Raw genomic sequence first — 113844 nt, forward strand, 5'->3', positions numbered from 1 at the left:
AGTCTCTGGGAATAAGGGAACCTTCCCATCCTCCCACTGTGGGAACGATGGCTGGGGTTGGGGGTGGAGGACCACCTGCTCTTTTCTGTCTCCATTTGGAGACAGTGGAGACCTAGAGGGGGGAGGGGGGAGGGGGGAGATGGCAGGAGGGAAAGGGCTTTTTCCTCCCATCTTTCCAGCAGCAAACCCTTCTATCAACCACACTTCACCTCCCCCTAAAACCATCTAAGAACATCAGATATTCTTTGGAACCAATTTTTCATTCGGTGTGAAATCTTTTAAAAGTTGGATTTTAATGCCGATCTCCTGCCCCAGCGTCAGCGTGAAAGATTCCCCATTCTTGGCTAAACCTCTGTGTAGTGTTTGTTCGTGACCCTGTATCCAGCTGGGACAGTAGGTACTAGAAGTGGTTACATTCCAACGTTGGGCCTGGTGAGTTTCGTTTCTTAACGAAGCTTGATCTCATGGGTGAAAACACTCAGCCTTACACAGAAGATGGAAAAGTACATATTAAGTTAATTTTTAAAAAGTCTTGGGTAACAAAGGGCATTCTGTGTACTCTCTTTGTGAAACACTTTCCTAAGGTCCTTATTCTCCCTCCTGATTCCTGACTCTTTCCTCCCCAAACCACTATTTTTTATTTCTTGCAAAAATACTTGAGCAGATGACATTTTTGACAGTGCACGGATGACAAAAGCATTTGAATAAAAAAGACGGCACGTGTGGTCTGAAGGCATGGCCCCATAATACCAATATCCTGCTACTTCACCTAAGTACAGTAAAACCTTGGATTGTGAGTAACTCGTTCTGCTAGTGCCCTGCAAGACGAGCAAACGCTTCTAATAAATTTTAACTTGATAAACGAGCGATGTCTTGCCATACGAGTCGTACGTGATGCCGAATGTCACATGGTCACAACTGAGCCAATGGTTCTTGAAATTCACTTTGACAGACAAGTGCTTTGGATTACAAGCATGTTTCCGGCACGAATTATACTCACAAACCAAGGTTTTAATGTCCCTCATGTTTCTTCTAAGCTGTGGGCGTCCCGTCCAGCATGAAGGATCCTATGGATGATGATCAACTGGGGCCATCAACAATCTTAGTTCTTATTTCAATCTTCCACAGTATTTAAGGGAGAGGATAATTTTATTTTCATCATGGCACGAGTCCATTCTGATTGTAGTCTTTGGCCCTGGTCCCTACGTGAGTCTACAAAGTATTTTTCCCAATTCCAGATTCAAATGTTAAATTAAAACAGATGTGCAAAACTAAACAAACAAAAATCCACCACCAAAACACAACCTACCCCTCCAAAAAAAAAAAAAAACAAACCACCAGCTTTGGGGAAAACCAATGTCCACTGTCATGTGTCCTCATCCTAAACCCTTAAGAAAGAACAGATCCACATTCCTCCTTAACCTGTGGCTGTTTCAATGTCCAAAGAGGCCAGCGGGAAGCGGAGAGGTCTAGAAGTTCCTGGGGTGGTCTCCACGCCCCCTCTTGGGCCACTCCTCATCCACCCACCTGTGCAGGACCTTCTCCACGTCGGCCCTGTGGTAGAGCCTGCAGAGCTCCATCAGCTGGCCCACCGGCCTCTGACTGTTCCGGAGCAAGAACTCCAAGGTGGGGCTCTGAGGCCTCTGCTCCAGGAAACACAGTTCGTCATAGGGCATGCCCCATTTGCTTGCAAAATTCCTCCAGTTTTTCACTGTCGGGTGATACGGATCCAGCTTTATCCTGATGACGTCTAGTAAGTCCTGGTCATTGAGTAAGTCACTTATGGTGGGGGCCCGGAGCGAGCAGGCGGAACAAGTGCAGTCCTCCCTGCAGGACTCGCCTCTGCTTATATCTGCAGAAACAAACAACACAGTCCCCACGTCAGCAAGGCAGCGAGCGCACGCGTCCATCTCCTCGGTCCTTTATTCTCCTGCTCGAGTGCCAACAGCACTGGTGTAGATACCACACACTGTATCTTACAGAGGAATGTTTCAGAATACTCATTTCTGTAGACCCCCACAACAAATGTGTTTTTAAAATTTTTTTAATGTTTATTTCTGAGAGAGAGAGAGAGAGAGAGAGAGAGAGAGTATAAGCAGGGGACGGGCAGAGAGAGGGAGGGAGACACAAAATCTAAAGCAGGATCCAGGCTCTGAGCTGTCAGTGCAGAGCCCGACGCGGGGCTCAAACCCACGAACCCCGAGATCATTACCTGAGCCGAAGTCAGACGCTTAACTGACTGAGCCACCCAGGCGCCCCAACAAATGTGGTGTTCTTGACAACCAAGGGTGGGTTGCTTTGCCGGATGCACTAGTAAGATTTTATACAGTCGATTTCCCTTTCTTTTGGAGACTCCCTGTGTCTTACATTGTGCATTTGTGACAGTGTGGACCAAAATCTGGGATCCGAGGAGCAAGGCTCTCTCTGTAGGCAGGTCACCAGCGGGAGTCAGACTCTGTCCCGTGAGTAAACCAGCCCATACTTGCCTGTACCTCAACCCTTACCCTTTCCAAGCTACAAGTCAGCCCTGACAGCTCTTTAATGCCAAACACACAGCACATTAGGGTATAAAGGATTGTGCAATGTTTTAAAAGGCCTTTAAACACACACACACACACACACACACCACACTGAAAACTGGAATATCCACCCCATATGCATATTTGAAACGGAGTGATAATTGATAATGCCAGAAAACGTACTTTTCAGATTTACGGCCACCTTATCATCGCTTTGCCTTTATCTGTGTTTTCTTCACCCACGGGGCTGCCTTTGAAGCGGAGCCAACAGCCTGAGGTGTGCACAGGGGGCTGGATGAACAGGAGGCTTTTGAGCTGAGCCTCACCAAGAAGGGCACAGCCCCAGCCCAGAGGAAGGGCAACATTCTTCCATCAGTCATCTTTAGCTCACTTTAATACTAGGAAGCATGTTAGGAGGGGGAGGAAGGGGTAGAGAAGTCCTTTACAATAAAGTTGCAAGTGGGTTTGCACAACATGGTAACCTAAGTGACTTAAATTCTACATCAGCACTAGGTCTCCTGGCTCCTTCTGACTAGGGATTTTCACTTTTTTTTTCTTTAATGCTTATTTTTGAGAGAAGAGAGAGAGCGAGCGAGCAGGGGAGGGGCAGAGAGAGAGAGGGAGACACAGAATCTGAGGCAGGCTCCCGGCACCGAGCTGTCGGCACAGAGCCCAATGTGGGGCTTGAACTCACGGACCCTGAGATCGTGACCTGAGCTGAAGTTGACACTTAACCAACTAAGCTCCTCAGGCGCCCCATGGATTTTAATAGCTACGCTATGCTAGAGATCTCTAGCTTGGAAAATTCTGGGAGGTTATAATGACCTTTACTACACTGAGCCCTGGACTTCCCGATTTAGGAAAGTAAGGAATTTGGAAAAAAAGGGCGTCACTTTGGTGATCGTTGGGAACGATCTGGTGGCAAATACAAATGACAACAAGGACCATGAAGATTACGCTCATGCTCTTTGACCTGTTAACATAACTTCTGGGAATAAGAGATACTCTAGACTATGTATGACAATTTTTAATTACAGTCTTATCCTTATTATCCATTGTTTAAACAAATGTCAAAGAGGAGGGGCTCGTGAAACAAATTGTTGTACAACTTGACGGAATATTAGTTAAGTAACTATGAACACTGTGTAGCAACCCAGAGAATGTTCGTGCTATAATGTTAAGTGAAAAATGCAAGATGTAAGATGTGTGTGTACTCTATGTTAGAACTATGTGAAAACTCTATGTTACTATTACTCTGGAAGGAAATGTACAAGAATAGTAACAGTCATTATCTTAATTCGGTAGGGTTACGCTTCTGTTTTCCAAACTTTCTCCAGCGGTGTGTTGTTTCTGTGATAACCAGCACAGCGTATCACATGAACACGCAGGTCCCCACTTGACTTTGAAGGTCACCTGGACCCCTCCTGCTGCTTCTAATGCCCCCCTTCACCCCGGCCCCCCCTTAGACATGGCTGCCCCCCTTCACCCCAGCCCCTCCTTAGATATGGCTGCTTCTGGAACTGATCCCAATGCTCCTTTGTCCCTCTGGACACTGTACATGGCACGGCAGGCTGCATCCCCCCGGAAGGTTCCTTCTGACAGCGCAGGCCCAACACCCCCATGTCCCCGCTGCATCCTTTCCCCTGGCGTCTGACACGCTGAGATCTCCGCCTGTCTCACTGCTGAGTCCTTGAGAGGTACAAGAAAGTGCTCTGGTACTGTTCTTAGCACTAAGCTCTCCCCGTCCACACTCCCTCCCTTCGGTCCCCTCCCCCACTCCCAACACCCCCCACCGGGCGGCTCCCGCTGTAATGGAAGGCCCCTTCTTTTTGCATCTGCCGGACCCAGCACAGCCCTTAGCATACAGCAAACGCTTAAGCACTGTTTGCTGAGTGAATGCATGAGTGCATAACTGCTCTTTTGCACCCCAGAACTGACCACTGGAAAGCCCCTCTTGATGTCCAGATGAATCTCCAACTCAGGGCAGACGATACAGTAACTTCCCCCCAACCCCATGCACCAAAAGGACTCTGCCTCCCCTATTTACACTGGCAGTTTCCTGGTGTCCTTGCAGACTTTTTCATTGTATCCAACCAGTTACCACGTCCCAGCCTCTACTGGAAACTCTCCATGCTACAATTCCTGTCTTATTTCCTTTTTAAAAAAGTTTTTTTTTCAACGTTTATTTATTTTTGGGACAGAGAGAGACAGAGCATGAACGGGGGAGGGGCAGAGAGAGAGGGAGACACAGAATCGGAAACAGGCTCCAGGCTCTGAGCCATCAGCCCAGAGCCCGACGCGGGGCTCGAACTCACGAATTGTGAGATCGTGACCTGAGCCGAAGTGGGACGCTTAACCAACTGAGCCACCCAGGTGCCCCTTATTTCCCATGACTTCCTTAAATATAACCTGTGCTCTAGACAAGCTGGACTGCTCTGTTCCCTGAACTTCATCCGTCCTATAAAACCTACCTCAGATTAAAAGAAAGACTAACATCAATTCGGTGTAGAAAATTTGGAAATTGTATACCATTATAGGTTTTGTATAAACTACTCACCATTTAGGGTTTTCACAAATTCTCATGACAATGAGGAACAATTTGATGCAGACCTTTGCGTATATACTTTTGGCCACATCTTTATTCACCTTCCCAGTAATGGGATCATTAGGCTCAAAGGTATGAGCATTCCACAGCTGACAATGCATGAGCCCCAAACTGCTTTCCAGAAATAACAGTGGTTACCAATTTATACTCCAATCAGGGAACAGCGATGGGGTTCATCTCACTTGACCTTTGTCAGCACCAAGTAAAAAAAAATGTTTGTCAATTTCTTTCTTTTTTTTTTTTAATGTTTATTTTTCAGAGAGAGACACAGAGTACCGGCGGGGGAGGGGCAGAGAGAGAGGGAGACATAGAATCTGAAACAGACTCCAGGCTCTGAGCTGCCAGCACAGAGCCCAATGTAGAACTCATGGGTTGTGAGATCACGACCTGAGCTGAAGTCCGACGGGTAACCATGTTTGTCAATTTCATAGGTGGAAAAATTACAGCTCATATTCTGCTACCTTCATGTCTTTCGTGGTGTTTTCTCTCTGATCAATTTTCTCTCTTCCCTCCCTCTGTTTAACTTCTCTCTCTCTGCTCAACCCTCAGCCACCTTACAGACCCCACGTGATTCACCCATTGCATGAAATCTCCCCAGCCAATGCCCAGAACACTGCCTCACAGAATCCCATCACCTTGTCTGTATCTCCTGACTCAGCCTTGCAGTGAGATGTTCTGTGTGGTTTTCTGGCTCCTCATTCATTACACCTTAAACGGCCCAAGACCAGATCCAGATCTTTCTGCAATGTGTTCCACATCTTAGAGTTTAAAAATGTTGCATTACATTTCCATGTATGGAACTATTCTTCAGCCACATTAATAATGATGTATTAAGAAGTAAGGCTTTAGCACGATGGGACAGAAGTTTATTTAAAAAACAAACTTGGTAATGGTAAAGGTGATTTCTCACTAAAAGAGGTATAAGGGAAATTTTGCAATTTTCTTTGCTCTTATTTAAAGATAGGGTCATGGGGCGCCTGGGTGGCTCAGTTGGTTGGGTGTCTGACTTTGGCTCAGGTCATGATCTCATGGTGAGTTTGATCCCCGCGTGGGGCTCTGCGCTCAGAGCCTGGAGCCTGCTTCGGATTCTGTTTCCCTCTCTCTCTCTGCCCCTCCCCCAATCACGAGCGTGCTCTCTCTCTCTCTCTTCCCCTCTCAAAATAAGTATACAAAAAAAAAAAAAAAAAACCAAAATAAAACTTAAAAAAAATAAAGGTACAGTCAAATGCACAATATTGTGTCAAATGGCAAGGAAAGCAGGTTACTAAAGAGTATGCCTAGGGGCACCTGGGTGGCTCGGTCAGTTAAGCATCTGACTTCAGCTCAGGTCATGATCTCAGGGTCCGTGAGTTCGAGCCCCGCGTTGGGCTCCGTGTTGACAGCTTGGAGCCTGGAGCCTGCTTCGGATTCTCTGTCTCCCTCTCTCTCTGCCCCTCTACCACTCGTGCTTTGCCTGTCTCTCTCTCTCAAAAATAAATAAACATTAAAAAAAAAAAAAGAGTATGCCTAATTCCATTTTTGTAAAAAACAAATGGTATAGTCATTCATATCCACGTAAAGCATATATTATATACATATTCACAGGCACAGAAAAAGTCTGGAAGTATGTATAACACACACGTTAACAATGGATATTTCCTAAATTTTTATATGATTGTGTTTCTTTGGATACTTTAAAAAATATAGTTGTTAAATGTTTATTTATTTTGAGACAGAGTGAGAGCAAGCAGGGGAGGAGCACAGAGAGAGAGAGAGAGAGAGAAACAAATCTGAAGCAGGCTTCAGGCTCAGCATGGAGCCTGATGTGGGGCTCGATCTCACGAACCTCGAGATGATGACCAGAGCTGAAATCAAGAGTGGGATGCTCAATGACTGAGTCACCCAGGTGCTCCAACTTTAAAAATATTTTTAAATGTCCAGAAAAATAAAGGAGGATCTGTATCTCAAAGTCCAGAATTAAATGTATTGATGTTCGAAGGTCCTCCCCAGCATCTCCTGTGTCAGATTCAGGGTTGGCAAGTTTTCTCCATTAGGAGGAGGAGAATGATAATCACTTCTCAGCCTTTTGGCTAAGGTCAAGTGAAGAAGAATAAAAATAATATAATAATAAATAATATAACAAAGAAGAAAGACATCAGTAAGGTTCCTGGGAAGCTCCTTTAAGCCTTCTAGCGTAAGAGAAGCTTTTATTCTTCGAACAATTACGCTGACCATTTATCAGTCTGTTTTACAACACATGACGTGCCAAAACGCTATTGAAGTTTTCCTTTTGTATCTCTCATGACACAAATCACAAACCACTCCGTGAACTGAAATCTACCCGAACTGGCAACAGTAGCGAATGTGAAGCTGCCGTTTGGAATCATAAACTATAATTAGCTCTCTGGCAGACCGAAGTGGAGGAACATGTTTTGTTTTGTATCGAACACATTTTGTCCTGCCCTGCTTTAAACACCTATCATGTAATAGTGCACATAAAACGCTAGACTGGGTGATGCCTTGGGGGAGAAACAATTGTGGGGGGAGAGAGTCATAGCACCGAAGAAGCTTTCATCAGAAATGGGGAAAAATGGGAATATTATTTGATGCCTCTCAAAAAACAAGCACAGGGTTGCTGTGTAGGTGAAGTTCAGAAATTGTCTGCCAGATGAATGAAAGATTGAATGAGAACTATACTTTCTCCCCAGGAGACAAGGCAGATTTGTTCTTATTATCTGATGCATCTTATGACCTGAAGAACTAATAATAAAGGAAAAGGAATGTTGCTTGTGTTTCTTGAGCAATAAACAGATATTGGTGGAAAACAGTACAGAATTGGTCTTAAGATACAAGGGGATTCTAGATTTGGGGGCAGAGAGGAGAGGGCTATTTCAAAAAAGAAGTTACTTATGTATAAAAATTCACTCAGATTCTCTACTAATGAGGGTCCTCACTTGCCATATTTGGACACCTGACTTGTGTATTTTCTGCTGATGCAAAGCAAGAATGGAACGCACCATTAATTTATGATGACTTCTTATTTTAGAGACCAAAACCCTGGAAAGACTTGCTCTCTGTGAGTCTAGTCTGAATACTGGCTTAAACTCGGGGAGACTTTGTCAGAGGAAGAAATGCCAGATTTCTCAATGTCTTTTCTTCTGTCTTTTTTTTTCTTAAAGTTTATTTATTTTGAGAGAGAACAAGCAGGGGAGGGGCAGAGAGAGAGGGAGAGACAGAATCCCAAGCAGACTCCACGCCATCAGTCAGGAGCCCGACACAGGGCTCGAACTCCTGAACCATGAGATTATGACCTGAGCCGAAATCAAGAATTGGACACTGTGACCAGCTGAGCCACCCAGGCTCCCCTCAGTGTCTTTTCATCGGGACAACGGTCATTCATGGAATGGCTAACATACGACCAGCCCTGCACGGAGCAGCATCTTCAAATCTCAGCCCTCCAACCTCCTAGAGCTTGACGTCTCCACGCATTTAACGTGTACGGACTTCAGGTTCCTCATCTATAAAATTAAAATGATCATTTCTGTCTCCCATGAGTTGAATGAGATAAATGATGTAACGGCGTTTCTGTCAGGTCTTATGTAAATGTTATTGAAAGATGTTAGATTTAACATTTTTTTAAGGATATGTAAAGAAAAAGAGTCCCCACGCAGTGTGGCCTCTGCTGCTATCTCCCAGCTCACTTCCTTCTCTATGGCTTCTCCCTGCCCGCACTTGTCCCTAGAACATGAAGCTCAGCCCTGCCCCAGGACCTTTGCACCAGCTAGCTCTTCTCCCCGGAGTCCTCCTTCCTCAGATCTTCACACGGCTGGCTCCTCTGCATTGTTCAGGTCTCTGTGCATCTTCTTAGCTAAAGCAGCACCCTCCCCTACCAGGCAAAATTCTGTTCCCCTCGTTATTTTCCTCACGGTACACCTACCACCATATGTAATGACTGTCACTCCCAGTGCCTGTCACCCCCAGCTAGTATTAAACTCCAAGAGGAAAGAGACTTTGGTGTCTGATGTCACCACTTCGCTCCAGGCACACAGGAGGCATTCAGTAATATTTGTTGAGTAAATCAAATGAGTGAAGAGTGTGTCTTAGAGAAACAAATTGGAAAGCTCTGGGCAGCCTAAGAAGAGCTATCTAAAAAATTTCAGATGAACTGAAGCTTTTTTTTGTTGTTTAGTGCTGAGCACATACAAGGCAGAAGAAAGACGCCTGGTTGCTATGGAGAAAGAGTACACACTGTGTACGACCAATCAACAACAAGAGCTTTAGAGACACCCCAGCTGACAGTCAATGCCCATTAGCACGGTGCAGGTGTGCAACTTGGACTGGTAATGAGCTTGCTAAGGCCACAGCCTCACTCTCTGACCAGGGACAGTGGGATCTACTTCCCAAGGTTACTGAGGGGATTAAATGAGATCATCCACTGAAACTTCATTCTGTGCACAGGTGAGCAACAAAGGATTAGTAGCTGGGGGTGAGGAAGCATAACCAAGAGCCTTTTTAAAAGCACTCGTTCTGGACCTTTGGCCGCAAGAAGGAACTCCTCCTGACCCACCCCCCCACCCTCCCGGCCAAGGAGATTTACAAAATCCTGACTCTGACCAGGGATCGTCTACCGAGATCCTTAGTTAACTGGTGTGGGGTGCAGGCAGACATGGGATATTTAAAAGCTCTCCTGGGAATTCTAATATGCAGCCAGGGTTGAAAACCATTGCCTTAAGGACATCTGCAGGGTAAGTTCTTGGCCAGAAGGGCCTGCCAAATGACATTTTCGAATCAGAGCTGCTACTTCTCTTCGCGAGACGGCATGTCGGTTTGGTCGTTAAGTCTTTGAACAGATAACACTTCTCCACCCTCAAGAGTAGATGAATGGGTTTTCCTGTGGGGTGTCTTTGGTCTTCTCTCCCTGTGCTCTATCGTCTCTCTCACACACATTTTCATACACTTTAAGGAAGAGTCCAGGATTCAAGAACGTTCACTGACGAGGTAGGTCTATGTCACTTAAAACAATGGTAAGAAACAGGTCATGTCCGACGGTGCAGGGTCTAACTCCAGCTTGGGGCTGGCAAGGTTTAAAATAATGGCCAATTAACAGTTAATTGTGGATTGGAACAGGACTCCAGGATCCACAAAGGTCATGATTAGTTGGGTCTAGAAAATGGCGCCAGCCAGGATTTTGGCAGTGGATCACAGACTGACTTAACGTGTCTCCCTGCAGGGGTGAGTTCCGTTTTATCTTGTACACTCTGGCTGTTCGAGAACTATTACCACACGGGTGTTTCCCTCCAGTGTGCTCAGGACCACTGCTCGCTCTTAGATCATTGATAGTAACGTTCCCCGGGGTGACTAGGTCTTGAGTTAATTCAGACAATTAAACGGGAAGCATTTTTTATACTGGCAACTTTGCAAATAGCAAAATATTGTGATCCTGAAATAAAATAACTCTATCCCAGGGGTCTATAAACTATTCGATTTGGAGCCTGAAAATACCAACTAGGGTCAAAGCAGAGTCGAGTACTTCTGCAGTTGTGTGTGTTAAGGGTATAAATTCATGCTTTTTTCCTATGTGTGGTTTCCAATGTGGGTGGAAAGAAATATATTTAAAATGTCAGTTTATGGCTTTGATAAATCATTGGGATGCACACACACACCACATTATTCATCAGAGGTGGTTTATATGCTCTGAGCTGGAAAATGATGAACTATTTTTATCTCCCAAGAAACTACCCCAAGGGCTTTTGGTGGGCGTTTGATCTCTTAACCGAAGGGAAAAACAATATAATTTCATTCTCTCTCTCTCTAAAACACCCCTTTAAGGAGACATCATGTCGGCGGCAGCACTGGGGAGTCTAACTGACAAATTGGAAGGATCTAGGCTGGCAAATCACACCGTGCCTCAATTGTGTTATCACACAAACTCAGAAGGTAGAGGGCACTTTCAAAAGGAAACGAACCTATGTTAAGAAAGGACCTGGGTAAAAATTCAGCACAGAATTCCATGTGAATCTGGACTCAGAAGTTATGTCGTGCCAACACATTAACAAAGTGCCATTTAATGGGCCTAACCAGAAAAATAAAAAAAATAAAAGTCCTAGTTTACATTCATCTCTCTGGGGACATTCGGTTCCGATCAGGCAAGTGCTGAATTATGCAAGGTGGTCAGAAAGTCATCCTCGGGAAACTGGCCAGGCGTTGAGAACAGGTACAGAAAGCGCCGTGGTCCATGTGACCATGCGACAGCTACCGCTTTCTCAGAAAGGGAGGGCGAGGAGAGGTTCTGTGTGTTTTCAACCGGAGGGATACTCTCTTGATTGGAACTGACTCGTGTTCCTTTCATGCCCCAATGTTTTCATTTCGAAAGTCTGTATGAGAACATCGAACACCTTTAAGGTTTCCTTCAGCAGGGTACACAGGCCGTCACTTGTGTTGCCGTTTCAACCCAGGCATCGCAAGGAGTATCCTCGGTCTTGGGCTCTGCCTCCTGTGGCTGTTTGCTTCCGTGTTCAACGGTTCCACAGAGGGGGCTTTGCTTTTCTAGGGGTGGCTGATTCTGCTTTGTGTTCTTTTTCTTTCCTTGATTACAAACTGTGAGCTGTCCTTTCCCACGTCTGTCTAACCCCTCCTTCTAGGACAGGGTCTTTGGCGGAGACCGACTTTGGTGGAGGGGGGTGGATGCTGGCTTTGTTCCAGATTAAGACTCTACCTGAGATACCGCTGACCCCGCGGTAGGACACTCGGCATTCAGTGTGTGCACTACCCAGGCGAGGCATCTGACCAGTAGAGGGGCAGCCCCATGTGGTGGCTGGAAATGAGCTCCCGGCAGGCCGGGGGCTCGAATCCCACTTACGACTTGTGAGACCAAGCACGAGCCACGTGACCCAGCATCGCTTCTGTCACATCCATCCGGTAAGGAAAGTAAACTCAGAGCTGTCATGTGCACTTTTTTCTAAGCAAATTTTCCTAATAAGCACATTTTAAAGTGCTTCGAACTGGGGCTGGTACACAGTAAGTAGGGAATTAGTGCATGTGACTAAAACAATAAGATAAATCTTACTTAGCTTGCTATTCTCCTTCAATGACTGAAATACAGCAAAACCTTGGTTTGAGGGCAGAGTTCATTCCAGAAACATGCTGATAGTCTGAAGCACTTGTATATCAAAGCAAATTTCCCCATAAGAAATAATGGAAACTCTCAGGCACCTGGGTGGTTCAGTCGGTTGAGCATCCAACTTCAGCTCAGGTCATGATCTTGTGGTTCATGATTTTGAGCTCTGTGCTGGAAGCTCAGAGCCTGGAGCTTGCTTTGGATTCTGTGTCTCCCTCTTTCTCTGCCTCTTCCCCACTCATGCTCTGTCTGTCTCTCTCAAAAATAAATAAAAACATCAAAAAATGTTTTCAAAAAAGAATGGAAACTCAGATGATTCGTTCCATAATCCAAAAATATTCATACAAAATGATTCAATACTGTAATATAATGCAAAATAATAAAGAAAATACAAACCAGAAAGAAAAATAAACAAATTAACCTGCACTTACCTTTGAAAGCCTTCGTGTCTGGTGTGTGGGAGGCAAGAGAGAGGAGGGTTATTGTGTAAGACCACTTTCACTATCACTAACAGAATCACTGCTACAGAACAGTATTAACAGACTCTTGCCATATACTGTATTTCATGTAACTGGCAATAAGGCAGCAGAGGAAAGGGTCTCTATCTGCAGGCAGCCTGACCTAGAAGGAAGCAAAGCATTCCTAAGCTCACTCTTGTCTGGAAAAACAAAGGACTGTCCAGAGGTGCTTTGAAGTGACCAAAAACACAGTAGTGCCCGTTGTGGGCACCTTCCAACATTCTGAAAGATCACTGATTTCTGCCAAACACCATGGCCTGAGACCGAGCATCCAAGCATGGGAGATGACCATCCACAATCCCACAGACAGAGAGAAAGAGAGAGAGAGAAGAACCATTGGCTCGGTTGTGGTCATGTGACCCTCAGCGTCATGTACTACTTGTACGACAAGTCATTGCTCGTTTATCAATTTAAAATTTATTAGAAACGTTTGCTCGTCTTGAGGAACACTCACGGAACAAATTACTCGCAATCCGAGGTTTTACTGTATCCAGATCTGTTTTCACCAGTTTATCCAAGAGCAAGGCCATTAAGTTACTGTCTCTCATCTACTTGTTTACGAAGACAAAAACAAAAATTAAGCCAAACACCTGATTGCTCTTGTGTGCAAAGCACCGTGCTAGGTGCTAAAGATGTTGACTTCAATGGCAATCTGCTTGCACTAACACTACCTGCTATGACTATCACTGTGAAAAGTTTACTCTCTTTGAAGCTCTTCCATTTTGACACACATAAAAATTTTTAAGAGACAACTGAAAATTGATTAATCTATTAGTTAATAACAACCTTAATGCATAAAGGTTTCTAGATATTCCTGAACAGCTCTATCCATTCTCATTTTAGCTCACATTCCACATTAGTGTACAGGGTGTTAGTCTTTCAGAAGTGTATAGATTTTTTATAATTAGAAAAGAAACATGTGCTTATTGCAGAAAAGCTGAAAATTTAGATGAGCATGGGGAAAAAGAAATCATGCTCTTTAACACCCAGATCGATAACAGTTGGCCTTTTATGGATTTCTTTGGTTATTTTACCTCTCATTCTATGCATTTGCCTACATCTGATCATCTTTATATATACATTTGTGTATATAAAATGGTTATGTATATATATATATATATATATATATATATATATATATATATAGGCTGTGTACATATACAAGTTAAAGTTTTGGGGGAGAGTTTTTTCTAACTCATGTTAGAAATTTAAAAAATCTGGCCTTTTGTAGCAATGTGGATGGAACTGGAGAGTGTTATGCTAAGTGAAATAAGTCATACAGAGAAGGACAGATTCCATATGTTTTCACTCCTATGTGGATCCTGAGAAACTTAACAGAAGACCATGGGGAGGGGAAGGAAAAAAAAAAATGGTTAGAGAGGGAGGGAGCCAAAACATAAGAGACTGATAAAAAAACTGAGAACAAACTGAGGGTTTATGGGGGGTGGGAGGGAGGGGTGGGTGGGTGATGGGTATTGAGGAGGGCACCTGTTGGGATGAGCACTGGGTGTTGTATGGAAACCAATTTAACAATAAATTTCATATTTAAAAAAAAGGTGCACGGTAAAAAAAAAAAAGAAATTTTTAAAATATAGGATAGTGGAGGGGCATCTGGGTGGCTCAGTCGGTTAAGCATCTGACATTTGATCTCAGCTCAGGTCTTGATCTCAGGGTTGTGAGTTCAAGCCCTGCACTGGGCCCCTCACTGGGCATGAAACCTACTTTAAAAAAAAAAAAAAGTGGCTGCTTGTATACAAAGATGCCTTCTCCTCCTCACATCACCCAGCTAGGTGCTTCTAATTTGAGCTTGTCTGCTGTAGCATTTGTGGAAGAGGGATAATCCTTGGCCAGTGGTCCTAGCCTCTGGTAGGGGAGGGGTGTGGCCCAAGGAAGACAAGTTCCAATGGGGTGTCCGGATGGGACCCTGACATTGGGCCTGTCCCATGAGACTGGTGGGAAGTCTCTAATGCAAGTTCATCTGGCTCAGTTTCTCTTTTGATTGCTCTAATCTCAGCAGGGGAATGACTGCATTGAAACCAGGATCCCCACTTCTGTCTCCCAGAACTATACTTTTGCCACATGGCCTCTTTAGGGAACCTGGCACACAGTAGGTCCTTAATAAATATAGATCTGCTGAAGGGGAAAAAAAAAAATCACCTACCAGAGATCACCACCAGAGATCACTGTGGCTAAGGTGATTATACAACACATGTTCTGGTTTTCAGCATGGTTACACTGGCAGAGGCTAGGTAGGATTGGTGAGATTATCCTGAGGACTTCAGGGTCCACCACCCTCCCATTAGAAGAGAAAGAAACAAAACTCTGATGACTCAGGTCATTTAATATGTGTTTTAAAAGATACAGAAAATATGAGTGAGGTTTCTATACCTTTGCATTATTCTTTTGGTAGCGTATTTTAATGCTCACTCCAGATTTTCCCCAAGATTGATTAATAAGGAATCTAAAGACTGCCAGAGTTTCCATCTTACAATAAAAAGTGGGAAAGGACGCAATCCTTCATGTTTCTTTGGTTAAACACACTGGTAGCAGAAAGAGGGTAGGGGATAGCACATGGCCAGGTGTCAGGAGGGTCCCCTTGGCTAACCGAGTGCCTGAGGTACCGAGAGAGGATGCTGGCCCTTCCTGTGCTGACCTGGTTTACCTAAGCCCCATTGCTTTCTTCCACCTGGCCCAGTTTTCCGGCAATGGCAAGCCTCCTAGGACTCCTGAGGGAGAAGGGTCTGCTTGCTCTGTTCTGTTGCCCCATCCTAAACTTGTCCAACTGGGAACCCAGCTGTGCCCCGCCCCTGCGCACAGTAGGGTTAGCTCGGAGAAAAGGCTCTTTGAAGGCTTTTGTGAAATCTGGTTAACATTTCCTTGCAGTTCACCATGACCGGTGGTTGGAAAGTTTCTCTAGGCTGTAATACAGATTTTCAAAGTTAATGATAAACATATTCCTAAATTATCTTTAATTCAGCCATGCCAGTTCTCAGTGAAGCCCAGACATCCGTGGAGTCAATTGTTTACCTGAAAGGGGTTCTCCAGTACTGTCTGGAAAGCCGTTTTCTTCTCCCTGAAAACCAGAAAGCAACCTTCATTAGAATCATTCCCATTTGTGGAGATATTATCAATTTTCCAATTTAGTTACATTTCCACCAAAGCCTGGCAGGCGGTGGGGGCAGGGGTGGTGGTGATGGAGCTTAAGAACAGTATCGCTCACCTCCCTCTATGAGCTCCTGGAGGGCAGGGGCTCTTGTCTATTTGCGCCCCCCACCCCCACCCCGTGCCCAGAACAGTGCCTGACACACGGTAGACACTCAACAAATGTAAGTTACATGAGTGACTCTATTTTTTAAAAAGGTATCAATGCATGAAACAATGTGCTGTTTTATTTTTCTTTCACGCTAGGGGTTCTTTTTCTTATTTTTATTCCCTACCCACTTTTTGTTGGGCTTGTTGTCAGTCTAGGTTACAATTTGTTCCCATATCTATTATACTTTTTTAATGTTTATTTATTTTTGAGAGAGAGAGACAGAGAGAGAGAGAGAGAGCGAGAGGAGGGGAGGAGCAGAGAGAGAGAGAGACACAGAATCCGAAGCAGGCTCCAGGTTCTGAGCTGTCAGCACAGAGCCCGATGCGGGGCTTGAACTTGCAGACTGTGAGATCATGACCTGAGCCGAAGTCGGACGCTTAACCGACTGAGCCACCCAGGTGCCTATTATCTATTTTTTTTAAAAATATATTTCAAAACAGCAAAGAGAAACTGTTAGAAAGCAGTGTGCAAATCTCCTGAGGATCGTGTTTCTGCCCTTCTGAGGGGGGGTTCTGTTTTTACAAGCAAGGTTGTGCCATACAGCATGCTACATGAAGGGATTTACCGTGACCTTGTTGGAAGGGGGTGTGTGTGAGTGTGTTTTCAATGAAGTCCACAGAGGACACCATAGTCAGTACATGTTTGTTTATGTTAACTCCATCCTCATACAATGAAAACCTCTCTCAACGGCTAGGATTACCCCTGCCATCACGGTCCAGAAGAAGCCACGGTGTTGGGTCAAACAAAAACCCTGGGTTTTATTTACTCCAGCTGCACCCATCATTTATCAATGCGGGTCTCTGCATCCTCATTTGTAGATTAAGGGGGAGGATAGATTAGCTTATCTCTAAGATGCTCTACATTCTCGGTTTTGTCCTTAAAGATGTGCTAATTCCCTGGTGTCTTTTTCCTCTTAATCTTCTAAGAAGCCTTCCCCCCTCACTCCAAGCTCATAAATCTCCATGTCTCAGCAATGTAGATGCAGCTGTCTAATTACGGGCCTCATTGTTTTTCCACACCAGAAGCATTCCTATGTTTTACCAGCTAGATTTTTCCCCTCAACGAATCTAAGTATTTCTTCTTCTATGTTTTTTAATGTTTATTTATTTTTGAGAAACAGAGAAAGAGCACAATTGGGGTAGAGGGGCAGACAGAGAGGGAGACACAGAATCCGAAGCAGGCTCCAGGCTCCGAGCCATCAGCACAGAGCCCGACGCGGGGCCCAAACCCATGAGCTATGAGATCACGACCTGAGCCAAAGTCGGACGCCCAACCGACTGAGCCACCCAGGCACCCCAGGTCTAAGTATTTCTTGCTTCTGTCTGAGTCTTGGTCCTTGCCAACGTCCTAACTGGAATAAAAAGCACACTGCTCGCTCTATACATATGGTTTGTAAGAGTTACAGGGAGTTTTTGAAAGAACAAAACTCTGTCTCTATGCAACTTTTTTACTTTTGGGAGGCTAAAGCTCCCCAACGGCAGGCAGGGCCACCGTTCGGTGGTTCGTGCAGGGACCTGCCTTCCCACATCTGCGCGGCCGCAGCAGGACCAGGCAGGCATGTTCTTTTATCAAGAGCCACGGTTCTGCTCACCGAGCTGGAAACATGCACAGGAGGAAACAGAAACGGGGCCTTCAGCCGGAGTTAAGAGGCACCAGTGTTCAAACCTGTTAGCCTCCGTGGTACAGCTGAGGTTCCTGCTAAAACGTGAACCCTCTTTTAATGGGAGACTCCGTGATGGAGCATACATGACTCGGTTTCTTATCACCTGGAGAACATTCTTACCGAACACGATGTCTGGCCAGAATTATCCCCATGACAGAGATAAGGGACATGACATGACTCAGAATTACTTGTGAAGGTTGATGGAGACAGAATAATACAAGAATATCAACGATCTCTGTTCTTGCTCTAATTATTATGTGATGCTACTTTTAGGCTAGTTTTCATTTTAAAACTTTTGTTTATTTATTTTTTTAAATATTTATTTTTGAGAGAGAAAGAGAGAGAGAGAGAGAGCGCGCATGCGCGCAAGTTGCGGAGGGGCTGAGAGAGGGAGACACAGAATGTGAAGTAGGCTCCAGGCTCTGAGCGTTCAGCACAGAACCCGATGTGGGGCTTGAACTCCTCAACCACGAGATCATGACCTGAGCCAAAACTGGACACCTAACCGACCAAACCACCCAGGCACCCCTTTAGTTTATTTGAGAGAGGGGGTGGGAGGGGCAGAGGGAGAATCCTAAAAAGGCTCTATACCGTCAGCACGGAGCCCGACGCATGGCTCGATCTCATGAACCGTGAGATCATGACCTGAGCTGAAATCAAGAGCCCAACGCTCAACCCACTGAGCTACCCAGGCACCCCATGAGGTTAGTTTTCAAAGAGTGAAATCATAAAAGACTTATTTTTGCATTTTTTAATGGCCTTACTGAAACCACACACATGCCTTTATTCAAACCTTCTTTACAGAGAATGAAATATGTACAAGTTCCCGTGCTGGAACCTATATGCAAAGACAAAAAAAAAAAAAAAAAAAATCTGAACCCTTGGCCTCAAGGCCTGCCCCCAGATGTACTGGGACAGTAGAGACATACACAAATAACCCAAATACAAGGCAGAAGGGGACGAGTTCCAATAGGGAGGTGTAGTTGAAGTCAGAGAGGAGACATTTCTTCCAACAGAAAAAACCAGAGGCAGTTTCTCTGAATCTCTGAACCAGAAATATTGAGATGAGCTTTTGCCGGGAATTTGGACAGTGGGCACTTGGAGGCAAGGGCATTTAGCCGGAGTCTTTCTGAAGCAAAGGCAATGAGAGGCAATGGGATAGGAGATGGCGCTCTGAGGCTGGACTGAGGCCTGAAAGCCCATCTAAAGAGCTAGGCTCCATCTCACAGATATTGGGGGGCGGGGGGGGGGGGTCACCAAGGAGCTCTGGCCGGAAGCAGCTATGCTTGCCCAGGAGCACAGCAGGAAATTCCCCCTGGCCATGTACAGCACAGGTACATGGCGCTTAGGGAGCATGTAAAGGCCAGGTGGTGGTGGGGTGTGGTGGGGGAAAGCAAGATGGCCTTGGAGGTGACGACTGATGAGACCCCAGACCATCCATCTGGGAGAGGAAGGGATAAAGCTACAGCCCCTGCAGAGATACAGTCACGAGGTGAAGGGAGGTGAAATCCAGGGCGAGTTTTGAAGAGTAAGACCACAAGATGTCCCTGTGTGTTGAAGACATGGCGCTGGTCCTTGAGGGACGCCAGGGCAGGAGAGGAAAACATGGACATTGACGGGATTATGGAAGGAGAGAGAGACGCTGGAGAGCAAGACGTGTGGTCACAAACTTGAGGAGCACTTCAACACCCACATTTCGGTGGAAGGGGAGGGAACGAGGAAGGAAAGCAGAGAAGGGAGGTCAGAGAGGAGGGAGTCAGCATCAAGACCGGGAAAGGCTGGAAGCTCTGGGGGCCGTTTGGAGACGAAATTTGGTGAGGGGATGAGCGGCCATATCCTAGAACGGTTCTAGCAGAGAGGTGGGCGTGCAAGCCGGCTTCTACCAGGGGGCGGCGAGGACACAGAGGTGTCTGTGGTGCTAGCCTCCCCAGCCTTTCTATCCGCCTCACTTTCTCTTATCTTTGAGGTCCCGGCTCAGAAGTCACTTCCTCCTGGAAAGCCTTCTGCAAACTCCCAGTCTGGGTTACGTGCCCGGGGTGTTCCCACACACCCGTACGTGCCACCCCATTGGACGGCGACACTGGGTGTGGGAGTTTGAAGTCTGGAGACTCCAGACTACCAGACAAGGGCCCTTGTCCATGCTGTCCTGTGATTAGCACGTTTGAGACAGATAACACATAGTATCTGTGCAAGGGACAGCGAGTGGGAGGGAGGAAGGAAAGAAGACACAACTATGGCGTGGAGTCTGTGTTCTCCAGACCAGGGGATGAACGTTCTCCATGATGCTGTCCCTATGTCATCGTCACGCCCTCTGACTCTGCTCCTTGGCCTCGTCTCCTTGGCCACCAATTCTGTGGCCTCCATCCCAGCTCTGTTGTTCTGGTCTCCCCTGGATTCCTGTCCACTCAGCCAGGGTCCGGCATCTTAGGGATGGGTTTAAAAACACCCTAGATTTGTCCATCAGCTGTGGGCCCCTGGCCAGTACTTAGCTCTGCCCTTCCTTCCCCCTGTCTTGTTCTAAATTGCTGAGTATGGCTGGGAAAAAGAAGGGACAAACTTCACACATTATATGATCACGTATCTGGTCTCAGCTGGGTCTCAGCTTCTCCTCGGTCATTCTTGGTCTCTCTTCCAACTGGGCCTTGTTCCAAACCTTTTCCAGTCTGCTGAAGGCCCCGTACCTATTTGTGCCTACTATCCCAGAAAGGGCTCGGCCGATGTATTTGCCCCCACTCCTTTTCTCCTATCTCCAAAGAGATGGGGTCTTTTCATCTTCAAGGCCTGACCTGTATCCTCGAATTATGGTCCTGTGCAGAGGTTTTTAAGAGTACTTACTGCAAAGGGTGGGACAGGTCTTGTCCACTTTTATATTGCCTAGCACTGACCTTAGTTACCGTGTTTCAAAAATGTTAGTTCAACTTAACTGAACCCAGAAGCGTCACAAGGTGGCCTCTCGCTACAACACGGGACTCGCCTCCAGGAGCAGTTCAGCCTTGAGGTATGGTCTGAGGTAGGGAGGGGACAGAGGATCAGCTCACGGACAAGACGCAGGATACAGAGGATGTGGCAAGTTCGGTGATGGTTCCGGAAGCAGCCTACGTGGAGAATTTCCAAAAGGGGACTGCGGGTTCCACGTGGATATCAGAGGGGTGTGTGATACCCGTAGGGAATGTGGGCAGATGACACCTGGGGACAGCCAGGGCCAGTACAGTCCTCAGGAGGTTGCCGATGGCAGGAATCTACTGTAAGCCCAGTTCTAGGAACTGGAGTCCAGGATGCCGGGATGCTGTGACTTGGGCACAGAGGTCCAGGCTGTGGCATCCCTGGGACCTGGGGCTGGGGCCTGAGGGAATGAATAATGTTCAGCCGCACAAGCTGTAGCTTGAGATCTCGCTGCTCCCATTAAAACTGATCCAGGAACACAGAGGACAGAGTTGTGGGTCAGAGCGGCACCAGGCTTAGCTGTGAGCAACCCAGGAAGGCAGGGGAAATGAGGCGGGGTCTTAAAGGGGTCCCAACTCCATCTCTTCCCTTGCACGTCTGCCCCTTCCCCTCCAGGGGTCCTATCATACACAATTCTCCCCTGGTCTAAGCCAACCTCTGCAACCAGCCTCCTCATTCCACCCTCTTTATTCTTCCCTAATTCTTTCCAGATTTCTCAAGGACTTAATTCTGCAGAGTGCCTGCTATGCGCCACGTGCATGATGCTTGGGGTTAGCTCACTGACTCCTCCAAGCGCTTCTTAGGAGCTAAGAACTATGATTTACAAATGATAAAGAAGAGTTCTGTTCAAAGGCCTTGTTTTAATTCTGAATGAGATTTGAGCTTAAAGTACTGGTTTTGTGGGAAAGAATGGTTCCTGGGTACGGTTCGACCTGAATGCCAAAAGAGAAAAGTCTAGATAAGAACAAAGATGGAAACAACCCAAATGACCATTGACAGATACATGGAATAAAAAAATGTAGAATATTATTCAGCATCAAAAAGGAAGGGAATTCTGACCCACACGACAACACAGATGAACCTTTGAGGACATTACGGTAAGCGAAATAAGCCAGACACAACGGGAAAGATGTTGTGTGAGTCTAGTTATATGAGGTACCTGGAGGAATCAAATTGAAAAGACAGAAAGTCGGGGCGCCTGGGTGGCTTGGTCGGTTGAGCGTCCGACTTCGGCTCAGGTCATGATCTCACGGTCCGTGAGTTCGAGCCCCGCGTCGGGCTCTGTGCTGACCGCTCAGGGCCTGGAGCCTGTTTCAGATTCTGTGTCTCCCTCTCTCTCTGCCCCGTCCCCACTCATGCTCTGTCTCTCTCTGCTCAAAGATAAATAAACGTTGAAAAGACAGAAAGTCAAATAGCGATTACCAGGAGGTGGGAGGGGGGTGAGGGTAGAATGGCGAATTAGTATTTAATGGGTATGGAGTTTCAGTTTGGGAAGATGAAAAGGTTCTGGAGATGGATGGGGGTGATGGCTGCCCAACATGAACGGACTTAAAGCCACGGAACCATACCCTTAAAAATGGTCAAGATGGTAAATATTATGTCATGTGTATTTTGCCACAATAAAAAAATGTGTTTACTCTTCTTAGGAGATTTGAAGGTACCACAAAGTTAAACACCAATGTTTTATATATTCAACTAGGCTAAAGAAAATCCCCATTTTGTTAAGCCTCCTCACTGTGAATATGGGGGGAATTAGCTTCTATTTGGGCAAAGGTGTTGACTGCTGAATTCTCTAGGCAGAGAGAAAGCTGGTGTGGTCATACTCATTTTGTGCTCTGGTCATAGCTTAGAAGCTGGCAGCCCGGTTCCATCATGCTTAGGGAGCTGCAGGCACAAGGTGCTGAAGAGCGGCTTCTGGAGATTTACACCTGGCCATTTCACACAGGGCTCTGGGCAGCAGAAATCCAAAGGCCAGGAACACATGTGGAGAAAACCCCACACTGTGGGGAAAACGCCAGGTCTGGTCCATCCCCCGTGGGGATGGACGGATCGGCGGGAGATGCTGACAGATTGATGGGGAAGGTACTGACTGGTACCTAGGGGCTAGTTTTCTGTGAATCATGCTCTTCTGGACTGGCGAGTTCCATCTTTAATGCCTACGCTTAGCTAATTAATAAAGAGTTCGTTCCACCTTTATTATTTCGAAAACTAGGGAAAGGATAACCGGGTGGGAAAGCACTCAACAGGCTGGTTAACCTGATGATCACCTAAGTCTGGTTGGAGGTTTCCACAAAGAGCAAAACCAAGTTGTCACCGCTCAACCTGGTATCGGTAACCCAAATTACAGGCAAAGAGCCCGAAAAGAGCCGTCTTCCATGCGAATTACTTAAGTAGCTTCTTTGGGGGGAAGCAACTAATAGTAAAGCTTGAGCTCTCTGCTTTAAGAAAATATTTCAGGAAATGGCTTTGAAAATATGATTTTGAAAGCTCAGGTGTGCAACAGTAACAGGGCTTCGATAGCATGGATTTACACGGTTCTAGACTCTCTCCTGTCACACGGCTAGTGAAACTCAAGTAGCTTTCAGTGGTGTAAATTCCCAAGACAGAGCGAGTATCTCTATAACTCTTCTTGTTTTTTTTAATTTTGTAAATGTTTATTTATTTATGAGAGAGAGAGAGCGACAGAGCACGAGTGGGGAGAGGGGCAGAGAGACAGAGGGAGACACAGAATCCGAAGCAGGCTCCAGGCTCTGAGCTGTCAGCACAGATCATGACCTGAGCCGAAGTTGGATGCTTACCTGGCTGTCACTTAGGCACCCCTCTCTTCTGAATGCATTTATCGATCATCTGCTTCTACACGTTAGGAATGGACTATGAATCTGCTGTTGGATTTTCTAAAACAATTTATACTTCATTCTTTTTCTGCAAGGTAGTTACTGTTATCGTAGCAACCATCTACACTTTTACTTTTTATGGAAGGATACTATACATACCTATTTATTTGAAAGTATATTCTAGAAGCTGGCCTTTAGAAAGGACCTACTTGGTGTAAGAGACCAGTCTAGGCCTGGGATATGGAGACAAAGGAGCCACATCCCTGCTGCTTCAAGGTTACAACCCAGCAATGCAACAAAGACGTGAGCAAAAATACTGACACCACCAGGAATGAAAAACGTGTTAGAGAGACATAGAGGGGCGCCTGGGTGGCTCAGTCAGTTAAGCGTAAGACTTGGGCTCAGGTCATGATCTCATAGTTTGTGGGTTCGAGCCCCGCGTCGGGCTCTGTGCTGACAGCTCAGAGCCTGGGACCTGCTTCAGATTCTGTGTCTCCCTCTCTCTCTGCCCCTCCCCTGCTCATGCTCTCTCTCAAAAATAAACAAACATTAAAAACATTTTTAAAAAGAAAGGCATAGAGAGAATGCCAGGGGAGCACAAGGGTGGGCAAGAATCCAGGTGATACCTCAGGGAACAGGAAAAGTTTCATTGAGTTTGAAAGAATGAAATACAGAAGAATGGGAATTTGAATGAATGCCACCCTGCTTTGCTAGGAGGACAGCAAATCTGTGGCTCTGTGTACATTTGGTTCTTTATTCTCTTCAATGAGGGTTCTGTCCAATTACGAGCAAGACCGGCTACTTCTGGAGTTGAAGTCAGGGTCAAAGACTGGAGCAGCTGCGCCTGGGACTTGGAGGCCGGGCACACTCAGATGTAATTTCATACCCTTGCTACGGTTTCAAAGGTGAAGGGAGGAGGGGTTTTCCCCTTGTGCATGATTACTGTTCAGAAATATCACCAAGCGTTTCACAGGAGGTGATGATTTGCATGCACAAAGGCAATGGGTGTCACAGAGAGGTGGGGGGTTCCTGCCTAGTCTCACCCTCACTCTGGGCGGAGGACACATGCGATGCCAGAGCACAGACTCCTCCGAGGCTGTGAGATGAGGACTTGCATTCACAACCCCTCATTTCAGCCTATAATTTTCCCGCAGTGCATAATTACGTGTGGGCTGAAGAAAGACCACTGGATGTCAAGTGCCAGTGTATGGAAGTTTATGGGGCCTAAATGCCACCGAAATGTTTGAATGAGCGACTCCACTACTTTCTCCTTTCATTTGAAAACAAAAAACAAAAAAAACAAAAACACAAAATAAGAAGGACAGGGGCACTCAGGTGGCTGAGCTGGTTAAGGGTCTGACTCTTGATCTCAGCTCAGGTCTTGACTGCAGGGTCCTGAGTTCAAGCCCTGCATTGGACTCCACGCCCAGTGGAGTCTATTTTTAAAAAAAAAAAAAAAAAAAAAAAAAAAAGGACAGTTCCCAACTGATAATTTTTCTTTTTTTAATGTTTATTTTTTGAAACAGAGAGAAGAGAGAGAGAGCGCGCGAGTGAGCGGGGAAGGGGCAGAGAAAGAGGGAGACACAGAATCCGAAGCAGGGTCCAGGCTCTGAGCTGTCTGCACAGAGCCGAATGCAGGCTCCATCCCATGGACTGTGAGATCATGACCTGAGCCGAAGTTGGACACTCAACTGACTGAGCCGCCCAGGCACCCCTGACTGATAATTTTTCTTAAAAAAAAAAAACCATGATTTTTGACTTTCCTATGGAGCAAAACTGATACCTGTTTAGAGAAACCTCACTTCAAATTTTGGATTTGCATCTTTACCCAGGGCAGTGACATGGGGTATGGTCCTCTCCCGTGATGCTGGGCAGTGGCTCCCGCTCCCCGCTCCTACATGACCACAAAGGTCAACAACCCACACACTGACAACCATACTGCACCCACACAGCCCTTCTGCTTTTCACTTTCAGAGCAGTATTCAATCAATTACATGAGATCTTCTACACTTCATTATCAAACAGGCTTTGTGTTAGATATTCTTGCCCACCTGCAGGCTAATGTAAATGTTCCGAGCACGTTTAAGGTCAGCTGGGCTGAGCTATGATGTTCGGTAGTTTAGGTGTAGTGATACATTTTTGACTTAAATATTTTCAGTTTACGATGGATGGGCTTATGAGGCATAACCCCATTATAAGTTGAAGACTACCTTTATTCAAATATCATATATATATTTTTTTAAATCCATAAGAGATGTGAAGCTCTTTCTCTCCAGCTCTTAGCTCATCTCTCAATCGCTCCTCCCAACCCAGAGGTCACTGGTTACAATCTGGGGCATGTCCTTCCTGATTCCTTAGTCATAGGAACCAAGACTGAGCCACTTTTTTTTTAGCCTCAAACCATACTAGTCTACAACATGCTTTATTTAATGATACCTTATGGATATCTTTTCAGGTCAGTGGTCTCTCTTTTTTTTTTTAATTTAAAAAAAATTTTACATGTTTATTTATTTTGAGAGAGAGAGAGAGAGACAGAGGGAGAGAAGGAGGGGCAGAGAGAGAGGGAGACAGAGAATCCCAAGCAGGCTCCATGCTGTCAGCACAGAGCCCAATGTGGGACTCGAACTCATGAACTGTGAGATCATGACCCGAGCTGAAACCAAGAGTCGGACACTTAACCAACTGAGCCACGCAGGTGCCCCTGGTCTCTTCTCTTTTTTATTTTTATTTTTATTTTTATTTTTTAATTTTTTTTTCAACATTTTTATTTATTTTTGGGACAGAGAGAGACAGAGCATGAACGGGGGAGGGGCAGAGAGAGAGGGAGACACAGAATCGGAAACAGGCTCCAGGCTCTGAGCCATCAGCCCAGAGCCTGACGCGGGGCTCGAACTCCCGGACCGCGAGATCATGACCTGGCTGAAGTCGGACGCTTAACCGACTGTGCCACCCAGGCGCCCCTGGTCTCTTCTCTTTTTAATGGTTTTAATTATACTGTGTCAAAATACCAACATTTACTCGACCGGTTAATTTTTTTCTATTTCAAACACACTCTGCCTTAATTTCCATAGGATCAAGTCCTTGAATAGTGACATTGCCCAATCAATGAGTAACAGATGCCACCAAATAGTGTTCCAAAAGTTGTATCAATCTGCATCTCAACCACGCAAACCATGCTGTACCTCGACACCCACACCAATGGGAAGTCTAAGTGAAATCCTAAGTCACTAGTGAAATTCAAAGGCATTACAGTCAATAAAGCACTGAATGATGATGAGAACAGAAGCCTTTAAGTCAAACAATTAGAGCAGATTAGAGACTGTATAATTTAATGATTAATAAACTTCTCGTGTGCTGTTCTTAGGGAAATAACTACTTAAGTGCTAGAAAGCAGGCATTTTTGACCTTTGGCTTCTATGTGTCTTACCAGAAATATGTTATCTTGACTTGGCCCGAAAGTAGAAATAAGTAAAAAAAAAAAAAAAAAAAAAACCATCAAATTAGACTACATCAAATTAGAGTGCAGATTTTCCTTGACTTACAATAGGGTTATATCCTGATAAACTCATCATAAGTTGAAAATATCCTAAATTCAAAATGTGTTTACTACCATGAATGTTCATTACTGAACATCATAGCTCAGCCCAGCCGACTTTTAATGTGCTCAGAACACTTACGTTAGCCTGCAGTGGGCAAGAACATCTAACACAAAGCCTATTTGATAATAAAGGGCTGAAGATCTCTGTAATTGAGTACTGCACTGAACGTGAAAAGCGAAGAGTGCCTGGCTGGCACAGTCGGTTAAGTCCCCAGCTATTGATTTTGGCTCAGGTCATGATCTCGTGGTTCATGAGTTCGAGCCCCGTATCGGGCCCCACGCTGACAGCACAGAGCCTGCTTAGGATTCTGTCTCCTCTCTCTCTCTGCCTCTACCCTGCTCACATGCTCTCTCTCTCTCCCTCCAAATAAATAAACTCAAAAAAAATAAAAATAAAAAGAAAGTGAAAAACAGAAGGGCTGTGTGGGTGCAGAATGGATGTCAGTGTGTAGGTTGTTGACCCCTGTGGTCGTGTGGCCACGTGGGAGCTGAGGCCGTGGCCAGCATTAGGAGAGCGATGCGGACCCCCCGCCTGGGAAAAGATCCAACTCCGAAATTCAAAGTGCAGTCTCTACTGAATATGTATCACTTCACCACCACGGTAACGTTGAAAAATTGTAAGTTGGCCCATCAAAACTTGGGGACTGGCTGTACTTTGATTTTTCTTTTAAAATTTCACTTCTGAGAAGTTTACGAAAGAAAAGATCTGCAGGGACCTCAAAGGATAACTTTAGTGGGCAGCATGAATTTGTAGTGGGGACAGCAGTTTGCATTCCGTTATTTTCTCCAGCATGCAGAAACACAGAGTGCAGGTGGTCCTGGTCTACCCAAGCCCAAGGGCTTGGCCACACAGGGTCCACCAAAAATCAGCAAGAGCCCGTCGAAATGCCAGACAGGTGGAGGGCTGTTGTGCGCTGAGCCTGAGGGTGGGGGAGGGAGCGAGAGAGAAAAGGGTACAAGGTGGGGGGGGGGGAAGGGACTTCAGAGTCTGAGGTGGAGGGTTTGTTTCCTGTGATGATGTGCTACGAGACAGATGGGACAAGCAGAGAGAGGCAGGTCAGTGGGAGGTCACCATGCCAGACACATAAATTTAGTCTAGAAAAAGTCAGATGATACAACTCGAGGACGTTAAGTTCTATCCTGGGAAACAGTATCAGATCCTTGTGTGTATGGGGCAGAACTGTCTAGGGAATCAAGAGATCTGCCCCTTGGAAAGACCCTAATCAAATTCACCTGGTACTACTCCCCTAATTTTAACTTTCTAGTGGTTTGTGTATCTGCTCCCCCAATGTGGCACCCCAGGCACGTTATAGTAGAGGTTAGACGGTCAACAGCAGGGACTGGATGGGACAGTGGGTAAATGAAGGAGGGAGGGAGCAGGGAAAGGGGGAGGTGAGGGATACATGGACTTACGGAACAGGTGCTTTCTGGTCCAGCAAAACCCACCCTTGAAATTCCTTCTCCGTCCTCTCAATGCCCAGGCAGCTGTGTATCAAGAACCACCCCCCTCCCCCCCACCCCACAGCCTGTTTCAAGAAATTTTGGATTGGTAGATACTGGCCTCAAAGCCAAAGGGAGTCCCTCTCACCAGGGTTAAAAATAGCAAGTAGAGGCTCTAGGGAAAGTTTTCTAGTTTTCTCTAAGAGCACTGCTTCCTCATTCTCGAAACATCGTCTCAGGGACGAAGTGAGAAACTGCCAAGTACTTCCCAAAGCCAGAACTATCGGCTTGTCCCTCAAAGAACAAAGCAAAGGGCTCACCAATCTATGAGACTGGTCTTGTTGGCGCTTGAAAAGGATCGCCACGCATCACTCAGAGCAGGTAGCAGCCTGCCGGGCTGACTCAGGGAAGATACCATCAACAGCAAGTGCCGCTCGGTCCGTTCTCTGTTATTATAATGCACGTAATTGCTTCAGGTTCGCAGATAGTCTGGCAGACCGGTTGCTCTGCCAAGGCAGTGAGGGTTTTGCCAACTACCTCCCAATACAATTTGAAGGAAAGAGCGACCTTGCCATTTACCAGTTTTATTCCAGGAGCTCTTACCCAGGCTACTCTGCCAGACGGATATCATTTAGAACTATTGGAAAAGCCTAAAATCTCCTTAGGCGAGCGGCCCAGCGGCAACTGGTAACTGGCAGCTGTTACTGACTCAGAAATGCTGGGCATCGGGGGTGGGCAAGTGACGCTGGACAAGGTCCCAACTCCACCCCTCAATCGACTGACACTGGTTCCCTCCACTATGAAACAAAAGAAATCGCCAACAACATGATTTTTGTGGTCCCCTTCAGCTATGAAGATGCCGAGCTGTCAATCTACACATCTGGGCCCAAACCCACTTTCTAAGTGGTCAGGATTAGGGGGGCCTGGGTAGCTCGGTCGGTTAAACGTCCGACTCTTGATTCGGCTCAGGTCATGATCTTGCAATTCATGGGACTGAGCCCAAACTGGGCTCTGTGCTGCCAGCTCGGAGCCTGCTTGGGATTCTCTCTCTCCCTGTCTCTATGCCTCTCCCCAGTTAGTGTGCTCTCTCTCAAAATAAATAAACTTAGAAAAAAGAAATCTCTTGGGGTGCCTGGGTGGCTCAGTTGGTTAGGTGCCCAACTTTGGCTCAGATTGTGATCTCGTGGCTTGTGAGTTTGAGCCCTACATCGGGCTCTGTACTGACAGCTCAGAGCCTGCAGCCTGCTTCAGATTCTGTCTCCCTCTCTCTCTGCCTCTCCCCTGCTGGTTCTTACTCTCTTTCAAATATAAATAAACATTAAAAACTAAAAAAAAAGAAATCTCTGTACCTTCCTCTCAATTTTGTTGTAAACCTAAAACTGCTTTAATAATAAGGTCTTTAAAAATTAGTAAACTGTGTAAGCTTTCACAATTTTACATGATGTTTTGGTTTAACTGGTTGGAAAGAATGTAGTTTCTAGTATATTGCAAATATTGACATTTTATTTTTAGATATCTATTTTTGAGAGAGAAAGTGTGCCCAAGCGAGGAAGGGGCAGAGTGAGAGGGAGACAGAGGATCTGAAGGGGGCTCTGTGCTGAAAGCAGAGAGCCCAACGTGGGGCTCCAACTCACAAGCCATGAGATCATGACCCGAGCCGAAGTCGGATGCTAACAGGAGCTTAGGAAATAAGGCACAAGAATTAGGCGTGAGCTTCTGGGAGCTGGGAAGAAGGTAGGACCCAGAGTTGGAAGAAATGTAAGGCATGGATGGTAGGTGAGGGGTCAGGGTCACAGGGGGGAGTCCCACCTAAGATAGAAAACATGTGTTGGAAATAAAAGACTTCTGTCGCTTTGACGAATACACAAGATACAAGATTAATCAGTTTCTTGGGCTGCAACTTTAGCATCGATCGTTAATGAAGATAGTTTTCTGGATTACAACGGTTCAGGACTTCAGTCTTGGTCATCACGTGGTACTTTGGATAATACTGTCAACAAGCAAAGCTGCTGTTCCATGGCTTAAAAACTGCGTGTGGGTCCCCTGCCCCCCATCTACCCTGGGCAACATCATGTGCAACTCTATTTTTGAGAGGCTTGTTTAACTTCAAAGAAATCACTTGGTTACTGATAGGCTTTCAACAGATAAAAACAGCATCTTCTTTGTATTTGGTGGCATTTGTCACTAGGAACTGACTTGAGGTCTTAGAACTTATTCAGCGGAAGAAGAGACTGGCAGTCTGGCCTGTTAGGTTTAGTCTGTAAATACAGATGCAAATGTAGTGTAAGGAATATACAGCCTTACACGGGGGGTTGGGGGGGTGCGGGGGAAGGATGTTCCCCACAGCAGGGTTCAGGACAGCAAAAAAAACCTGAAACGGCCTCAAGTCCCATGATAAGGAAACTCTTAAGTGACTCATGGCCAAGAATATAATATAACAGGATGTGAGATAGGATATTTTCCTAGGGTTCTTAAGAGTTTTGACTGGGGCCCCATGCTGAGGACAATGGCATGCATGCATTCCACAGAAAGGGGCCAGGGGAACCCGAAAGGATGAGCTACAAAGTGGACCAAAAGAGGTGGTGTGACAATTACCCCAACCCCACTTTCAGCCTATATAAGAGGAAGAGACTTCTTTGAAGGAACTGGCGGAAGAAGTTTCCCTTCCTCTGCCTTTAAGAGGAAGGGGCACCTCTCTTGGCCCACCCACGCCAGATGAGGGGGTCTCAGGATCACCATCTGTGGGGGGAGCTTGACAGAATGGAAAGACCAGCCTCTCGCTCTTTGTGACTGAGGCGCAATACTTCTACCACTGGGAGGCTCGCACCTGTGTATATGAGGAAGCCACAAGCTGGCCAGGGCTGTCCCTGTCCCTAATGGTGGGACAGTGGGGCAAGTTGCCCATGGCCAAGTGGATGGACGCCATCTTGAAAGCACCCTGCTTTCAGGTAGGAGGGGTGTGATACATCACAGGAGAGAAGGGGCTGGGCTTGGCTGTTGGGAGGCAGATGTAAACAGTCAGCTGGGAGTGCTTTGTCCACATCAGGCCATTATATGGTGCTGAGTTCTCATTTGGGGAAGGAGAGGGGAATGACATCCCTCTTTGGGCCTCAAAATTTCAATCAGGCTTGAGCTGGAAGTGAGGAGACAAGCTTGGAACAGGATGAGTGATTCAAGTACGGGATGGAGTTCATTTAGATGCAATACTAACCAGGTATTTATCGAACATCTTCCCTCAGTCTCCTGGCACGATTATACCCATTTCATAAAGGAGGAAACAGATTCCCAAAATCAGAGTGCCTACATGGCTCAAATCTTGGCTCTACACTGGGTGTTACATGTAACTGATGGATCGCTGGGTTCTACTCCTGAAACCAATACTACACTATATGTGAACTAATTTGAATTTAAATAAATGAATTTCAGAAAAATGAAAAACAAATCTTGGCTCTACTACTCAGTAGCTGTGTGACCTTAAATTATTCAACCCTTCTGTGTCGCAGTGTGCATCTGTAACACGGACGTAGAAATATTACGTCCCACTGAGTCGTTTGGAAGATTAAGCGAGTCCACATAGCTGAGTGCTTGGAAGAACTCTTGGGCTTAAAAATGTTAATTATAATTATTACTCTTTTGATTACATACCATTAACTTCTTGGAAAGGATGCTTAGGGTACTGCATTACGTGAAAGAAGGAAATCATGACATTGTACGGTGTGATTACAACCAGATACAAAATAATTACACCCATGCAAAAGAAAAAAAAGGAAATAATACTTCCCTCATCTTCTTTTCCTAAGAACGTAACTTTCGCATGGAGAGTACTTGGGAAAGCTCCGGCATTCTGCTTGGAACAGGATGTAAACAATCAGGCTGTGTATGTTTTCTGCACAGATCAGTGGCCAGCACATACAATACCCTGAATACTAGAGGACATGTATTCACCCACCCATTCCACTTATTAAATGCCTATGGAATATCAGAGTCCAAATAAATGCTGTAAAATACTCAACACCAAATCACTCAATATTGTTTTGGGTTGAATTGTGCCCCCCACCCCGCCTCCAACTCCAAATTCATATGTCAGAGTCCTAACCTCAGAATATTTTGGAGTATTTTGGAAATAAGGTCTTTATGGAGGTAATCAAGTTAAAGAGAGGTCATCAGGGTGGGCCCTCATCTAACAGGACTGGTGTTCTTATAAAAAGGGGAAATCTGGAGACAGACACTCACATAGGGCCATACCCGGGAGCATGTGGGAGCAGCCTGCACACATGGAACATGAAGAGTTGATGCTGTGGCCTGTCTGGACCCCTCACCCCATGGATGTGGATGCCTGGTTTACCCCAGGCTTTCTCACTCTGCAACACAGAGACGTTCCCAGGACATGAAGAAATACCAGTGATGGGAGCCCACCCTAAAGCAGTCCAGCTGGCATCTCTGGGGGATGGGACCCAGGCACTGGTGCATTATAAATGTTCTCCCAGTGATTCCTAATGTGCAGCCAGGGTCCAGAATTGTTGGACTAAGCAGATCATAGGTGGGCACTAATGTTAGTAAGAAACTTTGTATCTGTTTTCTGCGGGCCACTAACAGGTGCTTTCCATGTTTTAAAAAAAATTTTTTTAATGTTCATTCATTTTTGAGAGAGAGAGAGAGAGACAGAGCACAAATGGGGGAGGGGCAGAGAGAGAGGGAGACACAGAATCTGAAGCGGGCTCCAGGCTCTGAGCTGTCAGCACAGAGCCCGACGCGGGGCTCGAACCCACAAACCACAAGATCATGACCTGAAACTTAACCGACTGAGCCACCCAGGTGCCCCATCATGTTTTTACATCTGTCCTTAAGGATTCTCATTACTTTCTTCAGTGCTAGATCCTACACTGCACAGATAGATGCACAGGACCCCTGCCCCTCCCACGTGCACAGTCATGTCAGGCTCGTGCATTATCTAAAAATGGCCAAGAAGGGTAGGGTGGGGGGAGAATATGGCAGATGAAAGGTGACAGGTACATTTGTGACTAATCTCACAACACCTTCCACTGCCGATTTATGTAAACTAAAATTATTCATCTATCAACGCTGCCGTAGAATAGGTGAATCTAACCAGTGGCCAGATGCTATCCCTCCTATCCAGCGGTTTTGTTTGCAGGGGAGGAAGTGGGAGGCATCAGAATCACCTACCGGGCTTGTAGGGGCACCTGGGTGGCTCAGTCAGTCAAGCTTACGGTTCTTGATTTTAGCTCAGGTCATGATTTCACAGTTCCTGAGTTTCAGCCCCGAGTCAGGCTCGTGCCAACATTGCAGAGCCTGCTTGGAATTCTCTCTCTCTTCCTCTCTCTCTGCCCCCCACCCCCCCGCCACGTCTCTTTCTCTCTATCAAAATTAAATAAACATTTAAAAGAATTAAAAGTTAAAAAAAAAAAAAAGAATCACCTATGGGGCTTTTAGAATCTACTCCTGGGTTTAGGAAGGTTCTGCCCTCCCTTTTCCTGTTCTGGAAGCTCAGAGCTCCTACAACACTCCCTCCTCTCTACCCAGCCTGCCTCTCTTCTGAAACATGGCCAGTAGGGTGCTCTCACTAATGCCTCTCTACCCCTGTTCCCCCCAGAAAACAGCACTAACCCCGCACAGGAGAGAGTCCTAGAAAACTCTGAGGGGCCAGTCTCAAGATGCATGTGCCTGATTAAACCCCTGAGGTCAATGCCTCAAGCCGTGTTTGTCCCTTGCGTGTCCTGCCAGGTCAGCTCCTCTGTGGGTTTCTGGAGGGAGGAACCTGGCCTTGTGGGTCCCGTGCAAGCCACATTGCCACACCAGGGCCTGTGCGGCCCTGTGCGGGCCCAGGGCCTGAGCTGGTACCTGAGCCAGCACAGCTCTTGATTTCTGGGGACTCTCCCCACCTTCTGCCTTGACTGGTTTTTTTTTAGAACATGTTCCAAAGATACGTCATTTGCTCTGGTACCCTTAACACAGCAAGCTTGTGTCCACTTTCCTATTACAAATGGCAGCTCCCACCGTGTGGGGCTCCCTGCCCCCTTCTCCTGCTTCATTTCTCTCCAAAGCACTATTGCCAGTAATAACAGACTTCATTGTCCTTTTTGTTCCTGGTCAGTCTGACTTATGAATCACACACCCGTAAAGCATTTATGATGTGCTTGATGACATTTTTAAGAGCTTAAAAAAGATCAACCGGTATCCTTACAAAGAGGGGGCATTTGTGCACAGAGACAGAGGAAACACTAGGTGAAGACACAGGGAAAAGACAGCCATCAACAAGCAAGGACAGAGGCTAGGACGGAGCCTGCCCCCGGCGCCCTCAGAAGGAACGGGCCCTGCCCACACCTTGATCTCAGACTTACGGGCTCCAGAGCTGGGACACCACGCATTTCTGTTACTGAAGCCACCCCCGCTGTGGTACTTTCCAACAGCAGCCCTAGATATCAACACAGATGTTCGGAATGCTACCCTCCCCTCTTCATTCCCCCTTCCACGTCCTGTACCTAAGCCCTTGGGATCGCATTCCCGGGTGAGCCAAAGAACCTCGGTGTTTCCTCCTAGCCATTCCCTGGACCAGCCACCGCTAGGATGACTTGGCTAAAGCTCTGTTCTTATGCCATCACTCTACAGGGAGACTCTTTCAGGAAGCTCCCCTGTCTGGGAGACGGAGACCATGCTCCCACCCTGGCGCTCCAGGACTTGGCCCGGAGCAGCACTTCCCAGAGCGGAGCTGAGAGGAAACACTGGATGCAGGGCCAACAGGCATGCTGAGGAGGTGGGGGAAACAAGGCTTTCTTTGTTCAGACAAGTCTGCCTCCCTGTCAAGTGAACTCAGCCATCTCCTCTCTCTTTTCCCTTACAGATATGTGCTGAGATTGTCCAAGAATCCAAGGGAGAGTTTCTCAGCTTACCTGCCTATGGAGCCTCTGTTCTGGGAGCATCCATAAACATTCCTACTCAGCTTTCCAGGCCAGAGATTTCAAATGCTAATTCTGAGTGTAGCTCTAAGCAGTCACCATTGTATCCCCACACCTAAGAGAGTAGTGGTATCAAATAATTGATGGATGGATGGATGGATGGATGGGTGACTGGGTGGGTGGGTGGATGGATGGATGGGTGGGTGGGTGGATGGGCGGGTGGGTGACTGGGCGGGTGGGTGGGTGGGTGGATGGATGGATGGATGGATGGATGGGTGACTGGGTGGGTAAGTGGATGGATGGATGGGTGGGTGGGTGGGTGGGTGGGTGGGTGGATGGATGGATGGGTGACTGGGTGGGTAGGTGGATGGATGGATGGATGGATGGGTGGGTGGATGGGTGGATGGATGGATGGGTGACTGGGTGGGTGGGTGGGTGGATGGATGGATGATGGATGGATGGGTGACTGGGTGGGTAAGTGGATGGATGGGTGGATGGATGGATGGATGGATGGATGGATGGATGGATGGGTGACTGGGTGGGTGGATGGATGGGTGGATGGGTGGGTGGATGGCTAGCTGGATGGATGGATGGATGGATGGATGGATGGATGGATGGCTAAGTGGGTGGATGGATGTGGCATCATCTAACCTCTTGCAATCCATTTCTTATTTATCAAACACCACCATGCTACTGCCTTGTTCACCATGGCTTGTGGCCTCCCTGCTGTATGGACAGAATAAACCCTTTAACCCCCTAATCTCTTTGCTAGATTTCCTCCCTTCCTGCCCCATTCAAGTGTTGCCATTCAAGACCCAACTCAAATCTGGCATCAGCTACCTCAGCTTCTAGAGTCTTTATGTATAAAAAGAATGTTTGTGGGGCATCTGGTTGGCTCAGTCGGTTGAGCTTTGGACTCTTGATTTCAGCTCAGGTCATGATCCCAGGGTGGTAGGATCATGCCCCTCATCGTGTTCTGTGCTGAGCATGGAGCCTGCTTGGGATTCTCTCTCTCCCTCTGCCCTGATCTCCCTCTCCCCTGATCAAGCGCACATGCGTGCTCTCTCTCTCTCTCTCTCTCAAAATAAATATTTTTTTTAAAAAAGATTGTCTCTCTTCCCCTCTGCCCCTCTCCCCTGCTTTCGCTAACTCTCTAAGACAACAACAACAACAAACATTAAAAAGAATGTATCTTTACCTATCTCACCTTTTTGGCCTATGAAAGAGCCGAGGTTCTTACTTTTAAAATGTTAACTCATCTATCCGTGCCTCTATTTATCGAACACCTGTGTGCCTATACCTTATCTTCCCTACCAGGTAACACAGTCCTTGCGGGAAATCAATGTGTTGCATGTTCCCCACAGAACATTTTCAACCGTATTATCAATAAGTATTTGCTAAGAACGTTAATCCTCTCTACCTTCCACAGGGAAAACAAATCCCACTAATTATTACACTTCTCCTCCTCCTGGTTTTAATCTCTCTGCTCCTCGATAATACCTTATCCTTTAAAATCTGAGGTTTCCCATCTTGAGAAAAAAGAAGCCTTTCCCCCCCCCCGTATTTTCTAACACTCTCCAACAAGAATTTACTATTTTTACTTGCCACCTTAAGGAATTTGACAGGACTGCATGAACTTTCTTGTCACCTGCTCACTCTTTAAGACTGGCAGTCACGTTTTTGTCCCGATGACCGGTTTCTGCTTCTGAGCTCTTTTCTTCCGCTGGCCTCTAAAGTGAGGTGTTCCACAACTTCCACCCTTGGCTCCTCTCTTTGCTTTTCTTACAAGGACTCTCTCCTCGGCAGTCTCGTCCGCTCCTGAGGCTTCAGCTGTAATGTCCTGATGCACGAGTCCTAAATCAGTACCTAGTGCTGCATTTTCTAGCACTTACCAGGCATTGCCACAAATCTCACATACCCCTCACTCTACAAACGTTTATCTCCTTTTTCCCCAACCCACAAGCGGAACTTAATCCCAGCAACACATGAATCCTATCTTCTATCCGAATTCTCTATTTACATTCTTGGTAGAAACGTCTCCCAGTCACAGGCTTAAAATTTACCCCCATCTTCTCTCCAGTCCCCCTGGGGTCCCGTATGGTCATATGGCCACGACTTACAACCCCCAATAATTTCTATCAACCTGTGTCTGGCATTCAAGGCTCCGGGGCCCTGGCTCCAACATATCCCTCAGTCTTATCACCTAGGATCTCCTAATACTTCAGCTCCAGACAAAGCGTTCGTCAGGGGCTCTTTTGTCAGAGCACTGACATATACCATTCCTCATAGCAGGGGGAGGCCCTTGGCCTGCCCTCAGACACACATCCTAGAATCTACTTCTGTGTTAGAGATGGTCATACCATGGACCCATTCAAACTGATGGCAAAGCCATGCAGCAAACTGGATAAAATGTTTGTGAAATAGGGGCGCCTGGGTGTTTCAGTTGATTGAGTGTCCAACTGCGGCTCAGGTCATGATCTCACGGTTCGTGAATTCAAGCCCCACATCAGGCAGACAGTGTGGAGACTGCTTGGCATTCTCTCTCCCTCCCCGCCACCCCTCTCTCTCAAAATAAATGAATAAACTTAAAAAATGTTTGTGAGATAACATTACATAAGAAAAGCAAATCTCACTGACAGTTTTGACAATTATTCATATAAAAAAATGTACAAGGGAATACATCCAAATGTCAAACAATGGTTATATTAGAGCAGTGGAATTGTGAATGAGTTTTTTCATTTTTCTACATTCTAAATTTTACTTAGTGTGGTTTTTAAAATACATTTTTATTTTAGAATAGTTTTGGAATTACATATAACTTGAGAAGATGGTAAAGACAGGCCCTATATGCCCTACATTCAATTTCCTTTATTATTAACATTGCATGTTAGCATGATACTTTCAGCACAGCTAAATAAACGAGTACTTACACATGGTTTCTAAAACTTAAAAAAGAAAGAAGAAAGAAAGAAAGAAAGAAAGAGAGAGAGAGAGAAAGAAAGAAAAAGAAAGAAAGAAAGAAAGAAAGAAAGAAAGAAAGAAAGAAAAACCCTTTAGTTTGGTAAAACCAAATAACATAGAGGAAAATGTCATTCTTTCCATAACCTCGAACTCCAAGTTAGCATCCTGATATTTATTATTTTTATTATTACTTCAGCCTCCTCTTGGCATGGATATCATTGGTTATAAACTGGAACAAATTTTGCTTTAACTATCATTTGCTACATGTTTGTGCAGGTAGTTAAAGTAGTTGAAACTTTATTGTTTCATAAAGGTTCTGGGGAATGTTTTCTTGAACATAAAGTTCCATGGATATTAAAAAAAATTTTTTTTTACATTTATTTATTTTTTGAGAGAGAGAGACAGAAAGAACGTAAGCAGAGGAGGGGCAGAGAGAGGGAGACACAGAATGGGAAGCAGCCTCCAGGCTCTAAGCTGTCAGCAAAGAGCCCAACACGGGGCTCGAACTCACGAGCCTTTGAGCCATGAGATCATGACCTGAGCCGAAGTCAGCCGCTCAACTGACTGAGCCACCCATGTGCCCCTCGTTCCATGGAAAATTTTAAAGCCTGTGAAGCATCCCCACATCCAGAATCTAATGTTGTGTGCACGCTGCTTCTCCAGCAAGTCCGTAAGCCCTGCTGCGGTCTTCCCTTGTCCGTTCCCCTCCCACTTTTTCTTACACCCAAGAACACCCAGTCCAGATCTGGGCTCCAAGTGTGTGCTCAGCAAATGCAACTTTTGATAAACTGAAGTAGTAGGACAGGATCTAGTAGATAGGGTATTGATTTTAAGTTCCTAAAATAAAGGATTCTTTATTACGAAATTTTGTCTGAGATGTCAGAGTTTGATCTTGCGTACCAGGACACTACAGCGTTTTCCCTCTGCATCATTCAAAGGAGGCACTCTTGCTAGAGTGAGTTTTAGTCTTAAAATGATAAAAATCATGAACATATCAAGTGTTAAATATTCTAAAGAGCACATTTTCAGCTTGCCTTTAACGTCTGAGCTCTAGAGGGGTGCCTGGGTGGCTCAGTCGGTTGAGCGTCCCACTACGGCTCAGGTCATGATCTTGCAGTCTGTGAGTTCGAGCCCCACGTCGGGCTCTGTGCTGACAGCTCAGAGCCTGGAGCCTGCTTCGGATTCTGTGTCTCCTTCTCTCTCTGCCCCTCCCCCGCTCATGCTCTGTCTCTCTCTGTCTCTCTCAAAAAATGAATAAACATTAAAAAAAATTTAAAGTCTGAGCTCTAGAAAATGGACTGTGGGGGTTTTTGTTTGTTTTTTTTTTAAATGTTTCTCCCCTAGTGAGTTTCCTTTGTTCTGTCTGCCAAGTTGGTTTCAAAGAATCCTTCTGGATATCTAGCAGTTAGAACAAATCCTATAGATTACGCAAAGAAATAACTAACTGAAGCAGCAAGGTAGTGTCCTACTTTTCACAGGAATAGAAGACATTCTCTTTTAAAACGGAACTGAAAAAAAAAATCTCAAATAGGTTTCTTCCCGTTTTATTTGTTGATAAATCTATTTTTCATCTTTTTAAAAATTTTTTTAATTTTTATTTTTTCATCTTTTAGTATTGTCTTTACTTCAAACAGCCAGATCTATGACACTAAAATTAAAAAAAAAAAATTATTGAACAGCGTCCTAAGGTATATTCGGTACCCAATCTTAACTGGTTTTGGAAAATCCCTAAAATCAAGCTAAACAAACAACATTCTTGTATCTTCATGGGAGTCTGTATCATGTTACAAAACGTGTGAGGAGCAAAACTTTGCCAAACAAATTAAGGAGTGCAAGAAAAGAAAATTTCATAGTTTGGGTTTACTAAAGTTGTTTAAAGGCAGTCAGTGCCAAAATCAATCCTTAGATTGTAATTCCAAGGAAACTGCTGAGGATTAATTAATAAGAATGTGAGGGGCGCCTGGGTGGCTCAGTCGGTTAAGTGTCCGACTTCAGCTCAGGTTGTGATCTCACAGTTCATGAGTTTGAGTCTGGCATAGGTCTCTGTGCTGATAGCTCAGAGCCTGGAGCCTGCTTCGATTCTGTCTCCCTCTCTCTCTGCCCCTCCCCCACTCACTCTGTCTCTTTCTCTCCTTCAAAAATAAACATTTAAAAAGTACAAAAAAATAAATAAGTATATGATATTCACAGTGGGTGACTGAAAAGCCCCAAACCAGAGTTAAAAGCAGCGTCACTGACAACTTTCAAGAGAGATGTATACAATTAAAATTGACTGTTTTATCAACTACTGTGTAACTTTGCTTTATTGACTCTCCAGGAGTATCACTATTAATAACTTATGACAGACTGATGTTTGACAAGCAAGCCTAAACAAAACCTCCAATTTGTCTTGCTAAAAATTAACTTGGTGTTATGGAACGGGCAGGACCGAACCAGTCCATCGTGAGGCAAGACAGGCTTTTTGAGACATTTGACACTCTATATAGTTCAGCAGATGTGAAGCATTATGCAATTTGGCTAAAAAGCTCCGAGCGAGTGGAAAGAAATGGACTGGACAGTACCAGAAGTGACTGAAACACACGGTGACCCAAGGAAGCTTCTGGAAGGAGGTACCTCAAAAGGTGAATAATGGAATGACAGGCAATTCTCAATTTTGGGGGTACATTTTTGTCCTATCTGGAGTTTAAAAGAACATTCTTTTACAATCAGAAAACAACACATGGATTTGCTTTTTGGAAAAAGACAATAAAAATGATGCGAAGTTTGACTTCTCATATCTGAGAAAAGTTTTATAAAAGCATTACAAAAATGGCATAGGACTATCCAGTTTTGTTGCGGCTTAATAAACATTGATGGTCTGTGTTTAGCATATAGATACATATTCATTTCAAAGGACGGATTAAAGGTACCATAGTCACTGAAAGCAACAGACGTTTTGTCAATATCCCATACAACTGGGATGCTTCAAGATCATTTCCAGACTTATTACCTAGAAATCCTCTTCCTTATTTTCAAAGCTCTGGAAGAGAATCTCTAAGACCTTCCAGTTGGATTAGCAGGTACCTAAGGGTGAAAATAGAACCAAAATGATTCTTACCTCATGTGGTGCATCAGAATTTGTTGGGCCGTTCAAAGTAATTGGATCACATTCCTCAGCTGGGGGGGGAAAAGAGACAAAGCTTGATAAAGAAAGGGCACGCTCTGCCGTTGTGAGGCCTGCGATTGGGACTCAGTGCTATGTGCTGCTTTGACATCTGGTAAAATCGGGAGGACCTCGGTTCTCCTGCCCTCTCTGCTTCTAGGCATAAGGCCCCAGGCTACCCGCCGCTGCCTGCGAGGGCACCAGGTGAGGGCACCAGGCACGGTTCCTACTTACGCGAGTGCTGAGTTTCAGTTCCCCGCCAGCCCACTGAATTACTCAGACGAGCCATCCCTGGGGAACCAGGGATGCTACCTCCTCTTGCTACTACTACCCTTACCACCTACAGCTGCTGGTGGCTGGTGCCCTCTGTTCCCGTGGGCAGCCTCGTGGGATGTGACCCTGCGTGGCTTGAGGTGTCCCCCTCCCCCAGGCTGTGAGCACAAGTGACTCATGTCAACCTCATCTGTCCAGTGTCAGGCATGTAACCCCTGGGCAGGATCCCTCCCGCACTGCTGGGGTGAACAGGAGGGGATCAAAGAAGCTGGCCTCGTGAATTGCATGGCCCAACCGCTATGGAAGACACTTTGTCAGATGTAACTAACTTCCCCGCCACAGCTGAGGCTGCCTGGGGCTGGCCGACTTGCACTCTGGCCGACGCAGCACTGTGTGTCGTCTTTGTTCGGTGTTTGTCCTCTCCTCCCACCTAAAATGTCCCCGTTCCCAAGGTGAAAACTGTTATTGACTATGCCCCAGTGTGATGTGCTGTTGGGTTCGGCTGATGTCTGGTGGGTCAGCTCTGAGCATCCCATCCATAAGCCAGTGCACCTGGGCCCCACGCAGCCACTTACAGGAGCCAAAGGACCGATCCTGCAGTCATGGGCCCGCTGGTCCATACCAGACCCATAAGCAATACGACCTTCCTGGAGGTGGACCCAACCCCAAGCAGATTGACTGGCATTCCCTGGAGGAAGAGATGGCTCCCTACGAGGTGGGCCGTCAGCCTCTCAAGCCTCTCCCCGTCAACACCCAGAAAGTCTGCACCATGAACGATCGGAGACAGAAAGTGAGTGCTGACCCTTTATACAGGTAGAAGTAGAAATACTCCCAGGGAATCTGGGAGAAAGCCCCAAAAAACAAAGAAAAGGCAGGGCCATAGCAGAGCTCAGTTCCAGCCCATTGTCTGCTGGGCTGCTCGGCCACCTCTGCCTGGCTGCAAGGAACATCCTGATCCTCGGAGTTATCGGGGAAACCCGTGGTACCCCTGGGGCATGGCACGGGGTTAGTTCGACCCTGACGCAAGCCCGGGGTCCTGAAACATATGAAAGCAACCGCTGCCCAGGGAAGGCCCCGACCCCATGGTACTGATTTGAGGCTCTGTAGAGGCGGAAATGCAGAAATACGAGCGGGGTGGAGGATTCCCCCACCTACCTGCACCCAGAGTTTATCCAGTGACGCAAAAAGAAAAGGGGACGGGAAATGAAAGAAAGAAACTGGACAGAAAATGAAAAGAAACTGGACACTGGGGAGGAGATGAAAGGAAAAAAAGGACTGCAAGCAGAGGTCCACAGTTTGACCCAACGGGAAATCCAACATTTACTGAAATAATTTACATAGCCAACCAGTAAACGAGTGCTGGATACCCCTGTGCCTGACAACGTCGGTTCTGAATCAGCTTTAATACCTGCTGAAATGCACCAACCGGCAAACCCTCAGGGACTTAATCAGTCCCGGGGCTCCAATTACAGCTACACCTGTAATTGTCACTAAATGTAAACACGAGGTCCCCACGTAACCCTAGAGAGTTCTGGAACGTGAAACAGAAGACAAATAGGCATGAGTCATCCTAACCAAAAGAACTATTGTTTGGCCTCATTTTCCCATGGTCACAGCACCCATTGCCTTAGATTATCCCATGTGGGCATGGTGGCTCTGACTCAACAAATTACTATTAAATTAAATCTTTACAGTTAGAAGTTGATTTGAACGAAATGGGACCCTACAGACCTCTCAGTGCAGGCACCTAATATGGCCCGATGTAAATTAAACAGGACCTTCGAAGATCAAAACTTACTATGTAAGACCTGATTTGAGTGAAGGGTGGATTAACTGCTGCCTCTCCAATTAACAGCTGAATTTGGCCTGTTCTTAAACCCGAAAGGCAATGAACAGTGTCTCACAGGACATTACTGCGGCCTTAATGTGGTGGCCCCATCCATTAAGGCGCCAGACCCAATGCCCAGTATTTTTTAAATTACTGACTCCATCCCATCAGCCACTAATAAATATCTGGCTATTACCAATTGGGCTAATATGTTCTGCTCAGTGTCTATTTGAGCAACCTCTCAGGTGCCATGTGCCTTCATCGCCAAAGGCAGTCGTACATGGTGACCGGGCTCCGTATGGGGGACCTAACAGCGTTGCCCTAGCACACGGTCTTTGCAGGCAAGATCTTAACTGCACCCAACCTCCTCCAGGATCGTGGGTATGCCAACATGGATGACATCCTCCTCCAAAGATACCCATTTGACATTCATCCAAGCCATACAACATCCATAAAAGAGCTCACAGAAAGGGAACAGGACACTGACCCCCACACAGCGTGCGGCCCTACCACCTTGGTTAAATCCCTGAGAATCTGTTGGTAAGTTAAGGGCTGCTCCATCTCTGACATGGTCAATAAAGAGTTAAAAAAATAGGGGCGCCTGGGTGGCTCAGTCTGTTGAGCGTCTGACTTCAGCTCATGTCATGATCTCACGGTTCATGAGCTCGAGTCCTATGTCCGGCTCTGTGCAGACAGCTCAGAGCCTGGAGTTGCTGCAGACTCTGTGTCTCCCTCTCTCTCTGCTCCTCCCTCATTCATGTTCTGTCTCTCAAAAATAAATAAATGCTAAAAAAAAACTTTAAGTGTTACGAAAATTAAAAAAAACAAAAAAAAAACCATTAAGGGACACCTGGGTGGCTCAGCTGGTTGAAACTCTGACTCTTGTTTTTGGCTCAGGTCATGGTCCCAGGGTCATAGGATCTAGCCCTTCGTCAGGCTCTGTGCTGAGTGTGGAGCCTGCTTGGGACACTCTCATTCTTTCCCTCTCACCACCCCGCCCATCCCCTGCTCGTTCTCTCTCTCTCTGAAATAAAATAAAAAATAAAAAATAAAAAACAAAGAGTTATGGACCCTCTCAGTACTTACTACAAGTTAATACAAGTCCAACATCTTCTAGTTTGGGGGGAGTTCTGGAGGCAATGTATTCCTCATTTCCATAGTTTATTTGTTCTCACTGACACACTTACTTGTAAAGTGCTTCACTGTAAATCTGGCTCCCTCTAACAAAAGCCTACAACACGCATTCTCTGAGACCCCTTCACCATAAGGGTTTAAACAACCTCCTCGTATTCTTCCTGAAGTCTCTGGACCACCCATGACCGCCATATGCTGTCTATGTGCTTCTGATGCACGAAACTGCCCTGCTAGACCCTTCTCTCCATACACCACTAGGGCAGCGACTGCTGGCTGCACACTGGGCTCTTCTGGAAACAGAGGCTCTCACTGACCCTGCAACTGTGAGCCTTCATACCCTGCTGCCTATTATGCCTTGAGTCACAGAAGCAGCTCCGTACAAGCTCGACATGGCTACTGAGACTTTACTGCTACTGAGTGGAGACAAACGTGGGCCTTCTGGCATGTTCCACCCATAGGAGGGCATGGTCTCCACTATCCTCAGGCACTTGCCAGATACCATGGTGCTGGAAGAAGTCACCCTTCTGACATTCCTGGTTACCTGGGGAGCCCCTTCAGATCAACTGAGCGAACAACAGTGGGAATTTGTAGATTTTACAGGTGATATCACCACCATCATACATGATGGAGTTCATGGATAGTTATGCTTTCTAGCCCTCAGTCAACACGTCCCTGATAAAAGACTGCCAAACTTCAGGTGGTCATCTTAGTGCTGGATGCCCTGGCCAACAAGTGGCCCCATCGGCACTTTTTTTTTTTAAATACAAACTCTTGGACCACTGCCCAAGACTTGCCCACTCTGGGACAGAACTCTGGGAATCTCTTGCCTCACATATGAAGAGAATGTAAATCAAGGTAACGGATATCTCTGCACATAGTAAGGCCACAATGTAAGGCCTCACTAGAATATTCTCTATCCCCTTTGGAGTTCCAGACGTTACTGCTAGTGACCAAGACATTCATTTCACTTCTCAGAACATAATGCCCGGCTCTAAAAGAAGCCACTCAACCGAATTTCTATCTACTCTCTAAGCAACAGGTTAAATCGAAAGGGAGGATGAGCTCCTCACAGAATTCCTATTTTATAGAACAAATAGAGCTCTTGCCTTGGGTCACTATTGCCACAGGCATTGGTTATCTAAAAAAAATTTTTTTTTTAAAATATTCATTTATTTTTGAGAGAGAGACAGAGACCAAGTGGGGAAGGGACAGAGAGGGAGGGAGACACAGAATCCGAAGCAGCTCCAGGCTCCGAGCTGTCAGCACAGAGCCTGATGCGGAGCTTGAACCCACGAATTGCGAGATCGTGACCTGAGCCGAAGTCGGACGCTTAACCGACTGTGCCACCCAGGCGCCCCGGCATTGGTTATCTAAATTCATGCCCTCACTATACCAGTGCCATACCACATGGCCCACCCTCTCCTGGTCCAGTGTCTGGTGTGCTTTTTAGGGAGGCCCTTCCCTTCCCTCTAAGTCCCAATCATCACTAAGATTTAAATTGAAGTCAAGGTTATCATGGAGTCAATTGTGGTATAAGATCTAAGACGAAGACTCAATACTAGCACTGCCTTGACATCTGGTAAAAATCAGGAGGGCCTCGAATGGCCGAGGTGCAAAGCTTTCCGCACGCTGCCCCGTGATCGGCCCCTGAGCCGAGCACCAGGCACGGTTCCTACTTACCCCCGAGTACTGAGTTTCAGTTCCCCGCCAGCCCACTGAATTACTCAGATGAGCCGATCACATCCTCCCTGGGGAACCAGGGACGCTACCTCCTCTCGCTACTACCACCCTTACCACCTACAGCCCCCGGTGGCTCACTCTGTTCCCAAGGGCAGCCCCGTGGGATGTGACCCTGCGTGGCTTGCGGTGTCCCCCTCCCGCAGGCTGTAAGTACAAGTGACTCACGTCAGTCTCATCTGTCCGGTGTCAGGCAGGCGTGGCCATCCCCATAACCCTAGGGCAGGATGCCCCCCCTTCCCCAGGGGGTGAGTAGGAGGCACTCCGGACACATTTCCCTCTGCTTCACATCACAACAAATTCCTCTGTGCTCATTCATCTGTCTGACATTTTACCAAGCCTTTCAGATTAGCAGAGTGGGATTTTACTTGTCTTGATAGGTCACCCTCCTAAAAGCCAAAGCTACGGACGGCAGCTCTCTTGTCTAAGTGGCCACGGCCAGTGCACGTCAAAGGCACCTGACATGCGTGTGAAACGTGTTAACACCTTTCAAAGAATTCACTTTGGAAAGGAACCTCCATGCTTAGGGTGGTCTGACACAGGTGTTGGCTGCACAGCTCCCTGATGGTGGTGATGATGGCACAGGTGTGTGACAAACTGATTCGGGTCCATCGGATTTTAATCTGTGCGGAATTCCTTCCTGCACGCTAAACTTGAAAGTTGACAGAAATACAGAACGTTATGAAGGAAAGGTTTATGTCGATTTTGAGAGGTGTAAAGCTTTAAATAAAGAATCAGTTATCAGGGTCCAACAGCTAAGACTGAATGAGGGATTGATTGAGTCATCTCTTTTCCACATTAACATTCATTCACCTGTTGAGCGCCGGGCTGCTGGATTTGTTCAAACAAGGTGCTACTACGTTCACTGCTCCTGTACAATTCCCGCTAAAGGACAATCTTTCCCATTAACAGAATTATCTGAGAAATTTATTTATTTACTTATAGATTTTTAAAAATAAATGTTTCTTCATTTTTGAGAGAGACAGCATGAATGGGGGAGGGGCAGAGAGAAAGAGGGAGACGGGATCTGAAGCAGGCTCCCAGCTCTGCAAAGACAGTAGGGATCCCCACACCGGGCGCAAACTCAAGGAACCATGAGATCGTGACCTGAGCTGAAGCTGGACGCTCAACTGACTGAGCTACCCAGGGGCCCCTCTCTGAGAAATTTAAACTAAAAGCATGGTTTTTTACTAAGATTCTAGATGGTATCTTTCAAAAGGAGAGCAGTAGAGATCTTGCCTTGGCTTGAGTTCCTCAGTATAGTCCCCAGCATTCTGGCATCTGAATGAAGTACCTCTGGGGCTTGTTAACAATGCAGATTCCCGGGCTCCACACCAGACTTCCTTAACTGGAATCTCAGGGGCCCCAAGGGTCTGACATTCCACAGGCGCCCCACAGAATTCTCATGCACACTCTGGCCGAAAGTCACGGAAACGTGATTTCAGTCACACGGATCCTCAGAATGGCTAGTGTCATAACTGCCAACTCAGCGTTTGTGCAAAAACATGGTTGCTCCCCCAGCAGGATGACACCTTGAACTTAAGTAGTTACTTTTGTGAAGTGGTACACCCCAGACATTCCCGTGGTCATTATCTCTCTCCTCTCTGCCCTCCACAACAGAAAAATAAAATTTGCAGGGTGGTCACCTTTGCATTCAAATCATACGCTGGGGGAGAGGGGTTGATTTGGGTACGTGTTGTAACAGGAGGTTCCCAACAGAGTCCCAGTCCAGGTTGAGTGGGAGGGAATGAATTTATGGATTAAGCAGGACCAGCACACAGAAACTCATGCAGGCAGGAGGGGTGTTTAGTTTCCTGTTAGAACAAGGAAGCTTATCAGCAAAATGCTTCAATCTAATGAGGAGAGAAATCATATAAAATACAGCGTATTGGCCTGCTAGTTTTAAGGCAAACATTTTTTTTTTTTAATGCTTATTTGAGAGAGAGCACATCGGGAGAGAGGGCAGGGAGGGGCAGAGAGAGAGGGAGAGAGAGAGAGAGAGAGAATCCCAAGCAGGCTCTGCACTGTCAGTGTAGAACCAGACCCTGGGCTCGAGCTCACAAACCCCAGATCATGACCTGAGCCGAAACCAAGAGTTGGACAACTTAACCGACTGGGCCACCCAGGTGCTGTTAGGGCAAACATTTTTACTTCTGATTTTAGTGAATTCTCTCATATTTGTTTATTTTTTCCTAACGTTTTCAAGTGAAACCACTGCTTCTACATTTAGTTAACAAATTGTTCTAAAAGGTCCCCAAATATCATCTACGCTTGAGTTCAAATTCCTCAAATTCAGTAACAATAGAATGAGTTTGCTTTACTTCTCTTTAGCTTAAAATTCACCATGAAATATTTTGAGTAAGAGAGAAGAGCAGTAATACTAGAGAAAAAAGATGATAAAAGCTTGACTGATTTATGATGTATTTATGTGCAATTTCTCCTCACTGGGAATAGTGGTTCAAAAATCAGAATTCTTTTTCCAAACACATTTTCTCTCAAGATGTGAAGAGTCACATTCCCTTCAGAACACGTAAGTCAGCAGTTTCTACAAGATATCAGGAACTCTGTGATATAAAATAAACCCCACTTATGTCACAAACTGTAGACTCTCATCCTTTTTAATAGCTGTGTAATATTCTACTTCACACACACACACACACACACACACACACACACACACACACCATCTTTCTTATCTATTCATCTGTCAGTGGACACGTGGGTTGCTCCCATATCTTGACTATTATAAACAATGTTGTAATAAACATAAGAGTGCATAGATATTTTCAAATTCATGTTTTCATTTTCTCTGGGGAAATACCCAATAGTGGAATTATTGGATCATACGATATCTCCATGTTTAATTTTTTGAGGAACCCCCCCCCTACTCTTTTGCACTATGATGTGTACCGGAAACTAATGTGTCGACTATACTGAAATGAAAAAATATTTTAATAAAATAAGTCTCACTCTTAGTCCTGAGTTTAGGGCCTGCAGGCTCTCCCAGAAAAGCTCTCATAAAAGAGGCCTGACACATGAACCCTGACAGAATGAACCCCTTGAAATCTCTAAAATCAGGGGAGGAGGAAGTTGCACATTTGTTCCTGATAAGAACACAAGTTAAACAATATGTTTCATCTCAAAAACATGCTGATCACTGAAATCGCACTAGATTTCCACAATTGATTTATGGTAAAACCACATTATTCAGAACCACTCTGGTTTGGACTGTGTAAAGGAATAGTGTTACCATGAATACAGTAGGAATACACTAGACGTACAATAAACATGTTTCACATGTTTGTGAAACATGCTGAGTCTGCCTAAGAAAATAAATTTTGAAGACTTTTTAACCATATGGAAATAATTCAAGCTAACTACAGATAAATCCTCTGTTAAATAAATAGGACGCCCTCAAATTTACTTAAACATTGTGAGTCCAACTCTGGACTTCATTAGATTACATTTACTTTGAAATCTATAAATTAGCACTCCTGTATCCCTTGGGTAGATTCCTAGCAGTGCTATTGCTGGGTCATAGGGTAGTTCTATTTTTGGCAGTGCTTTCAACAATAGCCAAATTATGGAAAGAGCCTAAATGTCCATCAGCTGATGAATGGATAAAGAAGATGTGCTTTACATATACAATGGAATACTACTTGGCAATGAGAAAGAATGAAATCCTGCCATTTGCAGCAACGTGGATGGAACTGGAGAGTGCCATGTTGAGTGAAATAAGTCAGTCAGAGAAAGACAGATATGTTTTTTCACTCATATGTGGAACTTGAGAAACTTAACAGAAGACCATAGGGGAAGGAGCGGGGGGAAATAATAGTTACACACAGAGAGGGAGGGAGGCAAACCACAAGAGACTCTTAAATACAGACGACAAACTGAGGGTTGATGAGGGTATGGGGCAGGGGGAATATGGGTGATGGGCATTGAGGAGGGCACTTGTTGGGATGGGCACTGGGTGTTGTATGGAAGCCAATTTGACAATAAATTATATTTAAAAATTAATTAAAAAGAAATCTATAAATTAGACTCTACATTGGTTCATATGGGTTTTCTTTCCCTAAAAACATTTATAGTGAGAAAAGTACCATACATGTTTAATGATTATATTGGCCCCATTGGTATGTTTAAAAAAATACTGGCAGGGGCACCTGGGTAGCTCAGTTGGTTAAGTGTCTGACTTCGGCTCAGGTCATGATCTCATGGTTCACAAGTCCTAGCCCCGTGTCAGGCTCTGTGCTGACAGCTCAGAGCCTGGGGCCTGCTTTGGATCCTGTGTCTCCCTCTCTCTCTGCTCCTCCCCCCGCTCACGCTCTCTCTCTTTCTCTCTCTCTCTCTCTCTCTCTCTCTCTCTCAAAAATAAACATTAAAAAAATATTTTAAAATACCATCAGTTATTAAATCATAGATATTATTGAATACAAATGTTGGAATAAGTTTTTATTTATTTAACATTTATTTATTATTGAGAGACAGAGCATCAGCATGGGAGGGGCAGAGAGAGGAGACACAGAATCCGAAGCAGGCTCCAGGCTCTGAGCTGTCAGCACAGCACAGAGCCCGACGCAGGGCTTGAACTCACAAACTGGGAGATCATGACCTGAGCTGAAGTCGGATGCTTAAGTGACTGAGCCACCCAGGCACCCCTGGAATAAGTTTTTAAACTTCTGGACATTCAGTATAAGATGATGTGTTTCTTTGGAGATGAGAAATTATGTGCTTAATAATACTATTCTCCAGGCGCTTGGGTGGCTCAGGTGGTTGAGCGTCCAACTTGTCTAACTCTTGATTTTGGCTCAGGTCATGATCCCAGGTGGTGGGATTGAGCCCTCTGCTGGGCTCCGTGCTAAGAGCCTGCTTAAGGTTCTCTCTCTCCCTCTGCCCCTTTCCCCCACTCGCACTTGCATGGTCTCTCTCTCTCTCTCTCTCTCTCAAATTAAAATAATAATAATAATAATAATAAAAATAGTAATAGATAATACTGTTCTCTGTGAATAAGAATACAAGAAAAATCTAGTCACATTTCTTACAACGGTGGTTTTCACAGTCATGCTACTTATAAACTCATTACCATTTTAATTAAGATTTTGTAAAACTCAAATTCTAGGAGAAACCCAATAGTAGTTACTGTAGTATCAGGTTGGTAAGCAACCAGTCTTTTTTTCCAAAACAGGAAGTCATGTTCAAGGGTGTTAAAAAAGATCTTTAGACAGATCTAACCATGACACTGCAATCCCAGAGTCACTGCAGCTCAGTGGCTGTCTCAAACAGTGCCACTTTTGCCACAGTGCTGGGAAAGCATCCTCAACCCTGATTTTTCCTACTTCTTTCTAGCAGATTTCCCCCCACCATCTGATGCTCACCTATGCCAGGCACTGTTCTGGACTCATTTCACTGCATTCTTTTTTCTTTTTTAAAAAATGTTTATTTATCTTTGCGAGAGAGAGAGAGAGACAGAGCGTGAGTGGGAGAGGCAGAGAGAGAGGGAGACACAGAATCCAAAGCAGGCTCCAGACTCCCAGCTGTCAGCACACAGCCCAACAAGGGGCTCGAACCCAAGCCCCTTGATTGTGACTTGTGCCAAAGTCAACCCAGGCGCCCCCTATTTCACTGAATTCTCATAAGCACCATGGGAGGGGATGAAAACATTGTCCTCCCAATACTACAGACAGGAAACTGAGACCCTGAGATGTGGAGCCATCTGCTGAGGGCACTCAGAGCCCAGCAGGCCATGGTCTGGCTATAGTTCAGTTCTCTTGTCTATGTGCCTCCCTGGTGGATACACCAAATCCTTGAAACGTCTTAGGCTCTTTTTTTTTTTTTTAAGAGAGAGAGCAAGCGCAGGGGAAAGAGAAAGGGGGGGAAGAGAGGGGGAGAGAGGGGGAGACAGGGGGAGGGAGGGGGAGACAGGGGGAGAGAGGGGGAGAGAGGGGGAGACAGGGGGAGACAGGGGGAGGGAGGGGGAGAGAGGGGGAGGGAGGGGGAGAGAGGGGGAGAGAGGGAGAGGGGGGGAGGGGGGGAGGGGGGAGAGAGGGGGAGAGAGGGGGAGAGAGGGGGAGAGAGGGGGAGAGGGGGGGAGAGAGGGGGAGAGAGGGGGAGACAGGGGGAGGGAGGGGGAGAGAGGGGGAGAGAGGGGGAGACAGGGGGAGACAGGGGGAGGGAGGGGGAGAGAGGGGGAGGGAGGGGGAGAGAGGGGGAGAGAGGGAGAGGGGGGGAGGGGGGGAGGGGGGAGAGAGGGAGAGGGGGGGAGGGGGGGAGGGGGGAGAGAGGGGGAGAGAGGGGGAGAGAGGGGGAGAGAGGGGGAGAGGGGGGGAGAGAGGGGGAGAGAGGGGGAGAAGGGGGGAGAGAGAATCCCAAGCAGTGTGGAGCCTCATGCAGGGCTCGATCCCACAACCCTGGGATCATGACCTGAGCTGAAATCAAGAGTCAGATGCTCAACCAACTGAGCCACCAGGTGTCCCAGGCAGGCTCTTAAAGTGAGGTCTGCATCCCAACCACTCAGGTGTGCAAATACACACAGGTGCCTGGGCCTGACCCCAGACCTACCATGTTGTGATTTCAGAACAGCTGGGCCCAGAATCTGCATTATAAATGAGCCTCCCCCACACTCCCAGATGGTTCTTCAGTGCACGCTGAAGTCTGAGGAGCACCATCGAAGGCTGCCTCCCATCTGTCCCTGGCTGCCTGGCTTGCACCTTGCACCATCTTGCTGAACTAAAGAGTTAAATCACACACTGGAGGATTCAGGACACTTAGAAGTCATTCAACAGGGGAAAGGAGGAAGGGAGCTTGCCAGATGCCACCGCTACCACAGCCAGGATGTGGACTCAATCTTGGCTTTCGGTCTCTTTTCCCTACATCACTGCCACCCCCAGGACATGCACGGGAGGCAAAAGGAATTAAACTCTAACAGTGTAATTTCTGGATGCAAGGAGAAGAGTCTGGCGAATAAGGGATGGAGGGGAGGGGAGCTTTGGTAGAGCCCTAGACTTCACCTCAGGTGGGCCTAGGCAGGGAACTCCCTCCCAACTCTCCAGTTGGGTGACCCTATGACCACCACGTCACAAAGACTGCCAGGAAAAGCCATGTTGGCGGGTGCCGGGAAGCCCTACCTCTCCAGGAAGCTGGGGGCCCCTGCCATCTCTGACACTGGTCAGATCTGGTTGTCCCCCACCTCCCCCACTCTGGGTTGTCAGCAGAGCACGAGGTAAATGCTCCAGTAGGGCAACCAGCATCTTGGCCTCCAGAGCAGATACAGCTTTGTGGACGGCCCCACAAGAGAAATCGGGAATGGCTGAGCCTAGCCATTTTTCTGGTCTGTACTGTGCCGAAAACGTTAGCCCGTGGATTACAAAAGATAGGTTTCTGGGGGATTTCTGTTTGTCTGTTTTCTGCTTTAGGGCCTGACAAGCATCCTTTGCCCCTCTGTCTAGTAAGAGAACCCTCCTTCCTGTGGTTTGGGTAGAACTTACTCTACACTCTCCCCCACCCAACCTCAAGGCTCATACCTGACCAATGCCCTCTTCCATCCTCCTGATGGCAACAGACGATTCACAGATGGCCACATGACCCAAACCACCCATATGACAGTCATCCCCAGAATTATGTAGGTGCTAGGGGACCCCCCCCCAACCTTGCTCTGCCATCTTGAGGGGGCACTGCGTAAAGCTGGAGGCATTGGTGACCACCTTTCCCATCATGAAGGGAAAGCCTGCCCAAAACTGGAGCCAAGACAGAGCCATGAGAGGGACGGAAAGACAGAGAGACCGAGCCCGAGAGCATCATTTAAATGCTTGGACCCAGGAGCATCCAAAGACCCCAAGCCAATATGTCCCTCCTCCCTTTTTTAAAATTAACTTGAGTTTGGGGCGCCTGGGTGGCGCAGTTGGTTAAGCGTCCGACTTCAGCCAGGTCACGATCTCGCGGTCCGTGAGTTCGAGCCCTGCGTCGGGCTCTGGGCTGATGGCTCAGAGCCTGGAGCCTGTTTCCGATTCTGTGTCTCCCTCTCTCTCTGCCCCTCCCCTGTTCATGCTCTGTCTCCCTCTGTCCCAAAAATAAATAAACGTTGAAAAAAAAAATTAAAAAAAAAAAAAATTAACTTGAGTTAGACTTCTGTCACTTGCATCCCAGAGTCCTGGCTATCTTCATTTCAGGCATGTGAAAAACACCACAGGAATTTAATGGATAATTTCTAATGAAGTATCTTACAGATTTAAATAAGAAAATTCATGCCTGGGATCATCCACAAGTCGTCAGCTAAATTATCAGTATGTTTCTGTTTTACACATGAGAAATTGCTTTGACTGGTGCTTTGTTCAAGATATTAAAATAATCACAAGTTCAAGTAGTTATATTAACCGTACATACCTTTAGGGAGTCCTGTATCTTGAATGGGGTATTTGTCTGACTGTGGAAACCAACAAAAGAAGAGAGTTATTCTTAAACACCATAGTCAATTGTAAGATCAAAGTGAAAAGAAAGCTTTGTTTTGGGGAAGTCATAATTTTAGTTTAAAACCTCGCAAGTTTCTAGCCATGGCTTTATCAACAGGCCTGACCCATTGCTTGTTTTTGTGCTTAGTTCATAAAAAATGAAATCTACGTTGACAAGAAGTTAATGTTGGAACATGAGACAGAATAAGCCTTCTCAATTTCCTCAGCTCTGACCACTAAACCACACTTCCTCTCTTTTCTGCAGTGCTATTTCCCCTATTTCCTGTAGTTTAAAATTGAGGAACGTTTTCATGAATTATGGGGATAGACTGATATCTTGTCATCATTTCTGTGATATTCATTTGGGTCAACAAGCCTGCGTGCCAGGCGGTATTCACTATTGGAGAGCTCTGTCCTGGGTTGACTGGGATGGGATTCAAAAGCCAACCATCCCTACTGACCTGCACAAAGATCTACAAAGATCTACTCATTATGCATGACCATACACAGTTCCTCAATGCCCTGGATGAGGGCAATTCCATTGGAGGGAATTCAAAATAGCAAAGGCTCTTACAATCGTGTATGTCTTTGTTGGTACCTCCATGCGGGTATCTAATGTTCTGAACACTTTGACTTCCGATTAAAGAATGGAGTCATTCTCTGATGACTTACATGAGAGGAGCGAGAATGTGCCCAGTCTCCCTATCCTGTCCCCTATCCCCTATTCAGCTCCCACCCTCCATCTGGGCCTTTGGGTCCATGCCCTCCAGCCTTAAAACGAAAGTTACACCTTCCAACTTGCCTGTAGGTCTCACACATGTCCTCCTCTGACAGAAGAGAAGAAGACACAAATGTGGAACCAAGAATTTTGTTTTAAATCCCTTTCCTTGCAGTTACTTTGGAGATGAACAGTGGAGCTTCAGAACCTCTAGGAGCCTCGAACTCCTCTTCCACAGAAGAAATCAATCAATCATGGAGAACTTAAAAAGTCAAGTTTTCCCTCAGACTAAATTCTTCTTGATACTCTGTTCTCCAGAGAATGGAAAACACACCTGTCCTATAACACTTACCAGGCTGTTTTTAAAGTATGTAGTTGTCTATTTCCTGGAACAAACTTGGAGTTTTTCAAGAGAAGGAACTATGATCTTTGCAACTCCACATTTTGACTCAGTGTTAACTGAACATCTACCAAAGGTCTGCATGAATGAACAGGCTGGAGCAAACACAGGTTTCCTGAAAAGACATTCAAGCTAGGCCTGGAGAATGCCCAAGAACTTGGGTGACCAAGAGGAAGGAATGCAGTAATTGCAGATGGCAGACACAGGTGGTCTGGACAGTGACAGGTGTAGAAGACCCATCAGCTTGAAGCAGAGATGCACGCTGGAGGGGCACAGGGCTGGATACGAAAGGATGGAGTCGGTTTACATGGAAGATCCTGGAAGTGAGGTGGAAAGATTTAATGGGTGCCATTCTGGGTGTTTGGGAAGCTTGGCCTATCCAACTGTGCATGGGAAGATGTTCAACACTGTCTTGTAGCAATTCAGACAAGCAAACAATTTCAGCATGGTGTGATCGAAAGTAGAGTTTGGGCTGTGGAGAAGGGGGCCCCAGAAGGCCCCAGGGTGAGGCAAAGAAAGCATCACAGGTCAGCGAAGCTTGAACTGAGAAGACGAGGAACAACAGGAGTTCATCAGGTGAGGAAGCAGGGAGATTTTCTTCGCTGGATGGAGCAGGGTTATCGGTATCCCAGGAAGGTGAGAAGGCCTGGGCGTTTCAGGAGCAGCAAATAGCTACTCAAGCTTGACTCATCAGGAGGGATGCTGAGATGGGGTCGTGGAGGACCGCATGTGCCATTCTGAAGAGTACAGGCTTAACCCCAGGAGCAGCTGCCATGTTATGGGTTGATTTGCGTCGCCCCCAAAAAGACCTGTTAAAAGTTCTAACGCCTAGTACCTCCGAATGTGACCTCATTCGGAAATGCAATCACTATAGATAGAGGGCTAGTTGAGATCATACTGGAGTAGAGTGGACCCTCAATCCAAGATGACTGGTGTCTGTACAAGAGACACAGACCCACAGGGGGAATTCGGCCACGTGCCAACGCAGTGAGGGAACGGATGGGCGCAGTTACAAGCCGAGGGCCACCGCCAGCTACCAACAACCACACAGGCCTGCAGAGAGGAGAAAAGATTCTTCCTCCACTGATTTCAGGGGGATATGGCCCTGCCAACACTTGGGTTTGGCTTCTCACCTCCAGAAGCGTGGGACATTTAGGTCACCCATTATGTGGTGCCCTGTTGTGGCCACTCCAGCAAACTGACCCAGGGAAGGCTTAGAAAAATCAATCTGGCCCAGCGTGGAGAAGCGATCAGAAGTAGCTGTGACCCAAGGAGAGAGGGGAGAACCTGATGTCGGGAAGAGAGTGGGAGTCCCAGGGGAGCACAGGTCGGGCACTAGGGACAGGAAGGACCAACTGAGTAACACCCTATAGGAGCCAAAGGCTCTCGTAAGGAACCACAGCACAGGGGATGACAGGAATGATCCGCAGGGCTGCTCTGCATCCTGTCCTTATGGACACAGGGACAGGGGATTCTTTCATATTGATTTCCACTGTGTGTCCAGCTCCGTCCCATTCTCACTTAGGAAACCGCAGTGCTGACTAAAGATGTGAGAACAAACATCTCAGGGCTTTGAGACACAAGGTGCCGCATGAATCACCAAAGACTTAAAGACATTTCGTTGAATTGTACTGTTTAATTATATTGTTGTGTGCATTTATGTCATTCTAACTAGATTAGTTCCTCAGAATTGTTCATGACTGGGCAGTTCCTCTCCTCCGAATGCTGACAGAAAAGAAAAGAGAAGGAAGAGAAGAGAAGAGAAGGAAAGAAAGAAAGAAGAAAGGAAGGAAAGAAGGAAGGAAGAAAGGAAGGAAGGAAGGAAGGAAGGAAGAGGGAAGGAAGGAAGGAAAAAAAGAAAGAAGGAAGGAAGAAAGGAGGCAGGAAGGACAGGAAAGAAAGAAAGAAGAAGAAAATGTGTCACATACTATAGGCATAATAACACATGAAATGTTGCCAAAGGCACTGATTCGGTCATAAAACAAGAGGCAGTACCACATAGGAGAGCAGGGCTCCAGTCTGGGTGATTTTATACAAATCAGTTCACTTTCCTTGCTTCTTCTGCAGCATGGGGGTAAAAACAGCTGTCCTACCACCTCACCACTTATTTGGAGGATGAAGAATGATGTATGTGAAGTCCTCGGTAAACCTTAAGCAGTAGACATGCTACCGAGTGGTTATGGGAAGGCAGGGCAGGGACCTGAAGCCAGCCGCTGGGCCGCTTCCAGTCGGGCCTCTTAACCTCATCCTCTGTGCCTCAGTCTTTCATCTGTAAAACGGGCAGTGCTTACCTGGAGGGAGGTTGCAGGGATTAAATGCAATAACACACTGAATCAAACGGTGGACGCCCATCTGGTGAATGGGCAGCCCCCAGTTACTGGAAGGCAGCCCTGTTGTTTCCTTCAATCTCACATTAAATAACTTGAATTTGGAAGAAGAGGAAGTTGAAAGGAGACAGATAAGTATTGAGTAGACAAACGTACAAAGACCCGATGTAATCTAAGCAGATCACTTCTGGTACATGCCAAACAAGAACAGAAACCTAATACCATTTTTAGCCTTAGAGAAACCCAAAGTTTATTACATCACAGAGAACACTGTGATAAAGACATTTATCTTGGGAAAACCAAACTTGGGGTTTCTGATCTTCATGTTAATACTGAGCCATAAAAATGCAACAAAGGGGAAAAAGAAATAACAAGAATTATCGCCATTCAAGTAAAGTTTGTAACCTACCACGTTAAAGGATAAAGTGCTAGGATCCGTGTCTTCCACTGGCTCCTTTGCCATATGATCTGAAAAAAGCAAACAAACAAGTGGAGAGTATTTAATTTAAGAGCACAAAGGTGTCCTTTGAGAACTGTCTTCACAGCGATGCAAACCACCCTAATCAGGTTTGAGAAACACTTACTTTGAATCATTACTGAAAACAAATTCAGGAGGAATGGGGTTAAGAAAGAGATTAAGACAAATAAACTTCATTTAAAAAAAAAACACCATAATTTGGGACAGTTTCCTTGTAGATATCTATAAACACTCAGAGTTCCAAATAGTCATGAACTGTGCAGATATCATTCTCAGGACTGTGTGGCATACTGGATTTGATTATAACTTTGACTTCTGCTTTTCTCCATTTCCTAAAGAGAGAGGGAGACACAGAATCTGAAGCAGGCTCCAGGCTCCAAGCTGTCAGCACAGAGCCCGACACGGGGCTTGAACTGACCAACCGTGAGATCATGACCTGAACTGAAGTCAGCCACTTAACCGACTGAGCCACCCTGGTGCCCCTCATTTTTATAATTTTAAAATACTAAGCATCTGGATGTGGTTTATGCAAATTAATAAAGTCAGAAATACCTCCCAGTATCATTATCAAACAAAAAGTGACTTTGATTTCCCAATATATTTGCTTCTTATTTACCATCTGTTGCATTTCAGGAACTGAATGAGGAAATGCAGAAAAAGGGATAGGCCTCGGTCAAAACCACAACTACATCTTAAGAATTTGCACAAAGTAGAAAAAAGTTCCCCTCTCTAAGACGCTTTATCAGACATCTGCCAGAAAACTATCTTAATAAAGAACCAAATCTGTTTGGGGAGGGGGTCCTCGAGATTTGTGCAGCACACCACCCACGAAACCCTAAGTGGCAGCCTTGGGTCAGCCTACTTTTCAACTTTCATTTTTTCCCTCCAGATCTTCATTAAGTATACACTGTGGACCAGGCACTTAGACCCAGGAAATGCCTTTGGGGATCCAAATGAGCATAGCAAGATGATTTATAATAATTTGTGTTTGTTCTCCCTAGATGTTTCCCTTCTAGAATGTGTCTGGACTTTCCCCATGTCTTTGCCCGGCAGGTGTTGACAATGCCCAAAGGAGCAGCAGTGTGAAGGGAACATCTATTTGTTTGTTTTATGACAGCCTAGTCATTGGACAGATTAAACAAGATGGCCCAGAGGAGTGGGGACAAACGAGGAGAGCTTTCGCCAGTGTCATTCCACAGAGCAGGGACAGACATCTGCAGCCTCATGAGTGGGGACCGTGGCCTGGTCCCTGGCAGAGCCCAGAGGTAGCAAGGCCACATCAGGAGATGCACCAAGGGGACTTCCCAACCCCAGCAAAGGGACCCGTGGTTTGTGTCTAGCACAGAAACAAAGGGCTGCTGGATCGCAAGGGTCCTGTAAGGCCCAGACCCTGAGGACAGCAATGCCCACCAAAATGTACTAAAAATTCAAGGCCCCTCTCTAGTTTTCCAAGCACCACATCATCCTCTCAGATTCCCGTGTGACCCTGAGGAAGGGGCCAGGTCCCGACTCGGACTGAAAAGGAATTTCCTGGGAGCCCAGGGGAATATGGACTCAAATATGGATTTAAATCCATGTAAACAAAACAGGAACCACCTGTGTTGCTAATTTCACCCAGAGTTTTCACAACTGCTCCTGCCCAAATGATAAGTCATTATAATACAGAGCCCTCAGTGTTAAGAAACACAAGTGCAGAATGCTATGGAAACAAGAGGAAGCGTAAATGCCCAGCCTGGGGTACATGGTGGGGTTGGCGGGGGGGGGGGGGGGGGGGGCGGGGAGAAGATCCTGCCGGGGAATGGACAGCTGGGTCTGGAAGGATGAAGTGAAGCTAGCCAGGAGAAGGGGTTGGGGAGGGAAAAGCATTCTAGAGAGAAGGAACAGCATGGGAGAAGGCTGAGAGGGGATAAAGAACATGGCACATTAGTATACTTCAGATATGTCCGGCCAGACACACCGAGTTTGGTTTTTGAGTTTTTCCTTTTCATTCTTTTCCTTCCGGCTCCTGGCTGGAGACAGGGTGGTGGAAGCCGTCACTGACTAATCTCAAGTTCCTTCCTCCCTCCCCACCTATCACGGCCTTGTTGCAACAATTTCATTTTCACTAAAGCATACTTAGATGCTAATGCTTTATTTTTTTTTTATTTTGAGAGACAGAGAGGGAGCGAGCGCAGAGGAAGGGCAGAGAGAGGGGAGGAGAAAGAGAATCCCAAGCAGGCTCCATGTTCAGCCTAACTCAGGGCTCAATGCCAGGACCGTGAGATCATGACCTGAGCTGAAATCGACAGTCAGATGCTCAACCGACTGAGCCACACAGGCAGGCGTCTCTGGATGATAATACTTTAAAACCTGCCCCCCACCGGGGGTGTGGTATATTAGCAGGTATCAACAATGGCATTTCAGGTCAAGGGCTGTGCAGGACCTAGAGAGCTGGGGAGGGGTGTGTGTTGGGGGGGAGGTGGTGGTTTCCAAATGACCCTAACAGAATTCATGCAGACCTCACCCACTGTAAGTTAGTTCTGTTTCCTACAGAAAAATTAGCATGAAAGGAAGGAAAAAGAGGAAGAAAACGGAGGACGTGGTCAGGAAAGGCAGAATCACACCAAAAGTGGCAGTGATGACTCAAACAGCACAGTTAAGGAAGGCACAGTGGGCTTGGGTGCTGAAGGCCTTGGTTCTCCCTGCCACATCCTGAGAGCAGTGGTCTGGCCTTGAGCCAGTGTGACCTTGGATGACTCACCTAAGTGCTTATGGCTTCAGGCTCCTCCCCTGTAACCTGCGGGGTGGGGGGAAGGGGGGGGTAGCGGGGCCCCAGGTGTTGGATATTGTGGTCAGGCCAGGATTGGGAACCCCAGGCTGGATGAGCGTGCCTCACAAAGCTATGAGGTGAACACGAAAAGCCAGGCGGATGATGGCACGTGTTTGGAGGCCCAGAGTCTCTTGCTTTGGTCTGAAATCTCTGAGACTGAACAGAATTTATGATGGCAAGGGCACAAGGAATTCAGGTTTTTCATTTTCTGATGTACGGCAGCAAAGCGAAAGGGTAATCGGGAAAGGCGATGCGTTCGGACCCCGTAGTAAAGGCACGTCCAGGTCTTTTATCACCTTCACTGGAGTCTCTGACGTAGATCAGGCCGTGGAGGAAGTTCTTCTGTGCACATCACTGCCAAGCACGCACGCAGACCCAGGCCTGTGTGGTGCCCAATGTGCCCTGCCTGACATCGTGCCTTCTCCCAGCCGGGACGTCCTTGTGGTTCGCGCTCAACTACCTGTGTTCGCCAGGCCTGGGTGGGTGTGTACCAAGGAGAGTATTTGGAGGAGGGCTGATCCTGATTCTCTGACACTGGTCTGGAAGTAGGAAGTTGCCCCAAAGGACTTCTGAGAGCCCTTGGAGCTGCATGTTTACAGTATTATTACATACAAAATCAAATCTCTTATTTAGAAGCATTACAGTGTTTATTTTTTATAAGTTCCAGGGAACAGCAGGCAGGGCCCCCAGGCAAGGCTCTGACAGCAGCTGGGACGTGGGGCACGGGAGGAGCCAAAACAGAAAGGGGGACCACATGAGCTCAGGCTGGGACTTCCCCTAGCTCCCAGCTGAAGCCCTGCTCTCTCTGGCAGTGCTTTCCTCCCAAAGCCACCTCGACGCCGGGATCAATGTCTCCAGGCAAGAAGACACACACCACCCCAAGTTACCTGGGAACTGACCGAAAAGGATCTCACTGATGGCACTGATGTTTAATTTATATGAGCGTCTTCTGGAGAGTTCTCAAAAGGCACGAGAGAAGCCCGTGGTGACCTGACACAGCGTGGCCCTGGAGGACACCTGGCCCGGCTCTCGGAGACACCAGGGGAGAGCAAGCTAGGCAGGCTGCTCGATCGTTTCTTCTTGCTCTGGGCCTCAGGTTCCTAATCTGTAATAGTCAGGGGTGAACAGAGCCTCCACGCGTCCTTCCAGCTTTAAAGGTCCATGAGTGGTGAGAAGCAGTGGCCCCATCGGCCAAAGAACATCTTCAGGCTAAAGTCACTGAATGATATAGGAAGCCGCGGTCAGCACCTTCCTCTGAAATTCCCATTAGAGCTCTTGTTTACCTGGTGCCCAGCCCGTGCTGCAGGGGTTACCCCCAGGCTCAGTGTATCCTCACAGGAACCCCGAGGAAGGTTCTGGTGCCTCCCTTTTTACATAACTGTGTGCCTAAAGTCACAGGGTAATACAAGAGCCAGTATCTGGATCTGGGACTTTGTGACTTCAAAATCTGCCTATTTTGGGGCGCCTGGGTGGCTCAGTCAGTTAAGTGTCTGACTTCGGCTCAGGTCATGATCTCATGGTTCATGAGTTCAAGCCCCGCATCGGGCTCTGTGCTGAGAGCTCAAAGCCTGGAGCCTGCTTCGGATTCTGTCTCCCTCTCCCTCTGCCCCTCCCCCACTCACGCTCTGTCTCTCTGGCTCAAAAATAAACAAACATTGAAAAAAAAATTTTTTTTAATCTGCCTATTTTCCACTACTTTCTAGAAGTTCATGCACTGACTACCTGACATGCTCCCCTGGGGGGAATCTCAGTGTCCAGATTTTCCCTTTTAATAAGGATGTTAGATTAGGACCTACTCTAATGACCTCATTTTAACTAGATTACATCTGTAAAGCCTCTATTTCGAAATAAAGTCACATTGTGAGGTACTGGAGATTAGAATGACAACAATGTTTCTGGAGGAACGCAGCTCAACCCATCATAGTTTACTCTCTGGCCCCCCAATTCACATCCCTCCCACGTGCAAAATACAGGCACCGAGCGTCCCCCCAAAGTACTATGCATTCCAGCACCAGCTCTAAGTCCCAAATCTCCTCCTGACTCCTCATCCGCTCAATGACCCAAATCGCATCCTTAGAACCGTGGACCGTGGACCGCAGCCCACAGCCTCTCCAGAAGCAACCGTCCCCTATTTTGCAACACACACCCTGGTGAGCCACCCAACAGCCGTATGGTTCCGCTCCAACACCTCCCTTCATTAGCCACGGAACACGGGCGCCACTCGTTCCTAGACACAGTCTGTCAAGGGAAATCCAAAGACCTCCTCTAAGGATGTTCATTCAGAGCGAACAAAGAGGGAAGCATGCCGGGGCGCCCTGGCTTTCCCAGGGAACCAGGAGCCGTGAGAGGCCTTGTGTGCTTTCGAGCGAAGAACTCAAGACAAGTTTCGAACTTGCAGTTTCAGAGCGAACTTATTTTTCCTCTGTTATTAGGATTTTGTGCGTACGATCGCTTTTCTGTTGACCGACGGCTGTTTTCATTCCTGGTTATGAAGAAGTCCTAGAGCCCTAACCATATTCGGGACACAAGGTCTCAGGGAGGCAGTGCTCTGGTGGTGCTGGCACACTGTTTATTTTCTCTTCTTCCCTGTCGTCTGCAGACCTCACATCAGGTGCTGAACAAGCGGAAGAAGGACCAGGGGTCAAGAAAGTGCACACCCAGGGGGTGCCTAGGTGGCTCAGATGGTGGCATCCAACTCTTGAGTTCTTCAGCTCAGGTCACGATCTCAGGGTTCACGGGTTCGAGCCCCACATCAGGCTCTGTGCTGACAGCACAGAGGCTGCTTGGGATTCTGTCTCTCCCTCTCTGTCTGCCCCTCTCCTGCTGCAGCATGCTCTTTCTCTCAAAATAAATAAACTTAAAAAAGAAGAAGAAAAGGAGAAGGGAGAACTCCAGCTTGCCACGGCTCTCAGGTGCATCTGAAGAAGGGCTAGCCGGTCTGGCTGGTCAAAGACCTGTGCTCCTTGAAGCGGTTGGCTCTTCTGTCCTGGTTTCCATTCCCACTGCTACCTGGGATCCACCTAAACTCAAGGGGGCGGGGGGGGGGGCTGGGAGGGGCAGTGAGAGATGAGGGGCCACCCAGGGCTGTCCTGAGCTGCTGCCCCACCAGCAACCTCACTGCACAGTGCAAACGGGGACCCCAGAACAAAGGAAGGACATGCGCCCATGAGCTGGTGGCCCTGGGCAGTTAGCTCATCGCAGTGATTCACCTCCACCTCCTCAACCCAAGGTTTCAAAGCCTCTTTCTTTGCTTCTGGCTTGAAGTCTGTATGAACGTGAGCCAGACTGGACTCACCTCCGACACAGATGACCTGACTCATTCCGTGTTCGATTTTTATTAGTGGCAGAGATAGAGTGAGACAGCCTTACTAGAACCTGCATGACTGTTTTTCTTCCGTGTGACCCCAACAGTCTTGTAGATTTTCTTAGTGCAAAACGTTGTTTCCTCACACTAAGCTCATAACCTGCTATGATAGTATATATTTACCTTTGTTATTTACACGTGAAGACACAAACATCTTTTTTATCTTTACAAGGTAAACTCAGTTGACATATCTAACTGGATGAAGAAGTTTCTAAAATGTTGAAACAAGAAAAGCTTTTACTGCCCACAGTTTGAAGCATATGTGGTTAAACTGTATTCTTCCATTCATTCAGTGAGGCAGTAAGTATTTAACCAGGGCTTACAAAGTGCTGAGTGGTGTGGGAAACAGAGGCAGAAACAAATGGTAGACAAAATTAAATGGCCTTATAACCTGCAGCCCATTGACAATTATCGAGTGTAACAATTCTCCAGGACCTCCCTACTGTCTTGATGTTGAGGCTTTGCTGGAAGGGAAAACCACCTTAGCAAGAAGACAGCCAGGCCTCCAGGATCTGTGAGTCTTCTTTAGCATATGAAAATGCTGTTGGAGACTTCCTCTTGCCTTTACCTCCCCAACTCCCAAGTATGTAATCAGCCACTCCTCACCATCGGGGCATTGATTCCTGCCCCACGGGTCCTGTCCCTGTGCTTTAATAAGATCACCTTTTTTTTTTTTTTTTTTTTTGCACCAAAGATGTCTCAAGAATTCCTTCGTGTCCTTTGGTTCCGGATCCCCACCACCACTCGGAAACCACATCACCGAATACCATGACAGGTGTGAGCTCTGTCCAAGAGCTTACTGTCTAGTTGGGGACAGACAGGAGTGGGGGTGGAGGGGCGGTGAAGAGGGCCTTCCGGACAATGGGAACAATGTCTGCGAAGGGGCAGGGACGGCAGGGGTAGGTAGAGACGGACGTAGAGAGAATGAAAACCTCTGAAGGACTGAGAATCTGTTAGAAAAGTCCATGCAGGTTTCTTAACTAGACAAGTGCAGGATCTGTTAGGTCTCTGGACACTTTTTGGTGAAGCGGCAGGTAAAAGGCAAGCGTAGGTGTGAACACGGCAGGTGAGCGCTGAGTGCAGGAAGTCAGGAGAGAGCCTGGGAGCTCGGTCAGGGATGCAGAAGGGAAGACTCCCTTTAATGAATTCCACAAATTGGCACCATCTGTGGCTTCATTTCAGAAACAGAAGGGGTGGGCGGGTATGCGCTGGAGGTTATAGACATTAAATGAGAAAGGGAAAGTCATTTTCGATCTTTTTTTAGATGGAGGAACCCTCCTCTTACTGATAGACTCCCAGAGTGGGAATGGACATGGGGACATCTTTCGGATGTCTGAATAGGTTCTTCTATATCTTTGCGAGTGACAAGGAGACCTCGACCTTAGGAGGTCTCTCCCCACTCTGTGGGAAGCCAGAAAGATCTCACGTACGGATTTGGGTTCTACCTCTTAAAGTTCAGGAGACCAATTTCTTTTGAAGGACACCCTCCTATCGTCATCCCCTCTGGTCACGCCTCATATGCTGGGATTTCCAAGTCCTTTGTTCCATTTTGGCTGGGCCAGGCAGAGCAAGAACACCACGACAGGAATTCTAGATCCTGTAGTGTTAGTGTGGTCCGCTAAGACCACGTTGGCTGCCCTGGTGGCCTCTTCACGCCATGACTCACTGAGGCTTTTTACACACTGTATCACTATTAAGGGGCAGTTCCTGGGCCTTGTCTTCTCTGGTGCCATTAATTTGGGGGGCCCAAGCAGATTTTACAGTTGTCCCCATTCCATGGATCCCCGTACCCCCTCCCCCCCAATCTTTTTGAAGCCCCTTCGCCACTATCATGTAATGAGATCTGAGACGACTGTTGGTAAAATCGGGCCTCACACCTCTTGGCACTTGTCTGTCCATAGGGTTCTTGGAAGACGTGGATGCGGAGGTGAGTGGGGGTGGCTGCCCTTTCTGTTTTTTCCCAAACAGTGGGTATGGGGGGAGGGAAAGGAGATCCAGACAACTAATTTATTTCCCATTTCCCTGGAAAACATATTTGCCATTCCCCACTTGAAGAAGAATTTAGACCTTGCTTCAAAATCTCCAGGAAACTCTCCCAAACTTAGCACACCATGATGCCAATGTAGCTGTCTTCTGACTCACCTCCAGATACTTTGTCTCCTCCTAACTGCTCAAACCACAGATTAATGATGGAATGTTGCTCTGTCCCTGCCCAAGCCCAAGCCAGAAAATAGGAAACACGTTTATCTACGCAGTTACAGGCAGTTCTGTATATGTGGTTTTCTCCGCAGCCTTTCCAACCTCAGCAAAGGAGAAAAATCCCTAGCGTGCCCCGGGGAGTAGCTCGATCATTCATTCATCCCAAGACGATCGGAGAGCAAGGGCAGAAATCCTGGAAGGTGAAGTCTGAGGAGGCCCTTAAATCAGGTAAGAGATGAAAGAAAAATCGAGATTCTGGCCTGGGTACACACAGTATTTTAACATAAGGACAGAACTAGAGACCATTCTAATTAAAGGCCTCTACAGGTGGGATCCCACAGGTGGGATCAGCCTCTCGGTTTCCTGGATACCAGTTCTTGCAACGGCTCTGAGGGCCAACGTACATACAGAACAAAAGCATTTAATGAAAGTGAAAAAGAGGAGGCAAAAGGAGAAATGAGAAGGCCTGTGAGTGGGGAGAAAGGGAGAGCCAGGGAGGAAAGAATGAAATCCACTGCTTGCGCTCTTTCCTGCCAGAGAGGCTTGAGAGACTTGTTTCAACTGGGATCCCGAGTCCAGAACAAAAGCGGCGGGGGCCACAGCGCGGGGAGAGGGAAGGCGCGTCCCAGGCACGCGTGGGGGTGCCGAAGGGTGGGGGCGGCGGGCGCGCAGGAGGCCAGCGAGACCCGCGGGGATCGGCAGCCGCTCGCGGGGGGGACCTCGCACCGCGCCCTCGGGGCCCCGGGAGCCGCCGCGGTCCCCGGCCCGACCCCGCGCGGACCGGGGTGCGGCGCCCCGTCCAAGGTCGTCCCGGGAAGCCCGGGGGTCGCGGGAGGCTCGGCCCCACGGTAGCTGCGGGAGCCTGGCGAGCTCGCGGGCCGCGGTTCCCGCTCCAGGTGAGGGCGCGGCGTCACTTTACCTGCGCGCAGAGGGTCGTCCGGGAAAGCCATGGGGCGGGGTGGGGCAGACGAGCGCCCAAGGGGGCTGCGCGGCCTCGGGGACGGGGTTGGAGAGCGGGAGGGCAGGGATGGCAGGTCCTGCCGTGCCGACGCGCCCGGAGCTCACCACCACGGCTCTGCGCGCCCCTCCTCCTCCTCCTCCTCCTCCTCCACCTCCTCCCAGACTCTCCGCAGCGTCCTCCGCGTGCTCACTTCCTGCTTCGGCAATTAGCAAAGCCCCTTCTCGGCGCGGCCGCCTCCCTCCCTCGGCAGGCGCGGGCCGGGGCCGGGGCCGGGGCGCGGGGAGGGGCGCCCGCGTGCCCGGAGCGTCGCCAGTTCGGGCAGCGCCCGCAGCGGGCGTCCTTCCTGCCGCGCGCCCAGGCTCCCGACCTGGCGGCCCCTCGAGCGCCGTCCCGGCCTGGCTGCGAAGGAATCAGTGGCCTTAAATCCCGGCTGCAGTCGCGGGTCGCCGTGCTGGCCCCCTAATCACGCCGGGGCCGGCACGCAGCTCTCCCACCGCAGGCCCCGCGATCTGCTGTTTAAAGTCTCCCGGTCTTTGGGCAGCGAATGCCGCTGCATGGTGGCACACGCGAACAACCGCGGTTCGGAGTTTTCTTTGGGCGATAGCTATTACGTGGCCTCCAGGATAGATGCTGCACAAAGGGAGGGAAACGAGAGAGCGCCTGATCCACACCCGTAGAGCCGTTCTAGAAAAATAGCCGGGGTTCTCTCGGAAATGCGGAATCGGTTCTTACAAGAAAACCACTAAGGTCTAATTTAAAGGGGAACATGCGCCAGTTACTTACGGGAGCACAGACTGGCGTCGTTTACTAAGAATACATTAGAGATAGTTGTATTTTTAGAAAAATTTTCCAACGTTTATTCGCTTTCCGAGAGACCGTGAGCGGGGGAGGGGCAGAGAGCGAGGAGACACGGACTCTGAAGCAGACTCCAGGCTCTGAGTTCCGCGGGGCTGGAACTCAGGAACCGCGAGATCAGGACCCGCGCTGCAGTCCGGCGCTTAACCCACTGAGCCACCCAGGCTTCCCAAAGACAGTTGTATTTTAATTAAACCTATCGTCAGTCATAAGTCTATTACACAAACGTTATAGGCAATTTAAATGTAACAGGACTCTCCTAAGGGTTTTTAAAGAATCCACATGGGCCTTGGCAGGTGAGGATGGAAAGACGTAGGTAAGAGACAACATAATCGCTGTTAGTATGCAGTGTCAGCAACTGATCATTAAAGGAGCCGCCTCCAGCCCAAAGCTCAGCTTTGAGAAACGCAGAAAAGCAGCAAATACCTACATACCCTCGTGGTGACCAGAGGCTTGTTTTGTGCTTCTCCTCATCTGTTTAGTGGTCCGGAGGCCCATGGCGCTCTCTAGATTGGTGTCTTAGTCTCTGGAAGAGGCCATGGAAGAGGCAAGAGCCTCAGAAAAGAGTGACCCGCTGTGTGTCTGAAGAAAGTAACAACCTTCTAGATGAAGCTTTCTGGGGAACTTGTAAGTGGGAGCGTAAGCTTCCTTCTGGTCTGCTTCTGATAGGAAGGGAAATTTTTTCTAAGAGTATTTTCTCTTCGAATCTATTTTGAGGTTTGGTTTGTGGTTCTTGCAGACTTCTCACGAAGATGGAATTATTTCTAAAGTTGGTTGGCAGGAACCGCATATCAAATTGTGCTATCTTGTCAACACTGTAAGCTCGAGCATTGCCATAAAGCTGGTTGGCCTTGCAAAACCCTGAACTAGAATTCATCTCTGTATCACTCTCATTCTTTATTATACCGAATAGAAGATAGGTGGCAGAAATGTACTTTCAGATTAAATTTTTTTTTAAAGAAGATTATGGACGTAAATTATTATCTCCTTTCATTCAATTTCCTTGTACCTCCTTTCCTATGAATTGCAACCATAACCCATCATTATCTTCACTGTTCCCATGTGCTTTGTGAACTATAAAGTGTGCACTACAAACGAGAACTTTTTTTTTTGCAATTTACAAAAGAACTAATTTAAAAACAATTCTCATCCACCACCATTCCCACAGATTCCCATACAAGCTATTTGCTCTCACATTATGTCATTCGGCTTTTGCTTCTATTGCTTCTAAAGAGTGTAAAACACTCAGCTCAGGCCATGACTCAGCTTGTTTCAGCTGACTTCAGCTCAGGCCATGATCTCACGGTTCGTGAGTTTGAGCCCTATGTCGGGTTCTGTGCTGGCAGCACAGAGCCTGGAAGCTGCTTCAGATTCTGTGACTACTCTCTCTGCCCCTCCCCTGATCTCTCAAAAATAAATAAACATTCAAAAAATTTTAAAAAGCACTCTTTAAAATGGACATTTTTTACATTTCCTGATAGCCCCTACATACTCATGAATCTCAGAATCATGGTAAATGGGGATGGTGGACTTGGTAATCAAGGAGTCAAGCATGCTGGATATGACTCATGCCCCTGTCACTGGGAGTTTGGGTTACTTTGGCAAGCAATGCAAACTCTTGAGTGTAAGAATTTATAGGATTGTGAAAGTTCAATGGAATAATGCGTCTATAAAGATACCTAAACCAGGGGCGCCTGGGTGGCTCAGTCAGTTAAGCATCCAACTTCAGCTCAGGTCATGATCTCATGGTTCATGAGTTCGAGCCCCCATTGGGCTGGTTGCTGTCAGCATAGAGCCCACTTCGGATCCTCTGTCCCCCTCTCTGTGCCCCTCCCCTGTTCATGCTCTCTCAAAAATGAGTAAACATTAAAAACAAACAAACAAAAAACTAAACCAGTGCCTCTCACATAGTAGGTACAAATAAACCAGCTACCTTCCTGTTTTCATTCTTTCCTTGGAATTTAGTTTATTGCAAGAAGTTCCTATTTGTTATAAGAAATTTGTTGTAGTGTTTGTGCACAGCATCGATGGATGGATTGAGTCATAGCATCAAATAACATACTTTTTGAATTGCCCATTCCCCCGCCCCGCCCCAACGCCAAACAAAATGCCAAGCCCTGGGGAAACCAAAGTGAGAAGTCCCCAACTTTTAGGAGTTTATGGTCAAGGGAGACTTGCAAATACTGTTTCACTATAGAACTGGGATCATGAAGGTTTAAACCAGGAAGAGAGCATGTGTAGAAGAAAGGCACTGAAGATGTATGCAAGCCATCTGGCTGGGTGGTGACCACCCTCAACCTGACAATTTGCCTTGAAAGCTTTCAGGCAAACTTTGAGACCGTTATTCAAGACAATCTGGCCTTAAGTAGAGAAAAACATACATACACACACACACACACACACACACACACACAAACTGTTGGTCTTGTGTCTTTTCACGAACGGATGACAGTTATCAGAAATGTTATCTTTAAAGAGAGAAAGCATTAACTCAAAATATATTGTATTTGATTCATCACAGGATATGTTGTTTTTGTTCATTTTACACCATTGTGGCTAAGTGTTACTTAAATTTGTGCAACCTGAGATAAAAAGTTATTATTGAGGGTATGTACATTGTATACAATGAACCCAGCAAATTGTGCTCCCAGACAGGGTCTCATCTATATAAAAGTGGCTGTAAGGGGGGCGCCTGGGTGGCTCAGTTGGTTAAGTGTCTGACTCTGGATTTCGCCTCAGGTCATGATCTTACAGCTCATGGGTTCAAGTTCCATGTGGGGCTCCACATTGACAGTGTGGAGTCTGCTTGAAATATCTCTCCCTCTGTCCGCGCCTCTCCTGCTTGTGCTCTGTCTCTCTCAAAATAAGTAAACATGAAAAAAAGTTTTTTTCAAGCAGCTATAATGGAAGTGCATGGATTTGGGGCAGTAGGAGACTCCTTACATTCCAGAATGAGACAGTGCCTCCCTCAGCTGCATTTGTGTGATAAAACCCTGTGGAATTGTGTGTGATGCAAGAGGCCTAATGAGAGTTAATACGTTTGCTTGTCTCCTTGAATTTTGTCCAGTGTGTTAAGGCACTTGTAGGGGATCTCAGCTGTTTTACCACCTGAGTGCTCATGATAATGCCCCAGTTTTCTTCTGGAAAACCGCCATTCCCACTTTCAGTCCATGTGATTAGGCAGTGGCAACATCACCCTGACTCCCGACTCTAGGGTTTGGGCATGTGACCCAGTAATAGCCTTTCGGACCATTACTGAGTAAGCCTATGAGTCTAGGAGGTGCATGGGACCTTTGCCGGGTCAGTGGGGCCGTGGGGTCAGTGGGGTCTCTAAATAACTAGCCGGAGATCATTTCTTCCACCACACCACATGCTTGTGTGTGAAATGTTTGCCAGGGTGCACATCACAGAGAGCCTTGAATGCCAGACGAAAGCATTTGAGACTATTTTTCATGCAACAGGAAGCCAGGAAGCTAGTTTTGAAAAGCAGCATATGAAAATTGGTGTTTTTGGAGGATTAGTGTGGCAGCTGTGTGTAGGATAGGATGGAGGAAGGCGCGAACTCAATCCAAGAGCGCATTTAATCTTCACAGTGCACTGTAATTTATTACAGAGTTGAATTTGCATCCTTGTCCAAAAGTGAGGGAAACTCATATCTGGAACTCATATCTAAAAATTGTAAATGTTCTTTTGTTGCCTTTTTAAGCATTCGTTGTCTCCCATGAAGTGATTGCTTTATGCGTTTGCAGATGTTCCTTACAAATGATGTATTCCAAAATGTTGACAGAGGGACTAGAAAACTTATGTAAGGAAAATATTATCATTTTAGTTGATGTGAGCCCTATTTGACAGGGGCACAGCACTCTGGTGCATATATTTAAGCATGAATAGTTCTTAAGGTTTCTTCTACCTACTTGGACAAAAGCCGTTCTATGTACAGGAGAGTAAATCTCTCTTGCCAACTTCTACCAGCTTACTTTGAATCATTTACCCATTATGACGCATGAGCCAGAAAACCACCATTTTTGTGCTGTGTTTGGTTTTCCACAAAGAGAATGGAACAGTGGGTGATTCTCAGTGTGGGTCTTGCTAAAAACACTTTGAGTGCCATGGATAGGGAGCGGGAGGTACGGAGAGGTAAGGAGATGGGAGAAAAAGTATGGCTCTCTAATGAGCACTTTATCCTGGAACCTGACTACAGCCTTGCACGCTCACCACTCACAAGTGTGTGCTGGTACCTTGACCTTGGGTGCCATCATCCTCAGCATGTTCAGCTGCTTTCTTCGTGAATATATATAATAGCAATTTATTTCTTGCTCCAGATATTAAGAGAAAATCTGATCAAAGAGATGAACTTTATGGATCAAAACCTGAAACCCAACAAACTGAAGTCAGCTAGAGATTCTGTTCCATTTCTGCTGTTAGCAGAAAAGGGCAGATGAGAAGAAAACCTGGCGTTATCGGCGACCAACTAAAAGTTGTGTAGTCGGCACCTGAGAGTTTAGTTTCCTGTGCTGTGTACCCTCAGAATGTGGAACACGGGCTCAAGTTGCTGACTTGGGAATCTACAAAATCATCCATCATTTAATAAATTATTTTAAAACTTGTCATTTAGAGTGTATTATTTTTTATAAAAAATGTTTATTTATTTTGAGAGAGAGAGAGAGAGAGAGAGAGAGCACACGAGTGGGACAGGGGCAGAGAGAGAGGGAGAGAGAGAATCCCAAGCAGACTCCTCACTGTCCACCCAGAGCCCAGTGCGGGGCTCGATCTCATGAACAGCGAGATCATGAGCAAGCTGAAATCGAGAGTCAGACTCTTAACCAACCGAGCCATGTAGATGCCTCTAGAGTGTATTCTGAGCTAAGACAAGAAGGTGGACTTAGATACAAATGAGTCAGATGAGGAACTATTAGAACTAATAGGTGAATTTAGCTTGGAGGAGAGAAAAAGCTCAACGTACGGAACACCACCAGCTTTCCTATAGATCAGCAATATGGAAATGGTGGAAATGATCCCATAAAAACAGCAAATAAAGCTATAAAGTAACTGGGGATAAACTCAATAAAACTATCTTTAAAAATCGCAAGAACTACAAAGCTTTCCTGAAGGCTGTAGAAAATAAATCTGAGTAGATAGAGAACTATACCAGGTTAATTGATAGGAAGCCTCAACATTGTAAAGATACTCATGGTTCCCTAATTAATCTATGCAGTTAATGAAACCCAATCAAACTAATAAGATTTTCTTCAAACATGAAACTGGTTGTAAATTTATATGGAAGGGTAAATTCAAGATAATTTTGAAAAAGAATAACAAAGAGGTGGTATTTGCCCTATGAGATAGCAAGGTATTATAAACTAACAGTAATTAAAACAGTGAGTATTGGTATAAAAAGGGATTAACGGGAGCAGAAAAAAATGAAGCACAGATTCTTGTATCTTTGGGGAATTTGCTCTATGATTGAAACATTTAAATGTTGAGAAGATAGTTCAAAAATAGTATGGGGATATTTTGCTATTTAGATGAACAATGCGATTTATATCCCTACCATACCTTATACACAAAAGTAAGCTTCAAATAGATTAAATATCTAACTATAAATTATTTAACATTAAAATTAGTAAGAAAAACTATAAGAGAGAATGTTTTAATAACTTTAGTAACAGGAAAAGCTTTCTTACGGTAAAAAAATCAACAGACATGAAAGAAAAACCTGATAAACCTAACTGGATAAAAATTCAAATTCTGCACCATAAGACAATAGAAAATTATAAAACAGGGGTAAACTTAGAGAAATTAATTACATATATGATATTCTATTTTGTAACTTATAAAACTTATAATTATATAAAAATTAAATATAAAATATAAATAAAATTTAGGTAAAAATATAAAATAAGATATTTGTATTTCTAATTATAAAATAGAATAGTATATACTATATAACTTATATATATAAAAAATCAGTCCAAAGTTTTAAGAATTTATTTAAATAAATTAAAATATGTTAACAATAATTCAACATAAGGTTGGACAAACACTAGGTAGAAAATCCCCAGAAGAAACAAAAATGGTCAATAAAAATATAAGATATTCAACCTTGTAAAAATAAAAGAAATGCAAACTCAAGCAAGAAGAAGCTAGCAGAAGGGCAAAAACTTAAAATCTTGCCAATATCAAATACTGGCAAGACTGAAGAAACAGGTTTTCATACACTGTAGGGATGTTAATTTATATGGTCACATTGGAGAGCAATTTGACCTAAAATTGCTAAATTTGCTACATTGACCCAAAATTTCTCTAAAGGAATATTTGCATGTGCTACACGGAGGCAGGCATAAGAATGCTGGATGCAGTGTTTTTGTCATAGCAAATATTAGAAACAATCTAAATGTCAATCAATAGGGGTATGAATAAATATATAATATAATCATGCAATGCAATATTTTACAGAAGATACCAAAAGTAAGCTAGGAAAACATTTTAAATGAAAAAACAAGTTGCAAAGTGATATCAGGGGTAGACACAAGCCAATCCATATGTTTTCTATAACTACATTCTAATTTTTAAAAAATGGATACATACCAACTTTACCTTGCAACCAAAGCAGAGTAACCGGAACTAGATCTACCCTCTTGCCTGAAACAAGAACAGCAAAAAACCCAAATAAAATATACGAAACAACAGTTTTTAAGGCACTACACATCAGACAAAAAAGGCCAGTGATCCCTAAGAGCCAGGATATAAGCGAGATGATTCCTGTGCTTGCCCCAGCTTAACGCCTTGAGAGAATTTCCAGGGTGTGGCGCAGAGAAAGGGACGGAGGCAGAGTCTTATGGACTCCCTGATGTGAAGAACTGTGGCTAGAAGTCACAGGACAGGAAGCTGTAGAGACTTCGCAGAAAGGTCCTCAGAGATCCATGGGATGTCCCTCTTGACTACTCAGCATACCATTTACTGATAGATGCGTTCATGTTGGAAATGACCCACAGTTGGGGAGGGTGATGAGAGGGACTGTAGTAGAAGATCAGAGGGAACAGTACCCGGGGCTCACTTAGAGCCACGAATAGTGCTTACCAGTCCAACCAGACTGCAAATACCTTGCATTTCATGGGAATTTGGTAGATTATACAGAAGAGTCTTGCCTCAGTACCGGTAAGTAATTACCCCTGGACTGATCAGGCACTGCCCCAGTCCCACCTAACAAATCTTAAAAGACCCAAAAGGATCAAACTCTTTCAAGTAACTTAGCTGCATTCTGAAAAACTCAATAAATACAAATACAAAATATAGAAGTACAAAAATATCCAGTACCCAACAAGGTAAATGCACAGTGTCTGGGATATAAAGATACTAGGCTTGCAAGAAGTAGGACAATGTAGGCTAATAATGAGGAGAAAAATTAGGTAATTAAAACTAACCCAGACCTGACACAAATGTTAGAATTAATGGAGAACATTAGGGGTGCCTGGGTGGCTCAGTTGATTGAGCATCTGACTTCAGCTCAGGTCATGATCTCACGGTTTGTAAGTTTGGGCATCGGGCTCTGTGCTGACAGCTTGGAGCCTGCAGCCTGCTTTGAATTCTGTGTGTGTCTCTCTCTCTCTCTCTCTCCCTGCCCCTCTCCTGCTCATACTCTGTCTCTCAAAAATAAATAAATATTTTAAAAAAATTTTTAAAAGAATTTTCAAAAAAAACCCCAGAATTAACGGAGAACATTAAAACTTTTATTATACCTGTATTTCATAGGTTCAACAAGCTATGTAGAGACACGGAAACTATTAAAAAACCCAAAGTAAAACTTTCAGAGATTAAAACCATAATACTTGAGGTTAAAAAAAAAAAAAAAAAAAAGAAGACTAGATGGGATTAGCAGCAGCTAAGACATTGCAAAAGAAAAGATTAGTGGCTTTAAGACACCGCAATTGAAAGCACTGAAAATGAACCTCAGGGATGGGGCACCTGGGTGGCTCTGTCTGACTTTGACTCAGGTCATGATCTTGCGGTCCATGCGTTTGAACCCCGTGTCAGGCTCTGTGCTAACAGCTCAGAGCCTAGAGCCTGCTTTGGATTCTGCTTCCCTCTCTCTGCCCCTCCCCTGCTCACGCGGTCTCTCTCTCTCTCTGTCTCCCTCTCTCTCTCTCTCAAATAAACATAAAAAAAAGAAAAGAAAAGAAAATGAACCTCGGGGAGAAAAAGTAATTTTACAAAAATGAAAATAACTGTGGGACAACTTCAAGTCACCTAATATACATGTAAAATACATGTAAATGAAATCCCTGAAATGGAAAGATGGTGGGGGACCAAAAATTATTTGCAGAAAGAATGGCTGAAAGGTTTCCAAATTAGACGAAAACCTTAAACACACAGATCCAAAAATGCTCAGTGAACACCCAGCACCAGAAACATGGAAACAACATCACCAAGCCCCATACACTCCCATTTGCTCAAAGCCACAGACAAAGACTAAGTCTTAAAGTGGCCACAGGAAAAAAAGATACATGACAGAGCGACCAAACTAAGAATAACAACAGATTTCTTATCAGAAACCATGCAAGCCAGGAGACAGTGGATCAGTATGTTTAAAGGACATAGAATTGTACACCCAGTAGAAATGCATTTCAAAAATGAAGGTGAAGCTTTTTTTTTTTTTAAGACATGTAGAAGTTGAAAGAGTTCATCTCTGGCAGACCTGCACTAAAGGGGTCAGTGTATTTGAAAGCTAATAGGTTTTATTTAAAGCAAAATAGTGACAATGTATGCAGAGTTTATAATCTATGTGAAGGTAAAACTGACTCAAAAGCAGGAAGGAGAGAAATGGAAGTACACACTTTTAAGGCTCTAATGCAGGAATTATTAAAATATCATTTAAAGCTCTACTGTGATATGTTAAAGATGTATACAATCACCGAAATAACACGAATGAGAGTTATGGCTAGCTAATAAGCCAATAAAGGAGATAAGATGAAGTCAGAAATAATACAGCTTGGCAGTTTCTTTAAAAATTACAGGTAGGAGCACCTGGGTGGCTCAGTCAGTTGTGTGTCTGACTCTTTTGATTTCAGTTCAGCTCACGATCCCAGGGTGGTGGGATCGAGCCCCGCATCAGACTCCATGCTGACGGTGGAGCCTGCTTAAGATTTTCTTTCTCTCTCTCTTCCCCTGCCCCTCTCCCTGCTCATGTGCTCTCTCTCTTAAAAAAAAAAACAAAAGTTGGGGGGATGGGCACCTGGGTGTCTCAGCTGGTTAAGTGACCGACTCTTGATTTCAGCTCAGGTCATGATCTTATGGTTTACGAGTTCAAGCCCCACTGCCTTTGTGACAGTGCAGAGCCTGCTTGAGATTCTCTCTCTCCCTCTTTTTCTCTGACCTCCTGTGTACTCTTTCTCTCTCTCTCAAAATAAATAAATACAAATTAAATGTATACCTACTATATGGTCCAGCCATTCTACCCTTACTCATTCACTCCAGAGCAATTAAAACATATTTAAAAGATTTGTGCATGAATATAAAACCTAAAACTGTAAGACATCTAGAAGAAAACAGAGGAGAAATTTTTGTGGCTTTGGGCTAAGCAAAGATTTCTTAGGTACAACACCAAAAACACATACCTATTAAAAAATGTAAATATTGGACTTCATCAAATTTTAAAACTTTTCCTTTTCTAAAGAAATTTAGAATAATGGAAAGGGCAGCCACTGCTGGGAGAGAATATTTGTAAAACATGTGTTCGACAAAGGACTTTTTGCCAAAACGTGAAAAGAACCCTCAACATAAGGAAACAAACAACCCAATGGAAAATGTATAAAACATTCAACGAATCATTTGACCACAGAAGTTGGCAAATAAACACAAGGATACTCACATCACTAGTACTTTGGGGAATTCTAATTAAAACCATAATGAGATACTACTTGACACGTGTTAGGATGGCTAAACTAACAGACTGACCATACCAGACGTTGACAAGGATATGGAGGAGCTGGGATTCCCATGCCCTGGTGGTTGCAGTGTTAAGGAGTACCACCTGTTTGGAAAACCACTTGGCGGTTCCTTAAAAATGTAAATGTATACCTACAACATGATCTTGCTATTCTACATCTTTACCCAAGTTTTTTAGAATCTCATGTCCAGACAAAGACTGGTGCACAGTTCAGTGCAACTTTATTTGTAATAACTCCAAATTGGAAACAGCCCAGATGTCCATCAATGGGCGAATGGGTAAAAATACTGAGGTATACCTTTAGCACGGAAGCCTACTCGGTAATAAAAGGAATGAACTGGGGCATCTGGGTGGCTCAGTTGGTTAAGCATCCTGCTCTTGGTTTCAGCCCAGGTCATGATCTCACCGGTTGAGATCAAGCCCCATGTGGGGGCTCTGTGCACGGTCAGTGCAGAGCCTGCTTGGGATTCTCTCTCTCTCTCCTTCTCTCTCTGCCCCTCCCCCCCCCACTCTTTCTGTCTCTCTTTCAAAATAAATAAACTTTAAAAAAAAAGGAATGAACTATTATCACTAACAACATGGATGAATCTCAAAATAGTTATGCTGAGTGACAGAGGCCAGAAAAAAGGAGGAGTACTTAATGTATGACTCCATATATATAAACCTATTGAAATGCAAACTCATCTCTAGTGATAGAAAGCTGATCTTTGGGTGCCTGTGATTGAGGATGGGGAGGGAAGAATGATCACAAAGAGAAATGAGTAAACTTGAGAGGTGGATAGGTTCACCACGTAGAGCTTGGGGTAGACTTCATAAATGTATACGTATGTCAAAAGTTATCCAACTGAATATGTTTAAATATGTGTAGTTGGTTGTATGATAATTATACCTCAATAAAGCTGTTTCATTTTGTTTTTTTTTTTTTAAGCATGGATACTTGCCAAATTCATAACAATGTCTAATAAGGGCTATCTCTGGGCAACAGGGAAAGGACCAGGACTGGAAGAGATTAATGCTTACAGAGGCTTCAGCTTTTTTGGTAGTGTTCTAACTTTATATGTAAATATTTATTTATGTATACATTATTTAAAAAATTTTATATAGAAAATTTGGAAATAATTTTATAAAGGTGTCTGCTTAACAAAATCAGTCTTGACTTGCCTCACCCCCCCATAAACATTGTCTCCTGGCCTGATCTGTTTGCAAAGATTCAGTCACTTGAAAAACTATCCGTCATTCTCCTCCTTTTCCAGACTTTGAATTGTTCGACATTGCAGACTGTGAAATGAATATGAAAGTAACCATTGATATTTTAAATCTATTTTACAGACTAAGTGGTGGTTAGCATATTTGAAATCATTTGAGACATTTCCTTTCTGAGATTACACCATTAGCATTTCATTCCTTTGTGTCACACTATTTTGATCTCTTTTAAGATGCAGGGACGCCCGGGTGGCTCAGTCGGTTAAGCATCCGACTTCAGCTGAGGTCATGATCTCACGGTCCGTGGGTTCGAATCCTGTCAGGCTCCGTGCTGACAGCTCGGAGCCTGGAGCCTGCTTCAGATTGTGTGTCTCCCACTCTCTCTGCCCCTCCCCCACTCACACTCTGTCTCTCTCACTCTCAAAAATGAATAAATGTTAAAAAAAAAAGTTTTAATGCAAATAGTTTCATGCCATGAACAATTATTTTGATCCAATCAGGTTTTCTCTGGGGAACATGGTAACATTAGGAAGAGAGGAAATAATGAAGAGGAGCAAGGGAGTGCACCAGGAGATAGGCAGAGGGCACCAAAGGCAAGCACAAGTACACAGGACGTGTGCGTGAACAATTTCAAACCAACATCTGGAACATTGCGGTTTCTGTGGAAGACGCTTGTACTTTTTTTTATCAGTTAAATTACAGTTGGTGCAACTAGCATGGAGGTCAGTTTGATTCAGTTGAGACAGAAGGGGAGGTCTAAGCTGCACATTACGGAATATCATTTCTTATAGGTTAACAGAATTCCGTTGATCTTTCTTTCGTGATCATTAAGCACTTGCATTTTAGGGGCGCCTGGGTGGCTCAGTCGGTTAAGCGTCCAACTTTGGCTCAGGTCGTGATCTCACGGTTGGTGAGGTCAAGCCCCACGTTGGACTCTCTGCTCTCAGTACACAGCCTGCTTCGGATCCTCTGCACGCCCCCCAAAATAAAAACATTAAAAAAAAAACTTGCATTTTGGAAATGCCCATCACCAGTATTTTGATTAAAGCTCTCTCAGCTTTAGAACTCCTTATTTCTTTTGTTAAGAGGAGGGATTGTCACTTTATCTGTTTTGACAGGCAACTTCTTATGATACTCCAACACTTTCCATTGCAGTCAGGGTGAAGACTTGAAGGTATGGAAAGAGGACTAATCCTCATCCCTTTCCTCCCCCACCTCCTCCCCCAGCCAAACGATCCAACCAATTATGAATACTAAAGTCAAGTTTTTTTTAAAGCTTTTTTCTTCTTTTAATAAAATGTATTTATTTCGACAGAGAGTGAGTGGGGAAGGGGCAAAGAGAGAGGGAGAGAGAGAATCCCCAGCAGGCTCTGCACTGTCAGCACAGAGCCTGATGTGGAGCTTGAACCCATGAACTGGGAGACCATAAGCCAAGCTGAAACCAAGAACTGGATGCTTAACCAACTGAGCCACTCAGGTGCCCTAGTCATGTTCTCAACAGAGTATGGGATTGAGAATTATGAATGTGAATTTGGGTATAAGAAGAAAATAATCTAGAGAAGAAGAATGTTAAGTGCACAAAAATAGTCACTTCAGCTGAAGTATAACTAAGAAATAAAGGAAAAGTAGTAGTACCTAAATGTGCAATGATAGTAGAGTGGTTGAGTTAGGATACATGAATGATGGATCACAAAGGTATACTGATACAACAATAAAATCATTATTTTGCTTTCAAATACCGAAAACTTTATAATGGCCAGCATGCAGCCTGAAAGTCATCACTCCTCCCTGACAACAAGTAAAAAGCTCAACAAACTGGAAAGTCAACAGCCCTCCTTGGATCCATCAGAGAAGTGGGGTCACAGTGGGGTCCACTGCTTTCGTATCTGGGGAGATCAAGTACAGAGGATTACAATCCACCAGAACAGAAACCAATAGCAGAGACCTTCAGTGGAACTAGTACCAAGACAGGAAAACGAGAACTGTAACTGATGAATTACTGAAGGCTCAGTGTGGACTTCTGAGAAATAAAAACTCCAGGGGCAACCACACACGTTTACGAAGTTTACCTCCAGGAGTTTGACCAGGTTCTCACCGTGAATATCAGCATCAAGAGGAGAAAAGGAATAATTTTGAAATACTCATAGAAATCTATTCTGAACAAGCCCTCCAGAGCCTAAACTCTGGGGGTTTTATCACAGCCTAGCCAACTCGGAGGAAGGAGCCAATTTCAGCTGGCTCTGACCTTCCACATGGGGAAAGGAAATACCCAACTCCAACCCTCTCTAGCAATTTTGTCTCTTCTAGGGGGAGAGTGGACTGAGAAGCATTTGTGAAGTTGGCAGTCCAGAGGCACAGCGTTACTAAAAGACCGACACCAAATAACAGGACTACAGAGTGCTTCCTCTCCCCCACACTCACCACCACATTACTAAAGGGCATGTACTGAAGGCCTATGGACTGCAGTTCCTTTTTTTTTTTTTTTTAATTTTTTTCAACGTTTATTTATTTTTTTGGGGGGGACAGAGAGAGACAGAGCATGAACGGGGGAGGGGCAGAGAGAGAGGGAGACACAGAATCGGAAACAGGCTCCAGGCTCTGAGCCATCAGCCCAGAGCCTGACGCGGGGCTCGAACTCACGGACCGCAAGATCGTGACCTGGCTGAAGTCGGACGCTCAACCGACTGAGCCACCCAGGCGCCCCAGCAGTTCCTTTTACCTAGTCCTTCATGTCTGGCTATCAGGAAAAAAAATGACATAGCATACTAACAAGGCAAACAACACAGTTTGAAGAAAGAGGACAAGTAGGAGAACCAGCCTCACCTCAGATAGGGCAAGGATTTGGGAATGATCAACCAGAAAACTGAAAACTATGATGAATATGTTGTGGGCTCTAATGGATAAAGTAGATGGCACGCAAGAACACACTGACAATTTAATCAAGGAGATGTAAATTCTCTGAAAAAAACTTGTTAAATGCTAGAAATTAAAAAAAAACAAAAACAAACAAAAAAAAAACACCAAACCACTAACAGAAATGAAGAATGCTTTTGATTGGCTCATTAGCATATGGAATTTGGCTGAGGAGAAAAACTCAGAGTTTCAAGATAAGTCAGTAGAAAATTCCAAAATGGAAAAGGGAAAGAAGACAGAAAAGAAAAAGAAAAAGAAAAAGAAACGTTAAAACAAAATATTCAGGAACCAAAAAATAGCTGAAAAAGTTTTAACATACATGTAATGGGAATATCAGAAGGAGAAGAAAGAGAAAAAGGAACAAAAGAAATATATGAAGTGATCGTAACTGAGAAAATTCCTACATTAATGTCAGACACCACCCCACAGATCCAGGAATCTCAGAGAACACCAAGCAGGATAAATGCCAAAAACAAATACCAAAACAAAACAAACAAAAAGTATACCTAAGCATATTATATTCAAACTTCAGAAAAGCATTAGCTAATGCAACAAGGAAAAAATAAGTCAGAGAATAAAAATACCTTATCTGTAGAGGAATAAAATTAAGAATTGCATCCAACTTTTGCTCAGAAACTATGCAAGCAAGAAGATAGTGGAGGGCGCCTGGCTGGCTCAATCAGTAGAGCATGTGACTCTTGATCTCAGGGTCATGAATTCGAGCCTCATGTTAGGCATGGAGCCTACTTAAAAAAAAACAAAAAAACAAAAAACCAGCGAAATAAAGAAGACAGTGGAGTGTAGTATGTAACCTAGAATTCTGCACCCTGCACACTTATTCTTCAAAATTGAAAGGGAAGTAAAGATTTTCTCAAGTAAACAAAAATTAAGGAAATTTATTACCAGTAGACCTGCCTTACAAGAAATATTAAAAGAAGTTCTGTAGAGAAAAGGAAAATAATATAGATCAAAAACTCAGATCCACATAAAAAAAGGAAGAACATCAGGCAAGCAATATGTGAAGGTAAAATAAAAACTTATTTTTCTTATTTTTAATTGATCTAACTAATAACAAGTTGTTCAAAATAACAAGAGCAACAATGTATTCAATTATGTATGCTTATGTACACATACAGGTTTATGTATGCTTGTTGTATAAGTGAAATGAGTGACAGCAAGGATACAAGGATGTGTGGAAGGAATTAGGATTACTTTATTATTATAAGATACTTATCTGCACTATTTGAAAGTAAGTGGCTTGTATTAGTTATTATATTGCAAACTCTAGGACAACCACTAAAAAAAGTTTTCAGAAAAAGTAATATAATTGCTATGCTAAGAAGGAAGAGAAAATGTAATCACATAAAATGCTCAATTAAAACTACAAAAGGCAGAGGAAGATAAAAACAGGAACAAAGAAGAAAGGCAACAAATGGAAAATAGTGACAAATACAGGAGATATTAGCACAAAAATATCAGGGCACCTGGGTGGCTCAGTGGGTTAAACATCCAACTTCAGCTCAGGTCATGATCTCACAGTTCGTGGGTTCAAGCCCTGTGTTGGGCTCTGTGCTGATAGCTCAGAACCTGGAGCCTGCTTCAGATTATTTGTCTCCCTCTCTCTCTGCCCCTCCCCCACCTCTCAAAAATAAACATTTAAAATTTTTTTTTTAAAAGTACAACGATATCAAATAATCACTTTAAAGGTTAATGGTCTAAATAAACCAACTAAAAGAGACTGTCAGAGTGGATCAAAAAACAAGATTCAACTATATGTTGTCTAACATATATATAAACATATATAAAATAAAATATAAATAAACATATAAATAAACATATATAAATATATATAAAATAAGTTTCTAACCAGAAACTTATTTTAAACATAAAGAAACATACATAGATTAAAAGTAATGGAATGGAGAGATAATATACCATGTTAACACTAATAAAAAGAATGCAGAAGTAGCTGTATTAATTTCTGACAGAGCAGACTCCAGAGCAAAGAAATTCATCAGAGAGAATTACATAATAATAAAGGGATCAATTTTCCAGGAAGACTTAACAACTCTTAATGTGTATGTGTCTAACAATGCATGAGGCAAAAAACAGCTAGAGTATAAGGAGAAATAGATGAATTCATTATTACAGTTGGAGAATTCCACATCCTCTGTCAGAGATGGGCAGATCCAGTAGAAAACCAGTAAGGACATAGTTGAATTCAACAGCACCATTAATCAAGTGGACATAATCTACATCTATCAACTATTTTATTCAAGTACAGCAGAATTCTTGATAAGGAACACGTATAAAAAACAATACTTAATGGTGAGAAACTGTAAGTTTTGCTGCTAAGATCAGCACAAGATAAGGATGTCCCTTCTCAACACTCCTTGTCAACGTCATATTGGAAGTTTTAGCTAATGCAATAAGACAAGAAAAGGAAATTAAAATATACTGATTGGGAAGGAAGAAATAAAACTGTCTGTTTGCAGATGACATGATAATTTATTTAGGAAAAAAAATGTCAAAAAACTCCTGGAACCAATAAGCAATCATTGCAAGGTTGTAGGATACAAGGTTAAAACACAAAAGTCAATCACTTTTCTGTATACGAGCAGTGAATAATTGGAATTAGAAATTACAAACACAATACCTTTTGCATTAGCACCTCCAAAAATGAAATACTTAGTTATAAATGTAACAAAATAGGTATAACATCTATGGGAGGTAAATTATAAAACCCAAATGAAAATAATCAGAGAATAACTAGGTAAGTAGAGAGATATTCCATGTTCATGGATAGGAAGACTCAATATTGTCAAGATGTCAGCTATTCTCAATTTGATCTATAGATGCAACAGAATCCCAATAAAAGTTCCAGAAAGTTATTTTGTGGATACCACCATATTGATTCTATATTTTAGATGGAGAGGTCAAAGACTCAGTATAGCCAACACAATATTGAAGGAGAACAGCGAAGTCAGATTGACAAAAATCAACTTCAAGACTTACTATAAAACTACAGTAATCAAGACAGTAGGATTAGCAAAAGAAGAGACAAACACATCAATTAAACAGAATAAAGAGCCCATCAATAGACCCACATGAATATAGTCATATAGTCAACTGATCTTTGACAAAGGAGCAAAAATATTCTTTTCAACACATGGTGCTGGAACAACTGGACATGCATATACCAAAAAGAAAAGAAAAAAAGAGAAAAAGAGAAAATAGAAAAAAAGAAAAAAAAAGAATCTAGACAGAGATCTTACACCCTTCAAAATTAACTCAAAATGGATTATATACCTAAATGTAAATGCACAATTCTAAGACAGGTGACAACACTGGAGAAAACCAAAAAGACCTGGGGTATGGCAATGGCTTTTTAGATACAACACCAAAGGCATGATCCATGAAAGAAATAATTGATAAGCTGGACTTCACTAAAACTAAGAACTTCTGCTCTGCAAAAGACACTGTCAAGAGAAAGAACACAAGCCACTTACTGGGAGAAGAATAATTGCAAAAGACATATCTTATAGAGGACTATTATTCAAAATATACAAAGAGCTATTAAAACTCAACCATAAGAAAATGAACAACCTGATTTAAAAGCTGGCAAAGGACTTGAACAGATACCTAACTGAAAAAGATATAGAGATGGAAACAAGCATATGAAAAGATGCTCTGATGCTCCACATTGTGTGTCATGAGGGAACTGTAAATTACAATTACACCCATAACAATAATACATCTATTAGAATGACAAAAATCCAAAACACTGACAGCATAAAATGCTGTTGATGATGTGGAACAAGAGAAACTCCCATTTGTTGCTGGCGAGAACACAAAATGGTACAGCCACTTTGGAAGACAGTTAGGCAGTTTCTTATAAAACTGAACATACTCTTACCATATGATCCAGCAGTTGTGTTCCTTGGTACTTATTCAAGAGTTGAAAACGATATGCATGCAAAAACCTGCACACGGATGTTTATAATTGCTTTACTCATAATTGCTGAAACTTGGAAGCAACCAAGATGTCCTTCGGTGAGAAAATGGATAAATGAACTGTGGTCCACCTAGACAGTGGGATATTATTCAGCAATAAAAAGAAATGGCTACCAAGCAATGAAGAGACATGGAAGAAACTTAAAATTCATATTAATAAGTCAGAGAAGTCAATCTGAAGAAGATGCTGTGTGACTCCAACCATATGACCTTCTGGAAAGGGGAGAACTGTGGAGACAGTAAAAAGAGCAGTGGTTTGTAGTGGTTAGGGAAGAGAAGGATGGATAGGCAGAGCACAGAGGATTTTTAGGGCAGTGACACTATTCTGTATGATACTGTAATAGTAGATACATATCACTACACATTTGTCAAAACACATACAATTTACAATACCAAGAGTGAACTCTAATGTAAGCTGTGGACCTTGGGTGACAATGATGTATCGGTGTAGGGTCAATGAATGTGACAGATGTATCACTGTGGTGCAGGATGTTGGTAGTGGAGAAGGCTGTGTAAATGTGAATGGAAATAAATGGAAAATCCCTACCTTCTGCTCAATTACTGTGAACCCCAAACTCCAAAAATTAAAGTCTATTTTTTAAAAAAGATCTTTATTGGGGCACCTGGGTGGCACAGTCGGTTAAGCGTCCGACTTCAGCCAGGTCACGATCTCGCGGTCCAGGAGTTCGAGCCCCGCGTCAGGCTCTGGGCTGATGGCTCAGAGCCTGGAGCCTGTTTCCGATTCTGTGTCTCCCTCTCTCTCTGCCCCTCCCCGGTTCATACTCTGTCTCTCTCTGTCCCAAAAATAAATAAACGTTGAAAAAAAAAATTAAAAAAAAAAAATCTTTATTATGCAAGACCATACAAAACAAGAATGCATATCAAGAGAGAAATAATATTTAAATGAGGACAAAAAGCTTGAGTAATGTGTACTTGGGGATTTTTGGTTGTACATTTGTAAGAAGTTCACACTGTCATTAACAACTGTTTATCTGTTCAAAGCAGAAGTAACATAAACAAATAGTAATGAAAACTCAAACATATAACATTTAAAATTGCCATCTATGAGCTCTTAAGAAATGGAACAAAATTGCTGTCTATCCAATATTTCTAGGTTTATAAGGGTTGTGGGGAATGAAAGCTGAAATTAAATTTAAATTTATGATTTAAAAAAAATTTTTTTTTCAACGTTTATTTATTTTTGGGACAGAGAGAGACAGAGCATGAATGGGGGAGGGGCAGAGAGAGAGAGGGAGACACAGAATCGGAAACAGGCTCCAGGCTCTGAGCCATCAGCCCAGAGCCTGACGCGGGGCTCGAACTCCCGGACCGCGAGATCGTGACCTGGCTGAAGTCGGACGCTTAATCGACTGCGCCACCGAGGCGCCCCGAATATATATATTTTTAATGTTTATTTTTGAGAGAGAGAGAGCGTGAGCATAAGTGGGGGAGGGGGAGAGAGACAGAGGGAGACACAGAAGCCAAAGCACATTCCAGGCTCTGAGCTTTCAGTACAGAGATGGACACGGGGCTTGAACTCACAAACTATGAGATTATGACCTGAGCCGAAGACAGATGCTTAATGGACTGAGCCACCGAGACACCCCTGAAGTTTTAGAATATTTTATTCAGCAGAGAGGATCAAAATGACAAATTTTCAGGATGGGAGTTAATATATGGGATTTAAAAAAATGATTGACGTCCTTTTAAAAGACAGTTGACTATTTAAACAAAAAGTGTAACTCAGAGAATTACACATTATTTATTTGGGTGGAAAGGACCCGGGGGCCCATTTTGCAGAGGAGGAAATAAAATCACTAACAGGCCTCATGCCTTATACAGTGATGAGCTAGAATCTAGGCCTCTAGACCAAGGGACCCTGTACTGTAATGTCTGTAGAACCATGTTACTTTTTCTTGTGTGCCAACAAATGTTTGGCCAGTTAAGAGTACAGTAACAATGAGTTACGTGAAGTTATAATAATTATCAGTGTCTTGAGAAAATCTTGGAAAATTCCCACAGCTAGAGAAAGTTATCTGTGAAACATCTCTACTGAAATGTCTCCTTGCTGTTACAAATTTAACAGCAAAAAGAAAACAAAATTCTACTAATGAAATGTTCAGTAGGGGGAGCCACTGACAACAATGATAGTTTTTGCTAGCAGAACAATTTTATTGCAGAAACAGATGAAAGCAGTCAGGTAGACAGAGCCAAGGGCTGGAGGGATTTTTAAAGTTACCATGCCCCTGCCCCCCCCCCCCAAAAACCCAAACCTAAATCAAAATAAAAACCAATGGCCAAGATTTCAAGTTTGCTACTAAAGGTATAACATGGTTCTAAGAAGGGCAAATGACAAGATCAAAATTAGATTTTTAGAAGATGGAACTATTTGATACAGTAAGATCATGTAAATTATAAATTACCAGGAATAGAATATATAGAGGGTGCAGCAAGGAAAATGTTTTCACCTGATCTGATTAAGAAGTGGTTGAGGCCTGAATTAAAGTAATGTAGGGCACCTGGGTGGCTCTGTCAGTTGAGTGTCCAACTCTTGATTTCAGCTCAGGTCATGATCTCATGGTTTGTGGGATCGAGCACTGCATCAGGCTCCACTCTGAGTGTGGAAATTTTGAGGGAAAAAACCCTAGAACAATGGCAGTAATAACACCTACTGTTTATTGATCCAGACCCTGTGCTAAGTCAACTGAATGAACCATCCGTGGTGGGCAAAGGGTCCACTGAAGCCGGAGCATAACCACCATTTGCCACCAGCACCCAGCATTTCCTGAGAGCCAGGCATGGGGCTCCGACTGGAGCTGAAAATGCTCAGGGCCCTCACTGCTCCTTCGTCTTCTCAGGGGAAGACCGGCATGTCCACAGTGCAGTGTGACCAGCTCTTTAATAGAGGGAGTTAAAAGGCTGCCAAGGGATGGAGCTGGGTGGGAGCCACTAAGTTAGCGACAGATTTTCAGGGGAGGTGATGCGTGAATGCCACCCGAAAGGAGTACGAATGTGCCAGGAGGCAGCACAGTGCATCTGCGAAACTACCGCAAGTTCTGGACAACTGGTCACAGCATCTGGTGGGAGGGGGATGGGTTGGAGGGGGAGGTTGGTGACTGCGGCTAAGCCCAGAGCATGAACTTAGGGGTGAGATGGTTTGCATACTACGTTGACGAATTGAGATACTACACTGTGGGAGTGCAGAATCATAATCGCAATAGAGTATTTAATTGAATCTTAGCTCTTATCAATGGTAAGATGTACTATGTTTTATGTACTGCTAGGAAAGGGTAACACTGTCAGTTAAACTATGACATTGTGAAGTACAAGATGCATGTGGCCTTAAGGGGTATTAAAATTGGGGGGTGGGGAGACAAATCTTGGAACCAACAAATTATAGTCATAGAATAATTTAGAAAGGGTGAACATCTGGAAAAACCAAGACACCGATTATTGTTTAGTATGTGCCCCAAACTACCTTAACTCTTGGAACAAGAGACCTACCAGGTATCCTTCCCTTCCTGACATTCCACAGCAGTTACACGCAAGGTGCAGGGGGCAGCCAATGCCATCAGGCGCCATGTGCCATGTACAGATTCTGCGAGCAACGGCCTTTCGGAGAGGAAAGGGTGGAGAGTGGGCTTTCTGAGGTAGAGAACTACTAACTGGAAGAGTAGGGAAATTGACAAACACAGAATCAGGGTGAATGTTCATGTATGCCACTAGGAGGCAGAGTCTGAAATTTCGCTTCTCAGAGATCTTTGGGCTCCTCAGAAAATTAAATATTTTTCATTTGGGACAGAACATTCAGGGTCAATGTAATCTATTTTGGGTTCCTGGTTCACTCATCAGAAATGTTTCATAGGCTTCCCTGGCACAAGGAATGGGTTTTGATAGCTCAGGGGTAAAGTCCTGACAGAAGCAGGCCACAATGTTTATGACAAACTATCCACGGAGAGGAGAACAGACAAAAAGCCAGATGGGTCTGACCATGCAGATAAGGGTTGGTCTGGCAACAGGGGCAGATGGGAAGTGCGCACATCCTGCTAGAAGATCTAGAAAAGAGATAAGACCCCTCGTGGAAAAACCACTGGGAGAGGAGAGCGGCAGGTGCTGAGAGGCACTCTGCCTTTGTCTGAGGGACCCCTGCCTGAGGCCGGCACCAGGGTGTTGCAAGGGAGCTGAACAACCTTGAACTCTTGAGAATTGGGTTGGAGGGAAGAAGTTGGTGAAGGAGGAAGATCCAAAATTGGGGTAGGAACCACAACTAAAGCGGCTGGGACAGAGGTGAAACCCGGCGTCTTACAGTAACCACTTCTTTCTTTGAAACTTGACAGAGCAGTGAGGATCAGTCATTGGGCATTTCACCTCCAGAACAACCTTGTTGCTCCCCATCGAAGGCAGTGAATCTTCCCAGGGATGGAGGACCACAACAATGATTTTTGGCATCACTTGAGCAGCTTGAAGAGTCATCAGCTCACACCCAGCAGGAGACAGCTTTCTGCAAAACGCATTCCAGACCTTCTCCATTGTTCCCATAGCTTCCAGCTCCTCTTTGGGGTGTTGCTTTTCCCCATGAGTCCTCAGGCCCCTTTGGACTACCCAGGGCACTCGTTGTGGTCTCCCAAGTGTAATTCAGCTTATTTCCCATAATCAAAAGTTACTAGTGATGTTTCTTGTTATCAAAACCTTCATAAATGATGGAAGGCCATACACTATGGGGTCAGTGGTTAGAAAATGTTGGCCTTCTCTAAAAATACAGTAATTTAAATTAGAACCTTTTATGTATGCCCCAACTAATTAATTAGCAAATCTTTTTGTCTATAATGTGCATGATAATTTCAAAATTGAAGTATCAAAATTCCCTAAAAAGGTATATCCCTTACCTCAAAAAATTTACTTGTTCTTGGTAAGACATATATAGGGAGATAGAAGTGTCTAGAGCTGGATAATAGATCGTCAAATGACTGATACAGAGAGTAAGTGCTATATCACACTCAGTAGAGAAAGAAATACGAGAGAAAAGAGATCCTTCCGAGTTGTGAAGTTCACAAAACCAACAAGAGCCGAAACTCTCGTTGGCCTTTCAATGACTGGATGGGAGTTCGAGTGAGCAGAGGTGGGAGCAGACAAGGAGACGGTGTAGAGAGTCATACAATGAGAAAGCAAACAACAATGAGAGAACATTTTCTTAAAGATTATTAAAGGGAGAAAAGGTTAGAAAGAAGAGGAGGGGCCCAACTGAAGAGGACCCTAAATCCCAGCCAGCAACCTGTTAGTGCCGTTGAAAGTGTTAAGTATGATGGGTTACGTGATGACACCTTTTTAGAATGAAATTTTAGAATCACAGAAATTAATATTGCTTGGATTATGAATGCTTTACAATAGGTATTGGGATTGGAAATTAAGGACTAGACACATGTATGTTTCATCTTGTTCCTTCTGAAGAGCACATCTACTCTTCAGCATTATTTCTTTAATTGTAATATAATCTGGTTTTACATGATAAACTTTTTCTTCTTCTTCTTTGTTTTTGTAGAATATGTGCTTCAGTGATACAAAAGTAACCTGAATCTGTAGTGAAAGATTATCGATTCGAAGGACAGGATTCTAAAAAGAAAATAACATCGTGATGTGAACTGTCAATTTTTATGTTTTCTCTATTTTCTTTCTTTTCTTTTTCTTTCGTTCAAAACTATGTTTTCTCTATTTTATTTCTTTTCTTTTTCTTTCTTTCTTTCTTTCTTTCTTTCTTTCTTTCTTTCTTTCTTATTTTGGAAGAGATAGAGGGGGCAAGTGAGCTAGGGGCAGAGAGAGAGGGAGAGAGAGAAGAGGGGCTCACCTGACTGGGGACTCAAACTCACTAACCGTGAGGTCGTGACCTGAGCTGAAGTGGGACACTTAACCAACTGAGCCACCCAGGCGCCCCTGTTTTCTCTATTTTCTACCAGAGTCAGTTTTTTAAAAGTGTATCCACAGTAGTGTCTGAGCAGGCCTCTTCCTATGAATTATTCACTGTAAGCTTAAAAATCATAGTCCAAACGTCTTAGTTTGGGGTTTGAATAATATTGCCACCCTGTCTGTGTAGACTTCCGTGTCAGGCACAAACTTAGATATTATCAGCCTCAATCTCAAGGATATAGTGAAGAGTTAAATGGATCATTTCATCAGCAGGAATGAATTCTGGTGCACTCTGTTTTTCTGGAATCCTGATTTGCTGACTTCATAAAATGTTTCAGACAGTATATATATATATATATTAAAAAAAAACAAAACAAAACAAAGGAAGAAAAGAAAACACCCTTAGTTTCTGTTTCTAGCAAGGATACAGTGATATGCACTTGATTCATTGTCCAGCCTAAACAAGCCCCTAAACAGACAACATAGATGAAACAATGGGTTTCAATTAACCATTAATCCAGCAAAGAACAATGATCTCCGAGCGAGAAAACAAAGATGGTGAGCCCTAGTTGTCACAGCACCACCTGGAGAAAGATCTCAGCCCCGTCGGGGTGCAGCTGATAAGCGCCTGGAGGTAAGAGGCCACAAAACATCACTGGGAGGAGAAGAGCCCCACTTTGGAAGGTCGGGGCCAAATCTGGGGCCCCGGGGGATGCGCCGGGGCGGGGCAGGAGAGGGGCTCAATTTCGAGCCTGTGGGGTCGCTGACGGCAGTGCGCAAGGAGGGACCCGGGGAGACGGCTGCCGGCCGAGAGAAGGACTCCCCGCGCGCACCTCCTCTTGTTTTGGAGGCCCTCGTGGTCCTACCTCATTTGCCGCCGTGGAGCCCGAAGTCCCAGGGAGGCGGAGCGGCCTCCGCAGCTGTAGTTCCCGGGTTCTGCCGGCCCCCTGCCCCGCCTTCCGGCGGGAGGCCCCCTCCTGGTCGCGCGAGACCACAACTCCCACAAGGCCCCGCGCTCGGAGGGGGCGTGGCCGGGGCGAAGGGGCGGGGTCTGCGCGGTGGGTCGAGGCAGTCACTGCGCTCAGCATCTCGGCCTCCCCACCGGGCGTCCAGAAGCTCGGGAGCTTTCTCATCGCTGGATTGGCACGGGACACCTGGAGTCACTCAAGTCCGGGAGCGTCGTCTCGAACCGGCGCTCGATGGGTTGCGTGTGCCTAAGTGTTGGTTGGGGAGGCACAGTGCTGGCGACTGGGTGGCATTGAAGCTGCTGCTAGTCCTGGGCTGCCTGGGGAGCCTGAGGAAGTTACAGGTGCTGGTAGGGGAATCCCGGGGGCAAATCGGAGCCCAAACCAGCATTTGAGAGTAGGAGCCCGAAGCTAACAATAACTGCGAGAAAGCCCAACCGCTAAAGTCCTTTACTTTCGGCTGAAAAGAAGGGAAGATGGCAACCAAACCAATGGGACGTCTGCTGGAACTGTTAGATCTGATTTTCATAATTCTTTACCTGCCAACCATAGCTTTTGTCTTTTTATGCCTTGTGTTGCCTTCTGGAAGAATTCCTTAGCTTGATATCCCATCTCTCTGGTTTGGTTTTGAGCAGTGCCTGTTCTGCTGTTCAGTCCGTCTCTTATTTCAGTAGCTGCTTGTATTCCCGAGATCTCGGTTAATTCTTTTCCTAACCGCTTGCTCTCCTTTCATGATGTGATATTCTTGCTTATCCCTATGATTATTTTAATTATACCAATGTTAAAGTCTTGGTCACTTTTCTTTTGCAAATTCTCTCTCTCTCAAAAAAAAAAAAAAAAGAGGGACATGAGTGGCTCAGTCGGTGTAGCCAATTTAGGCTTGGGTCCTGATCCCAGGGTCGTGGGATTGAGGCCCATGTGGGGCTCCACGCAGAGTGTGGAGCCTGCTTAAGATCCTCTCTCTCTCTCTCTCTCTCTCTCTCTCTCTCTCAGTTCTGGAGGTTAGAAGTCCAAGATCAACGTGCCAGCAAGGCTGGGTTCTGGTGAGCCTTCTCTGCTTGGCTGATAGATAGCTATCTTTTCACCACGTCCTCAGGTGGCCTCTTCTCTGCGGGCACTCACAGGCAAGGTGGGCAGAGAGAGCCACGGTGTCTCTCCCCCTTCTTGTGAGGACACCAGTGCTAGCAGATGAGGATCCTTAGGTCCTCATTTAACCATTATCACATCCATATAGGCCCTATCTCCAAAAGCAGTCATCTAGGGGACTAGGAATGCTACATATGACCTGGGGGACACAATTCAGTCTATAATAATCAGTGCAGAAAAAAACAACAACAACCCATGGAATGAATTCTAGAGTAATCACAGTGGGATGTTGTAAGGTAAGTGGGTGTAAAAAAGCACTTCCAAAGTCCATTTGGGTGTTAGTGCTAGAGGCTAATGGGAAAGTCCCACATCTTCCACCCTTTGGAGTTTGATGCAGGGGTAACCCCGAAGGGAAGGTCTTTGGGAATCCTCTGCCAGCCATTACTTCCAGCCAGTGGTGATTCAGAAGTGAGCATCTCTCAGAGCCTAAAGTGCCACATTTGAATCAGGACTCTGGGGTTGGGAAAAGTGCCACTCCCAAAGCCTGAGAGGTATGGTGCTGTAAGTGACTTAAAGAACACTGTTCTGGGAGATAGCACTGTTCTTGGTGTCCTCTTGGGTCGCTGCGACCCAGATGTGAAACCTCAGGTAATTCCTTAACTATCTAAATTCTACCTGATGGTGTCATGTGTCCCAAACCCCAGAGTTAGTTTTTTTTCCATAACCAGATGCAGGTCCTTTGGTTCCCAATCTCTTACTGGGGCTGACCATCACAATATATGAGGCACAACCACTGGTGAGATGTCATGGTCCTCTTCCCCTTGGGGAGAATGGAAAGGCTCTAAGAGAGGGCAGAGCACTAGGGCAAATCCACCCAGTAGGAGTGGAGGCAGGGACAAGAATGTGCTGATGACAGCCTTTGCAGAGGGAGGGTGGAAGTTGCCACCGGGGGTTCTGTTTCAGTCACAGATCGTGCTTGGGGGCAGAGTAGGGGGCAGTGAGCTATGGAGCAGTAACAGGCATAGTGACTTTGTTGCGCTTAAGCTCACAGTGACTTAGTTATATTGGGAAATACCTTATTCTTGTTTTTGACTTTGTGAGCGTGTGTGTATGAGAGAGAGAGAGAATGAGGGCGGGGGGGGAGAGAATGCATTAAATTTTAAACAAGGAGGATAAATAACATTTTTTTTTGCATCTGATGAGATTTCTTCTGTGATGTTAAGAGATTCAATGTGATTGTAAATGGGGTGCTAGTGTCGGAGTCCAGACATAGGTTCAAAGAGTTGAAGAGGGAGATCTGGGGAGCTAGCCTCTTAATAAGAGAAGTGAACACCCAGTCATTGGTAAGACCACAAGTCTGGCAATACAATATGGCAGCTGTGGTTTTGGTCCCGTTAAGATGGTGGTCTCGCCATCTTTAATCTACTAGTATCATTCTTCATTGCATGAAGTCCAGTGGGCCTGGCTGCAGCACAGTGTGGAGAACTGGGGGCAGCTGTGACATTTAGCCCTTTGTGGAGGGAATTTTAGTGGTATAAATAGCAACAGTTATCAGTGTTGGAGAGCTTATGCTACTCTGCTCCAGGCACTGTGCTATGACCTGGGTTTACAGCGGAGAGATAGGAATACAAATAGCTGTGGGATCCGTTCCCGTGAAGCTGAAACCCACCATTCGCTTTGTCCTATTCCCATTGTGTCTTCTCCAGCCACTGTGCAACCCCATCAAGCACCTACAGGGTTGGAAGTGTCCTGTAAAAGGACTTCAGTGTCCTCAGTGAGCTCATCAAGTTGGCTCTGCCTTGAACAGTGGAAGAAAAGGCAGGACATTTCTTCTTTCCATTAGCTGGTGATTTTATAATCTGGGGATGGTTTCTGGTTACCGAAAATTGGTGAAATTATCTGGCGTGGCCAAGTTGTTAAGGGGAAAGGGAGGGGCACCTGGGTGGCTCAGTCAATTGAGCATCCAACTCTTTTTCTTTTTAAAAATTTATTTATTTTTGGGGGGGGGGGAGGGGCAGAGAGAGAGAATCCCAAGCAGACTCTGCACCGTCAGCGCTAAACCTGATGTGGGGCTCGAACTCATGAACCATGAGATCGTGACCTGAGCCAAAACCAAGAGTCGGACACTTAACTGACTGACCCACCCAGGTGCCCCGAGCATCTGACTCTTGATTTCGGCTCAGGTCATGATCTCACAGTCGTGGGATTGAGCCCCACGTTGAGAGAGATTCTCTCTTCCCCTCTCTCTGTCCCTCTCCTCTGCTCATGTGCTCACTTACAAAATAAATAAATAAACATCAGGGGGAAAAAAAAAAACACTGGGGAAAGGGAGCCGGAAATCATGGAGGAAGAGCAGGTCCTGAGCAATATTTCCCACTCTTGTGTGACACGCAGATTCAAGAATGTGGTCAGTTACCAGAAGATGACGGGCATGGTGTGCAGATGGGCTTGGGGTTTAAAAGCAATCCTAGTAGCCCAGTTCTGTTAACTGATTTTCTGAATGCAATTATGGGAAGTGCCGTGTGCTAATGAAGATGGTCTGTGGAACAAAGGGGGAGAAATATGGATCAAGTTTGACCAATGAAGTTATCACTTTTTTTTTACCCTGAGCACAGCTCTTCTTAATCTCTAGCCTAGTTGATCTGTTGGTTATAAAAACGTGCTTTCTTCAAACTGACATCTCATTTTGTAACCTCTTTTAGCAATATAAATCATTCTACACGTTATCCCAAATATATCTAATCCTGTCTAGTAAAGAAAGCTTGAGAGTTTCATAGCTCTGTAAACATTTAAGAAAAACAATGGGCTCACTCTAGTTACTTTTTAATCCCGTTGACTTGCCAAGGGAGAGAGAAAATCTTATCACCAAGCACAAATTGCAATTTATACCTGTCAAGATGTTATTCAATATTTAAATCATCAACCTCCTCAGAAGGCTTTTACCCTCTAATATCTCTATTATTCCATATAAATAGGTAGTTACCAGAACCCAGCTGACTCATTGATCACAATTCAGCTTACTCCCAGAAGCATAAATAAATTGTTACATGTTTACCTTGTTACCTGGACACTGATATAGAATTGTTAACCAGGTGACTCCACATACACACAAAAAATTTCTTTTTTTATGGAAGTATAGCTGAGACACAACGTTACTTTAGTTTCACCTGTACCACATCACGAGTTAACAATTCTATACATTACCGCTCTATACACAAAATTTTAATAGAACAACAATATCCTTGATTGTATCATGGAAATGTAAGAGACCAGTGCATTTTTCTGAATTTGTGCAATTACTTAGACATCATGAATCAAGGCCATTGTCAAGCCTTGTTAATTAATTGTTAATGATTAACAGTTATTAATCATTAATTGTTAATGATTCAAGGAGAATCATTAACTAGAGGGATTGCTCTTCAGGATGATAACCCCTCAAAAGACAGGTTCCCTTAGATGGCCACACGCATTTGGCAGCCTTGTGGACTTTTTGACAGGTGAACAGCATATCTGTGTTTCAAGCATTGTGATCCTTTTTCTTAATGCAAGAGTGACAGTGTCACCTTAACCTGTTACTCCTGTCTTCTACTCAGAAGGTCGAATCAGTCCTCCAAGGGAATTTTCAGAAGAACCACCTCCAAGATGATCACCTGAGATATCTCCAAGAAAAAAATGCTGAAATTCTAAATAACACCCATCAGAAGTCTATTCATGTTGATAAAGAAAGGATTTTCCCCTGAATACCACGGAGGCTCCATGAGAGCAAGATCATTACCTGTTTGTTCACTGCTGTGTCACCTGCCCCTAGAACAGCACCTGAAACATCAGTCAAGATTAAGTTGTTTTCAGTGAATCAGTATGGCCTTTGATAGTGAGGTAGTTCATGGTCGTCAAGCAAGGGCTGGGATTTGTGTTGGGATTTCAAGAACAAGAGAAGCCAAAGAGCAAAATTGAGAGGCTAAGCCATGACAGGACACATTTTACTGGACCGGGGTAGGTCTGAATACATTTCACTCATAATTAACCTATGGCTGTGGTCTGTATGCATTTTGATAATTTTCCTTTGAAAATGTGAGGCACACAGATGTCATCCCCAGTGAATTCTCTTTGTCCATGACCAGAACCACAAAAAGAGTCGTCCTGACTGGCCTCAGTACTCACTCCAGAATTATACGTATTTCTTCCCCCGTGTTCTGACACCATGGACTTTCAGGTTGATCTCTCCCATCTCGGGTCCACTTAGTTGTAGATTACTTGCAATGTCTGCAATCTCAGGGTTGCGATACTATCTGACGTTTGGTCATAACAAGTCTTTGAAAGCCAGTGTGTATTTTACATTTACAGCATTTCTCAGTTTGAACTGGCCACCTTTCAAGTGGTCAATAGCCACATGTGGCTGCTGGCCACAGTATTTGGACGGTGCAAGGTCTAGCAAGTCCACATGTTCTTCCACTCAGAGCATGTTGTGAGTTATGCTACATCTTAATTTCAACAATTCAGCCAAGTGGTGGCAGTAACTCAGTCATGGCATCATGCATTCTAAACCTGATGAGGCGGATTCCCACATTGCCCTTGTCTCTGCTACAGTGCTTACATCTGTTGTTGTTACTATTATAGTTATTTTTTTTAATGTTTGTTGTTCACTGAATGTTTGATAAAAGAATCAGTGAAATGTGCGACTACAGAAAATATGATGAGTCGTGCATGACAAAGACTTTCTCCTTGACCAAACTTGAGTCAGGTTCCTCTGAGTCCATTTTCTGCCCAGACCCTGACCTTGGACTCTGCCTGTTTAGTCCAGTTTTAACAAGAATCCTGCCGAGTCAATTTATCAGAAATCTCCTGCTCTGCCCTTGATATCTGATCAAATTCCTTATCCCCCACCTTCAATATTTTATGACCATGGCCTGCCTTCAACAATAATCCTGTCCCATTGGTTGAGCCAGAATCCCCTGACTCTTACTCCTGATGTTCCCTCTTAACTTTCCATCCAATGACTCTCACCATGCTCTTTGGCTATAAATCTCCACTTGTCCTTGCTCTGTTCAGAGTTGAGCCAGATCTCTCCCATATTACAAAATCCCATGGTAGTAGCATCCCTTGAATAAAATCTTCACTACTGCCTTTAGTATGTGTCCTGAGTAATTTGTTTTTGTCTTAACAGTCAAGAAGATGCTAATGGAGAACCATGACAAAAAGCATAACTTCCTATAATGGCCATTTGTTGGGTTTACCTGACAAATATTCTTTTCCTCTTCCTCCAAGGTACTATCCTCCTCAATTCCAATGCTTGGTAGAACTGCCAGCTGGCCCAGGGGTGGGCAAGTGAGTCAGATGAGGCCAACATTAAAATTCTGATGAGAAATTGGATCTTGAGGATTCAAACCAAAGATGAGAAGGGGTTGGTGTTCCATTATTCTGATGGTCCATTCATTCTTGCTTTCTTGGTTCCTGGATGGACTATAGCTCCTGCCTTTCTGAACATAATGACCACTCATCTGAGTACACTGTTCACAGAGTCCCTTTATAGTGGCCCATGTGGGCCAAGGTGATGGAGTATAATACGTTTCTGTAAGTTTTTAAAGACGCCTTTGTCCCCGTTGCACATGGCCATTGGAGACAAAAGGTCTGGGTGGGAGTTGGATGATGGGAAAAGGTGAAGTTATAGCTACTCACTGATTTTGTGGTTGGTGGAAAGAAAGCAACACCCACATACAGGGCCAGGGGTGTAGGTGAGTGGAGTGAGCATTCTTGACCCTACGAGGAATGGGGGAGGGAGAGATATTAATAATCCTTGTCTTCATAACTGCCCCTGAACCTTCCTCACAAAGAAAAATGTCCTAGTGTGGCTCTCCTAAACTTTGGCAAGCCCCTTAAATTTAACTGACTGCTGGGTCTGCTATTCCCTGCCAGATAGCTCTGAAACTGGACAGAGGAGGCTGCTGGAAACAGCAGGTGATGGCCCCAGCTCCCGCACCTTCCATGCAGAACATCTGTCAGCACCTATGGACATCTTCCCCACCCCTATTCTTGTAAATGTCACTTAGTCGTTACATGGGATAGACAAATGCTGCTGGTTGGTGGTATGGACACACCAGACAAGCTGGGCCTTCAGTAAAACAAGGGATAGCTTTAATGAATGAAACTAAGCTGGGAACTCTAGGATTTACCAGCCTGCCAGGAAGTCACCCTGGAGGCACTTAACCTTTGCCCTTCCACAGATGTGGGCTTCACTTGGGGGTTTCCAACAAGCACTTTCTTTCTAGGGGCCCCACGTGGACCTCTGGCACTGCGCTTCTTGTATGTAATTCAGGCACTAATTTGCCTCCTTCCTGAAAACATATGGACTTGTATTTTTGGGGTGGGCCTAAGAGACCTTCAAGTGTTTAAGGATACACCACCAAGATGTCATGTAGCCCTAAGATGATTGCAGAGATCTACCTACAATAAGGCTACTCTTCGGTTACTCAGGAGAGTATTTCAGAAGAATAACTGACTTATTACGTATGCACGTATTGCAGACAGTTTTCCCTAAATGGGAGTCATCTAGTCAGGAAAGGTGGTACAAAGCTTGTTCTTGACTCTAATGGACTGATCACCAGTGTGGCCATGGGAAGCAGTCAGGCCAGCCTAAACCCACTGCCTGGGGTTATTATGGATGTCAGAAATACCCTAGACTTCTTCCTTGAGGGCCAAGGCAAAGGCTGTGCAATCACAAATACATCCTGCTACACCTGGGTTAATGCCTTGCACCCCATGGAAAGGTCAGTACAGAACCCTAATGACAATAATGGTGTATAAGATTTGTTCAACTGGTTGGGTCTAGGACCCTAGAGGGCATGGCTGAGTTTAATACCACAAGATGGCCTCATCCTGCTTCTTAGGTCCTATTGATAGTAACTTTAAATGCTATATGAGACCAAAGGAATGGATTTGCTCCTAGCCTCTATTGGTCAGAGTTTCTTACTTGAAGGAAAATTCACAAGAAGCCAGGAGAATATAGAAATAAGGAGTAGATACTCCAGGAGATGGTTCTCTCCACAGATCTTTCTACTTATGCACATCTTGTGTGTAGAGGCATTGAAAGTCTTTGTTCCAGACTGTCTTTTCAAGGATGTTTATATAGTGAATATCCTTAAAATATTGAAAGAGTATCTCTTTCCAGAACAGATGACAGGTTTGCTTCTTGTCCCATATAATAATGATGATAACGTCTCCCTCTAGGAAAAGTTCAACCAGACTTACTGTCCATTATAAAACACTTGGGGTCCCTAGTCTCAGGGATCCTCTGAAATGCAAGCCAGCCGTGTACACAGCATTGGCCAGGGCTGCCCCATGTTACCTTCATGGTACCTGGGGAATGGGGGAACCAACATGAACATGAAGTTCATGCTATTTGTTGTGCCGTTAGTAATAAAGTCCTTCGTTTCTGACCTAAATACCTGTTTTCTGCTAGCATCCGTGACATTGTGGCAGGCTAGCCACAGTAAAAATTTCAGACTCTTCACAATTCCTGATAAAAAGTAAAGTAGGCAGTTGAATTTCTAGATAGGGAGTTCAGAGGAACGGTCTGGGGCTTACAGGTCCTGAAACATCCCTCATGTGCAGATGAAGAGTCTGAACCTTAGAGATGAACAGCTTATCCAAGGTTATGGCAAGGAACCTAGACCCAGGTGTATGTGCTTCTTGGTTAAGAATGGCTGTGAAATCGAGCTGCCTCAAATCTTGGTTCTTTTTGGTACTTCTTCTCAGACCCTGTTTCGTAATTTAGGAAATGGGGATAATAACAATATTGGCTAATGGGTTATTCTGACTTTTCAATGTTTTAATCCTTGTCAGACATTTACCACAAAGCTTACAACGTGCGTGCACACACACATGCACACACACACAGCACTCAAAAAACTGTTTCCTATTATTAACATTACTTATCAGTGCACTTTGTACCCACCACCAATTGGCTGTTTTGTCAAAAACTGATAAAAGCAGAACCGTCATATTAGGAACTCCTACGCCAAAGCATAAAGGCTATGAGAAACCAGCTCCTGGGAGGTTTTGTCTCAGCTGTGCATCCATGATTAGAAGGTGACAAAACAGGCTGTGGGGACACAGTTTGTCCCTTCATGAAGCAGCTAGAGAAAACTTCAGGAGTTTTCTCTAAGATAACACCTTATCTTCCAAAGACCACCTAGGACAAGCCTGTGGTCTGTTAAAATCAGATTCTTGACTCAATAAGGTGAGGGAGAACATTCCACAGGAACCATAGAGTGCCGCTCGTCACAAGTGAGGAGAAAAGCATTTTTTTCAAAGTTGGGCTCCCACTGAAGGAGCCTGAGACAGGTGCATGGGAAGCAGAGGTCAGTACTGGATTGGATGCTCTTTCAGAGGCGAAATTAGTAGAGGCAGGAATTAATCAGGACTTGGGTGCTGCCTTAGTCAGGTCAGACTGCCAAAACAAATGACCATAGATTGGGTGGCTTAAACAGCAAACACTTACTATTACTTGAAGTTCTAGAGGCTGGGAAGTTCAAGATCAAGGTCCTGGCAGATCTGATGTCTGGTGAGAGCCTGCTTTGTTGTTTGCAGACAGCTGTCTTCCTGTGGTGTCCTCGCATGGCAGGTGGCTGGAGAACGAGCTCTCACGTCTTTTCTTAGACAGGCATTCATCTCATTCACGGGGGCTCCAATCCCATGACATAGTCTGAAAGGCCACACCTCCCAATGAGCGTTAGGATTCCGACATAACGAACTTGGGGAAGACACAACATTCAGTCCATGACAGGCGTTGTCCATGAGGACAGGGTAGCCTAGCATTGGGTATCCCCAGTAACACATGGGACTAGCAAAGCAGATCAGGGGGCATCACTGGTAAGAGACTAGTAATTCCTCAAGATGGGAGTCCTTGCAGCATTTTACAGTTATCGTGTGACCTTGGAGAAACAGTGATTCCTGTGACCTGGGCACCTGCCCTTATCTGCGCCTGGCCTCCCGGCCTAATTCTCAGCATGGCTGTTTCTCCCATCTTCAGCACAAACTGATCTCCACTTTTTTAATCCTGATACATTTTGGCCCTTTTCGAGTTAGTACGTTGTCCTTCAGAATTTGGTACTTTTGTATCTCCAACCATAGGAACTGCCAAAGGTCCAGGGTCCGAGGTCGCTGACCCCAGCCTCTTTGCTATTTCACAAGGTAGGGACTCCAGTCTTTCCTGCACCCTGTGCTTCTGCCAAAGGGTTCGTGTACATTGGCTTCTTGTTGTTGTTGTTGTTGTTTTTAATGAATTGCTTATCCATGTGTTTGAATGGTGGCAATCACAAAAGCCGTCCACTGGGCTTTCAGTGAAAATGGTGTCAAAGCTGCACCCAGAAGTCGCTGGAGAAAGTTCCAAGAACTCTCAGTTGCTATGAGGCTAGAGGGAGAGAAAGAAAGAAAGAAAGAAAGAAAGAAAGAAAGAAAGAAAATTTGCCTCTCTAGTTTTTGAAAGTCTGGGCAAAATGCTAGACCTGTGCATTCAGCAGATGGATTCCCCATGCAGGGAAGCCCTCCTGGGCCTCATTTCCCTGTGCTCCTCCTCAAGGAGTGATCCTTAATTTGAGACTAGCATTTGGGAAGGAAGAGGAGCAGAGTGGGGTCGAGAAGGAGGGACCCACAGACCGTAGGACACAAGAGGGCAGGGTGCAGACTCTGTAGCCAGACTGGTTCCTCCTCTGTGTTGATGTACAAGTGGGCGCAGTCCATCAGGCACAGCAGTGCCTTTGACCCCTGTGGGGGGCTGTGCAGCGCCACAAACTTGGAAAGAGAAACGGCTGGTTGAGGTGACTTATTTTGGGCCCGGAAGGAGATGACAGCAACATAAATAAAACAACTAAAGAATGATGTTGGAACTTGAAGGATGGTCTTTTATATCTCAACTTTCTCTCTTGGCTTCCCTCTCTCCGTATTGTGCTCTCAGACAAACTTTGGGCTCAATATTCCTGTTCGTTGACTTACTCTTGTGTTGTGTCTTTTCTGTTACTCAGCCCAATCTGACAAATTCTTGAACTGTGAAAACTCCCTTCCCCTCTCAAGATCTCGTCTCAATACCTAGTCTCTTTTCTGCACGTGCCATTGTCTCTTAGCCCACTAAAAATGTTAACTACAGGTATTGTAGAGCCCCGTTCTGCCTTTAAAAACAGATTCTCCATTTATTGAGATTGTCACATCTCTTTCATGGTGTCAGTTTTTCCTCAAAGGCTTGTGATGGTTGGCTATTAACAAATCTGACTTGAGAGTCCCTGATACCTTGTGCTCTCTGCACCACAGAGGGCGGCCTGGGAGGAAGTCGTGCCTGAAGGCAGACCCTTTTCATGCTGTTGCCTGGCTCAAAGTGAGACATGAAGCCTTCATGGGGCACTTTCCAACTTTATGTCAAGGCAATGATAGGATGATCTGATATGTCAAAAAAAATTTGTATTTTTATTGTGTCTTCATAGCTTAGAAGTGAACAGGCATGTATTATGGGGATGCCAAATAAAAAAACACAAAATATTAAACATCACTTTGGGCTCTTTTATAGAAACTGCTATGCAGAAAAAATACTTTGCATTGTCAAATATAGAAAGAATTGATTTCTTTTAAGTCATCTTGTAGACACAAAAGCTGTCTTCATGTAATCATAGACAATATTCTTCTCCAGTTCTTTTTTTTTTTAATTTTTTTTAATGTTTATTTATTTTTGAGACAGAGAGAGACAGAGCATGAACAGGGGAGGGTCAGAGAGAGGGAGACACATATCCGAAACAGGCTTCAGGCTCTGAGCTGTCAGCCCAGAGCCCGACGCGGGGCTCAAATTCACGGACCTCGAGATCATGACCTGAGCTGAAGTCGGCTGCTCAACCGACTGAGCCACTCAGGTGCCCCATCCAGTTCTTAATTGATACTTAAAGTAGCAACAGACAGATCCTCTATCTTTCTAGATTTCTCTTGAAGCTTTTGTGTTAGCAACCCTTCCAATAAAAATCTTGAATGCTGGTGAAATACAATTATTAGTTTGAATCCTACCAGTAACATGAATCTCTGAATCCACATAAAATTGAAATATGTTTTAAGTTGAGCTCAGAATTCTTCGGTCTATTCATGCTTCTTGGGGAGGGCTTCTTGGTACCCTTCAGGTAGACAGCCAAGGGCACGTATCGTTCTCCACAGCTCAAGCTTAGTCTTATGGAAAAGCTTGAACTAAAAAGATTCAAATATAATATTTCTCTTTTATATTACTGTCCTTCAAATGCATTAATTTTTTTTAATAATAAAATTGTATTGTAGCGGGCTTATGCCAAGGGCAGGATCAGACTCCCCAATTTTGTAAACACATAGTATTTTCCTTTTTGGAAATTCCCTCTTTTCTTCCCTTCCAACAGAGGAAATTTTACAAAACTAGACAAAATACATGAGGCAATATTTTCCATACGTTGTGCCAAAGTGACACAGATGACAGCCCCTGAGAGACGGGACAGTCAGGATGTGGCTCCTAGAATGGCCCCTAGCACTCAGTCTAGGGACAATTTCTTGACTCCAGTGCAGGTACCTGGCATGGGGGCCCCACTGCTGTGAAGAAGGCACTGGCGCCTGGGGCTGCTGGGGTGGCTGAATCCTGGGGGCCAGCCACAGGTGGGCGGTCTCCCCACAGCCCACAGACCATGGCGCCCACCACCGTGCTCCACGGCTTTCTGTGGCCTGCGATCTGAGCTATGCTCCTTTCTCCCATCTAAAAAGTAGAATGCCTGTCTTGTTATTTGAGCTTGAAAATATTAATTTTAGGGGCACCTGGGTGGCTCAGTCAGTTAAGCAAGTGGCAGAATCTTGGTTTTGGCTCAGGTCACCATCTCATGGTTCATGAGATGGAGCCCCCCGTTGGGGTCTGTGCTGACAGCGAGGATCCTGCTTGGATTCTCTCTCTCACTCTCTCTCTGTCCCTCCCCCACTTATGCTGTCTCTGTCCCTCTCAAAATAAATAAATAAACTTCACAAAGAAAGAGAGAAAGAAAGAAAGAAAGAGAGAAAGAAAGAAAGAAAGAAAGAAAGAAAGAAAGAAAGAAAGAAAAATTAATTTTAGGTAAGGATAGCTACGAAGATTGTAAACAGGGTCGGGAAGTTTGGAAGTCCTTTGCTATGAGAAGCCGATATCATCGTTGGCACCACTCTGGTGATTTTTTTTTAATGTTTATTCATCTTTGAGAAAGAGAGAGAGGGAGAGAGAGCACGTGCACACGCTCACACAAGCGGGGGAGGGGCAGACAGAGAGAGGGGACAGAGGATCCGAAGCTGACTCTGAGCTGACAGCCGCGAGCCTGATGCCGGGCTCAAACTCATAAACCACGAGATCGTAACCTAAGCTGAAGTCTGACGCTCAACCAACTGAGCCATCCAGGTGCCCCTAAGCTACAATCTTCTTAAGGAGAAGGTGGAGTCCTTGAAGGTAATCAGAAAATGGAAACCAGTGATCAAGGACTGTGACAAGGCAGAAGGGATCCTACCCCTGAGTGGAGATTGGGGCACAGATGGTGGGGAACAGAACCTCGCCCCACTGAGCCTGCACAGGAAGCACCAGACTCTTCAGGGGGTTCACGGGTCTGACCCTTGGAGAAGCAGCAGCACCAAGCAAAAGGGAGCAACCACATGAAACCAATAAACGTGGTTTTGAATGAACCAAGGGAAAAGGCAGTGAACTTAAGTTCCAGGCTCATGTAGAAACCCAGTGTTGCGAGGTTCCTGATGCCTTGGGGTACAGATTGACAGGAGGGAGAAACTCAGGGCCAACACAAACTCCCCCCCATCAGCCTCCCATGACTCGAATGGCTGTGCATTCAGTCTTTCCCTGTCTGCAGTCAATAGCTCCATGACCTTGTCCTGTGCTACGCCAGGTCATGTTTACCTCCCACACTGTCTAAACATCAGTGGTGCTGATGTGGAAATGGGTTTTGGAGCCGACAGCCAAGAAAGAATTCCTGAGACGTCTTTGGTACAAAAAGGTGGCTTTATTAAAGCATGAGGACAGGGCCCGTGGGTAGAAAGAGTTGCACTGCACTGGGGTTGTGACCGGTGACTGATTATCTACTTTCAAGTTGGGAGGGAGTTAGAGATAGTGTAAACCTCCAAGGAATTTTGGAAGCAAGGTTTCCAGGACCTTGAGGGGGCTGGCTGTTGTTAGGAAAAGGTCGTTTACTACTGTCTACTAAAACCTTAGTTATGAGACCCTTCATATGTATACAGGGGGCCATATGCTTGGAGGATGATTGCTAACATATCTCTTGGGGGGGTTGAGATAAAGGAAGTTTCCAAAGGAATTTTTATATGTTAAGGTAGATTTACAGTGTCCTGGAGCTTGGGATGTTAAGCTAAGATTGCCTTTTGCGCTTAGCAAAGTATCAACATGGACTCAGCTGAGCTCCTAGAAGAAGGTCACTCTGCCTGTTTCAAGGACTTGTCAATGGGCTGTAAGTACTAAGAAAATTTATTTTTTTCTTTTGCCTTTGTCCCCCACAGCAGTACTAGTCCTCACTGTGACCTCCCCAGGGTGGAGCAGGCTAGAGTTGGAAAGCGGGAGGAGTTAAGAAAAGGGTCCTAATGTAAAGGGTTCTGTTACATTACTCCCTGATCTGTTTTAGTCTTATTAAGAGTTGCAACATAGGGGCACCTGTGTGGCTCCGTGGGTTAAGCGTCCAACTCTTGATTTCAGCCCAGGTCATGATCTCGATCTCAGGGTTGTGAGCCCCTGTGGGGGGCTCTGTGCTGAGCATGGAGCCTGCTTGAGATTCTCTGTCTCTCTGTCTCTGTCTCTGTCTCTGTCTCTCTCTCTCTCTCTCTCTGCCATTCCCCCACTCATGCACACAGGTACTCTCTCAAAAACAAATAAATAGGGGTACCTGGGTGACTCACTCGGTTAAGCACCCGACTTCAGCTCAGGTCCTGATCTCATGGTTTGTGGGTTCAAGCCCCATGTTGGGCTCTATGCTGACAACTCGGAGCCTGGCACCTGCTTCAGATTATGTGTCTTCCTCTCTCTCTGCCCCTCCCCTGCTCATGCTCTCTCTCACTTTCTCAAAAATAAGTGAAAAAATAACATTAAAAATGAATAAACATTAACAAAAAAGAGTTGCATTATACAAGTTAATGTGTGAAGAAATGGGGCAGAATTGTGGCATGAATTTTACCAGTGTTTTTAAATCGTAGAGTCTCTTGAACACGTGTAGCACATTGAACGCTAGCCAAACTCATTATGTTGGTGACTTTAAAAAGATCTTTCTCCATGTGACATTTTGTATTATATAAACTCAGCATTATTAATGATTCTGCATTATTTCATGTTTTTCTCTGTTGTATGACAAAAAGAAGAAAGTTTTATTTTCAAGAAATACTTTAGGGAAAAAAATGGTCTCTTTCATTTTGGTTACTCTTCATTCCTATTGTTATTTTTTTATTCTGCATTTGATTTTTTGTTTTTTTAGAGAGAGAGAGGCAAGCACGAGCCAGTAGGGGAGGAGCAGAGAGAGAGAGAGAGAGAGGGAGAAAGAGAATCCCAAGTAAGCTCCATGCTGCCTGCACAGAGCCCCATGTGGGCTTGATCCCACAATCCTAGGATCATGACCTGAGCCGAAATCAAGAGTTGGACATTTAACCAACTGAGCCACCCGAGTGTCCCATTCCTATTATTTTTTAAAAGAAAGAGAAACGTCTTGAGAAAAGGCCAGAAAAACCTAATGTCAAGCAAAAGGTCACTCGTATAAGTCACAGATACAAAGCACCAGTGTCCCATTTACAGTACAGTGTGGGTAAGCACCAATATGCAGCTGGTTCACTCTCACAAATTAGTCTTGCCATTAAAAATACAAAGTATGTTATTATATTTTCGTCCCAACACTGTCAGGTTGAAGTAGAACACCTCGTCAACTGTTTCCTCTTTCATTAAAAAGACAAGTCACGATAGAATGGCAATACGTTTGCTAGCATCATGGAAATGCGGACGGTGCAATCGAAGTCGCCCAATCTCTTAACGCTGTAGTAACCTAACAAGGAGTTCTGGAGCCTTTGTTATTTAAAAAAATTGTTAGCCCTTTAACATGGTGCTTCAGAGAAAACCTCTAGCTGATGGGATTCTATGTACTAATACTGAAACCAGTAACCAAAAGGTTAACGGGACTAATAAACACAGCTGTAGACTAATAAGCAGAACTGCAACTTTTTACCCAGGTCGCGTTCATTTGCCTTTGCATTTCCGACTCTGCTTAGGTGAGGCAGATTTGAGGCTCTCCTTCGGGTCTCCTCCTTTGGCTGCCTCTCCAATAAACTCTTTCCTTGCTGCAGATTCCATGGAATCGTCTTCCCAGGGATCGTCTTCCAGGGATCGTCTTCCCTGTGCATCAGGCTGGCACACTTGGGTTTGGTTACACAGCAACAGGTAGGATGATCATTGAGACATTCCGACTCTGATGAACTTCTTGGAAGAAGGTACAGCAAAACCCTGGATTGCGAGTAACTTGTTCTGCGAGTGTTCCACAAGACGAGCTAACATTTCTATTACATTTTAACTTGATAAATGAACGATGTCTTGCAACACAAGTAGTAGCTGATGTGAAACATCACATGATTACAACTGAGCCAATGGTTCTCCTCTCGCGTGTGCACGTGCTGCGGGATTGTAGTTGGTCGTCTCCCTTGCTCAGATGCTGGCTGTCAGACCATGCTGTTTGGCCGAAATCAGTGATTTTTCAGAATGTCGGGAGGTACCCACAACAGGCACTAGTGTATTTTTTGTCACTTCAAAGTGCCTATGGACAGTCCTTTGTTTTTCCAGACAAGAGTGAGCTTACCTGCAGATATAGACCCTTTCCTCTGCTGCCTTATTGCCGGTTACATGAAATACAGTATATGGCAAGAGTTTATTAATACTGTACTGTAGTCAACAATTGTGCAAGCGTATGCAATGGCCCCCATGCAGAAAAAGGTTGAAAAGAAAGGCGGTAAGAAGAAGGAGATGATTACAGTGGAAGTTAAAACGGAAATCGTCAAGAAACAGGACTGAGGTATGTGAGTGACCAAAATTGCAAGATTTTATAAGAAGTCTACGTCTGCATCTCGTCTGCAGAGGAGGGGGAGAAAAAGGTGGAGACATCCCTCTGTTCAAATGAGATTAGGGAGATATGTAAAATGGTTGACACAGTGCAAAATTTTGCATGTGTTCCTTGTTAAAGTTGCATGAAATGAAAGAGATTCCATTGAGCCAATAGATAGCAGTGATTCCATTAGTGATCGTGAAAGTCGTCTTATACAATAACCTTCATCTCTCTTGTCTCCCTCACACCAGCCACGAAGCTTTTCAAAGGTAAGTGCAGGTGAATTTGTTTACTTTGTCTTAATATTTTGTATTTTCTTATTATTTTGTATTATAATCATTTTTATGTGAATGTTTTTGAGTTGTGCAACAAATCATCTGAGTTTCCCTTATTTGTTACGGGGAGATTCACTTTGATATACAAGTGCTTTGGATTACAAGCATGTTTCTGGAATGAATTATGCTTGCAAACCAAGGTTTTACTGTACATCCTTTGCTAATGAAAGATCACTTTTCATCTTACTGCCTCTTCAAGAAATGCCAAATGTAAGCCATCTAAGAGAAATATTTAGGATATTGGAGAAATAAGATTCATGTTTTACTTAGGTAAGTCTCTTATAATCATGAAATGTACTTTTCTGAAATAAGCCTTGAGGAAGACTATCAAGACAAAGTATCTTAGTACTTTCTTCCTAGAAAGTGAATTCATGCCACGTATATACTGGTGAAGTTATAGAACAAAGATATACTAATCATCATGGTGATGGTATATACATTAAGGTTTGGGTGAATAAATTCAATTTCTACAAAATATGAATTTAAAGATTATATTTCCCTGTAACAAAACATAATATAGTATTTTACAACAAACATGTAACCCTACACTCAAGATTAAGAATTAAATTCCAGGGGGTGGCTCAGTCGGTTGAGTGTCTGACTCTTGATTTTGGCTCAGGTCACGATCCCAGGGTCGTGGGAGTGAGCCCTGTGTTGGGCTCCGTGCTGAGTGTGGAGCCTGCTTAAGATTCTCTGTCTGCCCCTCTCTACTGCTCATGTGCTCGCTCTCTCTCTCTCAAAAAAAATTTTTTTTAAAGAATTAAATTGCATAGGAGAAGGAAAAAATTTTGTACTTAAAAATAGATTATTACAAGAGACTGTTTGCCCTTCATAGAAGAAAATTAGCCAGAAACTCAGTTTCCTAATGCTAAAAATCACAGTATATTCAGCTATTCCTTAACCCCACTTGGCTAATGTTCTTTTCTCTTTGTGTCATTATGATGACTGATAAAGTAAATATTTTTCCTCCTCCTTTTTTCTCTCTATCCAAGAATAACAAGTTCAGTGTTGCTTTCTCAAAAGTGCTTGCATCATTGATCTTACCCTCTCAAGGACATATACTAGGGTTTTTTTTTTAATTAAATTTAAATTGAATAGAAGCTAAATCAAAGTATTTAGGGTTTATAGTTTTTCTTTCCACAAGAGGCACCAATTCTAGGATGGTCACCTGAGGAAGCCTTTGGGATTAAATGGAAAATTTAAACAATATCAATGGTTCAGTCAACAGATACTTACCAACAAGTGTGTGAAGGTGAAGTATGTGTGGTTGACTTTCTTGGCCCAATCCAGACCCCTGAGCAATTGCCATGGCCACATTGAAATGGCCCTACCCTAGGACTTCCCTCACCCTTAATCTCTTGTGTCCTAGGCTTTCAAGCCACCCCCTCTCTCCTGTACCCAATGCTTTCCTTCTATGTGGATTAGGTTCTATAATCTTACCATCACCAAGTCTTAAAGAAAACTCTCAGCTTTCATCTATTTCACGATCTTCTAAGTTGCAGCCCTGCTCAGAATTTTGCCTTCTAACACTACCTGGGTCACTGATCATTTTACTTCCCAAACTGTCATTAATTAGAGATTTGCTAATTAGGGATTTGCAGTCTCAAACTTGAGCCATGATTTTGTTAGGATCAGAACAAAGAATATGGAGGGCTCCAGAAATAAAATAATTGAATTTAAGAATTTAGGAAAGAATAACACAAGTGTCCGGGTGCCTGGGTGGCTCAGTGGGTTAAGTGTCCGACTCTTGATTTCAGCTCAGGTCAAGATCTCACTGTTCTTCAGTTCAAGCCCCATGTCAGACTCTGCCCTGTCAGCCCAGAACCTGCTTGGGATTCTCTCCCACTCTGCCCCTCTCCTGCACTCTCCCTCTCTCTCCCAACATAAATAAATAAACTTAAAAAAAAAAAAGAATTACACAAGTGTCTGCCTACACACAAACACTCCTCACGGCCCCCCTGTTGTTGAAAACTCAGGAGAAAGAGAACATGTCCCCTCTCACCTCCTCAATCTTTGGTAGCTGGAGTTGGCTTCCTCACTAGGAAAAGCGAAGGATCTCCCACCCACTGCGTTGCCACAAATTTGTGGTGTGATTTCAGGCAACTAGAGCAACTTCTTGGTATTTTGGTACTAACCCCGTGGGCTTGTTGGAAGAATTAAGTAAGTTAATACTTGTAAAGGGAAAAGGACGATGTTTGGCACGCAACAGCTATAGCAAAAGTAATACTTGCTTACCATGCAATCCAGTTTCATGGATGTCAACATACCCTTGGTGTGTGGGTGTGGGGGGGGGGTGGTTTGCAGAATTTCAGAGCAG

General features: G+C 45.0%; 1 protein-coding gene across 4 annotated transcripts; it reads right to left on the bottom strand.

Moving 5' to 3' along the window:
- Positions 1-1130: 1130 nt before the first annotated feature.
- Positions 1131-94027, bottom strand: EDARADD (EDAR associated via death domain). 4 transcript variants are annotated; one of them, XM_047826381.1, is made up of 8 exons: positions 93920-94027; positions 75665-75718; positions 69511-69602; positions 58820-58878; positions 54901-54940; positions 41502-41560; positions 15766-15811; positions 1131-1852 (listed from the first exon to the last, which is right to left on the bottom strand). In XM_047826381.1, the coding sequence occupies exons 3-8, from the start codon at positions 69572-69574 to the stop codon at positions 1470-1472; spliced, it is 651 nt and encodes a 216-aa protein (XP_047682337.1). In that variant the 5' UTR covers positions 69575-69602; positions 75665-75718; positions 93920-94027; the 3' UTR covers positions 1131-1469. The 4 variants fall into 4 exon arrangements, with proteins under 4 accessions (XP_047682337.1, XP_047682339.1, XP_047682340.1 ...); XM_047826383.1 differs by lacking the exon at positions 69511-69602; XM_047826384.1 differs by lacking the exons at positions 69511-69602; positions 75665-75718 and having other exon boundaries at positions 93920-94014.
- Between the last annotated feature and the right edge of the window lie 19817 nt (positions 94028-113844).

This window comes from Prionailurus viverrinus, chromosome D2 (assembly GCF_022837055.1).
Source record: "Prionailurus viverrinus isolate Anna chromosome D2, UM_Priviv_1.0, whole genome shotgun sequence".
NCBI lineage: Eukaryota > Metazoa > Chordata > Mammalia > Carnivora > Felidae > Prionailurus > Prionailurus viverrinus.

Bases quoted from the DNA above. Each gene is read 5' to 3' on its own strand.
- EDARADD (XM_047826381.1), bottom strand. From the start codon at position 69,574: ATGGGCCTCCGGACCACTAAACAGATGAGGAGAAGCACAAAACAAGCC. The intron at 54,941-58,819 runs GTAGGTTACAAA...TGGTTTCCACAG, and splicing joins GCACTTTATCCTTTAACGTG to TCAGACAAATACCCCATTCA. The intron at 1,853-15,765 runs GTAAACAATTGA...TTGTTTCTGCAG, and splicing joins TACTGGAGAACCCCTTTCAG to ATATAAGCAGAGGCGAGTCC.